Source organism: Dermacentor andersoni, chromosome 3, assembly GCF_023375885.2.
Source record: "Dermacentor andersoni chromosome 3, qqDerAnde1_hic_scaffold, whole genome shotgun sequence".
NCBI lineage: Eukaryota > Metazoa > Arthropoda > Arachnida > Ixodida > Ixodidae > Dermacentor > Dermacentor andersoni.
The window spans coordinates 101973731-102117909 of record NC_092816.1 but is presented as its reverse complement, the minus strand read 5'-3'; the positions used below and the strand labels follow the sequence as shown (position 1 = coordinate 102117909).

The 144179-nt window shown below is 46.0% G+C and overlaps 1 protein-coding gene across 1 annotated transcript; it reads right to left on the bottom strand.

Moving 5' to 3' along the window:
- Positions 1–50123: 50123 nt before the first annotated feature.
- Positions 50124–119034, bottom strand: LOC129387327 (nose resistant to fluoxetine protein 6-like). Its single transcript, XM_055076251.1, has 16 exons — positions 118951–119034; positions 118439–118872; positions 117949–118157; positions 116330–116441; positions 115201–115285; positions 110591–110682; positions 107911–108090; positions 107420–107513; positions 100972–101058; positions 90529–90694; positions 76292–76374; positions 74654–74776; positions 70860–70980; positions 66285–66474; positions 65966–66108; positions 50124–50465 (listed from the first exon to the last, which is right to left on the bottom strand). The coding sequence occupies exons 2-16, from the start codon at positions 118839–118841 to the stop codon at positions 50313–50315; spliced, it is 2241 nt and encodes a 746-aa protein (XP_054932226.1). The 5' UTR covers positions 118842–118872; positions 118951–119034; the 3' UTR covers positions 50124–50312.
- Between the last annotated feature and the right edge of the window lie 25145 nt (positions 119035–144179).

Below are 144179 nucleotides of genomic sequence, written 5' to 3'. Positions count from 1 at the left end.
TTTTACAAGGCAGTGATCAGTAGAAGAAATGGACAAAACACCATAAGTGCGACACTATGCGACCATATCCACTGACAGGTGCAGTCCGTCTCAGCGTGCATGGCTGTTGCCCTGAAAATGAGTGTACTTCACAGCTCGGGAGCCCTCCAGGAACTCTGCAATATCCTCTAGCTCATGCTCTGCTATAATTTGTGGCAACACATTACTGCTTTTGTCTTTAACCATTCTTCCACTTGACCTATCACTGAGTTCAAAACGCAATTAAAATCCCCAACCAATATAAGCTGCTTATCAATGCACAAATAATGTCTTAGGTAAGAAAAGAAATTTACGCGTTCCTGCGCCACACTTGTAGCATAAACACACAAAACCCGGCATGCAATATCACTATATGTGAAATCACACAGCACAAATCTACCGGAAGAACACGAAGAAACATTTTGCACTGACAGTCCTGGATTCCTTCGAACAAGGAGGACGCACCCTCCAGACCTGCCGATAGCGTGGCTCACAAGGGCGGGGTACCGTGCAGTGAACCTCCACAGCGTGTTCGCCGTCTCCTCTTGTCCTTCTACTTTCGTCTCCTGCACAGCCAAAACGTCATCTTCCATTAACAACCGGTATAGTTGACTTATAGTTGACCGGTATAGTTTTTTGCGAGAGGCCAGACCTCGAACGTTTGAAGCGGCGAGTGTAAGTGACGTTTGAGAAGCCATCGTTGATTTCTGGAAAAGATAGGCCCGGAGCATGGCGCTTACATTGCGCGTCTAGCTCAATCCTAGGCGCCTCCGGAACCACCCGGTGAGACGGTCTCACCACTTTGCGAAAGTGGCTTGTCATCGACTTTCCTACCCACCGTGCCCCCAGCCTTGCCCTGAGGTTCGTGCGCCTACCCGTTGGTGTCTTCGCAGGGGGTCCCTCAATGCTTCGCGCGCCGTCTCCTTGACTTATTTCCTTGGCTTGTGGCGTCTTCCAGGGGTCTTTTAATTGCCGAGCCGACACCAGTACTCCACGGTCCTGCTGACGCGACCGGATGAACCAACCAGAACGGGAAACAGTGTAGTCAAAGATACCACGCCGGACCTAACTTTCAGCAACAATGACAGAGGTGTTACCTGGACCAACCTAGGCGAAGACATTGACAGTAATCACTGCATTATTAGTGTCTCAGTTAACACGACGCGGGTTCACCATAGATTAGGAAAAGCCACGATAACCGATTGGACAGCTTATAGACAGGAGCAAAGGCAGGCCACACGGTGCGATAGTGCTACAGAATGGACGGAATTCATCAGGAGAATACACAGAAGCACTACACGGGAAATATCGACAACAGTCGAAACACCGGCAGTAGACAGGCATCAACTACACTTGTGGGAAGCGCGGAGAAGTCTGACCAAACGTTGGAAGAGACAGAGACACAACAGAAAACTCAGGATCAGGATAGCCAGACTTGCGCAGGAAGCCAGTGAGTACGCGCAGCAGCTGCAAGACACCAACTTCCTTCAGTTTTGTGATGCAATCAAAGGAACGCGTAGCACAAAGCGAACATGGGTTATTCTGCGCAGTATGATAGATCCGACAGGAACACGGACCACCACAAACAGAACACTGAAATTAATTGAAAATGAATACGATGGCACGGCCGTTGCCCTCATTGAAGACCTTAAGAGCGTCTACATAGGAGTACCGGACACAACATCAGTGCAATACAACTATGAGGGACCAGACAACGCGGAGCTGGACGCACCCATAACAACGGCAGAGCTCTATGCAGCCGCACAATCTTTCCGTAAGAACACCGCACCGGGTCCGGACCACATTACAAATGCGATGCTGCGCAACCTGAGTCAGGAATCACTGCGGCAGCTTGCGACCTATTTCAACGATAATGAATGGTCCGACGACGGGGAACTGCCAGAAGAATGGAAAGAGGCTACTATCATGCTCATACCGAAACCGGCTAAACCCAGAGATCTGCAAAACTTGAGACCAATATCGCTCACGTCGTGTGCAGGGAAGCTTTTTGAGAAGGTGATCCAAACACGACTGAGCAACTACATCGAGCGGAATTAACTTTTTCCCCACTCTATGCTTGGCTTTAGGCCACACGTCTCGGCACAGGACGCCTTTCTCATGCTTCGCAACGAAGTTTTGCTGCGCAACCTGAGTCAGGAATCACTGCGGCAGCTTGCGACCTATTTCAACGATAATGTATGGTCCGACGACGGGGAACTGCCAGAAGAATGGAAAGAGGTTACTATCATGCTCATACCGAAACCGGCTAAACCCAGAGATCTGCAAAACTTGAGACCAATATCGCTCACGTCGTGTGCAGGGAAGCTTTTTGAGAAGGTGATCCAAACACGACTGAGCAACTACATCGAGCGGAATTAACTTTTTCCCCACTCTATGCTTGGCTTTAGGCCACACGTCTCGGCACAGGACGCCTTTCTCATGCTTCGCAACGAAGTTTTGCTGCGCAACCTGAGTCAGGAATCACTGCGGCAGCTTGCGACCTATTTCAACGATAATGTATGGTCCGACGACGGGGAACTGCCAGAAGAATGGAAAGAGGCTACTATCAGACTCATACCGAAACCGGCTAAACCCAGAGATCTGCAAAACTTGAGACCAATATCGCTCACGTCGTGTGCAGGGAAGCTTTTTGAGAAGGTGATCCAAACACGACTGAGCAACTACATCGAGCGGAATTAACATTTTCCCCACTCTATGCTTGGCTTTAGGCCACACGTCTCGGCACAGGACGCCTTTCTCATGCTTCGCAACGAAGTTTTGCTGCGCAACCTGAGTCAGGAATCACTGCGACAGCTTGCGACCTATTTCAACGATAATGTATGGTCCGACGACGGGGAACTGCCAGAAGAATGGAAAGAGGCTACTATCAGACTCATACCGAAACCGGCTAAACCCAGAGATCTGCAAAACTTGAGACCAATATCGCTTACGTCGTGTGCAGGGAAGCTTTTTGAGAAGGTGATTCAAACACGACTGAGCAACTACATCGAGCGGAATTAACTTTTTCCCCACTCTATGCTAGCCATTAGGCCACACGTCTCGGCACAGGACGCCTTTCTCATGCTTCGCAACGAAGTTTTGCTGCGCAACCTGAGTCAGGAATCACTGCGGCAGCTTGCGACCTATTTCAACGATAATGTATGGTCCGACGACGGGGAACTGCCAGAAGAATGGAAAGAGGTTACTATCATGCTCATACCGAAACCGGCTAAACCCAGAGATCTGCAAAACTTGAGACCAATATCGCTCACGTCGTGTGCAGGGAAGCTTTTTGAGAAGGTGATCCAAACACGACTGAGCAACTACATCGAGCGGAATTAACATTTTCCCCACTCTATGCTTGGCTTTAGGCCACACGTCTCGGCACAGGACGCCTTTCTCATGCTTCGCAACGAAGTTTTGCTGCGCAACCTGAGTCAGGAATCACTGCGGCAGCTTGCGACCTATTTCAACGATAATGTATGGTCCGACGACGGGGAACTGCCAGAAGAATGGAAAGAGGCTACTATCAGACTCATACTGAAACCGGCTAAACCCAGAGATCTGCAAAACTTGAGACCAATATCGCTCACGTCGTGTGCAGGGAAGCTTTTTGAGAAGGTGATCCAAACACGACTGAGCAACTACATCGAGCGGAATTAACATTTTCCCCACTCTATGCTTGGCTTTAGGCCACACGTCTCGGCACAGGACGCCTTTCTCATGCTTCGCAACGAAGTTTTGCTGCGCAACCTGAGTCAGGAATCACTGCGACAGCTTGCGACCTATTTCAACGATAATGTATGGTCCGACGACGGGGAACTGCCAGAAGAATGGAAAGAGGCGACTATCAGACTCATACCGAAACCGGCTAAACCCAGAGATCTGCAAAACTTGAGACCAATATCGCTCACGTCGTGTGCAGGGAAGCTTTTTGAGAAGGTGATCCAAACACGACTGAGCAACTACATCGAGCGGAATTAACTTTTTCCCCACTCTATGCTTGGCTTTAGGCCACATGTCTCGGCACAGGACGCCTTTCTCATGCTTCGCAACGAAGTTTTGCTGCGCAACCTGAGTCAGGAATCACTGCGGCAGCTTGCGACCTATTTCAACGATAATGTATGGTCCGACGACGGGGAACTGCCAGAAGAATGGAAAGAGGTTACTATCATGCTCATACCGAAACCGGCTAAACCCAGAGATCTGCATACTTGAGACCAATATCGCTCACGTCGTGTGCAGGGAAGCTTTTTGAGAAGGTGATCCAAACACGACTGAGCAACTACATCGAGCGGAATTAACTTTTTCCCCACTCTATGCTTGGCTTTAGGCCACACGTCTCGGCACAGGACGCCTTTCTCATGCTTCGCAACGAAGTTTTGCTGCGCAACCTGAGTCAGGAATCACTGCGACAGCTTGCGACCTATTTCAACGATAATGTATGGTCCGACGACGGGGAACTGCCAGAAGAATGGAAAGAGGCTACTATCAGACTCATACCGAAACCGGCTAAACCCAGAGATCTGCAAAACTTGAGACCAATATCGCTCACGTCGTGTGCAGGGAAGCTTTTTGAGAAGGTGATTCAAACACGACTGAGCAACTACATCGAGCGGAATTAACTTTTTCCCCACTCTATGCTAGGCATTAGGCCACACGTCTCGGCACAGGACGCCTTTCTCATGCTTCGCAACGAAGTTTTGCTGCGCAACCTGAGTCAGGAATCACTGCGGCAGCTTGCGACCTATTTCAACGATAATGTATGGTCCGACGACGGGGAACTGCCAGAAGAATGGAAAGAGGTTACTATCATGCTCATACCGAAACCGGCTAAACCCAGAGATCTGCAAAACTTGAGACCAATATCGCTCACGTCGTGTGCAGGGAAGCTTTTTGAGAAGGTGATCCAAACACGACTGAGCAACTACATCGAGCGGAATTAACATTTTCCCCACTCTATGCTTGGCTTTAGGCCACACGTCTCGGCACAGGACGCCTTTCTCATGCTTCGCAACGATGTTTTGCTGCGCAACCTGAGTCAGGAATCACTGCGGCAGCTTGCGACCTATTTCAACGATAATGTATGGTCCGACGACGGGGAACTGCCAGAAGAATGGAAAGAGGCTACTATCAGACTCATACCGAAACCGGCTAAACCCAGAGATCTGCAAAACTTGAGACCAATATCGCTCACGTCGTGTGCAGGGAAGCTTTTTGAGAAGGTGATCCAAACACGACTGAGCAACTACATCGAGCGGAATTAACATTTTCCCCACTCTATGCTTGGCTTTAGGCCACACGTCTCGGCACAGGACGCCTTTCTCATGCTTCGCAACGAAGTTTTGCTGCGCAACCTGAGTCAGGAATCACTGCGACAGCTTGCGACCTATTTCAACGATAATGTATGGTCCGACGACGGGGAACTGCCAGAAGAATGGAAAGAGGCTACTATCAGACTCATACCGAAACCGGCTAAACCCAGAGATCTGCAAAACTTGAGACCAATATCGCTCACGTCGTGTGCAGGGAAGCTTTTTGAGAAGGTGATTCAAACACGACTGAGCAACTACATCGAGCGGAATTAACTTTTTCCCCACTCTATGCTAGGCATTAGGCCACACGTCTCGGCACAGGACGCCTTTCTCATGCTTCGCAACGAAGTTTTGCTGCGCAACCTGAGTCAGGAATCACTGCGGCAGCTTGCGACCTATTTCAACGATAATGTATGGTCCGACGACGGGGAACTGCCAGAAGAATGGAAAGAGGTTACTATCATGCTCATACCGAAACCGGCTAAACCCAGAGATCTGCAAAACTTGAGACCAATATCGCTCACGTCGTGTGCAGGGAAGCTTTTTGAGAAGGTGATCCAAACACGACTGAGCAACTACATCGAGCGGAATTAACATTTTCCCCACTCTATGCTTGGCTTTAGGCCACACGTCTCGGCACAGGACGCCTTTCTCATGCTTCGCAACGAAGTTTTGCTGCGCAACCTGAGTCAGGAATCACTGCGGCAGCTTGCGACCTATTTCAACGATAATGTATGGTCCGACGACGGGGAACTGCCAGAAGAATGGAAAGAGGTTACTATCATGCTCATACCGAAACCGGCTAAACCCAGAGATCTGCAAAACTTGAGACCAATATCGCTCACGTCGTGTGCAGGGAAGCTTTTTGAGAAGGTGATCCAAACACGACTGAGCAACTACATCGAGCGGAATTAACTTTTTCCCCACTCTATGCTTGGCTTTAGGCCACACGTCTCGGCACAGGACGCCTTTCTCATGCTTCGCAACGAAGTTTTGCTGCGCAACCTGAGTCAGGAATCACTGCGACAGCTTGCGACCTATTTCAACGATAATGTATGGTCCGACGACGGGGAACTGCCAGAAGAATGGAAAGAGGCTACTATCAGACTCATGCCGAAACCGGCTAAACCCAGAGATCTGCAAAACTTGAGACCAATATCGCTCACGTCGTGTGCAGGGAAGCTTTTTGAGAAGGTGATTCAAACACGACTGAGCAACTACATCGAGCGGAATTAACTTTTTCCCCACTCTATGCTAGGCATTAGGCCACACGTCTCGGCACAGGACGCCTTTCTCATGCTTCGCAACGAAGTTTTGCTGCGCAACCTGAGTCAGGAATCACTGCGGCAGCTTGCGACCTATTTCAACGATAATGTATGGTCCGACGACGGGGAACTGCCAGAAGAATGGAAAGAGGTTACTATCATGCTCATACCGAAACCGGCTAAACCCAGAGATCTGCAAAACTTGAGACCAATATCACTCACGTCGTGTGCAGGGAAGCTTTTTGAGAAGGTGATCCAAACACGACTGAGCAACTACATCGAGCGGAATTAACATTTTCCCCACTCTATGCTTGGCTTTAGGCCACACGTCTCGGCACAGGACGCCTTTCTCATGCTTCGCAACGAAGTTTTGCTGCGCAACCTGAGTCAGGAATCACTGCGGCAGCTTGCGACCTATTTCAACGATAATGTATGGTCCGACGACGGGGAACTGCCAGAAGAATGGAAAGAGGTTACTATCATGCTCATACCGAAACCGGCTAAACCCAGAGATCTGCAAAACTTGAGACCAATATCGCTCACGTCGTGTGCAGGGAAGCTTTTTGAGAAGGTGATCCAAACACGACTGAGCAACTACATCGAGCGGAATTAACTTTTTCCCCACTCTATGCTTGGCTTTAGGCCACACGTCTCGGCACAGGACGCCTTTCTCATGCTTCGCAACGAAGTTTTGCTGCGCAACCTGAGTCAGGAATCACTGCGACAGCTTGCGACCTATTTCAACGATAATGTATGGTCCGACGACGGGGAACTGCCAGAAGAATGGAAAGAGGCTACTATCAGACTCATACCGAAACCGGCTAAACCCAGAGATCTGCAAAACTTGAGACCAATATCGCTCACGTCGTGTGCAGGGAAGCTTTTTGAGAAGGTGATTCAAACACGACTGAGCAACTACATCGAGCGGAATTAACTTTTTCCCCACTCTATGCTAGGCATTAGGCCACACGTCTCGGCACAAGACGCCTTTCTCATGCTTCGCAACGAAGTTTGGACCCGCCACGAAGCAAAGAAGCCAGGATAGTTGTGGCGCTCGATGTCAAAAAAGCGTTTGACACGATCTCTCACGAAGCAATCCTCGAAGGTCTGGAAGACATAGGTTGCGGAAGAAGGGTGTTTCGGTACGTCCTTACCTTCCTTCGCGACAGGAAGGCAACGATTGGGTTGGGCAGAACGCGCTCTGACGTCTTCGCAATGCCCAACCGAGGAACTCCACAGGGCTCCATCTTGTCACCTCTTCTTTTCAATGTCGGGATGAGGCGACTGGCCCTAGAACTCGAGCAAGCACGGGACCTCGGATGTACGATCTATGCCGATGACATAACGTTGTGGGCACACCGGGGTTCCTACGGAGAAAAACAAGACCTATTGCAGGAGGCCATAGACAAGGTAGTGAACTTCACCAAGCACGCGGGTATGACGTGCGCACCCGAAAAATCGGAGTTCATGTGCGTACGCAGCAAGCGTCATAAGAAAACTACCACACCAAGGATAGACTTACATCTCGACGGCAAGGCCATTCGTGAAGTCGCCCAAATGAGAGTGCTTGGCCTGCTTATCCAAGAGAATGGCAACGTCGATGCCACAATTCGGAGCTTAACACCAACCGTGTGGCACGTATGATATGGCGAGTTAGACACAGCTGCAACGGACTCGCGGAAGAAGAAACTATTAGGCTGGTGCAAGCATTTGCGATTAGCCGCATTACTTACGGCCTGCCGTTCCAAAAACTTAACAAAACTGAAATGAAGAAGGTGGACACCCTTATCAGAACGGCATACAAATCTGATCTGGGACTCCCGAACACAGTCGGCACGGAGCGCCTGGAGCGGTTGGGCATTTACAACAAATATGAAGAACATGCCTCTGCAGTTCTGATATCGCAAAGAGAAAGGTTGAGCTCTACGCCCCAGGGCCACTCTATTCTCCAAAGACTGGCATACAGCGCTCGACCCTTGTTCTGCGGAGACGAAACAGACTTGTTGTCACGAGATTTGAGGGAGCACGTCCGTGTCTCACCTATACCAAGAAATATGAGTGCCAGGTACCACGCGGGCGGCAGACAGGCCAGGACGAGGACTCTGCAGAAGCGATTCGGCAAGGATCCGGCCGTCTACTACACGGGTGCGAGTGCAACCACTCGCAGGGACTTCTACGCGATCGCCGCAAATAATAGAGTCACCACGATAACCGCTACGGTTAAGACTACCTCGGTATGCACAGCAGAGGCAGCGGCAATAGCACTGGCGATACGAGACGCCGATTTTAAGGGTCAGTCGGCTCATGTGCTTACAGACTCGCAGGCAGCGTGTCGACTCTTCATGCGGGGAATGCTACCACGCAGCGCCCAAAGAATACTCGGCTCACGACTGGACCTGGACCACGGCATTACATGGTGCCCCGCGCACAACGGACTCGACGGGAACGAAAGGGCAGACCGCTTAGCTCGAGGAAGCAACGACCAAGCAGCGGCCAGAACCCTAGAGGAACCACTGTCCGCAGTGCGCGACATATTAGAGAATCAGAGGAGAGAGAGACGGACCTACGGCCCTCCGCACTGCAAGCTAAATAGAAGACAAGCCCAAGGCTGGCGTCGCATACAAACCAATTCATACCCACACCTAAACCTCTTACACAAGCAGCACCCGACATATAACACCGACACCTGCCCGTGGTGCGGCGCAAAACCCACGCTGGCCCACATAACGTGGGAATGTACGGCTCGGCCAAGCTACGTTAATTCACCTTTACTAAGCGTCACAGACTTTGTACGGCAGTGGAAGGCACTACTCGCAAGCGAGGATCAGGGGAGCCAGTTGGCCCTTCTGAACCAAGCTCAGCGAGCCGCAAGAGCCACTGGAGCCCTGGACTGAGGACCCCACCCAGACCTGCCATATCTCCGATTACCTGAGCAACAAAGTTTTTTTTCTCTCTCTCCACGCGACGCCGCTGGCGTTCGGTGACGCGCCGACAGCGTCCAGGCCTGCACTTGAACTACGAGGGACGCTTTTCGCGGCCCCCCGTTTACACAATTCGTGTGTAGGAGTTTCGGCTACTTGAGAACTTGCATTTTTGCAGAATAGTCCGCTGTCTCAGCCATTCTTTCCGCAGAGTCTGATGGGCTGTGTACTGCCTCTGATCGATGTTCACTTGCTGGAGTTGAGACATCGCAATGTGGCCCAGTTGTGATCACATCCCCGCTACCTTTCGCGGCATCCTCCACCTCGGTCACGTCCATAATGTCCACCGTTGAATCCTCATCACCGGCTGTTCCGGTCACTGGAGCGTAGGAATGAACGCAGTCGGCGTTGACGCGACCAAAACGCCGGCAGTGTGAGCCACGTGGCCCCTTCCACCCGCGGCGCATATGTCGCGAACCATGGCAGTGCAAGCACTGCATAGACAGATCTGGTGCAACCAACAGCGCTAGTTCACCGGCGACGCGACTCTGGTGTGGCAGGTCATCAACCTTGAGACCACTCTTGAACTTCAGGAACACAGTCCGGATAGTCGAACCTTTCTCGTTCACTCCATCCACACGCCAGCGTTCCCGAGTAAATTCGGTCACTTTGCGAAACGCCGCCAACGCCGTACGCACGTCGTCGTCCGCCACGCCGTGTAGCAACCAATGAAGCCGAAGCCTCCCCTGCTGCCCCTGCAGGTCGATGACGAGACAGCGTCGCCCTTTGACCTGAAGTTCTTTCAATCCAGCCAACCGCTTCATCGCCTCTGGGCTGTTTAATGTCACGGCCCACACATGGTTGATCTGGTAGGCACCCGAAGCCGCAATGTCAGGGAGCAGCCGTTCCTTGTGCAAAGCGACCCGAAAATCTTCGACCCCGAAGGGCCGCGCAAGAACATCTCCGTGCAAGAATAATGTGTTCATAATGACGTGTCCTGTTGGCAAATGTTGCAAAATAATCTCAAAATCCTTGTCGACTTCTGCTACCATCCTGTTACCGCGTCCCGGGTGGGCCGCTGAGACCTCTCGTGAACAGCCCGACATTCCTCATCCGCTCACGTCGGTGGCTGAAGAGGAAGTGCGCAGCCATGAGTTCGATGCTTCAAAGCTGGACAAAAGCGCCTCTAGTGAATGTGGTGTTGCCTTAGAAACGCGCCGTAGAAAGTTATACTTCGGTGTATATCGGTAATTATGAGCATGTAAATTACTGAAGTCACAGTTAAACGCGTAGCGAAGTACGTTTCCGCTACATTTCTTCTGCGCTTGGCGCGCACACAGAGCCACCTTGCGGCAAACACAGAAAACCCCCTCCTGGCAATGCACGGCGCTGCCCCGACAGCTGGCGCGCCACTCGCCCGCGTCTCCCCTTCGTCTCGTTTGAGCACATTGGGGCCGTGCGGGGACCGGTGCGAGGATAACCCCAATACCCTTGCCTTTAATAAGTTTTCTTGCGCTCTCCCCTTCCAACTTCCAGCGTGCGTCACTCGAACCCTCGTGTTTAGGCGACGGGGCTCTTCTTTCCGCTCACAGCGCGATTCCTAGCTGCAGCTTCCGATGCGGGACGCCTCTGACGTGATCGCTGCGCCGTAGCGCGTCTGGTGGGAAAGCGCCCCTGTGATGTGTTGCGTGCTGCTGGCGAGGAGTCATGCGCCTGCGTGGTGCTCCCAAGCGAGATAGAGGACGATACCATCGAGGCGTCAGCCCCATGATCGCGTCCACCTTCATGCCGCGTCGTGCCCCGGCTGTCCGTGTCGATCACGACGTTTGGCTCGCGTAGACTGTTTCTCCCGCCAAGACACCGAGTTCTTTGGTTCGTTCCGCTTGCTCAGGCCACGTTTCGTCGTTGTGTGACTCAAGAGCATGCCTAGCGAATGAGTGAGTGGTGCGAACGGGGTGCGATAACGCTATCACGTGCTAGTCTTGAAGGCGAAGCTTAAGCGTCCTCCAAATTTTTAGCCGTTTTAGTGTGTCGGCGTCAGTGCTGTCAGCGCTCAACAGAACGCTCGCCTGCACCTGTGGTTCATTTATCGTAGGCGACAATCCTTCAAAGGATTTTCCTCCACCGCATCGTCCTCGATTAGCTCGCCACGGCCGGGCAGCCAACAAACGTACGAAGAACGATTGAGCGACACCCTCCCCTGCTCCTTCCTTAGGTTCCTGCTCGCCACTGGCTTTCCCAAGAGCACGCGCTCTTTCCCTCGCCTTGACGCTACACATGAGCGGGCGAGCTTTGACGTGCTCCCGGAATAGCTCCGTAAAAAGAGCCCCTTCGTTTCTCCAATGACTCTCTCGCTCTCCAGAAGTGAGAGTGCGCCCCCCCCTTCCCGCCCCTCCCCAACCTTCCCTTACGCGAGAGCACGCGCACGACGATCACACCGTCTTAGCTACTGGGTTTTCCGAGAGCAGATGCCCATTTCTCGGTGCGATTGCTCGCCTTCGCTCCCCAAGTTCAGCAACCGTAACACCACCGACCTACCCCGAAAACGTCCTAAGAGACAAAGAAAGTTAGTGGCTTTAAAAAGTTCACAGTTACTTTAGCATAAACTAAAGTTGATGAAGGAGAAGGCCTCCACTCTCGCCAGACATTCATGACATTACTTCATATTTTCATTCGATTGCATTGTTACTTCCTGTTAGTTGTTTTCTCCCACCAAAGGTTGTGGATACGAGTGCCTTAACTAACTCTACCTTGATCACCGGTTCCTCAATTCCCACAAATTAACGCCAAATATCATGGGTGCGACTTCGACATAACGTCGTGGGTTCGACTCTCGACCTTCACGATGTCAATTGGAATCCAAATTGGAGATATGGCTGGTTCGCTCATATCTACAAACTCGGTTCGACTCCCACCAAAGGTCCAGAGTTCGACTCCAACGAATGGTCGTGGCTTCAAGTTCTTTAATTAACGCTGTCGTAATTACGTTTGCCTTAGTCAATTTTGCGTTAGTTAACACAACAGGTCATGCTGATGCTTGTTCGCTTCGGCTTTACGCTTTCTCACAAATTTCTGACCTACTTCGCCCTAATCAACACGAAAGGACGTGGGTTCGACTACCACCAAAGGTTGAGGTTCGACTCCATATGAATTTTGGTGCCACTAATTTTGGTGCCATAACGCGCACATCGGATGTTTCGACCAATGAGCCATCTGAGGCTTGCACTTAAATACATGGCTCACGCAATCGAAGGCTTTCGAAAGGCCAACCTGCCGCAATGCATGCATGACTTTGACAACTGTAGCAACGCCAAAAAACCGTGCGAGTGATATATATATCAGTTTGTATGATGTGGTCCCTAGTTCAACACGGCTGATAGTGTACATTTGTGGAACGCTGCTAGACATTGCGTAAATTCACTTATAAAGCAAAGACTTATACGTTGGGAGCTCAGAATGCCAAGTCCACCTGTTCTGAGCACCTCTGTCGCGGACGGCATCATAATTTCGAAGTTGACATTTAATCTCCTTATCACTGTAACGCAGCTGCAATGGAGAAAACTTAGCGCAAGTGATCGTTGAACAGAACGGTATAATCGCTACACGGGGACCTCTTGTTCCCGAACATGGCAGTAATGAGAGTGGCAGGCACGACCCATGTTTCAAAGCAGGGGTGGTCGGCAGAAACAGCCCATCCTAAAGCCCGCATTTTGAATTTTGTCCTATGCGTCACCTTTCGGCGCAGCCATTCGACACCCCCGCTCTTACGCATTGGCAATGTATCCTGGCATGCGCGATTAATTCAATTTATAGCCTCCATAAATACATATAGCTTTAATACTCTCCACGGCACCCCATAAACGCGTAATCCCAAGATGCTGCACGAGTTGGAATTTATGCATTCTTTAAATCAACGCGCAAAATGCCCGCAACACATTGACCTGCGTGCTTTCTTTTTCCGCTGCCGTCGTTTTACGCGCACATTCAAATAATACGTAAATAAGCCCCCATTGCCGACATGATGACTAATTGCAGAACACGGTAGGATAGTTTTCAGAAAGAACTAGCAGCCAGCGGACAAACCTACATGATGTGAAACCCAGACATTATAGACATACAAAAAGGGTTGCAATCCCTCTCAATCTCTTCATCTCTCTCGATCTTCGTCTCTTCAACGGCTACAAACTCGAGGCATTTGCTCCAAGAAGCCTACGGAGCTACACTTGTTTCTGCCATGACCAGGGCCACGTACATTGAAGGTTCCAAAGTGTAGTTGCAGGGAAAGCGCATGATGGCTTCTCGCTGTTTTGTTTATTTTGTCATGTGGTCGATGCTGAAGGACGGTAAGAATTCTCTTGAAGCGCCACCAGACCTCCTAGATCGTGATCACCGACGCATTCCTGTGTACTTAGATGTTCTGCATTGACGCGTGTTCCTAGCCATACTCGCTAGGTCGCTCTCCATGTTTTTGTCAGTAGTTTGCCAGGAACTTCACAGTTGAAGCATACAGAGTACCATGCATGTCTTCTGCTTACAGTGAACCTTTGTCAAGAAGTTGTTGTAGAGCTGAGGCGCAAGTAGCTGTAGCAGCCTTACTAGTATTCTTCGTAGGGCCTTTCTGTATCATTATAGGCTGCTCAAGGCAACTTTGCGTATGCTGTTCATATGGGCCACAAAGTTTTTATCTTTCCATCTTTTTCTCTAACTCACTAGTGGCGGACATCTTTGCTGAAACGCTTTTCTGAAACAAGAAAGGTCCTTGACGGACTGAATGTTTGCGGCTGAGTGCAGCATCTACGTGGCCTTCCTAATATTTTATTGTAAGCAGTCATTTAGTTGTCGCGGGATCCATCGTAACATGTCAGCATATGTACGACGCAATCCCAAGCTCAATAGTCCAACCGCCGACAGTCTTCACAGCGAGGAATCCTGCAGTTACTGCCAATGTGCCCAACCTTATCACATCGTAACATAACGCTTACTGGCTAGATATCAGTACGAGGCAAGAAACTGCGCAGACAGTCAAGCGATGTTAAATTTCACCCACGCGGACTCTATCAGCAAGAGAGAACACCACATCGCGATCTAGGAACCGCATTTGTTCCATGTCCAACACCTCCCAGCTCTTCTGATACTGACAACCTTTCGGAAAGCCTGGAGTGTATCCCGTACATTGACGTCTCCTGAATATTCAAGGATCCTGCTCAGCTCCAACTTTACTTCTGTGGGCTCCGGGTCGACGACAAGGCATCGTCAACTTTTCGTAATAAATTTGTTGCAGGTGCCCAGCTTTGTTTTCACCGGTGTCGACTTGTACGTTAGCCTCTACAACTGCGGCATTCTAGACTATCCCAATGGACATTATTTCTTTTAGTTCATTGACATACGAGTCATACCCAAAAGCGACCATCGTTGATTTTCTTTGTAAACAACCGACTGGATGGCTATTGTGCGAGTAAGATCTTCCCGAAGTATTCTCGTCGAAAAAAAAAAAAATTCAGCGCGTGTCAGCGCTTTTTACGTTCGTAATGAGATGACACTGATGCTGGAAGCCATGGTAATGATGTTTGGATTTCACATCCATTCTGAATGTGTTAGACCGAGTCACATGCCGTATTCTTTCCGATATCCTTTCGATGCTACATCGTTTGCACACATTTCATTGAAAGCCACACAACAGAAGTCTTGTCTGCAGTCCTTAATTGTTCATTTAACAATACTATGAGCATTCGCACAGGCCCAAACAGGAAACGGATTGTAAAAAAAGCGCATCAGCATGGTAATAATGCGAAAAATACAAAGAAAGGAAAAATATGAAAGAAAGAAAACTGCAATACAACACTGGTATTCAACACATAAGCTTTCTTTGTTTCCCGTGAATAAAGAAGGAATAACAAAAGGTGCTCACAACAACTACATTATTCATGAGCACCATTGTCTAAGCACACATTGAACGCATTTTACTGTGAACGACGCACTCAAATGCTCTCATGCGCAACCAGAATATGGCTCCAATTTTTCGATAAAGCCATTCACAGAATCTGCCTCCAGAATTTCCTTTAACAACGCATTCCAAGTTTCGGTTGCCCACGGAACATATTAATACTTGAACGTGTCGTTTTTTGTGAGATACTGCCTGGTGTGTTTATTCGGGCATGTTCTGAGGAAGAGTCGATGCGGTGGCTGCAGACGATTTCATTTATTTATATAATATTGTCACGATATAGTATCAAAAGAAATTTCATGACAGTCACACGATTCAGACAAGCAAGCGTAAGCATCGCGGCATGGTTTCTAATAGCTAGCACCAACCATCTCGTGTCGACAAAATTTTTAATATATATATATATATATTTATGAGTCCTTTCTGCTTGGGTTTTCACGTTATGCTACCATATTCAGGTCTCGGCCTTACTATTTCATATGCTGTCAGTTTCGCATAGCACGGTGCTGCAGTTAATTTGCTTCCGCTTCATAAGAAACCTAGCGCTTGCACACACGTCTTATCAATATGAGTATTTCATTTCAACGGACTCGCACAAGTTAAACTTATATACTTTACTATGTCGCTTTGTATTGGATCGCTACCCATTAATATATAATTGAACTTAAAAATCGTCTTTTTATACGTTATCATCGTATATTTTAATTTCTCAGGATTCATTTCTACTCCCCGCATGTTGCACCAACGGGCTATCATAAGAAGTCAACGAACACTGATACCAAGGACAACATGGGGGGAATTGCTTGTGCTTAAGATATAAAATAAAGAAACGATAAATTAATGGAAATGAAAGTGGCTGAAAAACAACTTGACGCAGGTGCCTAACTATCCCACAACTTTCGCATGTTGTTCTTGGTATCAGTGTTAGTTGGCTTCATATGATATGACAAATAAAACTCGGGCTCCTCGGTTAAACCCCTTTCTTCTCGTTTACCAACGGGCTATGTCGTTCAGTGTAGTATATAGTATAAGCTGGTCATCGATTCCTTGCGCGAAAGTGTAAATTATAAAGTCATCAGGGAAGAGCCGCAATTTTACTCTATTTCCTGCGCAACCAGCGACATTAATAACATATATAAAATATAATAGTGGTCCCAATAGGGACCTTTCTGGCACCACTGAATGAACTTCGAGTTAGAGTAATAATCATTTATGGCAACACACTGAGTTCGGTTTGAGAGCTAGGCTATCCATTGTACTATGTAGGGTTCAATTCCGATAGACCTTACTCTCTTCATTAGTTTACAGCGTATGACACGATCATAAGCCTTTCAAAAATCAATAAAGAAAGCATCAGCGTGGAATTTGGTGTTAATTATTGATGTGAGGTCATTTGTTAACTAATAATTGTGTTATAGTTGACAAAGCTTTCTGAAACCGTATTGCACAGGGTATAGGACGTTATTTTCTTTTAAGTACGTGATGACGGCTTCACTTAATAGGTGTTCCATTTATTTTCAGCAGCAACTTGTTAATCATATTGGTCTATGTGTCACCTCGTGTAATTTATTTCCTTCTTTATGAATGAGGATTAGTTTAGGGCATAACAGATCCTTGAGAAGACAAGCTGTACTCTGCGATGCGGAAAATATAGTCTGAAAAAAAAAATTCAGCAGTGTGTTACACTCCTCTAACACGTGAAGGTGACAGGCTGCGGCACACTGGCTAATGCACCGTCTCGCATCAGAGCGTTGCTGCTTTCGCAGTTCGGCTTCTTGCGCTCGTTTTGCACGATTATCTGCGGCTTCGCGCGCTCGTATACCGGGGTCGCACTCGCACGAACGACGTTTCTCTTCGACTTTACGTTGCGAATTCTCAGCAGATGACTGAAACGTGTGCTGTTCTGTGTATTCTATGGATGAATTCAATGAATGTGTGCACTGTTGGCTACACTTTGGTGAGCGTTTGTAGCTTCAGCCATACGGGATGTGGGATATTGCATTTTTTGCTTGTTTACGGGGGTATGGGCCATTGTTGTTGTTGTTGTTGTTGTTGTTGTAGCCTGCGATGCGTGTGGCTCCTACCCACGATGGGGGATTGGCCAAGAAATGGGTGGATTATTCGAAATTATTATGGAGCATAAATTTCCTAATAGCTATTGAAATAGCATTGAATAGCGCTTAATCACCTGTTAAATAAAATCAGGAAGGTCATGGGCCATTGCTTACGGAAGCATGAGTCACTGAAAAGGCAGCGATCTTTTTTTTTACAGCGAAGATGTGTATGCCTAGGTGAAACGCTCGCGGCCCCACCAGAGAAACCCCCTTAAGCTCATACCCGCCTAAGCAATGGCTCAAACCCCCGTAAACGCAGCTCCCCCATTACGACGGCAGCAGAGAAGTGAAATTCTACGCTGGAATGATGAGGAGCAATGGAGCCAGCAAGGAAGGCGACGACGCTCAAGCCATTGCTGATGATTATACTTTATTGCATAACAGAGCAAGCTATGTAAAAAGGCGAAGACGAACGCGCGAGTAGTGGCACGAGTGCGTTTTCGCGGCCCGCGCAAACGTGCTCGTGCGGCTTTGGGCCCGCGAAGCAGAGCAGCGACAACGTCCACAAGATAAACACCGGAGCTGCACATTTCAGCTTTGTTGGTTTGCCCACTGTAGGAGTGCATGGTTGGCGTTTTCTTTTCTTTTTGTGCCTCTCGACTAGCTAGACGTCGCCTTTCTGTACGTTGCAGGCGTGATCCTAATAAACGTATAGACTATACGCTTCACATTGCTGGGTGCGTCTGCATTACGAGAGGGATGAGCCGTTGCATTTTTGGGAGGAAATGAGCCATTCCTGATGACAATTTTTTTTACCACTAGACCAGAGTCTCCGCTAGGGGGCCGTGAAGTACTGACGTGCCTCACATGGGCTCCTGCGTCTTGCGCTCATATCTACAGAAAGGCCACTCACCCTTTCATTTTACACCGACAGAATCGGCCAGCTCCAAGGAACCAGCGGATACGACCTACTTTAATAGTGATTGCGTTTTCGTAAAGATCTCGAGCTTCATCTTCACCGACCATCCCGCGCTTTGCTAAGCCTAACGCCGTGCGAGACCCCACCGGCCCGCCGGGGAGAACCGCCATCGCACGTGCAACAGGCACACGGTGCGCGTAAAAGGAGGCCGACAGCGCTCGCTGCCGCACGTGCGTGGCACGTGCACTCTGAGCCGAAGGGGAGGCTCGGCGCTCGCAGGCGTTGCGGCTGACAAGCAGACTTTGAGATGAGCCAAGAAACACCCGCGAGGGACGCGACATCAAGCGAACGACAAGAAGAAACCAGCGCGATGCATACAGACTCAGCGGAAGAAGCCGACGTCGCTCAATCTTGGACCTACGATAAAAACAGCGGCAGAACTTTAGACCTCAACGACCAATAGCTGACATGGGAAAAGAAAGGCAAAAAGGAAATCACGTGCATCAAAGCCCCCGCAGTGACCCAATCCCCAAGACAGCCAGCCATGCCGCGGCAGCCGCGCAAATCCAGAATACCACCGCTACCTTTGGACGACATCAAGATTGTCTACCGCCCACAAGCTGGCCTTGAACTCGCCAAATGGTCACTCGTCGCAGTCACTCACGCAGTCGGAAGATCCAGCGGAATATTGCAAAAGGAATTCCACGACAACGTGCGAGTACAAATGCAAAAAGAATAAAACCTCATCATTTCAAGTACAGCAAACAAGAACTATGCTCAAAACTTAGCCAAGGTTAGAGGCAACATCTTGGAGGCAACATTTACAACGTAAAAGCCAACTTTCGTCTACTCGAAGATGTCAGCAAAGGTGTTATCAACGGTATCACGCGTGGGACTTGCAGTGCGGAGCTAATGGATGGAATTCCAGTGCCAGCACGCTATACAGTCCTCAGCGCCCGCATGCTCGGACAGTGCACGGCGGCGGTCATCTATTTTGAGGGCGCACACGTCCCCTACAGCATCATTTATCAGAGCGGCGACTACCGATGGAAGCCCTACCGCAAATCAGTTCAGTATTGCCGAACCTGTGGCAACCTCGGACATCGTCAAGACGTTTGCCCAAAACGAACCCCACATTTCTGCTACAAATGTGGCAAAACAAACCAACCCCCGAACCATGACTGCCATCCCACGTGCAAGATTTGCGGAGGACAGGAAACGGCTGGGAAAGAATGCAAGAAAAAGCTCAAGCCCAACCCACCACCTTACAAAGTAAGACAGCAATGGCAAAACAGGATCCAAGAGCCAGACAGTCGATGGAGCTCCAACCGCGACGAGTTCCCTGAACTAGGCGCTGCCAATGGATGCACCGCCAACTCAACTGACGCCTCCAGTAGCACCGCAAGAACTAGCAGACCCATGTCAAGAGCACGATCAAGATCTCGGTAGCGTTCCCGAAAACGCGTGAATTACGCTGAAGTGGCCAGTGTATGCGCCGCCAACTCAAGTAACGCCTCTAGTAGCACTGCAAGAAGTAACAGACCCATGTCAAGATCACGATCAAGATCGCGATCGCGTTCCCGAAAACACCTGAATTACGCTGAAGTGGCCGGCAGTTCAGGCAGTGCCAGTGTCGGATCGGCAGAAGCGGTAGCCGTAACAGCCCTCGAGAGCAAGCTACAAAATCAACAAAGTATCATAGACAGACTATTCCAAAGATGCAAAGAATACGAACATGGAAGCAAGCAACCATTCACAGCGCTAACCACAGAGGCAGTTGATTCCGCGATCGAAGCTAGAGTTCAAGAGCACCTCCAGGCTTTCGAGGACGCCTTCACAAAGAACATCCTTGCCCTGATTGAAAACATCACCAAGCCTATCGTCGAGAAGATTGCGACCCTTAACACCCAAGTCACCACCCTCGCAAATCAAGTCGCCACTCTCACAAGCCAGGTTACCGGCCTAACAGCCCAGGTCAACAATTTCATAGCACACGCGAAGAACAATTATGTCACCAAGTCCTACCTCGACAGCCTTCTCAACACGACCGAGCAGGGTAGAAAGAAGGCTCGCACGAACAGTCGCAATGCCTCCCGCTCGATCTCACCCAACCATGAAGCTGCCTGTGAAGCTGAAGTGCCTCATGATGGCGACACCTAAAACCACAACAAAGAGCCCGCAAAATACTCTCCGCATCTGGCAATGGAATTGTCGATCCTGCGTCCCCGGTATGCAAACCTACAAGAACTCGTCAAAATGGACCACCCTGATGTAATTGCCCTACAGGAAACCAATACCCGCAACGTCCGACTTCAAGAATACACCGCTAATGCACAAACTCAACGCACAGCCATCCTTACCAAGAAAACTCTCACAACGCAGGAACACGAAATAGAAGACATCCTCATCGAGCACACCCTAGTGGAGATTATACCAGACAGAAAAACGCAGCAAAGCCTCTTTATCGCCAGCATATACAGCCCTCCTCGTGATCAAATTCCGGAATTCGACCACTTTGTCCGTGAACTCAGTAAACGCACGAAAGGCCATCAAGTTGTCATAATGGGAAATTTCAACGCGCCACATACAGCATGGGCTTATTTAAACACCACCAAGAAGGGAGCGCGAGTGCACGACACTGCTCGACAACAGAGGCTGACACTCTGGAACGACCCACTGCAGGCCACGAGAGTCGGGAACAGTGTCTCCAGGGACACCAACCCGGACCTTACGTTCAGAGCTAACGTCCACTGGGCCGAGTGGAGTCGACTCTCGGAGACGCTCGGAAGCGACCACCACATTATCCAACTTGACATCGCGCATAACCGGAAACCAACCAAGACTGGAGTTGCTCGACTAACAGACTAGAAGTCCTTCAGAGACAACCTCAGCGGCTACACAACAATCGACGACATCGACCATTGGCTTAAGGGCCCTCTCATCACCGCAGAAAACCATACCAAGAGCATCCAGCTAAGCACCAACACACCCGCAGTCGACCCGCATCTCCTTCATCTCTGGGAGGCCAAAAGAAGCCTCCTGAAGCGATGGAAGAGACAAAAGCTCAATAGAAAACTTAAGCAACGAATCGCCCTTCTCACCATACAGGCCCAAGATTACGCGGAGCAGCTTAGCAGGCAAAATTGGCACACCTTTTGTGACAGCATACAAGGGACACTCAGCACCAAGAAAACCTGGCAACTCCTACGCGCTCTCTTAGCTACCGATCGCACCAAAGCGCAACAGAGGCGAGATCTGCGCAGACTGATTCAGAATCATGCTGGATCGGAGCATGATCTCCTTCGTGAGCTTCAGCAAAAACTTAGTAGCGACAAGCCCACTTCATCAGCGAGCGGAAAGACGTACGACGGTGCACGAAACCCAGATCTCGATCGACCATTGACCCAGGCAGAGCTCCACGCAGCATTAGCTAAACTCACTTGAAACACCAGTCCCGACAAGGACAGAATAACTAATAAGCTCCTACGCGACCTCCCGCAATCTGCCACTACAGCACTGCTACAGTACTACAACGACTGCTGGGAAAAGGGGGACCTACCAGCAGCCTGGAAGCATTGGGACGTCACCATGATCCCCAAACCTAACAAGCCCCTTCTCATCAAAAACCTACGTCCCATTTCCCTCACATCTTGCGTGGCAAACTCCTCGAGCATATGGTGCACGACCGGTTAACAACATACCTCGAGGACAACGGACACTTGCCGCACACCATGTTCGGATTCCGACAGTATCTGTCCACGCAGACGTACTCCTGCTCCTCAAAGAAGACTTGCTTGATTACCTCGATCACAGACACAAATCATCAATCCTGGCAATCGACGTAAAGTGCGCATTCGACAACGTGAGCCACGAAGCCATTCTCCGCAACCTCGAAGATACAGGCTGCGGAGCCCGGATCTACAACTACATCAGCAGCTTTTTGACACACCGAACAGCAACAGTACGCGTCTGCAACCTCCGCAGCGATAAATTTCGGCTACCCAACAAAGGAACCCCACAAGGATCAGTTATTTCACCCCTCCTTTTCAATATCGCAATGATCAAGCTACCGAAACAACTGAGCGCCATCCCAAACCTATGCCATGTCCTTTACGCCGACGACGTCACGCTCTGGACCAAAGCACCTACTACTGGACAACAAGAACGCAATCTACAAGAAGCCGTCGATACTATCGAAAGATACCTCCGACGCTGCGGTCTCCAATGCGCACCCGAAAAGTCGGAGCTTCGCGTCCTGAGAGCACGGACACGAGGAAGACCACCTAACTATATCGCACCCGATCCTAGCGTCTCGCTAAACAGAACCAAGATCCCTATAGTAGACTCTCTTCGCGTACTCGGACTTCACATCCACAAGGACGGATCAGGGGCGGCCACTCTCCCGCGTCTCCAACGCACACTGTCACAAGTTACGCACCTCGTCAAGAGGATCACAAACCAAAGAAGCGGACTTAAGGAGCACGACACACTAAGCATAATTCAAGCTCTCCTAACTAGCCGTATCACCTACGGAACTCCCTACTTGACGCTCAAGCCGGCAGAAATCAAGAAACTCAATGTTGTCATTCGAAAGGTAATCAAAGTAGCCTTGTACCTCCCACCAATGGCATCAACGGAGAAACTCCTCAAGCTCGGCGTCCACAATATGTGGGAAGAGCTTGTCGAGGCTCACAAGATCAGCCAACTAGAGCGGCTCAAGCTCACACCCACCGGACGTGCAGTTTTGCGCAACCTCAACTACAGTGAAAGCTTCATTGCAGACACAGACCAAAAAGCAAGAATCCCACCTGCAGTACGGGATTGTATCAGCGTTGCAAGTATACCGCGCAGTATGCATCTAACTTATCATAAGGAGCGTCGGCAAAGCAGAATCCGCGCACTCAGCAAGAAATACGGGAGAGACCCTGATACAAGGTACACCGATGCTGCCCGGTATATTAAACGAAACGCCTTTGCCGTAAGCGTCACGGATCACCAAGGCAAAGAAGTTGCAGCTGTCACCATCCGAGCAAGAGCCTCCGAGACTGCAGAGGAAGCGGCAATCGCTCTCGCAATGGCAACTTGCTCTGAAGTAGCAGTTATACTAATAGACTCCCAAGCAGCAGCGCGCAACTATCAAAAAGGACGCGTATCAGAAACCGCGCTCATAATACTAAGAAATCACATCGCACGTGCCCCGCTCCCCGACTCCCACATCAACTGGGTCCCAGGCCATCAGGGCATGGAAGGAAATGAGGCGGCACACGCCGCTGCCCGCGAGCATACCAGCCGGGCTTTCCTGCCATCCCACACCAGGCCGGCCACCAACGTTGATGACATCACCCTGAAGTACTCGGAGCTTCTGCAACACCACCCGCTCAGCAGAAGAACGTACACTTCACCATACAAGAATCTGAGCAAAGAGGAAGAAGTCATCCTGCGCCACCTACAGACCAGCACCTACGTGCACGGAATAATCATGCACAGACTGTATCCTACGCAGTACTCGTACACATGCCCCCATTGCGACGTTCCAGACACCCTGCAACATATGGTCCAGGATTGCCCACTGTGTGACATAGCCGCAGACCCTACCTCACAAGCTCCACAAGACGACTCCAAAGAAAGCCGCCCCATAGAAGCAATAAAAGAGCGCCCCAACTCACCTCAGATCCATACAACTGAAACGTGGGAGGCCAGGCTTTCCTCCGATGACCTGGACGACCAACGCAGTCTCGTCGCCCGGGCCAAGGAGGCAGCTCAAGCCAGAGGGTTCTTGGAATAAGGAATCCTCCCACCTAAGGTGAACCGGGTTCTGACACGGTTTACCGTTTCGGAAAATAAAAGTTTAGTTCTCTCTCTCTCACCACTAGACCAGACAGCGATTTTTTAACGTCATCGTGGGTATGAACCACCTAAAGCTTGCGTCTAAAAAGGGAGACAGTTGCTGCGCATATCATTTCAAAAATACTTTTGGATATATTATAGAGACCCTGCGCCTCATTGGTGTCTATTTCCGAAGGAAAATTTAAGATGCCTGACTCGCCCATCCGGTTACCAAAAACTAAAACAGGCGCACTCGAGGTCAGCCAGCGCGTGAAAACGCATTGGAAATAGTTGGTAAATGTGTTTGCGACAATGCGCATGTCTTCCATGACCAAACCTGCCATTTGTAATTTACTGCTCATACCTTCTGGCTTCGATAAGTAGCGCCAGAACATTTACCGTTTATTCCTTGTGAAATTCGTCAACGCACTAGAAAGGAAATCGTCTTTTGCTGCATTAATTTTTAATTTAATTGGCATGGGAGCTTTCGTAACTCTGCAGAATTTATCCTTTTTCTTCGCCGTCTTTTTTTTTCATTTGAGGCTAAATATGCTCCCCGTGAGCCACGGTATGGTATGACGAACTTTACTTAGGTCCTGAGGGATTAGTCTGACACTGATGCGGGCCGCTCCCACGTCGGTGCAGAGAGGCCTAGCCCCTCTGCCGTCACATGGGCCTTCTGGACAGCTCTGAGTTACGGTGTTTGCTGCTGCATTCTTTTGAATTTTGCCGCTGTGAAGGTATTTTCCCAATGCATTATATCTTCTATAAGGTTTACCCAAACACCGTCCAAAAGGCCTGTTCTGTCCCCTTCCGTGTCTGTCAAGTGATCACATTATTCTGGGGCCCTATAACGTAAACCTATTCCAATATGTTTTCATTCTAATTTCCTGACGTCAAATTAGCGCAACCACCGACGCAAGCATCGGGCGGTCACTCGCACGGTTGTCTCAACAGACCAATCAAACGCTCTTCTCGTTCTTAGGAGGTCACTTTTCTTTGATTGAAAAACGAATAACATTGCCTACACTGAGCGCCTTCTCTTATCTAATTGGCTCACAAGAGGCGTGGAGCACGCTCAAGTGGAGAGAGATTCGATAGGGCCGAGCCACTGCACTGAAAATCGATAACCGGATTAAGAGGGTGGCGCCAGCGTCTGTGATTGTTCCCTTACTTAGCTTACGATGGCTCGTCGACAATCCTGGCGGTATGCAACGGAAGCTTAAGAATGACGCTAAAATGGATCCTCAGCAAAGAACAGTCGGCAGAACGAGGTAGTAAACGTGCCGAAAGTCCCCGAAAACTTTACACGGCCACCTAAGAAGCTTTATTATACGAAAATAAACTCATGCTCTCCGGCAGGTGCGAGTAGCCAGTGCCTGAGCGATCGGCGGCAGCCATCTTTTATTCATTTCGAAATGGGGCAGCCTGCGGCTATTCAGAAGAAAATTCAGTTTTGTTCAGCATATTAATGCATCTTTAGCGCGTACACGTCACTTCGACGCGGTGAGCTTTTGCGGTTTTGCGATGTCACGCGACAGGCAGGTGAAGTCGGTGCATCCCGAAAACTTTTGACCACTAGCCGAGGCCTAATGGCGAAAATGCGCCGAATCAGATATAACAATTTTTCTTTTGTTCGGTCAAATGATGCATAATCAGTGTGTGCACGTCATATCAGATCGGGAGCTATCGCGGTTTTTGTGACGTCGCGTCACAGACAGGTGAAGTGGAGGTGGTCCAAAAAGATTTTCACCAATCGCGGAGGGCTGATTGCAGAATTGGAATAGAAAGGTTTGGAATAGTTTTACGTTATATCGCCCTTGGTCTGACAAACACATGAATATGGACGTAATGTTAAAAAAACCCGGAAAGGTTGAGGAAAGCCGCTTTGTTTCAACACAGAAAGAGCGAAATCCAAAGCAATGTTGAAAATTTCCATATGCACTTGTTATTTATATACTAGTTTCAATCCGCTGGACCGCAGACAACAAGAGCAAGAGCACACGATGACGCGCAGGCAAAAAGCCTATTGGTGATATTGACTGTTGACTTCAAACATCTTTTCCTATGTTCAAACAAAATTTTATTAAATAAATATTTTTTCATCACAAACTGAGAGGCCGGTGCGGATATTGAGCTATCTGGCATATCTTTATCTGGAGGGCCTTGATGCTTAAATTGGACATGAATCTCGCCAAAATATCACATTTTACCAAGTTCGGGGGTATTTTATAAAAGTGTGCCTTAGTAATTAAAATTATCTTAATATAGCGTAGTGTCAGCCGGAAACGCAGAAAAATTATTGAAGCTGAAAAATTAACGCAGTCGACATAAAATTTATAAAACGCAACTTATTTTGCCTTTTTACGAAGCCAAATAAATGCACAAAATTATAAAATGCATTCAATTATGAGATAATACGAAAGAATAATGTCAATAAAGTGCTCTAAAATAAAGTTTGTTATTGCATCTCGTTTCAGGCTTGATTTTTAAAAAATTACGTGCAGCTAACCTATGCTTCTTCGCGGAAACTTCAAATATAGCTCACGCGATTAAAAAAAATTGTTTCTTCCAAAATACTTTGGTCATACCTTATACACGCATAGGCATCTAGCCCAATTTTCTCAAGAAAAATAACGTTGGTCGCTTTTTAGGTCTAGGACGTTTCGCGTGGAATGACCCATAGCGAAGGGCGTCCTATGCGCGACCAGCTAAGTCCGCATACAGGAATACGGAGGCCACAACAGGCTTACCGGAAAGAAGACAAGGCAGGACCCTGATAGGGCAGTCACTACTGCTGGGCGACGTCTGAGCAGCGCCTAACCCAGAGGCCGGCGGATGGTATGCGATGAACTGTATGAAAAAATGATACCGTTCGGAATGTTTTTCGGCGCGTTCCTCCTCATTAGGCCACACTGACACGTATAATTACATCGTGCCAAGGCCAACTACCTTATCGACCTCATCGCCTCGTTTGTCATATTGCGTAGCATGAGTGCGTGAACCCACATGCGTGTCCACCCGAGCACATGCGAAGGGGCTGTGTTTGGACAGCCTCTAACGTGGATGATGTGGTTTAAACGTGGTTGACATTGTCTTGCACTGACATTGCGTTAACACAGAAACTAACGGAGGTTTTAGCTCTCTTTACGTATATCAACAAATCCTTGCTGCCTGTAGGTTCTAATAAGGTGCGTTGGATGTCCCACTTTTCTTTATTCGAGACAAATACTCATGCATAGTGCACAAACACTTCAAACACAAAGAATGAGACGATGAGTTAACATTTACAGATGCTTCAATCTGACCGCCACCTGTTCCTTATCATATAACCTAAAGGAAGTGTCGCTGATGCTATTAGAAGTTGGATTGCGCAATATATTGACGACACGCTAAGAAAAGAAACGTACACCACAGAGTGCAGGTGCGTGTTTCTCTTCTGTGTGTCTCGTCAAAATGTTGGCCAATCCAACCTCTAATATGCCATGCCAACCCGCCCGGTCTTTAACCTTGTCGCTGATGCACTCTGAAAATAACTTTCTTTAGTCGGCATTTTTTGTGTCACTTCGTGAGCAGAATTTGTCATCACCAGCAATGGCTCATACTTCCCTAAACAAGCAAAACTGCAATCGCACATCCTCCTCGTAATACAAAGGCTACAGGCACTCAGCAAAGGGAAACTAAGAGTGCATCTATTCACTGGAATAACGCATACAGCATTTAGAACAGCGTAAGCTGCAGTAAAGAACAAGCTGAATGCAAGCATCTATCGTCATAAGCAATGGCTAATAGCCCGGTGAGCAAGCAAAAATGCAATGGCTCATGCCGCCGTAAGCAATGGCTCATGCCCCCATAAGCAATGGCTGATACCCCTGTAAGGCAGATGCCACAAAATCTCAGCAATGTGAAACGAACAGTGCATACAATTATTGAGACCATCCACACAACAAACAAGGCAGCACACGTTTCAATACAGAACAAGCTCTAAACAAGTAACCGAAGCGTAAATTAAGCATTGCATACACATTCAACAGTTCTAGTGGCGGTTTTGCAACAGCTTCTTAAGGCTCAGAAGGCGAGTCGATTTTATGACGCGGTTCAATTAAATAACCTGCATTCTGTAGAGACAGACTGCTGCTTGAATGACCGACGTGGGAACACAATGACAAGGTAAGCAAAGATGACTTAGTGCATTTGGCTGCTTTCTCCAACGATTTTAATTTGAATTTACTTTAAGCAAACACCAACAAGGGCAATGCGGTGGGTTACCAGGGAAATAGCTATTTAGGACAGCTTGAGGGGACCTGGCTAGCACAGCACTGAGCAGCACACGGCCACTTGGTGAAGATTGCAATTACAATGCAACACACAATGCAATGCACCATGCTTTCGTCTTGCAGGTTCTAAAACCACAAAAAAAGAAAGACAACTTCGAATCCGACATGCGTTTGTAACAGATCCATAAACAATACAATACCCAGAATCAAAGATCACGTATGTCGCTTTGGTTTGTGTGAGGGTCAGTGCTATGGCCGCTTCCTCCGCCGCTTCGGCATGTGCCGTGTTCATGGTGACGCTCGTGAGGTGGTTACCTGGGTGGCTAGTTACTGCCACCACGAAGCTCTTCCTATCTCGATAACGGGCGGCATCGGTAAAGACCGCGCCTTCTTGTTGTTCGTATAACTGTGGTTCATGTGCTGTGCCCTGGCTTTACGTCTCCCGGTTTGGTGTTCGGGGTGCATGTTGCTAGACAATGGGGGTACGCATAGTTGCTCGGGTACGGTTCTTAGAATTTCTGCTTTGATGCCGAGCTGCATGTGGTATGCGATGCCGACCTTGTCGAGCACGTGTCTGCCGGGCGGGTCGTCGATAGGCTCTCGTGTTGGGACACTTGTTGCTCCTCCACGAGTTCCTCGAGCGTATTGTGTAAACCCAGTTCTAACAGCTTTGTGGTGCTGACTCCAGGCGTAAGTTCCAAGGCCCATTTGTACGCCTTGCCTATGAGGGCGTTGAGTATGTTTGTTTGCGCTACCGTCCAGTTGTGAAACGCTGCCGTGTAGTTTATTTGAGAAATGACGAAGGCTTGTATGAGTCGTATGACGCTGCCTTCGCGCATGCCCGCGTGTTTGTTGGTGATGCATTGAATGAGCTGCACCGCGCTGGTAGTCTTCGCCGTTATCTTCCGAAGTGCTTCGCCATTGCCACCCTCTGTGTTCTATCATCATTACTAGTACCCGGATCTTGTCTACCATCGGGATGGATAGGCCGTTTTATGCCGTTAATTGGATCTCTTTCTTTTCCGGGGGGGGGGGGGGGGTGTAGCCTTTAGGCGGGCGCCCCTACCTGGCCGGTCTATGTAGCAGCAGTTCTGATTTTTCGGCCGAGCAGGCGAGTCCGGTGCGCATGAGGTAGTTTTCTACGCATTTCATTACCTGCTGTATCGGCGTATAGCGTGTGATGCAGTCCTTCGATTTGAAGCAATCGGTCGGCTAGCCCCAGCAGGACGAGGTTGAAGAACATCGGCGATATCACCGATCCATGCCGGGTGTCCGAGCTCCCGATGTTGATTTCATCTGACTTCAGTTGTCCCCCTCGCATGCATGCGGTTCTTCCCGTGAGCAAGTCTCGGACGTAGTTGTACGGTCGCAGTCCGAGATTTAGCTTGTCTATTTGTCGCAATATGGCATCGTGGCGAACGTTATCGAAGGCCTTCTTCAGGTCCAGCGCGAGGATGGCTCTCATCGAGCGCCCCGGATTGTCTGATTTGATGATTTAGTTGTAGAAGGGCGTCTTGGGGGGAGAGATGTCCTCTGAACCCAATCATGGTGTTTGGAAATAATTCTTTGTCCTCGAGGTAATCCGTGAGTGTATTGAGAAACGCTTGGCTCCATCAACTTGCCCACGCAAGACGTGAGGGTGATGGGGTGCAGGTCCTCCAGCTGCAATTTCTTGCCGGGTTTCGGTATCAGTATAATTTTTGCTCCTTTCCATTGCTGGGGTAGATTGCCGTGCGGCCAACACTGGTTAATGTATTTTGTCAGTTTCTCGATCAATCCTTAATCTATATTGCGTAGAGCCTTATAGGATATTCGATCGGGGCCAGGGGTCGACTTTGTGTTGAGTTTGACCAGAGGAGAATTCTATAGTTAATTTGGGGGAGCAAGAGGGCATTGTAGGGAATCATGTTGACTGATATAGGCAAGTGAAAAGAGTGGCGACCGACTATGTCCAGGATTCTAGTCATTTTACAGACAATATAGTTAACATGCTCATCCCAAGTCATCTGTTCACGAAAGAATACTCCCAGTGTATTTAGAGGTGGCACTAGATCTATCTCTTTATTATTTAGCTTAATGGGAGGGAACGTAACATATTTGTTGCGTGGACGGAAGAGGATGGCTCTGCTTTTATTCCTGTTAATTTTTTACGTACATATGAATTACCCAGTCATTTTTTTGGGCTAGTGCATTATTAGCTCTCAATACCAAGTCAGCCCCTCATTTGCCGGCAATAAACAAACTCATGTCGTTCACGTGTATTTGAATTTCGCGGTGGTGTCTAGATGAGTTATTTCATTTATGTAAGGTGCAAAAAGGAAGAGTCGCACGGTGCTACCCTGAGGAAAGCCCGTGGTTACCACCTTTCTTTTCCTGAACTTTCACCTGCGATATTTACAAATTGTGACCTATTTTGCAAATAAGAATTAATTAAAGAATTTCCGACTCTCCTCGTATCATTACATTCGAGTTCTTTTAATAGAATGGCATGATTAATAACGTCAAATGTCTTCGTGAATTCCAAAAAGAACCCAAGTACCATGTTCTGGGATTTATTATTTTCAGATATCAACTCATTTTGTTCTAGAAGAGCAAGCTGAGTCGATCGTTTTTTTGTGAAAATTATATTGTGCCGGGTTCATGAGAATGTGGCAGTCAACAAAGTCTGCCAGACATTTTAAAATAGCCTTTTCTAAACCTTTAAAGAAAATAGGCAAAATTGATATTGGCCTGCAGTAGTTATGCTAATTTTATCTCCTTTTCATACATTGCGGTAACTTTTCTGATCTTCATGTTCCTTGGAAAAAATTCCTGTAAGCAAACATAAGTTAATTAGGCGTGTGAGAGCAGGTGCTGAAATATGAATGGCGTGTTCCACGGCTCCTATTGGGCATCCTGATTAATCAGTCGCCCTACTATTGTTTAACTCCAGAAAGTAAGCCACAACTTCGCTTTCTGAAATAGGTTTGAGAAAGACAGTGTGATCAGTACAAGAGTCGTTGTATCGTAAGTCCGCGTCAATGTTTGGACCCGTAGTTCGACCTGGATGGCGCGTGTTAGCAGCCTTTCCCGTACAATAACGACATATTCGGATGGTAGTTTGACAATGCTCTGGCGTCGCTGCAAAGTTCATGTAGAATAGTCATCTAAGTGTTACTGCTAGTCTGCAGCAACACTCGCGCTGGATTAATAATAAGGAATCAAGATCATACCTTCCGGACTTGGTTGTTGTCCTGATAGAGCTTTAGGCCTGTTATTCATCCAATTCGTACCACCGCTAGAACGCTCGCAAACAACCACCCGAATATGTCACAATTCTCCAAGTAAGAAGCAGGACCACACTACAAGCGAACTAATGAAAGCATACCCTAAAATGTAGAAGAGTTCAGGCTGTTTCACTGACACTTCCATTAGCCAGTATCAGACAGAGACAAGCTCCGTGAGCAAGTGGTTGGCCCGTTAGGGTATCAGGATAGACATGTGAAGTTATCGCGGCGTTCTGCGCTTGTGAAATCTTTGTGTATATGTACAGCTGCCTACTTGCCATGAATAAAACTGTTGCAGGTTAAAGCCTGCGTTGTTGTACCTGTTTCTTTCTCTGTATTCATCTTTATTGACGTCATTTAAGGTGACTGCGAGAGGCCATTAACGATTGGTCACATTCCGTACCATTATGAGTGGCTTTCTGACAAGCATAATCAGATGCAAATGCGACTACTTATTATTTGCATTCGTAGAATATATATTTGAAGTCATTATATTGGTTGCAAGAAGCGTCCAAACAACCCTTCCAGTAAAGTTCCGCCAAAACAAATCGTGTGTACTTAAGCCCGCGTACAGTTTGACTGATTGTTCTTGGCGATGAAATCCGAAATCATTCGTGTGCATTGGGTGCACGTGAAGGATCATCAGGTGGCCAAAACTTCCTGGCTCTCCCCCCCCCCCCCCCCTCTCTACGCCATTCCTCACAATAATATAGTTGTTTTGGCAAGTAAAATGTCAGAATTTAATTTTAAACTGCTTATTCTATAGTTGTACGCTTGCGCACAACTTTCAATGGCATTGAAGGGAAAGATATACGAAGGCAAAGCCCGCCCAAATACGTGTGCTCCTGAAAAATGTCGCATCATTGTAAGTAATTCTGGAAAAGAAAACCTAAAAGACGGCAATTAAGACAGCAAAATTAGATAAGGACCACCACTACAAGCCAATCTTTCTTTATTAATGCGAAAGCATTATATGCCCCATTAGTTTAGAATCTGTCGGCGTGGCCTCAAGATGGTACCAAAATGGTTGATGCCGCGAAGAATACCAAGTTCATGAGCCATTCCACTCAGTGAATGTGGATTGCCTGTGAATCTCTTCAGCACATGGCAAAGAGGTGGCACAGAATTTTCAGCAACGGTACGAACACATTTATTACCTTGATTGGTGGCCACCGTGACGAAAGGTATGCACACATATTTATCTATACATGGTGTTTCAAGTAACTTGAACCAATGATTTAAACGAAGTGGTTAGCCGCAGCTGAATGAAACCACGGGCATATTGTTTGCCGTGAGGTAGCGCTCCTTAGATTTTGAAATATATTCCACTTACTAAGTGAATAAGATGTATAACGTAAAATTTCGCATATTCACTTTAGGGCCGAGTGCGTATAGTTGCCTTGTAGAGGGGATTCATAAACGACTGTTCCACTTTTCTGTGGCAAGGCACACGCTGCGTGGTCATTTATTCCAGCGTTTAAAGAAAGCCCACGAACTGCAAAATAAAACCACGTGACTGCACTCATGCGCTATCGTCTTTCAGCGCTCTCAACCGCGCTTTGTGAGAAAGAACCGTGCGTGGGGACCGTGACGACGTGAGCGGCCACGTCTCTAGGCATTGGCTTCACTGTGCGTCAGCATCTGTGGGGGATGCACACGGAAAAGACAGGTACAAGCAATATTTAATACGATCTTTTGTATTTGCTTTCGAACTGTTAAGCTAGCGTCCGTGCCCATTTAACTTGTTCCTTGGTTCTTGCACCTTTCCGTAATATAACGGGTCTTTTAGAGAGTGTGGGAGCCCCTGGGAGCCAGCAGGATCTGCACCCAACACTTTGTGCGTGGCGAGAGATCAAATGATCCGAGAAGTTCTGCTTTCATACCAAGGGTATTTCCAAGTGTGTACAGACGCACCACGCCTACATTCTAAAAACAGAGTTCCGGGCACTCTCTTTAAGGGAGTATCTGCTTGTCCCACATTTCACTCTTTTCGAGAGTAGATCGACCCTCTTTGAGAGATATTAGAACAACTCCTCCTTACAGTTTTCTTACTCCACCGCAAGAGAGTGCTAGTGCTCTTTCGGAGTGCTAATACTCTCTCCACAGGGGTAATAGTACTTCCCGAGACCGAGTGCTTCTACTCCTCCAAACCGAGTACTACTACTCCTCCAAGCCGGGTGTTTCTACTCTCCCAAATAGAGCGCTTGCACTCGAAAGGACGATGTAGATCCATGGTCACGTTAGAAGGGATTCGCAATACTTACATATGGGGAATATTTGATTCCTTCATAAGCAGCTCTTGCACTTATGCTTGATGAATGGGACGTAATCTGTAGTCACCGAGTTACTCAAACGAAACACCTCTTAAAAAGTCAAAATCGTTATTGATCAGTCACAAGACAAACCGCATAATAATTTCGGAAACGTACTGACAAACACATAAGATCAGGTTATAATGATGCCCATGAACTTTAGAACACATCTTGTAAAAAATATAAGTATATTCTCTGAAGCTTCATCAGTATTACAGTGTACAAATATCCTTTAATTACAATTGGCTCCTTCTTTTTGAAAATAAAGTATACAATGGAAAATTAAACATAGAACAAGCATGTGCAAACTCACAAAGTATTGACACTATGATCGCAGAGAAATATGCGCCACATTACTGGCCAGAAAACGCATTTCTGGCACAAAACGCGTGCACTTATGCAGCATGGTTTACCAGATGAGCTGCTAAGCATGAGGCTGGTAATGTAATTAAATTGTGCAAGAAACTTTTTTGTGTACCATATTCAAAGACAGCAGGTCAATTCATAACGTCCTGTACAGCGTATGGATATTCTCATGTGAGGCCGCTGGTCTCACGTGAGCTTTGCTTATATTTCACATGAAGTTATTCATGTACGAGCTGCACCCCATTGGTTTTTGTCTTGTCCTAGCTCGGCAGCAATATCCTGCCCGGTCTCAAAGTGGTACAGAGGCGTATCATATTTCCTATTCGGTTGGCCTCATCACGAAAGTAGTTTCCTGGTGTTGTTGAGATTGATCCGTTACACTTTCTCCCAAATAAATAAAATTAAATTAACAATATTATCTAGTGTGTAGCACATGAGTAGAAAACTGCAAGGAGCATTGGCATTAAAATCTGCCACATCAAATTTGACGTCATATATAGTAGCTTTTCACTCCCATTATGGTAAGAATGCTATACTTCTGATGAGCCGCTTGCGTAATTACACAATCAATTATTATGACTTGTTGAATATGCAATCTAACAAAAGTATAGCATGGCTTCAGATGTGAGCCAAAAATCATATGTGATGAATATGATGCATCAAAGGCGACATAAGCATAAGTACAGGCAGGGAAGTTCACAAAAATGATAAACAAAGAAGAAAAACATAAATTGAGAATGGCACCATTCAGTTTCACATATCTCTTCCATGCACATGGATTTTGCATGCGACTATGCATATACTTGCATAATGAAGCAACTATATGAAACCAAAGCTTTGTTCCCACTGTTGTGGTTAAGATGCGCTAAAATAAGAAAAATTATTGCACTTCACAGAATCTCCGTCTCAAAACAAGTACACATGTGTCTAGGAAGATTAATACATCGCTTCACTGTGCACTCTATCTTAAGTCTAGAAGAATAATGTCTACAGAAGCCATGAAACTAAGGGGCTTTTGCTTAACACTATATGTTCACAGCCGCCGATTGATGAACAATTGTTCTATTCAGATGCTCTCAGTTCTTTGCATTGAACACATCTCTACCTCCACTAGCATACTTGGTCGGTAAGTGGATTGAGCTACCTTAATCAAAATATCAAATATCTGCCAGAAGCTTTCATGTGACTATTTCACAGGAGAAACCACAGTTTTACATTTTTAAAATAATTTTCAATTCCAAATGACTCTCCGGCTTCTAATACGTATGGTGTGCACCACGGTGTACACAGTTGAAGGCCTTAATTGCTCCTTGCTTTCGGTTTGGGAGGCACGAGTGGTTCTAATAAACTGGTTTCATGAGCATGCACATAAACGATTATGACTTTTTAAACACGGGATTCCCTTCACTCAATGCTTCCTCTTTCTGGAACCTAAAGGGAAGGCATACTTGTAAATTTAGGTGCAAAAAAATTGATAAAAAGGAAGACATGAAAATCTGTCTGCTTCATGTCAGCATTTAACATACAGAATCACAGTTCTTTGTATTTGCACCCTTGCATTCACTGTAAGCTATTAAAGCTGTTAAATGTATGTAAGCACCTATCCAAGCATGAGCTGTTGCTTTCTATAGTGAACGCAGGCCCCGTGCTCATTGCAAATATGTATCAGGTCGCTAAGCAAATATGCACTTTTATTGTACCACAGTTTTTTTTACCGCATAGATATATCTGTTGAGAGGCAAGACAAAAAGCAGTCACTTCTCACAAAACTAATTAGCTGTTTTTTAAACACATTTCTAACTTGTGAATGACACTTGCTCCTATGAGTTTGTCTCCAGAGAGCATACTAGATTTTGACTTCCCATCAGAGACATTATATAAGTATACCATGTTAAGATGACGGCCTAGAGCACGTGAAAATTTTCATCTTGGTGTGACATACTGTATTTTGATTTTGTTGACATTTAGTCGAATGGCACACCTAATATATCCACATTCAAGTTTTGCCGTCCAAATTGCATGGCAATGTATTGTGATTCTTTGGCGTGCGCTCCTCTGCACAACGTGGAGTAACGCTGGGCTGGCTCTTTGACATACATGGGCCCTTGCCTTCTTGCGTTATATAAAGCGGGTACCTGAAAAATATCATATGCAAAAGTAAACACGAGGACATGGTGTAAAACAACATCAAGACAGCCAAGGTCATGGCACTAAAAGAAAATCTTAGTTCTTAGTCTTCCTACTAAAATGCATGCGAAGCATCTAAATGACTGCAACAGTTAACTGCTGAACTTACATCAATATTTAAATTTAAACTAAAAAGAAATAACTGAAAGTTCATCCTCGTTCAACACCAATGTTAATATACTACTGCTAATAAATAGAATAATGGTCATTGTCAGATGTCATAAGTCTGTGATTAGTATGGTGCGTCTCGAACAGCACTTGGGACACATCCTAAGCCCGTGCCCAGTGTGCCTTCCGCACCATCTTTGGTTGTACCACTGCTGAAGCCATAATTTGAGGATCATATCTGCAAACATAATTCTCAGTAGGGATGAAAATATGGTCCTCCAATTCAGTGGATATGACTAGATGTGCCTATAGGAAAGGGCAACAAGGCTTGTCATGGCAAGCTTACCCACATTTCAATAATAATCAGAAAGTTTACTGCGGCCTGCATCTAAGCTTACTAAAAGGCATGAACTTATTTTCATTTGTGAGGTGCGCAATGGAGATCATTTTTGCCAGACTCCACTAGTGCTTCAGTTTGAAATCTAGCATTTTAAATTCTTGAAAGCATGTAAAGGATGCAGTTAGACCGCAGTTCTTAGTTTATTAGACCAACTCCTTGTTTTGTGTAAGCCAGACGACTGGTAACACGGAATTAAAGCAGCGCTTTATTTTGATACTTTATTTCTCCACTGAAAATATTAAAGCGATCAACACATTTTCATCTGCCATGCAGTAGCAAGATGCCCACATTACGCTTGTAACCCCCAGAGGAAGGGTGATTTAGCTGTTCATATGACATAGCTCTGAAACGCCAATTCATATTAGCAAATGCACAGTCGTGTCCAAAACAAAAGGCCTATGCAAAGCGCCCCTGCAATTGTAATTTCACACAGCAGCCATAATATTCGATGCCGATGCACAACTCGCTGCTTGACAATTCGCCGAGTTCTTTGACATAAGCACCCTTTCAGATTCGCACCGTGCTCGAAGACCACAACAAGAGACATAAAATCAGACATATAATCCCACCATTTCAATACATGAGCAAAAACAGTTCGGTCTTGGGATTAAGCCCTATGAGAGCGATTTAGTGCGCGACGGCGATGAGTGGCGGCATCGAGCGACAAAACGAGCCATCGCTTGAGCAGCTCGCTCGATTCTAAATATCTGGAATTCGTCGATTGTCGCCCGGGAGCGCTGTGAGCGACTAGCCAATAGCGCGAAGCCGGAGCTGGATGTTCATCACTCAAATACTACTGATTGTCGCGCGGAACGAGCAAACGACAGAATTTTTTTTTAAGTTGCAAGGCTAAGAACCTACTACAACACCTTGGGAAATTTTACGCTACATTTCACAGTAAAATACATCAAATTAAATTACTAAAGCACGCGTCACGCTAGTTTTGACGCGTATTTGCAGCCCTCATACCGGCAACACGGGGGAGACGTCGCTCAAAATCGTCGCTCGCATGGAGTACGACTTGTAGGCGACAAGCGAACGCGACAGACATCTCCATCGCATCGCTTGTAGCTGTCGCGCGCAAGATCGCTTATATGGGGTTTATACTTTTTTCAGCATAAAACATGAATTCCTTATGCGTTTCAAGTAAGTTAAAGATAATGCACCCAATTTACCTCTTGAAGCATTCAGCTGAATGCCTGCGGCAAATATTCTAACTAGCATTGCCGCTGCACGTAGCTTCAGTGGTCGCAGATTACCGATGAGCGAGACACCATAAGCGCGCGGCTTATTTATAACGAAAGCATGCCGCCAGCAAAATGACGCCTTCTGTTATGTGCCCCTTTATTTCAACAGCGTTCCGTACACGGTAGACTGTCGAACTGAATAAATTCAAACACACAAAACGCATGCTAAGCACGCTCCGCAAAGGCTCGGGATCATGGGCTGGAGAACTAACCTATTTAAGCGTCTTCTGGCCTCACGTCTTATTGAATATACCATGGTTCGGGCAGCGTTTGCGATTTTCAAAGCTCTTACGGATATCGGCGAGCGATAAAATCACACGCAGTTATACACGAAGTTATCGCGACGACTGGCTTTTTTGATTGATATCGAGAGAACTTGCCTAGTCCGTTGTCAACCGCGTCGACTAAGCCCGCGACGACCTCCTGGCGATAGCATGTATATACGCAGAATGTGCAGCTAAGTTAGAATTCACTTACCGTAGAGCATTTGTTGTTATAGCCAACAAATGTCGAACGACTGTCGTGTTTTCGCGGCGGCGCGAGATGGCTTACACACGACCTCCCTTGGATGGACTTCATTGCTGTTCGCTGGACGGATCACCTTTCTCCGATGCTGCGCTCTTCCGCGTTGTTGAGCGCGCGCGCGCTGGAGCAAGTCCGAATGAAAAAGCAGAGCACTCGCTCCGCGTTCCTTTGAACTGTGACTGCCTGCTCTCTTAGAAGGAAAACGGAGTGTTCTTTGTTAAGCATGCGTGCATGATACATTGCCATGTTCGGGGCCAGCCTCCTACAGTTGAAGCAGAAGATTGCGCTACGTTTTGTCTCTATTGCCGCAAGTGTAGAACGGGCTTTCTACTCTGTCGCAGAATGGCAGAGTGAAAAGCATATTTCACTCTCTTCTTGGTGACGGAGTGAACAATGCACTTCACTCCACTCGACATTTTGCGAGAGTAAAGCAACGTTTTGAAGAGTAAATCGGCTGCTTCACTCCTGCGGTACCCTACCTAGTTTTTAGAGTGTAACACTTCCAAGTGGTATCGAAGGTAAGATTAAACTTGACGGTAGCTGTTTTCTGCTGGCTGACGTGGGGCAACGCAGCCAGAGCACCAGCATCATGTTTGCTTTTAAAACTTTTTTTACTTTTAAATTTTTACTATTATTTGCACGAAACGCCAGTAGACAGGATTAAATCTGCGCAGATGGGTTGTAACCAGGCTTAAGGTTTCGTGTGAGGGTGCTCAAGCCAAATTTCTCATTCTTTAATAAAACAACACTCTTAGGCACATTGCACTAAATTTCAAGAAAGAACAGAATGGGTCAATTGAGATTATAGCTGCGCATGCAAGACACCGTACAACCTCTGTCATAGCGGAAATAACCGCCAACTTTTTAAAAATCTGTTATATTGATTTCACAATATTCGATTTGTTGCCATCAAGTCGTTTTTTTTACTACAGGGTGCGAAAATAGAAACTTAATGCCATAGTGTGCTCAACATCCGTCTGCGTGGCCTTGTTTGCACATTATGCATGCTGTGGCTGATTGTAAAATAGGCTGAATGTGTGTACTCAGACGACTTCCCATATATTATTCGTGGAGACGTGCGTCGCAACTCCTTTGGGGAACGGCGAGTACTTAGAGCACTCTTTTAAAACATATCTTGTTATGATTGCAGGTTGCGGGCACGCGAGCAAAAGGACAGCATTTCATCAGACGTCCAACCTCTGGAATTTGTCATAGTTGATTGCAGTTCAGAAGAGGAAAGGAGAAGGGCACGCACAGCTTGCTTGATACCTGCATGTAGATTTTTTCTCCAAATTTATTAAGCAGCAAGATTCTGTGATATTTCGCTTATTAGTAGGGCGAAAAACCCATCATTACTGCTACGCCGTGTCTTTTGCATATTCATATGCATCAAACTGACATACCAATTTTGTAGGTAGTTTTTCTGATGCACCTTTGTAGGTGTAATGCTCAAGCTGCATCACCATATACGTCTTGTGCATGAAACAAGTGCGAATTTTGAGACTGTACACTTAAATGCTAAATGAGAGAAGTGTACAGCTGCCATTGTAGAAGCAGTAGTTAATCACTCTCGGAGAACTAACAATAGTGAAGACAAATGCAGCAGGGCTGTCTACAGGTGAGTTTATTAGTTAAATTCTATATTTACAATGACATTCACATTGCGCCAATAAATATGAAATCTTCGGGGTTACGTTGTGGTTACGTTGTGCTTTGTTGTGCTGCATCATAAATTGGGATACTACACAATGACACAGATTACTGCATTGTTGCGATTTACTTGCAGTGTCATGGCTGATTACGCAGGTAGAAGCATATCAAGTGCTCATCTTGTTTGTATATTCTGTACGTGAGATCATGAACAGACCCTTGTGAGTGTAGAACGCAAATTGACACACACAGCCTATTCTTTCGCTGTATGCAAGGCTGCAATGCCGACACGCAAGTAAATGACTTGTTATTGATCATCAGCGTCCACTGGATAATTTTCATTTGTGCGCATGATACATGCAATGCGTTCATTTAATCTCAGGGAAGAATGTAATCCGACATGCCCATCTTAAAATTGATAGTGGGCATTTTCTGTAGTAATATTTTTCGTTACCGTATTCTTTAAAAGATGTATTTTTCGGGCATGCTTCTTACTATCCTCGACTTGCAGTTTCCTAGCTTTAGTATATATATCCACCATATGCATGTAAACTCCTTAATCTAGAAATAAGCGATTCCTTATGTTTTTGAAGGCTTCTGAATATTAAAAAGCGAATCCACTATTTATTGGGCTGTGCTTACAATGAAGAAGAGTACCAAGGATGCTGCATGAGGAACAAGAAAAGACCTCGAAGAAACTACATCTTACCCGATGAATGTGGTGGTGTCAACAAACACTCCAACTTGCGAAAGTTATCAGATATTCGCAGCTTGTAGCCAAGACAAGGCCGCAGGCATTGCAATCCATTGCTGGAGATTCAGTCACAGTGAAAGCTACGAGTAACCCTTATTGATTATATTAAAGCACAGAAAACTAACCAGGTTAACGTTTTAAACAAACTTTTCTTCTTTGATGAAGCTAAATCTAAATATGACGTGCTGTTCTTTGGAAGTACACAGGCGCACCTGTTCCAGGTACTTCTTAGTGCTGAATGTTCTGCATGAAAAATTGAGGCCTCTCAGATATTGGCGGTCGTGATCAACTAATCAAAGACAGATGCCAAAAAGCTTCCAAGCACATTATGCGGTTGTTCAGGTTATTACTGACCGCACAGAAGTTGCTTCTAATGCACCAACCAGTGTACATGAAATGGGCGTTACTATCAAGTTCATTGTAGTTATCACGTCTAGTGGAATTTCAAACTTCCATTCAAGACCTCATGGCAGTCGTTACACAGATTCATTTATTTTATGAGCTTGTGGAATTTTGCACCTATTGAAGCCTGGAGATCTTGTGCTGTCAGAAAAAGAGTTTCCTTAGATAAGAGGCAAGCTTGCAGAGAATGTGGTAAAGTTTCGAATGTCAGCTTTTGGCCACCCCAAGCTAGCCGCTTACCTAGAAGTCAACAATACATATGAATTGGAAAATACCAGAATACGTCTAGAAATGTAAATCTAGCGGATGAAAATATAGCGTAGTCTTAAAAACTGTCCTCAGACTTAGTTCCTCGTGCAGGAAACATAATAGACACGTGTTGCGTGCTTGAAAATCTATTGAAGGCAATTAACAAAGCAAAGGACCACCGCCGAGGCTACGTGCACTTCGGTTTCATCACCTCTGTAGCTATTTGGCAATGATGCAGCATTAGAGAATATCATTTATATCAGTGAACGTATCAGTATCAGTGAACGCATATATATATATATATATATATATATATATATATATATATATATATATCAGTGAACGTGTAGCAGACGCCCGTTCGTGTTGCCAAAACACTTTCCACATGCATACTAGGAGTGGGAGGTGCGGGAAGCCACCTGACTGCAGCGAGCTTCGCTTGCTCTCTTGGGGAGATCTTGTACATGCTGCCATGTAGTGAAAGCGGGGATACATATTTCCCCGTGACTGCGCGTGGTCGGTGATCTGGCAGCGCGTGCTCTTCTTGATATAGAACATGTCTGAGAGACTATCAAACGTGTGCGTGTGTGACTCTTCGTCTGGCCGTAGAAGCCTGTAGAAGCCAATTATCAAAGCAAAGGAATACCGCTGAGGCTTCCAGCACTTTGCTTTCATCACCTCTGTATCTATTTTAAAATCATGCTGCATTAAATAATAGCATTCATAGTTGTAATTTGTAACACTTGTCTTGCAAGTGAGACACAGTGCTTGCATGAACATGTTCTTCAAATGTCTTTATTCCGGCATTGCTCATTTGACCCTGAGAAATATAATTGAACGATTCTCACTTCTTATTGCTCAATTTAGTGCGAGGATTTTGTTATTTTTGGTAATAGAACATGTCCAGCTGTGGAACACATGTGGCAACAAAGTCGCCTTCCACAGAAACTTCAGCAAGAATTTGCTGTTTCTTTAGAGTAAACTGAAAAAGAAAACACTTCTTCATGCCAAGAACAAACAGGGAAATCTGGATTTGTGTATTGTAATTGTGAGTCCTTTTTACTTCCAGACTGATGTCGTTACCTGTTAAGTGAGAGATGTTACTGGTGTGTCCACTGAGGCCCACAATATTTTTGTCCTTACATCTGTAAGGGCATCCGATTTAAATCATACCGAACGCGAGTTCCTGGCATACAATGCCGTCAGAGGTGCAGCCCAAACAAACTGTTCGAGCATCACTGCAAGAAAACAAATAGCGACTTCAGTACACACTCTTTCTCGCATGACCTTGCTACTTCAGCCGTCCAGGCAGTTCCGTAGGCTGTGTCAGGGGACCAGAAAGTACTGTCCTTCAAGAACCCTTCGTAAACCTTGGCGGGATCTCGTCTGGATTTTAGTACAGTGTGTGGCCGGCTGCTGGCAGGCATGCGAATGGTCCGCATGCATCTCGAATAAGCCAAATCCCTTCCTGGCTCTTTTCTATTTGCTTCAATATGAAGTATCTCGTCATGAGTGACCACAATTTTTGACATTTATATCTCCACTTCAATGTCCGTGCTCGTCCGGGGGCCAAATGATCAGTGAAGTGCTGAAGTTCGCATGTTTTCCTCTACAAATGGTGCTGATTGCAAGGTCGCTTCGTCTTCTACTTCTAAAGCTAAAGGGGGGGGGGGGGGGGGGACTCGTTGCCAATGGCAGTGAGATGTGAGCAGTTTTGTGCCCGAAGTCCATCAAGCAGAGCGGCTGCTGCTGTCGCATCTTGAACAGGAGTTGTAGTTGGCTGTGCAACCACCTCTTCCCCATGCTTACAATCTAAGCTTTCCCGGCATGCTCCCATTGACAAATCCCCAGGCATGTTACAGACCGCTTGCCCTACTTCTCGGGGTCATTTGTTCGTCAACTGTGCACTTTGTGTAGGCACATTACACCGCAGCAGCAGTGTGTTTGCAGCGTCCATCCTGTCCTGCTTGCCAAGTACATTTTTCATATTGTAGCAAGACATCAGGGAAATGTGGAAAAATCCACGAAATGACACTTCTTAAGCTGCGCTTTAGTAGGCTCGCGTCACAATGAATAAGCATTTTCGCAAACGTTGCGTTTTGTAAACTTGTCATGCAATTATTTGAAGACTAGTGTCAGTCTTATTTTAATATGTCAAAGAATTGGAAACTTATGACAAGATAGCGCTGAATTTTCTATTCAGACTCGGAGCACTATAACAAGCGATACGACATGCGCTTTAATTATACATCGGGGTGCGCGGGTAGTTGTAGTAAATACAGGGCCGAAACAAAGAAAATATAAAGTATAAACGTTATTGGCTCTTGGCTAACCAAGGAGGCGAATCCTTGGTTGTAGGGTTTTCTGAAATCTCACTCGCGTGCTCCCGTGAAACCATCGAAACGCTAATCTTGTTTAACCAGAGAACACGTGAAATCCATGCTACGTAGAATGAGGTAAAACTCAATCATAAAAACTATCAACCCTTAATAATGGCTGGACCACTATTTTACTCAAACTTTACCATAGCTTTACCATAGCTGGCTTTTCATGTGGCCGCGCCTCTTCGAACCATACGGAGTTGCCACGGCGCTTCACCAAGATCCTGTAAAAACACGGAGCGTGTAAACGAAGCACGTGTGTGCATAAAAACACACTGGTTCACGGGTCAAGAAATAAACCTATTAGCGGTAGGGGCATACATACGATACATACTTAAAGAGGCATACATGCGATGAGCTCCGCATCGTAGGCAAGCTTATTGATGCTGGTTTGCAGAAAACACTTCTCGCGTATGGAGACAGTCGTGTCCCAAACAACCGCGATGTCGAATACATATCCACTATTATACAGTGCGATCGCGTTGTGCGCACTGTCACCCCTGAAGTAAGTAACTATAAAGAACACGCACAAACAGGAAATCGCGCGCAAGCACTTCAGCTATGTTTACAGTGAGAGCAGGCGTCTCCAGCGCGAGGTCCGCCTGTGGTTACAACGGCCGCCGCTAGGTAACATTCAATGGCGCCCCTGTACGCGCAGCATATGGCGCCTAGACTCCACACCGGCCAAGCAGGCTGCATTGGCAGACAGAGCGTAGGAGGCATTTGGTTCGGAGTTCACAAGGCGGACTACAAAGAAAGTAAACGCTGCATGCAGGACGTCAGAAGATGACTCCGCCGCTGAGATGGTTATGTTCACATGATGGGAGCTGTGCGTTCGACAAGAACACATGCCTATTGAGACAGTCGAAGATGCGGATGGTACATTGAGCTATGAATGCAGAAAATGTGAAAAGGCCAGGTTCCTGAGGTTCCGCACAGATCGTGCGGCTGTTGGCCACCAGGGCCGGCAGACGCATCCTAGAAGAAGCAGGGATAAATGTAGAGGCAGAGTGCAACGCACGCAAGGTCGCGCTCAGCGCGGTGGTCAGGGGCACTTTCAAGGTAGAACCGCTTCCGAGAAATGTCCACCCGCAATTCAACAAGGGGCGCCGAAAGGCGAAGGCCCGAGCAGGGTCCGAGAGAGGGCGGCATTTGTACACGCGGCCCAGTACGGGCGCAGCGACCGGTACGCGGTCGTCTCTATACGCTGGGATGGTACGATCATTAACGCAGCATCAGTCAAGGGGGTAACGTCCGAGGTGGCCGAACAAGTGTGAATAGCCATGGCAATGAGGGACCCCGAATGTCCTGACGTTTACACAGATTCGCGATCGACGGCCAGAGCATTCGCCTCGGGCTCCATTTCGCGGGAAGCGGCGGCCGTCCTCGGCAGCGAGGGAGCCGCGGGTCATTACATCCTCAAATGGTTTCCAGCCGACATGGGGGCCGACGTGCACCCCGACATTCCCAACGCCAACGAGCTGGCGCACGGACGCGCGCTAGGACTCACGCACCGGGGCGATCGTGGTGAGCGAAGTGGCGGGGAGTGGGGGGGCACAGAGACCCGCTGCTCACCTTCAACGAAATAACGCACTATCAGCTGTCGAGGAGGACCTTCCCGCTCCCCCACGCTTAACTCTCTACACCACAGTCATCTATATTCAGAATGTTTAAAAACAAGCTCGTTCCCCTCGAGAGGCAGACTGAGCCTTTATTCACCGGACGTAGAGCCGCAATGTCCCGATTGCGGCGAATCGTACTGCTCGCTATCGCACATGCTCTGGCAATGCTCCCCGTTAAGCTGCACCATGTTCAACAAAGAAGAAGACTGGGTGGACGCCGTGCGAAGCGACGACCACCAGACCCAGCTCCGGGCCGTCCAGAGGACTCACGAAAGAGCGGAGGCTCACGGGCTTCCCGTCCCAACGTGGGTGCGGCCCGCGACCCTTGCCGACCACTAAACCCAGAGTGGTTGGGTAGGTGTTCCTCAGGACTGAATAAAGTTATTTTCTCCTCCTCTTCCAGGCTCCTGAGAGAGGTGTTCACGGTGGCAAATATTCGAGGGGAAGAGAGGTGGCAGTTGGCTGTGGACAGCATAGCAATACGGCTACGAGAGAGCCGTATCGCTAGTGAGAGCGAAAAGCGTGTGCTGAGAGAAAACGTCTATGAAGAGAGAGGATGGACAGTTTTTCCGCAAGCACAGGTTGAGGAACATTATAGAGCTGTGCTGACTACAAGCATGTCACCAACTGCCCAGAGACAGCGCCACAGTGTCCAGGGATTCTCAATCGGAATCTAGGGACGCAATGATCAGCAACATGTACGAAGCTACTGATGAGGACTCGCGCAGTTCAGACAAGACAAAGATGAGCGAGGGGTAACAATAAGTGGATCGTTCTCGTGCTGTCGGCCGGGAATGGGAGACCGTTCTCAGCCTGAAGAAAAGGCAGATGCAAGAAATGATGGAACAGCAAGAACCCGTGGTTTCCGTTGCTGCCACACAAGCGAGTCAGAATAACACGACGCCCTAATAACGAAACGGTCGCCAAGCATTTGTTTATGGATATTGGAACGCTGGCAAGATGAAGCACACGGCCGCACTGCAAAGTGAAGCAGTGACTGGCAGGCAGTGACCTGCCTACCAGTTAAAAAATGATGCCACTCTCCAGGAGGTCATTGCGGAAGTAGACGTGGGAAATGCTATCTGGCGCTCACACGAAGCCCTCGTAGTCCTGCACGCAGAGATCAAGGCTATTTTGCACAAGGGCCCCTGAATTAGTGGCCGACAATTTCAGTCGTAAACTGCAGACCAGGCAGACAAAATCTAGACAACACCGCTTCCTAATTTAGGGCGTCACAGAAAAAAACCGCAAAGCGAAAAGTACCAGAGAGCACTGCAGGATCTACAACAAGAGGTTCAAGTAGTTGTCCTCGGAGTTGGGACCTCAAGCAGAGTCAGTACGGCCAGTTTAGAAGACGCCAGATGGTGACCCAAATGGCCACAGGCACAGAATAGAGGAGGCGGTGGAAATGGGATGCAACTCGCGGCGTAGATTTGGCATTTTTGGGGGGTTACGCCTACTAGGCAGGGTGCATCGAGAGAAATCGAGGAAAAAGAACCCCGCCGTCGCGATTTTGGCACCTCTTGGGCAAGCAGTCTGTTTCATGTCAAGGCAGCAGCAATAACCCAAGCGAAACTGGCGTTCCCCAAGGTGCGTCTCAAGTCGCAACGGAAAGGTGGCACACACTACCATGGGCAATTTACGTGCGGCGAATCCGGTTGTCATGGGCTACCTCAATATTAACGGGGACAGGAGGCAAGCCATCTGGGAAGCGCTTTATAGTATTTTCGCTGAAGATGCCATGTCTCTATATGGTGTAGCAGAGTCATACTTAGGTGACCTGGAGAGACTTCTGATACACTCAAAGTTGAGTTGAACAGGCTGCAACCAAGCAGGTTTGGCCCGAAGGGCGGCGGGGTCAGGTTCTCCTGCCGCACCGATGACCAGTGGAGCCAGCTCGCCTATGAGGACATGAACTACATATGGATGGCACATCCACAAGGTGCCAGTAATTGTGTGTGCGATGCCTGTGGGAGTGGCTGTTGACCAGCAAGATGTGAACATGCAGGCAGTACAGCGCATCAAAGAAGATAGTGTGCGTTGGGATCCTGAAAAGGAACATTTACTCTTTAGGGACTTCAAAAGCCCCATTCAATAAATATAAGCTTACACGGACTTCAACGGAGAACTGGTGCAAACAATCGCGGATGACCATTCACTGTGAATTTGCAACAATCGAGGAGAGTGCGCTGGGGGCGTTCACTTGGTGTGCGCGAGCTGGTCGTACGCGTACTGAAATGCGCTGCTATCCGAAGGTCTGATGGCTCTGCTGCGGAGCTTAAATTTCCATGAGGGGGGGATATACAGCATTGACAGCGACCAACACCGCCTAACACTAGGTTTCGCCTTGTCATCTTCGTTCAGGCCAGTGCGAGCAAAAGGAATACGTGCCTGGAAAGTCATCCGAGTATCGGCGTTCGAAGCAATGACGCTAGTATTGAAAGCAGTCATCCACGAGAAGGTACACACACAAGGTCGAAGCGAACAGTAAGATGTGAAAGGCAGCAAGGCAAGAAGAAGACAAGGCAGTTTTATCGTTACGCCTTATGACCGTGGCGCCCTGTCTGCACAATAAATGCCGTGTTCTTATATAGACAAAACATTGCTCGACATGCATCTGCGAATGCTCACTCATATTGATACCGCATGAAAGAGGCTCGACTTACTGCGTATACATGCCGGCCAGTACGCTACGCCAGAACAAACATGCATCTGAAGAACTATCATTGGCTGGTGGAATATGATTCGCAAACAAATGGTTTCTGATCAATATAACAGCACAGCGATAAAGAAACCTAAATGACACCAGTGCTAAAACAAAAGGAGACGTAGCAATTCAAAGAAAAAGATATATTTTTCCACTTCAACGCAGAGGACGCCATGTACATGAAGCAGCAGGTTGACATCCATTGCTTACTTTGTCAATACCACTCGCTTGAACAATCACTTGGCGAAAACCGATGGGAAATAGATACTTATGGCTTTTTGCTTGGTTGAATTGTTGAAGTACCTGAGCACCCTTATGTTCTGCAAGGTGTATGTTTCGCACAAAACACCCTTCTAGCAGCCTAAAATTAATGAAAGGGTGAACTAGAGAGTTCTGCTTACGACTGCACCTTTATCAAAAGTAAGGGTATAAGAAGGGCATTTCGATATACAATGCGCTCTCGAAAGTGCTATTTTTTTTAATGCGCGGCGATTTCTTCATCATGCTTGCGATCCGCATGTTGTAGTGCTACAAGTCTGTGTTGAGTGCGTTTTTTCCTGGTGAAAACGTGTCTAGCAAGGTCCCTCGCTTTCTACTTGTGAGTGGTCGCTAAAGAAACTAACAATTCCTCACAAAAGCAATGAAACCTCCACCTAAACCGATTACTGTAGCGCATGAGATCCACAATTTTTTTTTCTGGTGTGGGATGAGCTGCGTCCTTTTATTCTCACAGCGTGTGGGCTGCATTGTATAGTGCGTTTTCAGTTGTTTTTATTACGAGTGTATTTTTGTCGCAAGTTTCACAGGCACATATTTCGACACCGGTGCCATCTTGAAAATTTATTCTATGCGGATATATCTTGCAAGCTCAGCGGCAACATTTGGTTAATTCCAATATCCAATATTGAATAAATAGTGAAGCTTTAAGAAAAATTGCTAAGTATGCACTCGTGAAGTCAGATTTCTCGTGCAAGTGATGTTCGCATGTCCAAACAATCCAGTTCAGTGATGACACTTACGCTGTTTGCCACGGGCAATGTCTAGAAATAGCTTATATTACAAAAAAAAACACCCACTTGTCAATTATCAGGGAAATGGCTCGTCGCGATGCACCGATGCCGTAAGCACCTCGCTTACGAAGTACATGAGCAGAATAAGAGTTAGTAAAAGTAGTAGAAGTAGTTATTATACTTATATTGATATGGTTCTAAACGAACATGAGAACGCTCAGCCTGTCGCCAAAGAAATGTTTCCTCTTGGCTCACGTTCCCCTTGTTCGGCTTCTGCCTCCGACTTAATTTGATATGCTGTCACGTAATAGGCCTAGGACGTCATAGCATAGCGTTAATTTTGGCGAGTGGGAATAGTGAATTCACGAGAGGCGACAATATGTCTTGTTAGCATTTATTTCTGTTGATATTTCAATAATATGCTGACACGTACTGCCCGAGCCCAACGCTGTTTATCTTTGGTGGTCTTGCAAGTAGCAGTGCACTTAGTATGACAATTAAGGACGGTCGCCATTAGTTGGATAACATAGTGACATTTCATAGCCTTAATTCACCACTGTTCATTTTTTCACGTCACCACCTCCGAGCTATTCTTGATGTTCTTGTTTCCGGGCGCCGCCATCTTCAATCCACCTTCTGAAAAGCAGCTTCTCGAGCACTCCGGTCGGCGCCTCGCATATGATGAAGACCACGAATGACAGCAGGAAACACCAGACGAGTACGGCAAAGGAGAGCGTCAACTGCAAAGAATTTTGCTAGGTTTCGTACCACACGTTACGTACACCTCATGATGATGTATGGGGTTTTGTGGCGCAAGGGCCAGGTGTGGCCAAAGAGCGCCATGTCTGTGGTAGTGGGTGTGCAGTGTAACTATGATTACTATGAAATTGGTGTGGCGTGGCTGTAAAGGGGCCTTAAAATATACGCTCTAAAGTGCGTAAAATATGTGTAATAAAATTATGGCGATGACGTATGACTTGTACTATGAACATATAGATGCATATAAAAAGAATGATGCGATAGGTAAAATATATCAGTATATAAGAAATGCTAGAGCACTACTACCTCCTTAGAGCCCTTGAAGCACAAGGGCCTGGAGGCATGTGCTATTCAAAACAATTATCGCAGCGGCATCCTCTGGAGTGAGGATGCTCTACGAATTTAATGGGCTTATAACGTGTAGAACTACATCCTTTAAGAAGTCGAGGACTGCCTTGGTGTTAAAAAGCGGTTCCTTACCAATAAACATAGCCGGGTGTAGAGGGATGTAATTACGGTATGCAAGCGGAAAATGTTTCATTCTTTCAGGTTCGGCTTTCCGACACTCCAAGAGGACATGGAGGACGGTCAGCCTCTCACCGCATCTACCACAGGTTGGAGGTTCAATTCCAGTAAGTAGAAAATGATGGGTCCCAAATGTGTGTCCTATTCTGAGGCGACAGAATAGGACATCTGTTCGCCGACATTTCGTTGGGGAGGGCCAAAAACCTAACTGGGGCTTTATGACGTGCAGTTTGTTATTTGTTTGCGCGTCCCACGTGCACTGCCAGTGATTTCGCAGTTTATTTCGTAAGAAAGGCCTCAGGTCTGTGACAGGCACATCAGCGGTAGGGTTAACAGCTTGCGATGTGATAGACGTGGCCATCTCGTCCGCGAGAACGTTACCTTCGATTCCCCTATGGCCAGGGACCCAGCATATTATGATATTCTGGTTAGATGAGTAGGCTTTACATAATACCGAGTACAGTTCATTGAATACGGGATTTTTATGTTTGTAGAGTGACATTAAGGCCTTCACGACGCTTAGAGAGTCTGTATAGATCGCTGCTTTTGAGAGTTTTGATCTTCTTATGTGCTTCACGGCAGAGAGTACTGCGTAGGCCTCAGCCGTAAAGATGCTTGTTTCCGGATGTAGTACATCGGATTCCGAGAAGGATGGGCCGACGGCTGCATAAGATACCCCGGTATTTGACTTTGAAGCGTCTGTGTAGAAATCTGCGCAGGAGTGTTTGTACTGAAGTTCTAGGAAATGCATTCTGATTTCGTCCTCAGGAGCGTGCTTTGTAACTTTTATGAAGGATATGTCACATTGTATCACCTGCCACTCCCAAGGAGGTAAGAGCTTGATTTTGTGCATTAAGCGATGCTCGAGGAGTGGGACATGCATTTCATTGCTAAGCTCCTTCACACGCAGCGAGAAAGGCTGTCTTATAGAGGGGCGATTGCTGAATAGTGTAGCGCACGTCATATCGGTAACGGTATCAAAACATGGATGTTCAGGATCTGAGCGTACTTTAAGGAAATACGTAAAGCTGTTGTATGATCTCTGTAGGTGGAGAGACCATTCATTTGATTCGGCATATAGACTTTCAATCGGGCTTGTTCTGAAGGCGCCCGTGGCTAAACGGATGCCTAGATGGTGAACCGGGTCTAGCATCTTTAGCGCGCTTGGGGCGGCAGAGTTATATACCACGGCACCATAATCTAATCGTGACCGGATGAGGCTCTTATACAGATTCATTAGGCACTTCCTGTCACTACCCCACGTAGTCTGGGATAGAAGTTTCATTAGGTTCATTGTTTTCAGACACTTTTGTTTGAGGTGTTTAATGTGTGGGACGAACGTGAGTCTATTGTCAAGTATAACACCTAGAAATTTGTGCTCTTTGTTTACAGGTATCTGTTGTCCACACATTTGTAAGCAAAGATCCGGAACAAGTCCTCTCTTCCTTGTAAACAGCACACAAGAACTCTTTTGAGGATTGATTTTAAAACCATTTTTCTCTGCCCACCCTGACACCTTGTTCAAACCATGCTGTACCTGTCTCTCACATACTGTGAGGTTACAGGATTTGAAGCCTATTTGAATGTCATCCACATAGACGGAATACAAAATGGCTGGTGGTAAGGAAGCACGAAGCGTTGTCATTTTAACAATAAAAAGTGTGCAACTGAGCACGCCTCCCTGGGGTACACCTGTTTCTTGTGTAAAAGGACGTGACAGCACATTGCCGACTTTCACCCGGAAGGTACGATTGGACAAGTAGTTTTTTATTATGTTTAGCATATTACCATGAATGCCCATTTCCGATAAGTCTCGCAAGATCCCGTATCGCCACGTCGTGTCATAGGCCTTTTCCATATCGAGAAATATCGAGAGGAAGAACTGTTTATGTATAAATGCGTCCCGGATATTTCCTTCAATACGTACAAGATGGTCGGTTGTGGAGCGCCCTTCTCGGAAGCCACACTGATAAGGATCAAGCATTTTGTTCTGTTCAAGGAAATGGATCAATCGCCGATTTATCATTTTTTCAAATACCTTACACATGCAACTTGTGAGGGCTATCGGGCGGTAGCTTGCCACTGAGGAAGGATCTTTCCCTTGTTTTAAAACAGGGACCACTATGGCTTCTTTCCATGCGGTCGGAAGGTACCCTGCGTCCCAGAGAGTGTTGAAAAGTGTAAGTAGTGTCACTTGCGTGTCATTGTGTAAGTTTTTCAGCATTTCGTACATGATTCTGTCAGATCCTGCTGCAGAGCTCTTGCAGGAGCTCAAGGCAGCTCTCAACTCTGCAATAGTAAAGGGGCGGTTGTACGGTTCATCCTGCCGACACTTTCTTATGAGTGGCTTGCATTCTTCTATTTGTTTATATTTGAGAAAGGGGTTTGAATAATTGGTGGAACTTGACACGCTCTGAAAGTGCTCCCCAAGTGAGTCTGCTTGTTCAAGCAGGGTATCGCCTTGAGTGTTTACCAGGGGGAGTGAATAAGTTTGTCGTCCTTTTATCCTGTTAACCCTGTTCCAGATTTTCCCCTCCTCTGTATAAGAGTTGATACCCGATAAGAACTTCTGCCAACTCTCTCTTCTGGCCTGTCGGCGCGTTCTCCTTCCTTCGGATTTTGCTTTTTTAAAGTTAATAAGATTCTCCGCAGTGGGAGAGGTGCGTAGCAACCCCCACGCTTTGTTTTGTTTCTTACGGGCGGTCCTACATTTGTCGTTCCACCACGGGACGCGCCGTTTGCATGCGAAACCGTTTACTTCAGATATGCATTTAGATGCGGCATCTATAATGAAGGCTGTAAAGTACTGAACGGCAGCATCAATTTCTAAAGAGGACATGTCATTCCATGAGATCCTGGTGAGAGTTCGGAATTTCTCCCAGTCGGCTGTATCGATTTTCCACCAGGGAGCCTGTGGTAGAGATTCGTTTTCTTTATATGTTCTTAGTAGTATAGGGAAGTGGTCGCTCCCGTAAGGATTGTCGTTGACTTCCCATTCAAGTTCAGACAGTAGTGACGGGGAGACTAAGCTAAGATCTATTGAAGAAAATGTTCTGTTTGCAAGAGAATAGTATGTCGCTTCCTTCTTATTCAGAAGACAAGCACCAGAAGAGAAAAGGAACTGTTCGATAAGACGTCCTCGCGCGTCTATACGAGGGTCGCCCCACAGGTAGTTGTGTGCATTGAAGTCGCCAAGAACAACATAGGGTTCTGGCAATTCATCTATAATGGACTGAAATTCATGTTTAGTTAACTTGTAATGTGGGGGTATATAAAGCGAGCAAATAGTGATGAGTTTGTTTAGCAGAACAACTCGCACCGCCACTGCTTCAAGGGGCGTTCGAAGCTGTAAAGGCTGACATGCTATATTTTTATGAGTGAGAATCGCAACACCACCCGATGATGCGACGGCATCATCGCGATCTTTGCGAAACGTAACATACGTACGGAGAAAGTTTGTGTGTCTGGATTTTAAATGTGTTTCCTGTAAACACAGCACTTTTGGATTATGTTTGTGGATGAGTTCTTGCAAATCATCAAGGTTTGTAAGGAGACCTCTAATGTTCCATTGAATAATTTGTGTATCCATTTTTAATGTAAATAAGTGCTGTGTGTACGGAAAGGGAGGTGATGCCTTAGGTTACAGGGCTCTTTCGAGGCCCTGTAACGGGGGTTCTGCTCTTTCTGGAGCGTTCGAGGGAGCCTCGCCGCTCCTTAGGCGCTTGGTGCGCCTTGGGAATAGGTGTAGTGTCCATTGCCTCTTGCGAGGCGCCGGACACGTGCTCTTGCGAGCGAGATGTTTCCCGAGAGAGTCCCGCCTTGGAGGGCAAGACCCCTGCGCCCACCAGCCCGGAGGTCGATGGGGCTCCCTGTGGGATTTGGCTGCGCCGGCTGTTGCCAGCGCTTGAAGGGGCCGGGGAGCTTGAGGCAGCCTCGGCTGCGCCCACCTTCGGGGTCGATGGCCCCGTCTGCTGTGTCGGCGTAGCAGCGTCAGCTGCAGCCGCCGGGGGGGCGGATGGCGTCGCTGCCGCCTCACTGGGTGTGGGTCGGACAGCCGCCGGAGACCGTTGTGGCGCTGCCCCCTGACGCGCCACATCGGCAAAGGTGTGCTTTGGCAGGAAGGATACCCGCCTGCGTGCTTCTTTGAAACTTATGTTTTCTTTTACTTTGATCGTTACAATCTCTTTCTCTCTTTTCCAAGATGGGCACGACCGCGAGTACGCGGCGTGCTCCCCATCACAGTTCACACAGTGGAGAGTGTTTTCACACGATTCAGCGGAATGCTCATGAGCAATGCATTTTGCACAGGTTTGGCGGCCGCGGCAGTTCGATGAGCTGTGGCCAAATCGCTGGCATTTAAAACATCTCAGAGGGTTTGGAACATATGGTCTGACCCGGAGCTTCACATATCCTGTCTCAATACTCTCAGGGAGCACACTTGTACCAAAGGTGAGAATTAGATGTTTTGTTTTAATCTCTTTTCCATCGCGCCTTAGCAGAATTCTCTTAACATTGATTACATTTTGGTCGCTCCAGCCTTCTAATAGTTCAGCGTCCGTAAGTTCCATCAGGTCATCATCCGAAACTACACCACGGGTGGTGTTCATCGTGCGGTGCGGGGTAACTGTGACTGGGACATCTCCAAATGATAGAAGGTTAGGCAGTTTCTCGTGTTGTTTTTTGTCGCGGAGCTCCAAAAGGAGATCACCGCTAGCCATCTTTGATGCTTTATATCCTGGTCCAAATGCCTGAGTTAGAGTTTTTGAAACAACAAAAGGTGAGATTGTTCGAGCTTGTTTTCCTTGTTTTTCAGAATGGATTACATGGAATCGCGGGAAAGTTTCTTTTTGGCGTCCAAAAAATTCAAAGATTTCTTCGGTGCGCCCCCTTTTCAGGGAGCGATCAGATAGTGGAGGGAAAGAACTAGCCATAAGTGGGAGTGTATTTTTCAGCATTAGCGCCAGCCACCCACCATGGAGCCCAACAAGGGGACGCTGCAGGGCCTGTAAAACAGGGCCTACAAGCGCCAGCTGTACGCTACCGCTATAACCAAATATGATATAACCAAGGTTGGCTACTCACACAAGGTTAACCCTTGCTGCCTGGAAAATTGGAAGTAAACGGAAGCTAGGAGGAGACAGGAAAGATGAAATAGTAAGAGAAAGACGAAGATTAGAGGAAGAGAGAGACAGGAAGAGGCAACTACCGATTTCCCCCGGGTGGGTCAGTCCGGGGGTGCCGTCTACGTGAAGCCGAGGCCAAAGGGGTGTGTTGCCGCCGCCGAGGGGCCGTAAAGGTCCAAACACCCGGCATTGGCTCAACCCCCAGGATCCCCTTTTCCCCGGACACGGCTAAGCCGCGCACGGCTACACGCGGGAGGGTCCAACCCTCGTGTGCTCGGGTACGCGGTGTCGCAACGCACCAAACGCCTGCTTGCGCAGACGCCCCTGCGGGGGACGTACACCTCACAGAGAATTGTTGTTTACCTTACTCTGAAAACCTGCTCAAATATTTGGTACAGCCAATGTGCACCGCCATCTATGTGAGCATTATAAGAGCACTGCATTGGCCTGACTTCGGTGCTCCGGCCCAAAGCCCTGCCATCCAGGTGCCACCGCCGCATTAGCTAAGTAGCACCGACATTTCATGTGCGCTGTTCCCTGATCCGTCGCTCCAACCAGTTACGCTTCCACAATTTCCGCTTTCGGGGTTTCCGTGTCCGGTTGTTCCAATTCCGATATTTCCAGTTCCTGAATTTTTGCTTGTCGAAACGCTCGCACCTCACTCTTAACACGGTTGCACCATTTAGAGTGTATATTTGTCCCACAGAAATAATCATCAATCCGCCTTGCTTGAGTTTCCCTTCTTAAAATGGGGTAAGTGAACCGAAGTAACGGCGCCGGATTGGTACCGCCTCCCGCTCCCTCTGCTCGGGATCTTCTTTTCTCGGGCTGCTCTAACGGCTGGATCAGCGTGCCGACGGCGAGCCCTTTCATAGGCGAGTTTTCGCCGCCACTCGTCGAAAGCTGGCTGTTCTTCGGGGGAACGCACAACGCGTGTCCGTCCCATACGCTTTCCGTGACTGAACCAAAATGAAGCTGGCGTATCGTGCCCGAAACAATTTCCTGCTCTTTCCTTCCCCGGCGGAAGCGAATCGGCTCTGATTCGTTGAGCGCGTGGCGTGGGCTCGCACTTATGAAGCTGAAATCCTTGCTAATGACTCACGCTCCGGCACCGGCGCAACTGTCAACTCATGGAACCGCCCTTTCCCAAAGCTGCTCTGCTCTTGGAGCAACTGAATTTTTGTGGTTGTGTGACTGCGACAACGAAACAGAAACTTGTGCTCGGTGCTCGCTACCTTCTTGTCGAGAATGCTGTGTCACGTGGATGACGCTCACGCCCTTCGTGAATTTGGAAGTACCGGGCTCGCAGCATTAATGAAAAGAAATGCAGGCAAGACAGGCGATGATTATTGTTGTGGAATAAACCCCAAAAGGCGTATACTTTTTAAGAGTGCTCTATGGATCAGTGACGCCGCTCCCAGCTAAAACCAGAAACTGTGACTACGTAAGTTCCGCTTGACTCTGGAATCTGAGCGGATGAGCGTAGGTTGGCGGCACTTAACCTGGTGGGTGAAAGCGTGTATGGAGGCGCTTTCCCCGGGCCAAGCCCGGGCCAGTGGCTTTATGCCCTGGCCCGGCCCCGGCCTGCACTTCAACGATCTGGCGCGGTCGGAGCCCGCCGAAAAAAACGTTGGCATACATGCCTTAAGATGTGATAGCTTAGGTGGTATATTGAATAACATTGTAATACCATTGAACTGACAATAAAACATTGCAATAACATTGCAATGTTACGATTGTGCGATTGTGATCTTTTCCTAAGCGTGTATTTCAGTGTGGAAGATGCCTACATGCAGTGCTTCCGGCATGGCACCCTCTGCGGCACTAATAGAATGCCTCTTCCCAATTCTTATATACCATATGCCCTTATTTTCCAATGTGATAATCAAGACATCCCAAGAGCATACGCCAAATGAGCATTCCTGCTGAGAGTAAAAACATTTTACTTTAAATTGCATTCCGCAACCCTTGCCGTTAATCGCGAATGGAGCAAAGAAGTTGTTTTCTGCCACTGTAAACTGAATATCGTTTGTGTTCTAAAGGCTGAAACTCTTGACCATTCTTGTGTAGACTTCATAGACGCGGTGTTCTTTGGGAACATCTTGCAAAGCACACTTAGATTATATACAGGCATTAAGTCATATTTTATACGTTTTCTACTATTTAAAGACTCTGGCAACTCTCAGCAGCAGCTCCCAATGTTCACGGTCAGAAAACTCGCGTAAGGTCCGCAAAGAAAGCTCTGCCTGAAAAAGTGGTAAAATAGTGCAATGAAATGAGCGTAGGGTAGTCAAGGATTCAGTGGAGATATAAGCAGTCATAGCGGCGTTACGTAATCAACGAGTACAGACGGCTTAGGTAAATATCCTGGGTAATCTCTACAGAGACTACAAGGCTACCTTCATTCTCCAAAAGAAAAGTAGGAAGATACCTATAAAGAAAGGGGTCAGACACGGAGAAACAATCTCTCCAATGCTATTCATTGCGTGCTTGGAAGAAATATTGAAGCTATTCAACTGGGAACGCTTAGGAGTAAGGATCAACGGCGAATATCTCAGTACCCTGGTTTCCCGATGACATTGTTCTCTTCAGCAACATGGCGGATGAGTTACAACCAATGATTGAGGACCTTAACAGGGAGAGTGTAAGATTGGGGTTGAATATTTATACGCAGAAGATAAAGATAGTGATAAATAACCAGGCAAGGGAACAAGAGTTCAGGATCGTTAGTCAGCCGCTAGAGCCTGGGAAGGAATACGTTCACCTAGGTCAGTCATTTACAGGGAACCCTGATCGTGAGAACGAAGTTCACAGAAGAATAAAAATGGGTTTGATCGCACATGGCAAACATTTTCAGCTGCTGCCTAGAAACTTACCATTATCATTGAAAAGGAAGGTGTATAATTAGTGCATTTTACCGGTGCTGATATATGGGGCAGAGACTTCGAGACTGACAAAGAAGCTTGCGAACAAGTGAAGAACTGCACAATGAGCAATGAAATGGAGAATGCTTGGCATAACCTTGAGAGACAGAAAGAGAGCGGTATGGATCAGAGAGCAAACAGTTGCAGTGGATATTCCAAGAGAAAAAAATGGCGCTGGGCAGATCGTGTAATGCGGAGGTTAGATAACCGTTGGACCATTATGGTTACAGAATGGGTACCAAAAGAAGGAAAGCGCAGTAGAGGATGGCAGAAGTCTAGGTGGTGCGATGAAATTAGGAAATTCGCAGGTGCTCGTCGGAATTGGTTGGCGCAGGACAGGGGTAATTGGAGATCGCAGGGAGAGGCCTTCGTCCTGCAATGGACATAATATAGGCTGATGGTAATGATGAATTACAAAAGTACTTTTGACAACAGCCTCCCGAATCTCTCCCTCTCTTCTCGGCTTATCGCATCATGCAGTTATCTAAATTTTGTGATTTCCGTCTTTTACAACGAAATGTCGCAACAACGATAAGTCGCAACAGTCATGTCGCAAAGATAGCTAGACATAAGCACTTGCCCACGGGCTCTTCCACAGTCAAAGCTACCTATCCCTGGGTCTTTGTTGACACTATCTTACGCAAGCATACGAAGCATCATGCCCACGCGCAAATTAGTTAGCTCTGTTTTTGACGATAACGAATCTAATATTCTTGTTCTTGCCGAAACTTGGGTAAATCCTGACATTAGAGACGATGAAATTCTTCCTGATAACCATTCTTATAATATTTACCGCAAAGACCGAACTAGCAAGAGAGGCGGTGGCGTTCTTCTCGGTGTTAAAAAATCATTATATTCACTTATTATCGACTCGAACTCATCTCTTGAAATTGTGTGGGTTGAAGTAATAATAAATACCACCAAGCTACTGGTAGGTGCCTGTTACTGTCCACCTGACTACAGCACTTCTTTCGTTACAGAACTACGCAATAGCATAACCACGGCCCTCCAGCTCTGTCCAGCGCATTCTGTTTACTTATTCGGCGATTTTAACTTTCCGCTCATAAATTGGCGTAACCTATCATCATCTTGTCGAACCTCAGCGGATTTTCTTAACTTTAGATCTTAACCTGTTCCAGGTCGTTAACAAATCAACCCGTGGAACTAACATTCTAGACCTTATACTCACCAACACTCCCGAAACGATTGAATTCGTAATTCATCTAAACGGCTTTAGCGATCACGATCTACTTCAGGTAAAAATCAGTGTTCCACTACCCTTTTCGGGGATCTCAAAGAAAATAATAAGTGATTATAACAAAGCAAACTACTCTAAAATAAACGATGAACTTGAAGTATTTCTCAACCGCACGCTACTTCCTTCTTTTTATAATCGCTCGGTGGAAGATAACTGGGTGTGTTTCAAGAATAAAATGTCTGCTCTAATTAACAAATATATCCCGTTGATCTCGATAACAAATGACAAAACAAATCCTTGGTTTAATAATGCCCTACGTAAGCTTAGGAATAAAAAGAAACGTCTGTACAATACCGCTAAACGCGTCAATAATGCTTCTTCGTGAGAAAGGTTCAGGATTTGCTTAAAAACATACTGTTCTGCCTTAGCTGCAGCTAAAAATAAATATTTCTCCACAGATTTACCTTCTCTCTTACATTCGAATCCGAAAAAGTTTTGGCGAATTATATCACCTGACCTTGACTCTAACCGGATAGCCTTACACAGCAATTCAAATACTCCCCTCTCTGACAATGAATGCCCCTCTGCGTTTAATTTGCCCCTCTGCGTTTGAGCCGCGAGGATCATACCAATGTACCTGATGTTGCTGATTGTGACTGGCAATTCATGGAAAATATTGAAATCTCGGTGGAGGAAATTGCATGTCTTATTAATAACTTGAAGTTATCTACTTCATCTGGTATTGATAATATGAGTTCCAAGATATTAAAAAATACCATTTCTATATCCAGTAACAATCTGTACCATATATTCAAGCAGTCTTTATCATCGGGACAGCTGCCCAATGACTGGAAAAAGGCAAAAATCATACCAATATTTAAAACTGGGAATAAAAACTCCCCGGAAAATTACCGTCCAATTTCATTGACCTGCACTTGCTGCAAGATGCTCGAACATATAATTGCTTCGCATATTTATGATCACCTAGAGTCCAATAATTTCTTTTTTCGCCATCAACATGGTTTAAGGAGAGGATTATCATGTGAGACACAGTTACTCGAATTCATGACTGACCTGCACCTTAACATGAACAATAAACAGCAGACCGATTGCATTTTTCATGACTTTTCCAAAGCATTTGATCGTGTAACTCATTGTCGCCTTATTGCGAAATTAACTGCACTTCGACTTGACTCCTTCACTCTCACATAGCTACGTAATTTTCTTTCGAATCGTCAACAGTCCACAGTAGTTAATAATATTGCTTCGTCTCCTACTTACCTTACTTCTGGTGTGCCTCTGGGCAGCGTTTTGGGCCCGTTACACTTCCTAATTCACATAAATGATTTGCCACTTAATGTTTCTTTTCGCTTACGTATTTCCGCTGACGACTGCATTAATTACAGATCAATTATGAGTACTGACGACCACCTGGCCCTTCAAAATGACCTTAGCCTAATTCATAATTGGTGCAACACCTGGTTAATGGCTTTAAATGTATCAAAATGTCAGGTAATTTCTTTTAGTCGTAAGCGTGACAACTCACATTTTTATACAACGTCAATAATAAAGAATTGTTACAAACAGTATCGTATAGATATTTGGGTGTTCATCTAACTTGAAACCTCTCCTGGACAGACCACAATGCAGCCGTTTGCGCAAAATCTTCAAGGACATTAGGTTACCTACGTCGTAATCTGGGTAATTCACGTTCGAACATCCGCAAATTCGCCTATCAGACATTTGTTCGACCACAGCTCGAGTATGCATCCTCCACTTGGTCCCCACATCCTACATACTTAATCGACATGCTTGAATCACTCCAGAACCGAGCAGCCCGTTTCATTTCACGTGATTATAGCCATCACTCCAGCTTAACGCAAATGAAACTCGATCATTCCATAAAGCCTTTAGTTCTTCGCCGTAATATCGCTCTGTTATCCTTGTTTCACAAGTATGTTTATAATGCCGCACAATCCACACTACATATCCAGATCGCCTGGAACACGTCTCGCCGATTAAATAACCACTGAAGTTTTGCGCGCATGTACGGTACGACTCATGGTTTTAACTTTTCCGCACTCCCTACGGCCATTCGCTTGTGGAACAATCTGCCTGATCACATTGCTTCCGAGTCAGATCAAGAAAAATTTCGTCATCTCATACACGAGCATTTTTCAAAATAGCACTTACAAATCACTTTATCTTGTTTCTTGCATTTGGCAACGTGCTTCGAACTTCATGCGATGTTTTTATTTTATTTTTTTATTCTTTATTGCTGCATTGCTATCTCGCTCTTATGAATTGCTATTTTATGCTGCGTCACGTGCTCACTTGTATGCCCTGTATATATTATTGCTTTCCAGCATCTTTTTCTCTAAATATCCCTTCAAGAATTGTACTCCCTGATATGTTCATCTTTCGTGTATTTTACTTTCTAGTATTAGTGCCTTACGTTAATTTTTACACGTGTTATTTCCTTAAGTGTACCTTTGTGGCCTTTCATTACTTCATTTGTTCCTTTTTCATGTTTTTATCTTGGTAGTAATGTTGATGAGCCCTGCATTGAGGCGTATTTTTGTATTACACTTTAGAAGGCTGCTCACTCTTTTTTTCTTTTTCTTGATTTTGTAACCCCCCTTACACAATGCCCCCATAGGGCCTGTAAGGTATCCTAAATAAATAAATAAAAATATAAATCACGTTTTAAACATGGGATATAAGTATTCTCCGACAGTGTGCACCTTTGTACCATCACTCACGGCTGCCCTTTAAGGCATGGTGAATACTTGTACGTGCCATGGTCACGAACGCATTATGGCTTAAAAACTCTAAAATATACCCGGCCCTACGCACTAAAGGGGTTTGGATTATGCCACAGCTTAATCCGCGAAATGTCTCACAATTCGCTTAAAAGCGTTTTTCATTATATTTTTGTGGGGCATTATTTTGCTTAAGCCCATCTTTTCCTTACTTTGTATTAAAACATGACGTTCACCATTATCGTATCCCCTTTATTTTGTGCCAGTATTGGATTGTGCGACATTTTTATGATTGCGTTGTTTTGTAAAAAAATATTTCGCTTCTGTCCGTAGTAATTCTTTAGTCCGTACCGCAGTAAAGATGTACAGTGGGAATAATGAGAAATGTAAAGTCGTTTCATGTACACTGGCTTTTCTTCCTCCTCACTTGAGGCATCTATGTTCAAATATATGTCTGCGACTGAGACTCAGACTTACTCGCATTTAAATATTTGTATGGATAGCGGTAAAATAGTGCAATCGCAAAAGTGGTAAAAGTCAAACTGTATAAAGATCGGCTTCTAGCATCCATTTGTTTTACTTTGGAGGAAAGAAATTTGTTTTTGTAGAAACAAAAGGGTATGACTTCCTAATTTTGCTTGCTCAAATAATTTAGAGGCTTTTTTTTTTTTTCACCCTTTAAGTTCAGCTTCTCACAGAATGCCTTGGATCTGTACAGAACGTTCGCGCGTGCTGAAAGGCACCACCAAACCCCATCAAGGAATGGGTCCGGGACCGGTTAAAAACGCTTTAACCGGCCCCGCCCGCAATTTGGGCAGGGCCTGGGCATTCAGGTAAGCCCGGGCCTGTGTAGTGGTTTAGGCAGTACATAACGGGCTGCATAGCTAGGCCGCCAGAAACTTCTCAGCGACCGATCACGATTAAAACAGATTTGCTTCACGTGCTTTACTAAAACTGCCGGCCTACGTCACGCCCAGGCAGGGAGGGCTACACGCAATAAAATAACACAGTACATGCGTAAAAATAAACGGTTTTCTGCTTTCAATTTCTACGAAACACAGAGAGAATCGCGTCCATTGCGTTCAAGATCAAAATTTAGCTGACCCCCGCTGTGAAAGTCAGTGCCACATATATTCATACAGGACTGAACACGGGGAAGAAGAAGTAGAAAGAGAGAAAGAAAACGAAAATTAAGTCATTTGCCAAGACGAGCCGAGTGCTGAAGCTCTCAAGTTGCAAAAATAAAAAAAAAACAACACCGCGAATGCCCAGTTTATGACTAGTGTCCAGTGGTTTCAGTATTTACTTGCTCCGCAATTTGGCGGAAATTTTCATGGTTTTGGCCACCGTCAAATGGGATGAGTAGATATATATTTCCAAATGAAGTCTCAAAGAATTTTTTTTTTATAACGTTTCGCGTTCAGATTACCTACGCGGACCGTCTCGAACACTGTCGGGAAACTCGCCGCCTGAGCTAGCGCTATCGTGGGGACGTTCGCCGTGTAGATCCCCGACTTTACTGAAACAATGTAGTTTCACTGCAACTCTTCTTTCTCCACCACCTGCTTACCGCAATTCCCAAACATGATCTTTCTTTTTCTTTCGCCTTAGCACGGTGACCACTTACTTCAATTTGTCGCCTCTCTATGCAGCATTTTTTACCTGAACGGTCATCCTTTAGGCAAGACCGCCATTGCGAAACAAATATTTGGTAATGGCGACAACCATCCTATCGACCAACCAACCATCCTTTCTCCCGTACCACGTTAATTACATAACGAGGGCCTGGGATCAGGAACTGATGCCTTCAGGCAGCACGTGTGGGTTTATTGACCAGTAGGCTTTACCCAAGAAGATCACGTACTGGTGATGCCTGCGGCAGAAAGGATGTTCCATATCTGCCACCAAGGTTTGCGAGTGGTGGTGCTGGCTAACGCTCCTAGGGTTAATCCTAGTAGTAGCACATAAATAACCCAGAAAGTGGATGAGAAGACAGCGCCGTGGCGGCTCAATTGGTAGAGCATCGCCCGCGTAATGCAATGACGTGGGATCATTCCCCACGTGCGGCAAGCTGCTTTTTCATCCAGTTTCAATTCCATTAATTTATCATTTCTTTATTTCAATCAGTCAGTATAAGTAATTTCCCCGATGTTGTCCTTGGTGTCTTTGTTTGTTGGCTTCTTATCACAAAAGCAACGTGTGACACCCGAAGAGTAACGTAACTCTTACACTTCATCGAAGCTTTGTTGACAGACTAGGCTGATAAGCGCAATCTGCATTATAGCTTGAAATTTCACACTTTTCGCTTGATCAGCAGGGTTAAAAACAACGGCATCTGCATCAGTACGTTTTTCTAATTGCTTTGCAGCAGAAGCAGCCTCGGGCAGCCCTGACAAAATTTCATAGAAAAAGCACAAATCTTTTACGATAGTCTGTTTACAGAGAGCCTGTGTGCTCATGGCGATATATGTCTTGTCGACTGTATTTCCCGTCGATCATCCACTAGTTGCCTGGTATTTCTGGCACGTGCAATAAAGGAAACCAATGATGAAAACCTTTATAGCAAAAACGTGGTTCTGCAATTACAGAGCATCAGTTATATCCATTTCGGTAATGTTTCTGACAGACAGAAAATTTTTAAAGGAGCCACAGCTGAACAGGAAGTCGTATTTCTTGGAGAACGCTTGCAATAATCACTTACATTATCAGGAACTATATATATGAAGAGTTTGATAATTTTTGAAGCAAAACTGAGCTGAAAGCTTCACTACGATTGATGTAGCGCAGCATTGTTCTATAATGAAGCAGATTAATAAAAGTAAAATAAGACATCCACCTAATCGTGGATGTCACACTTTCCCTTTATAAAGTACTTCCCTCTACCTTGCGGGTTTCCGCCGAACTATTACACAATGAAGCACAATATGAAATTTACAAAGCGCAACCTACCTGATTGAATGCCGACCAGTAGACTCGTTCTCTGGATGAATGCAGCATGAGTTCGAGAAATAGCCAGTGGATGAGGTACACGCCGTACGAAAGCCTGCTCAATGGAACAAATGCTTTCCAGGACAAGAACTTGTTCACAATTCCTAAATAGAAGCAGGGTTTGTTTCAGTTTTGGTCATGTGTACAAAATGAGAACCATGAAATGTCTCTGGCCTCAAAACGAGATAGCATCTACGCAGCACTTGTCATCCGTTCCTGCTGGCGCTAGTTTCCTCTAACAAATAACACAAATAACAAAAAAGCATCAGGGGAACCTTACCTCCTCGGCCCGTAGCACACATTAGTATGATCCAGGCGATAAAGAAAGACCACAGTAACCTGTCGAAGAATGCCACAAGCAGCTCCGCGCCTCCCGATGGGGGGTTGGGGCTCGAGAACCAAATAAACTTCACATAAACGCAGAAGAGCCCACAACAAACAGATGCACACCAGCCAGCCAGCTGAAGAGTCTGAAATGCATTAAAATGGTTGGCCAACTCAGGCGCAGTTAATAGCCGCGCAATAAGCAGCACGCAAATCGTTGCAGGACGAAAAACCGACACGCCATCGACGCGCTTCGAGCTGGTCGTCCTTATCCACGGCAACTTGGGGACGCACTAACCTCCTGCGCGATATTAACGCGACAGCGTGAAGGCCCCGTGTCACAGAAAATCAGGTGTCGCCCTGCCGCGTCTAGAGTGGAGATGTTTTAGTGCACAAAATTGTTCCCAACCACGCATACCCAACCACGTAAGCCCCCTGAGTAGCGCAACGATGTTACTGAACTAATTGAATTTCTGCAAGTAAAATGCCTATAAGAATCGTAAAGTACGACTTACGTACAACCAACGTAAATGATGGCGTCGGATTGTAATTTAGAAGCACGAGAAAACACAATTTTGTTACACGGAAACTCAAACACGGACCCCTCTTCCGGCGTTTTTCCCATTCATAGAGCGGGGCGCCCACCTCTGTTCCTTGCAACAACACCATACAGATGGCGCCTGTCTCCTCGCATTCGCGGCCGGAGGAAGAGGCCGCGTTTGTACCAAAAAGCTCACCTTCGTGCATAGCATTCGCCGACAGTGTTTCCCGGTAAACATTACGGTTACATAAGCTGCAGTTGCCGGGAAGCGGTAGAATCAGTCACGGATCCTTGAATGCTATCGCGTTCGACTCTTATAGGCGAAGCTTATGCGTCCTCCAATTTTTTTTTTTTTGACAGTCAGCATGAAAGGGGTGGTTGTAGTTGCTGTTTGCTATAAGAGATGGTCAATACTTATATTTGCATAACTCCGTCCTTGTGGCTTCAAACGGCTTCGCGAACTCATCATTTTTGTCAAAGTAATGTTTTATAAACATTTGAAAAAATAACACTAAAGCAGTAACGCGGCAAGATTCGAACACATAATGTCTACCACAGAAGCAGCCTGGTATAGAGACTATTACGCCACAGATCCCTTATTTTTCTTCTTTATTGTCGGTTTTGTCGTCGACAGGAAACACATGGCGCATGCACACAGAGAGAAAGCAAAACATTGCTATTTTTTATAAAGCACGCCAACAATATTTAGCTGGCATTTTGAAGTTAAAAGCGCCTCAGTGACACCAAATCATCCAACATATCAATCCATACTAGAAGTTCGTTTTCGTTCCTGGAGATATCTCTTACGTACGTGGCATTTTCTATGAAATACTCTCTGGCAGGTCGCCCATGCATATCTGCATTTCCAACAGCCCTTTTTTGTTTTACATAGGCTGCGCCTGCACATCAACATGACAATCTTATAGGACAAGTCTCCTGTTTCATCTGTCGCCAAGAAGTGAATTTCATATACAGTGACCGGCGATTCTTTCTTTAGTGTTCGCTTGAGGAAGTCATAAAAGAACACTATATCCCACCAATTCTGGAGCATGGTGGATAGTTTGTCGTTTGTTACAAATTATGCAGTGACCCACCGTGGTGCCTCAGCGGCATTTCGATGAGGACGAAATGCAAAAGCGTCCGTGTACCGCGCATTGGCTGCACGTAAATAATAGCCAGATGGTTAAAATTAACGCTGAGTCTCCACCAAGTGGTACCTCATAATCTTTTTTTTTAATCATGCAACTTGTAAGGGAACAAATAACCCGTTTTTCTTTAGCCATGGCTAGGCAGGAAGCCTGGCTTTGTGAAGATGAAGGAAGCAACACTTTTCTGATGTTCTCACTGGTATTTTATTTGCTATTTTAGGACGTCTCTTTCGGGCCTTACATCATACAACGTACGATACAGTGGTTCCGGCTACGTAACACCTCAAAGGCATTTCTAGCACTTCTTGCGAATGACTCCACTCAAATATTCTAAATAAAATTGTACGTACAAAATATTGAAAGAAGCAACAACGTCATGAAGAAAACTATGCACTCTTGGTCGAGTAATGGCATTTGCAGAAACGGGATAATGCGGTAACATATCGCAGAGTCTTGTTTGAATTAGCGTTCTCCAGAAATATTTGCCCTGATCTCTCACAAAAAGAAAAGAAATCTAATTACTACCTGCGTTAGGAATACGTGGCATAAACTTAATACACCCCTTTTGACTCAACGAAACAAATTGATTGTTCGCCTTCTCCGTTACCAAGTCGAACCCTACACATACTCTGCAAAAATTCTGCCTGTCATTTGCGCATTGACTTGCGACATGGGCAGTACTTGCAGAAGGTAAAACAACGTTGCTACAAGGCATTATAATTATTACGCGAGCAAACGTGGACGGGTTGTGTCCTCCAAACTTTCGTGTTTGCTTGGGCACGCGCTGAGTTTCTGAGTGCTCGTGTGTGTGTGTGTGTGCGTGTGTGTGTTTGTGTGTGTGTGTGTGTGTGTGTGTGTGTGTGTGTGTGTGTGTGTGCGTGTGTGTGCGTGCGTGCGTGTGCGTGTGCGTGTGCGTGTGCGTGTGCGTGTGCGTGTGTGTGTGTGTGTGTGTATGTGTGTGTGTGTGTGTGGACACAGCGCGCTAGCGGGATATCCAAGTGCGGGTGTAACAGTGCACTGAATATTTTGAAAGGTGTCTGGCGATATTTCCCAGCTTCCTTGCCAGGAACCTAGGCGATTCTCCCACCTTATTGCGCTACCGGTCTCTGTACAAACTTATTTCGCGAATTGAACAATCCGTGAGACGCATTCCTAGTAGGTGCAGAATATCAGCAACGTCGTCAGCGCGAGAACGAATCTTTACTTCGATTGAAAAATACCTATACCCGCGTATATTTTCATTTCTCAAGCCATGTAAACAAAATGGTCTTAGATACAACGCAAAAAATAAAGAAATCGCACATCCCTGAAGCGTAGATGGATGATAGGACTTTGATGTTATCACTAACACGCTTGTGAATAATGATGTTTGCTGAGCATTCGGAATGCACCACTTTACCCCTTCAAGTAAAACCTCCACAACAGTCACGTGGTAAACAATGGAAAATAAGATTTCGTGTCTTATCCTGTAAAATGCCTCCTCTAAATCCAGCTGAAGCATAGCGACGCACCTGTCATCAGCATCAGAAGAATCGAGGATTCTTCGCGCCACACTTATGCACATTAATATAGCGCGCCATTTCATACCGCAAGCTTGGTGGTGGCTCACTACAAAACCAGTAACTGTTTGCGCTTTTCAGTTATGACTTTTATGTAAGTCTTGTAGTCAACATTTGTAAGAAGACTTTACTGACAGAAGTTTAAGAGGGTCATCAAATTTCGGAATTAAAATACGGCGACTTCTGCGGAAAGATGGAGGAATCGTTTTTGTTCGTAATATACGATTGGGACAAAATGTAATAGCCCTGCCACTTCTCTCTTAAATGGTTTGTAAAAGGCGGCACCAATTCCATCAGATCCCGCGGACTTCCCGATTCTGAGTTCCTGCATAGCCACCTCTATTTCTGAAATAGTGATGAGAGCTTCAAGTCTTTCCTTCTATGTGTCGTCCGAAGAGGCATCGATGGAAAAATTTGTCTCAAAACAATTTTCTACTTGCATATTTGTCCTGTCAAGGTTCGATAGGATTCGACAAATGCTTTCTCAATTTTCTTCTGGTCCTGTGTAATTTCGTCTAAGCGTCTATTTCATTTTATTCCGCTTCGTGCAGCGTACCTTTTTTCGGCACTAAGAGCACATTCCGGTGGGCGGTTCTCCCAACAATATTCGCTCAGCAGGCCCGTAAATCACGGTGGCGTGATGCTCCTCTATTGTCTCTCTAGGTTCGCTTCCACGCTCCTTATTTCGTCGGTGAAGTTCTCGGGCTGGTAACGCTCAATTTGAAGGAGGAAGTCTGGTTCCGATTGTAGGTTGTTTTATTTCGCTTTTCGCTCTTACGTAACACGTACACTTTTTCTATAGGGTTTATTTAATGTGATTCTTAAAATATACCCACATTGCATGCGCTTGCGTGGTCTCCGGCATGCAGTTGTTCGCTGCGTTTCCACTAAACAGTTCATCCGTAAGCAGTCTGTCATTCAACGCAAGGGAGACCGATGAGCCACAGCTGTCGCAGTGAATAAGCCATCCATAAGCCAGGACTCGTTGCTATGGTGATACTTTTACTTTGCCTGTTGACCTTCAAGATTTAAGATAATAAGTTATCACATTCGTTACCGAACAAAACTTTGCATCGTCGAAAAATTTCGACCACCACCTACCTAAGGCCACTACAAAAGCGGGAGAAAGAGCGAAAGAAAGCTATTCGCTTTATGCTTGCATGATGTATATGCGCCGCTCTCGTCAGGAAAAAAATACTGGCACAGCACGCCATCGGTAACATGTCCGTAATCGTTACAGCTTGGATGCTCAACAATGGCGAACCCTAAATTCATAAATGTACCTTGGAAATCTTGCGTTTCGTGAAGTCGGCTACGATGAGAGACGTCATACAGCCGCTAAAGTAGCATACAGCGTGATAAAAAGGTAGCACGTAGTATGCGTTGATCGTGCTCATCATTCGCCTGTAAGAAACATAAAAAAATAAATGACACGTATATATGGCGGGAGGAAAGTTGCAAGTGCTAAATTAAAAATCTCGGCCAACAAGTTCTGTTGAAATGCACACTGTGGCAGAAGTTAAGCGAAAGAAAGGGCAGTCCTAATCTGCAATGCAGGAACGGCCCAGTTTGGCAAAGTTCGGGATGTCCGTGATCTCTGGCGACGTCCTCGAATGAATAAACTAATGATATCAAGGTCTGAAATTCAACCATCGGCATGTCGCCAGCTTCATTGGCTTATCTAGATTTGCTCTTAGGTTACCATCACTACAGTGTTACCTCATGGGTTATTGAAAAAGGAGTCACTTGGTCAAACCGTCGACGTCTTGCTTCTGTTATTTATTGTTCCATCCATTATATTACCTGACCAAGTAAATTGTGTCTAAGTAAATTGTAGAAAAAAATGTTATCTTTTACCTCTTCGAAAAAAAAAGTAAATGGTTCGCGTGAGAATACACCAAGATTACGCTGTTCGCACTCGTCGGTGGATAGACAGATAACGTCCGAAGAGCAAATCACGCGAGTGTTGCGCCTCAGGAAAACGTGGCGAGCAGCTTGGGGCGAGTTTGTATATGCAGGGTGTTTCCGCGAATACTTTCAAATTTTTGTCAAGGTTGCCTCTGGCAGATAGCATACTTCTTGTTCATGAGCTGGTCTACTCGAAGAGGCGGACATTACTTGCACAAAAAATTTAAATGCTGAATCAACCAATTAACAAAACTTCAGTAAATAAGTCTTTAACTAGTTACCTTGTGGCCCATATTGCAATTTTTAAATTCTAGCAGTGGCGTTCGCGAGGCGCATCCACTCGCGACAAATTCTCAGGATGACACCTGTTTCGAGATACTGATTTCCGAACTTTGCGGTGAAATGCACTGGCGTTCCACATACTTTGGGCTTCAATGCATGAAACGACGCTGTGTTCAGATCGTGACTCAATCTCGGCCACGCAACGGCGGAAAGCGGGGAGGAAGCGCGCAACCTTCTGTCGCGCGCAAGGCTAAGGGGGGAGCGGTAGGGGGGGGGGGGCGTTCTACTCAGGGTGGCCCAGGCAGCCGGACCGCTGTAGCTTCCAAGCCATCTCCAACGGGCACAGAATCCACGCTGCGGTGTGTTTTCCGCGGCGTTGACGTAGTTCGCGTTGATGCTAATGGCGACGTGAAGGCCAATTCGCTCGTTGCTGCTGCCGCGTTTCCTCGTTGCAGCGTTTTGACAGCGAGCATCCGCGGTCATCGATTGAGATGTGTTCGTGTATGTTTGTGAGACCATGCTTGTTAATTTAGTTGGTGTCCTTACTTCGTTTAGTTGTCCACTAATTTGCTATCAAAATCGGTGCTTCACCTTTCCTGTGAAACTGCGACGTTTTGGTAAAGTATGCTTTAAAGTTTTGATTCGCATTGCATCTGTACGAAGAACGACATTGGAGAGAAAATAGTGCTTGACTTCCAATTTTTTTTTCAAGAAGCATCGCTATATATATAGTCACACAGCAGCACAACAGCCATGCGCGGGATGCAATCATATAAGACCCCGCAGAATTATTCAACTTTGTGATGAGTCGAAGTATCTGAGTATTTTATCTCCTCGTCAGTGAAAGCGACCGAGGGGGTACTGACGCAAACATTTCTTGCACAGTAAACGTCTTGCGCTTACACTATCTCGCGCGTGACACGATATCTGTGTTTTGCAATGATTCTACACTAATAATATCACTAATACGACCTAAACTTGAATACGCATCATCTATATGGAAACCTTGGCATGAAAATCTTGTATCTTCTCTCGAATTTATACAAGATAACTCCGTTTGCTTGATTTTTACAAATTACAACCGTACTGCAAGTATCACAGTCATGAAAACTAAACTTTCTCTCCCACCTTTAAAAGCTCGCCGGAAAATCAGACGCCCCACACTATTCAACAAGATATATCATTACGTCAGTCTACACAACGATTTTATTTCACCACCGGAATACATCTCCTATCGTATTGGTCATCGGCACAAGGTTGGCATCAAAAAATGCAATACTAATCTATTTTTCAGTCCCACCTTCCCCAGACATCTCTCGAATAGAACCGCCTCCCTCCCGATATTGCAGCCAATCAACATGATTAACGATTTCGCGATGCACTAACGACCTTTGTTTATTTTGGAGAATGTTGAAATTAGGTTGTAACAAAATTCACTCTATTGTAATAATTGTCTTCGTAACCTATATTACCCACTCCCCTCTGTAATGCCTTTGGCCCTGAGGCTATAATAAATAAATAAATAAATAAATAAATAAATAAATAAATAAATAAGGCACCATGCATGTTTTGTGCCTTTCTTCACTGTTACCACACAGTTTCACTGAAAAAAAAAAGCCAAGCCAAGGACGTTTGTCGTAGGCTAAACCTGGAAGCTTTTGAAAAGGGCATGTCCAAATCAAATGATTATTTTCTTGAATTTCCTTTCAATGCAATTTCAATTCAATTTTCTTCAAAGCCCACGTATGGGGAGTGCATAACGCGTGCTTCACCTCTGCCGCAGGTCGGCCCGGCATTGCACTATCTCCGGGATCGGCCCACGTATGGGGAGCTTTTTTGCTTACAACAACACGAAAATTTCCATAGACGTTACAGGTATAAAGCTTCGCTGTAATTACTTATCGAAATTACACAATCTGCCTAACTTTGGTTAACTCAGTAGCTTGGAGCATATCTTCAAGCAGCTCACAATGACACCGCTTGAAAAGCAACCCTTAGGCCACAGAGACGGGTCATCCAGCCGTTTACAAACAGCGTCGTCAATCACCGCGAGGAAAAAAAGGGGAAGAAGACAAACACCGATAGATTTGTGGTAATGCGTTAGGTGTGCAGGGGTAGTTAGAGAGGCGAGCTTGGACACACACAGACCCACACAAAAACACACGTTGGGATGCTGTGGACTTTCATAATACTTCATTGCGATTCACTAGAAGCAGCGATTAGGGAGGGCTTCTCTTTTTTTTTTTCGTCTCAATGGACTTCCGGCCGGCGCACCCCACTGGGAGGGCATTCCGGGTAGGCGAGTTCATTCAAAGAAGTCTAGATCCTTATAAAGAATGGGGATTTGCAGGTAGGGTCACCCTGACATCCGCAGGGCGAAATCATTTATGTTTACGAGGCGACGTGCTAGCTCGGCGCGTAGCGATTGAACTTCCGCTCGATGTGAAGCCACAACGTCCATTTGGCGAGGAAGCCTTCGAGCCTTGTCACGACTGAAAAACATGTTTCCCTCGCGTTCTTAGGCCACTTCATCGCTCAGGAGTTATATGCCTTCGAGCGCTTCTAGAAGGGTTGTAAACGGACCTGTGAATTGGGAGCTAAGGTCGCTGGAGCGTGGATGATAGGTGCAAGACGGGGAGCCAAGTACGAAGCGAGAAAGCGGTGAGGCAACTTTTCTAAAACTTTCTGTTCAAGCATTTTGTTACAAAGAGAGCTGCGGGTATGCCCAAGCCCCTCGTCCTTGCATCGCAATACCCGTCAGCAGCGATGATTGCAAGATTAGTGCAAGAATAGCCAATGCCTCAAGTACTATTGGAATTATCTCAAACTGGTCTTCAGCAATGAATCATGTACGTCTCTTTTTTAATATTTGCGGCAAAGTACTCACGAGAAATGCGGGAAGGGAACAATAGCGAATGGGGACAGATGCAGCCTGGCCACGGTCCATGTTGCGATGGCACAGCCAAGGAGAGAAAGCATGGCTAAAGCTGCCAGAGCCGCACGCTTCCGTCTGGAAAAGAAGACGACGTATAGCCAGTTTCTTGACGCACAAGGTGCGTGGAATGCCTATCGCCAATGCTCAAGCAGCATGCGTACGGATGACGTCAACATTCGGCCAAGTGTTTTTGCACGTGGCTGCTCTTAATCCGTCGATAATTTGTACTGAGCAATGCGCGTGGACACATTTTTGTTTGAATTTCACGTTATGCTTCTGAATATATTTAGACAGTGAAGCTCGCCGTACGTAAAAGGCGTAGTCATTGAGTGCTGTGCTCGTACTCTTCTTGCATGAATGTTCTAAGTCTAATGAGTGTTATCTTTTCTTCATCTTCTTCTTCTTTAAAGATAAGAAATAGTGATGCTTATTCGTTGCATTAAACACCTCAATTCACGCACTAGACTGTGAGCGACGCTGTAGTAAAAGCCGCACCGCATTTTTCGGCATCCTGTAATTTCGTAACCTGAAATAAATCTAAGCAAACGAGTGTTTCTCGCATTTCGCCTCCGTCGAGTGTGGCCCCGCTGAGGCCGCGAATCGCTCCCGCGACCACGTGCTCACACGCAGAACAGCATTACAATACCGCTGTCCGCCATGGTTCCTCAGGGGCACTGACGTAGCTATTTTGAGGGTGAGGTCGCCGGTTCGATGGGGGCCGCAACGGCCGCTATAGACATAATAGTCAAATATCAGAACGCTCGCGTACCATATAATACACCACGTTAAAGAACCTGAGATGCTAAAATTTATTTCAGGGACGACCCCCCCGCCCTCTACGCTCTGTCTCGTAAGCATATCTCGGTTCCGGCAGGCAAAACACCAGAATTCAAATTAACTTAGCCCCCAAGTCGAGTAAGCTGTGAAAACTGCGAGTAAGCTGTCAGAACGTTTCGCTTTAGACACTCTTATAAAAAGCCTACAAAACCACACGCCACGGGTGTTGCAATGGTACTTGCTGGTTAAGACTCTAGCATTCTGCTTATCTCCAGTCAAGAGCACAAAGTTTTCCAGAAAAGGTGGTAAGGACAAACGAGTGCTCTTGCCCATGAACTTGCATTCTTTCAACTTAGCACGAATCCTTTGAGCAGTGCTTGAATGGCGCCTAAAAAGCAGAAAAGTAAACATAGATGTAGGAGTAAAAACCTGGCAGCTTGCGGGGAATTCACTGCGTTGTGATGCCATGTTCACGACTGCATTTTTGCTGCAAGTTATGTACCATAATACGGATCTTTTGGTGACACCAAAATCACGAAAGATAATCTGTAAGCCAGGCACCACTGTTCCGACAAATTTAATCGTTCGCTTAAAGAAGGCGGTGCCCATTCCTGTGGCTATCGTATGTACTACCACTAAAATTTAACTATGTATTTTATCTTCGTAAAGAAAGAATGGTATCAAAATCAAAGAACCCATCTGGATCTTGCGAACAAACGGCCAAAAGATACATTTAGAGAGAACTATAAGCACATGCTGCAACTTTCAAACAAAATAGGAGAACAAAAAACGATTTCGCATGTGCTGGCTCACCCTTTGAAGGTCAGCAATGTCACAAGCGAGACCAGGAATAGTTGGAAATCCACCGATAAGAACCACGTATGGGTTAATTTGTCCTAAAACATACAAAGATATGCAATATCCCTCTTTACAAAAAAAAAAGGTATATTTAGGTTGATGAATGAAGAAAATGATTCAACCTAAATCAAACACTTTCAGCAATGCCATCTACACCTTATGCACATGTAATTATTTTTTTTGAAACTCGCGATACGAAAAAAGTTCCTGCACAAACTATTTCAATATGAATGTTAACGTTAAGGCGATCATCATGGAAGCAATAGCAACAAACGGCACATCCACCACCATAATGTGCCATGTGCGAGGCTGCTAGGCCCCCCCCTCACGCTTCCCTCACGACACACTGCGCTATGTGCGAAGGTCGTGCGTGACACTTTTCTGAATACGCATTCGGACAAAATTGAGTATGTGACGCAAGTTGAATACCACCCTCCAACGGAGAATTTTTACAGGATTTATTTTTACGGAAAATCGGCACCTAGCCAGTTTACATCGCCGGTGACTCGTGTTGGCGTCAAATACGTTCAGTGAAGAGCGGCACATAAACAGAGTAAAATAGCCAGTGACTTAAGCAGACCAGACGGTTGGTCGCTAGCCCGATTACCCATTAAGCCATGGACTCTTCAGCCCGAAGCTGGCGCGAAAGAGGCTCGTAAAAGCGTCTTTCTTGATACTTGAGAAACGGCTTTCCACGCGAGTTTCATCATGCTCTTTTAGTCGGTCGAATTCATTGCCTCTTTGTTCACTTTCGTTTTTAATGTGCAGTGATATCGCACCACATCACGCCGCTTCTGCACCTGCAGGAAGCTGCTGCTGCTTCCGGAGCTCTGCGATGGCCCCGTATGATGGTCCTTGTGAGCACCAGTGTGCCCTTTGATATTCCAGGCAAGTTATATTCAAGAGCGCCTTCAACTGACTGCGCGACGCGCATAAATATGTTGCATGAGAAAGTGGGCTCTGCAAACTATAGCGGTGGGGCACGCTTGCCGTCTCTCGGTTGAGCACTGCCTGACCAGAAATGTGCAGACTTCCATGGGCAGCTGCTGGCCATTCCTGTTTACGAGGCTGTTGTGGCACTGAACAGTGGGCTTGTGCATACAAATGCCTGGGAGGCATGATTTTGCAATCCGTAGTTCCCTACATAATACGGCGACGCTACCGCGACGCCTGGCGACACTGCTAAGCCACTGCTTAGCAGTGTCCGTGGGGCCTCCTGGCCCAGGTTGGTGGGCATATGTTGATCTCCGCGTAACGCGTAGGAAAGCCAGTTACAATCGGGTCATCCTCTAATACTGAAATTAGACTGGGATGACAGACAGACAGACAGACAGACAGACAGAGACAGACAGACAGACAGACAGACACAGACAGACAGACAGACAGACAGACAGACAGACAGACAGACAGACAGACAGACAGACAGACAGACAGATAGATAGATAGATAGATAGATAGATAGATAGATAGATAGATAGATAGATAGATAGATAGATAGATAGATAGATAGATAGATGCTGTCTTTCTGTATTGAATGGCGACCTCTGTCAACTTATCATGAAAGAAAATGCATCGATGTAGTTGCAAGTGACGCGTGACCACTGTTTCTTGAAAACAATGGACCTGTAATATATTCAAACTTTTATACGTATCTGCGGAAAGACCTCTAAAACAGTTTTTGTCAAACCTAAGATTACCACCGAGGCATGAAGAGGATCTCTCTAAGCATGCTTCTTAACAAAAATTTTGTGTCAGCGCAGCGCCAAGCTCAACTCTACTGAAACTCATCATCATCATCATCATCATAATCAGCCTGGTTATGCCCACTGCAGGGGAAAGGCCTCTCCCATACTTCTCCAACTACCCCGGTCATGTACTAATTGTGGCCATGTTGTCCCTGCAAACTTCTTCATCTCGTCCGCCCACCTAACTTTCTGCCGCCCTCTGCTACGCTTCCCTTCCATTGGAATCCATTTCTTAACTCTTAATGACCATCGGTTGTCTTCCCTCCTCATTTCGTGTCCTGCCCATGCCCATTTCTTTTTCGTGATTTCAACTAAGATATCATTAATTTGCGTTTGTTCCCTCACCCAATCTGCTCTTTTCTTATCCCTTAAAATTACACCTATCATTCTTCTTTCCATAACTCGTTGCGTCGTCCTCAATTTAAGTCGAACCCTTTTCGTAAGCCGCCAGGTTTCTGCCCCGTACGTGAGTACTGGTAAGACACAGCCGTTATAAATTTTTCTCTTGAGGGATAATGGCAACCTACTGTTCATCATCTGAGAATGCCTGCCAAACGCACCCCAGCCCATTCTTATTCTTCTGATTATTTCAGTCTGATGATCCGGATCCGCAGTCACTACCTATCCTAAGTAGATGTATTCCCTTACAACTTCCAGTGCCTCACTACCCATTGTAAACTGCTGTTCTCTTCCGAGAGTGTTAAACATTACTTTAGTTTTCTGCAGATAAATTTTTAGACCGACCCTTCGGCTTTGCCTCTCCAGGTCAGTGAGCATGCATTGCAGTTGGTCCCCTGAGTTACTAAGCAAGGCAATATCATCAGCGAATCGCAAGTTACTAAGGTATTTTCCATTAACTCTTATCCCCAATTCTTCCCACTCCAGGTCTCTGAATACCTCCTGTAAACACGCTGTGAATAGCATGGGAGAGATCGTATCTCCCTGCCTGACGCCTTTCTTTATTCGGATTCTGTTGCTTTCTTTATGGAGGACTACGGTGGCTGTGGAGCCGCTATAGATATCTTTCAGTATTTTTACATACGGCTCGCCTATACCCTGATCCCGCAATGCCTCCATCACTGCTGAGGTTTCGACTGAATCAAGCGCTTTCTAGTAATCAATGAAAGCTATATATAAAGGTTGGTTATACTCCGCACATTTTTCTATCACCTGATTGATAGTGTGAATATGGTCTATTGTTGAGTAGCCTTTACGGAACCCTGCATGGTCCTTTGGTTGACGGAAGTCTAAGGTGTTCGTGATTCTATTTGCAATTACCTTAGTAAATACTTTGTAGGCAACCGACAGTAAACTGATCGGTCTATAATTTTTCAAGTCTTTGGCGTCCCTTTCTTATGGATTAGGATTATCTTAGCGTTTTTCCAAGATTCGGGTACGCTCGAAGTCATGAGGCATTGCGTATACAGGGTGGCCAGTTTCTCTAGAACAATCGGCCCACCATCCTTCAACAAATCTGCTGTTACCTGATCCTCCCCAGATGCCTTCCCCCTTTGCATAGCTCCCAAGGCTTTCTTTACTTCTTCCGGCGTTACCTGTGGGATTTCGATTTCGTCTAGATTATTCTCTCTTCTATTATCGTCGTGGGTGCCACTGGTACTGTATAAATCTCTATAGAACTCCTCAGCCACTTGAACTATCTCATCCATATTAGTAATGATATTGCCGGCTTTGTCTCTTAACGCATACATCTGATTCTTGCCAATTCCTAGTTTCTTCTTCACTGCGTTTAGGCTTCCTCCATTCCTGAGAGCATGTTCAATTCTATCTATATTGTACTTCCTTATGTCAGCTGTCTTACGCTTGTTGATTAACTTTGAAAGTTCTGCCAGTTCTATTCTCAACTCAGGCCAAGCCCAAGCTCAACTCAAGCCGCGACATGCCCTCGCAACTTTTCGCCGTACGACCGAGTGCTATGTCGCGTCTCCTTTGTCATAACGGCATGCGGTTACTCATGTGCTGCTTACTTCCGGTTGATTTCAACCAAGAGTGTTCGCGCGATTCGTCTTTGCACACATTTATTTATTTTTGTAAAACCTGGGCGGCAGTGGCCTGCACCGCATAGAGCGAATTCTCGCTGCGAATTTGGCGCGGCGGAAGAACATGCTGTGCCACGATGCACAGTGTGCTTTGCGCCACATGCAAGGTCCGTCTAAATAGGTTAAGAAGCTTGGAATCATAAGCGCGCGAAAACCTATCGCCAGACATATCAGTTAGTGGTGCGTGATTGAAGTGCGATTAGGTAAGGAGGAACAAACACTGAAACAGGAAAACCTATGCAAAGAAATATTTTCCACAAAATAAATCATAATACTCTCATACGAGTAAATTATCCGTTTCAAATAAGTTCGCGGTACTAAAACAACAAATGTTAATTTTATTCTATTTACAGATGTACTAGTTCGGTGTTGGTTACTACGAAACCGTGATTCTGGAGCAAGACTTGGCAAGACCGTGCAAACCAGTTATTATGTCGTGCGGATTAGCATTGCTCACTTAAACGCGGCGGTTTCATCCGAGCTTTCCTTTATTTATTTCCTTGGGTGTACGGTCAAAGCGTGTCATGCACTTCAAATTTTTCGTGACCTATAGCGCACGGCAACTGGCTAAAGGTGTGAGCGGACGCTTTTCGTTAGTGTACAACTTCACGCTCGGCAAAGAAACTTCGCGCTATGTTTGTTCACTATCCGTAACACAGCCTGTGAGTGTCCGACGAGCAACAAAAGTAGCAAGTCGAATGTTTGTGGGGTAATGTTTCCTTGTTTTATAACTGTTCGATATGAATTGCGAGTGATACGGTAAAAAATGTTTCGCATGTGTTGCTATACATTACGACTCCGTCCATGTCATGGCATTTTTGATCCATTGAAACATGTTTTTTAACTTATATTGGCTGCATTATTCTAGACGAATAAAAGTGAGGTTGCATTTTAAACTTCTCTACCACTCTCATTTTTTTTTCATCTTATTCGGTTACTTTCCTAAGGAACCTCCTGGAGAAATTGCCGTGAATAACAGCCTAATTATGGTTACATTAAGAAACACGCCGGTCGTATAAATTAATGACATGATCGCGCCTCAGCTCCAAAGAAAAATAACTGCTGACGTAGCGGTGGAAATGTCGCAGGATAAAGAAATTCAAAAATGTGTGGGAAGCAACATAAGACCTTCACGATGAGCAAAACGTGAACAATGTGAAAGCAGGAGCCAACGTTTCGACAAGTGGACTTCTTCCTTCAAGGCGACATGTGCTTTCCTCGCCACAGTGTATACAGCTGGGGTTCTAAGGCGAAAAGGTCGCAAAGCGGGTGGCTGCGGCAACGAGCGAAGGAGTGTTAGCGTGTCGAATTGAGAATAAAGGAGTGCTGTGCAGAAGGCCATGGACAAGGCCGTCTGTCAATCACGTGTCAACGCCTGTGTGTCAGCCGGCGTGTCAACACCGTGCACAGCAGCCCTCTATTACCTGTTTCACTGGTGGTCGTAGGCTATCGTGTCTCTCAAAGAGATAATAGAAGCAACGGCAGAAACCGGTGCTGATTGATATAAATGGTATAAATAAATAAATAAAGGAAAAAAACGGAAAGAAGAAGCAAGAACAAGAAAGAAAAAAAGAAAAAAAAGCTTAGAAATCAAGGTAAGTGTTGTTGCCCATAGCATCAAATTTAGCATAGCAACTAGATTTTAAAGCTCCCTTTGAAACGTTTATGCCTGTTGGTTGCAATGTGTTAAACTTATGAATAAGGGACGATTATCTGTGTTTTCTTTCCCGTTCATAACGGAAATTGGAATGTAAGTTGTACGAGTTCAAGTTCATCAAAATTACGGCCTGGTTGGTTGAAATGCTCGGCGACGGCTTTGGGAAGATCTTTCGCTGTGTACGCGCGATGTCCGTTTAATGTGACGTTCATTGATTGTCCCGTTTCACCGATATACTGAGACTTGAACAATTTGTCCAAACTAGAGAGGGAAAATCACTAGATAAATACCAGCACAAAGGGATATTAAAGCTGCAGATCCACCCAACAAAACTAATGCAACCCTTTGTTACGTTTCGCCTACGACGCGCGGTATAGCCGGCGCGGATGCAACGGACGCCGGGGCTTCATTCAAAGCGGCGGACATTTTGGCCCGTTCAGCGCTGCCGCAACGCCTCCCCGCCAAGCGCGTCCAGGCACGTTTCAATGCCACGTGTCTTCGTGTGCGCGTGTGTGTGTGTGCATGTTGGTGCCCACGCTTGTCAAATCGCGGCAGCCGGGGAGAGGAGCTCCCCCAACTGTGAAGCGAGGAGGTCTGACCGGCGCCGGCCCGGCGGATGCGTCACCTACTCGTCTCAACGTGCCCGAGCGGCGCCGTCACGTGCGCCTCTATCGAGGCGTTCCTTCTTGCCCTCAACTCCGAGAGTATAAAAGCAGCTGCCCCCGGACGCCAAGAGAAGCTCCGATTTCTTCCATCGGGTAACGTGCTCTCCCGTCTCTCCACTTCGGTCGACATGACCGGCCGCTCTTTTGCGATGCTAGAATAAACAAGTTGTTCTGTTAGCAGTCGACTCATGCTTTGCCGGGACCTTCGGATGCTTCCAGTTGTGCCCCAGGCCGCCAGGCCAACGCTACCCTTGGGGCTTGCTACACATTTGCAACAACTGGTGGCAGCGGTGGGATCGCGACAACGGAGGCCAGCAGCGAAGATATGCGGTTGACTGTATGCTGAGCAGCACAAAGACCATCCGGGAGCAGTGCAACGAGCCCTGTGTGATGACTGGTTGCCTGCAGCGGAACGACTGCGCTGAATTCTTGGCTGCGAGGTTTGGTGAGTGCGGGACTTTCTTCTTCTGAGTTTTGCCAGGCTTTTGTTAGTGTCAGAAACAGAGCTGGTAATTGTGATTGTCGTTGCTGCCGGGTTAGTTTGCGGCAAGACAATAGTAGGCAGTAGAGAAAGCAGCATTCAGAGCAGCCATGGATTGGAAGTCGTTGCGCAAACCGAAATTGCTGGAGCTTGCAAGAGAGTTGGGTCTGGATGTCTCAGACAAACTCAGAAAACCAGAACTGCTAAGGGCTATTCTTGAGTTAGAAGCTGAGGATGACGAGCTGTCGGAATGCCTTGAGACCATTGAGGAGAGGGAGACGGCAAAAAGACAGGAGCGCGAACGAAAAGAGCAAAAAGAGAAACACGAGCGCGAACTTAAAGAACAGAAAGAGAAAGATGAGCGCGAACGAAAAGAACAAAAAGAGAAAGAAAAAGAAGAGCGCGACCGTCAACACGCTTTGGAAATGAAGCGTCTCGAGGTAGAGATGGAACGCGCTCGTAATGGAAGTGAGGCACACGGTGCAGGAGAACGAGTATCGTTCAAAATGACTGACCTGATGCGGCCGTTTATGCTTGGAGAGGACATTGGTTTGTTCCTGGTTAACTTTGAGCGAACGTGCGAGAAGCAGGGGTTCTCTCGGGAAACGTGGCCACAGCGCTTGCTCACTTTGTTACCCGGCGAGGCGGCCGACGTAGTCGCTCGCTTGAAGAGAGAGGAGGCAGAGGATTTCGACAAAGTGAAATCGAGTCTGCTAAAGAAGTACAGGCTGTCAGCGGAGGCGTTGTACTGTGCCAACGGGAAAATGGAGAAGTGGAACACCCCGTCCTGTATGCTAATCGTAAGCTGACCAGTCGTGAGCAGGCGTACAGCGCCACCGAGAAAGAGTGTGCGTGTCTCTTGTGGGCCGTTCAGAAATTGTAATGCTAGATAGCCGGCTCGAGGTTTATCATTGAGACGGATCACTGCCCTCTCCAATGGCTGCAGACCATCTCTCCCAGAAATGGCCGCCTTCAGCGCTGCCGCAACGCCTCCCCGCCAAGCGCGTCCAGGCATGTTTCAATGCCACGTGTCTTCGTGTGCGTGTGTGCGTGTGTGTGCATGTTGGTGCCCACGCTTGTCAAAGCGCGGCAGCCGGGGAGAGGAGCTCCCCCAACAGTGAAGCGAGGAGGTCTGACCGGCGCCGGCCCGGCGGATGCGCCACCTACTCGTCTCAACGTGCCCGAGCGGCGCCGTCACGTGCGCCTCTATCGAGGCGTTCCTTCTTGCCCTCAACTCCGAGAGTATAAAAGCAGCTGCCCCCGGACGCCAAGAGAGAGGCTCCGATTTCTTCCGTCGAGTAACGTGCTCTCCCGTCTCTCCACTTCGGTCGACATGACCGGCCGCTCTTTTGCGATGCTAGAATAGACAAGTTGTTCTGTTAGCAGTCGACTCATGCTTTGCCAGGACCTTCGGATGCTTCCAGTTGTGCCCCAGGCCGCCAGGCCAACGCTACCCTTGGGGCTTGCTACCCATTTGCAACACCCTGCAGCACGTAGCTCCCCCGATAGGCCTACAGGCGAGCATCCAGAGCACTGCAGCCATGTAGTAGAGATATTCCAGAGTCTAAGTCCCGAGGAAGTTGATCTCCTGAAACGTGGTCTAACGTTTTATCCGAAGAACAACGCAGTGAACGAATACGCACTTCACAAAGATATAACAGAGTTTTCAAGGCTCATGCGCATCAAGGAGTTCTTTTTCGGTAGGCCAGACGTAGGAGAACAAGATAGACTCTCTTAGACCACCTAACACGTGGACACCGGAAACCGAACAGTTTCCAGACCTAGATTTATACGTAATGCTGATATCAAAGGAAATTCTTGAGTCAGCGCGGCATTGCTGTAAACGCAAGAACTCGTCCCGCTGCTCACCACCAGATGCTTAAAGAACTTGCGAAAAGGAATAATGTTGAAATAAAAACAGCAGACACAGGCGGCACTATCGTACTGTGGCCTATAGAAAAGTACAAGAATGAGGCCTCCAAACAACTGAGCAATCTCATACATTACAGAAAACTCGACTCTAACCCAACTTCATATTACTGCAATACTGTGAAAAACACAATAGTGGAGCTCCTGTCCAAGGAACTAATCACGCAATCGAATATCGCTTCACGATGCCAAAAACAAAAAACCAAGCCGCTTTTATCTTCTTCCTAAAATACATAAATCTCGGGTAGAAGAAATATTTACAGCAAGAACCCCAAATCGGCCTGTTGTGTCTAATAACAATACACCTACTGAGTCACTATCTAAATTCTTAAATCACTCCCTGTCAAACATCCCCACCACCCTCCTATCTTTTGTTCGAGACACGCCGCACTTCTTTCGAATTATTGACGGCATCAACGTCAACAAAATCCTTTCCCACCGCGCTATTCAATTCCATTTGGATATTTCTGCCCTTTACACCAACATACCCATGAGTGAAGGAATTGAAGCAGTCTCTAAATCCCTCGCAATCAATCCCCAAGCGCACGCTTCTGAATTTTACCTGTTGCTCCTTGAGTTAGTTCTCACGCTCAACTATTTCGAATCCGATTCTATTCACTACCTGCAAATTTTCGGCACTGGCATGGGAACGCCATTCTCTCGCACGTATGGGAACATTTTCATGGGACAGGTTGAAGTACACCTGTTGAAATCGTACCCTTTAAAACCCCACACCTGTATTCGTTACATTGACGACATATTTATAATATGGGAACACGGCACAAGCACGTTCGCCGACTTAATTAGCCATTTCAATCGTTTTCACCCGAGTATTAAATTTACTGCTCACCACTCTCCCAGTCAGATCAACTTCCTCTACACGACGGTCCACATACAAAACGGTAAACAGAGAACGACAGTTTATCGGAAGCCTACGGACAGCCAGTAATATTTCGACTAGAACAGTGAACTCCCGCGACACTGCAAGCAAGGAATTTTTGTCGGTCAAGCGAAACGACTAAGAAGAATCTGCAGTTATGACCACGATTACAGTCACCACCTAAATTACCTTAAAACAATGCTGTCAGAAACGAACTATGCCCAAGTTGCTCTAGATAGAGCTTATGATGTCGCGTCAAGATAAGAGAGACAGTCGGAATTGGCGAAGAAAAAGCCTACGCAAGAATCTGACAAACCGCTGGCCTTTATAATAAAATATTCTAATGCACTCCCAAACATAATCAAGATCTTACGAAAATACCACCCAATATTATCAAGTCACGACTGCTCCCGCATGTACCTAGGGTTACCTATCGTCGCAACAGGAACTCTAAAGAGATGTTAGTGCATGCAACAGTCAGCCAACAGCAATCCCCCGCAATAAAACCATGTTGTTGCCCCAGGTGCAAAACCTGCAGGCACCTTCAAGGCACCGCGAATATTTACACACACGAAGTCCAATCTAGCTTCACTTATACAAGTTCGGATGCAATTTATATGCTTGAATGTTCCTTCTGTGAGAAACAATATATCAGTGAAACAGGACAATCAATGAACGTCATATGAAACGGACATCGTGCGGACAGAGGTAAAGATATTTCCAAAGCCGTCGCGGAGCATTTCAATCGATCAGGTCGTAACATTGATGAACTTAAACTCTACATCTTACAGAAAAATTTTCGTTCTTAACGAGAAATAAAATACAGAGAACTGTACCTTATCCACAAGTTCAAGAGAATGCAACCAATAGGCATAAACGTTTGAAAGGGCGCTTTAGAATCTATTCGCTATGCTAAATTTCGTGCTATTGCCAACAACACTTCATTTGATTTATTAGCGTTTTTTTTTTCCTGTTTTATTCCTTATTCTTCTTTCTGTTGTTTTTTTATTTTTTTATTTATACCACTGCAGTATTTTTTTTTTACGAGCACCGGGTTCTGCCGCTCCTTCTATTAGACAGTTTTAGTATAGCGCACGCTATACATTTGCGTACACTAAAAAATAGCGGGTCGTCACTGCGCTTGCGCTGAACGCTAAACGAAATAGCGGCTATAGCGGGCGTGCGCAACGCAAACGAGTTAGCGTTAGCGTTTTTGCATGGTTTGCAGAGTTTGCGTGAAACATGGCGGTGGTCCCGCCTGCCCGCTTCGAATTGAATCTGGCGTTGCTTTTGTAAAATGCACTTCGTTCGTAGCAAATGATCGTGTAAACGGCTTTCGCTTAGTCTCAGGGTGCTTCGACGACAGAGTATTATGGATAACCTCGTTGTGTTTTCGAGATCGCTTCTCGTTTCCAACGAGTCGAAGCCTAACGAAAGAAACATTCGAGACGTCAATTCCACCTATCACTACAGGCGGGAAATAGCCGCAACGATGACATATGGCCTCTGAGATCCGAAGATATCGCCGGCCAACGAAAATTGTAGAAAACGTGCGCTGCTTGGCGTACGCTACACTTAGCGTATAGCGTACGCTATGAGTTGCGTACGCTAAACTAATATTGTCTATATCTCTCTGAGAGACGCGATAGGCTACGACCACCAGTGAAACAGGTAATAGAGGACTGCTGCCCACGCCGTTAGAGCGCCGGCTGACACACGGGTGTTGACACGTGATTGACAGACGGCCTTGTCCCTGGCCTTCTGCACAGCGCTCCTTTATTTTCAATGCGACACGCTAACGCACCTTCGCTCGTTGCCGCAGCCACCCGCCTTACGCCCTCTCCCTTTTAGAAGAACCGCTCCTATATATACCAAGGGGAGGAAAGCATATGTCCCCTTGAAGAAGACAAGTCCACTTGTCGAAACGTTGGCTCCAGCTTTCACCTTGTTCACGTTTTGCTCATCGTCTTAAATTTCCATCTCCCGCTTTCCCCGTGCTTGCAATAAGATTTTGACGTCACTGCTATTTGCGGTTGGGAAGAAACTTTTTTCATTTTTGCTTGGTATTCTTTGTCCCCCCCCCCCCCCCCCCCCCATACGTAGATGGCGACCGCAGCAACGAGCCTCCCCTTTCTTAACATTTGGGCTTCCATGGAAGCTTCGCTTTCAGTGTACATTATACCTTGCCAAATGAAGCAAAAAGAGCGTATATCCATCGTTATAACTATAAGTTAGTTGTTAGCCGTCTCATTTCGGTTTGGCAATAGTGAAATAACAAGTAAATATCTAATACGCACGTTTTCAATGTTCTCTAAAGTACGCTCAGAGAGTTTCTTTGAAGCCGTGAGTTGCAATTGCAAGCGCAGCCACAGCTTTGCCAAAACTGTCGCTCACTCCTGCATGTTAGGAAAATAGCTAATTTTAACGTTTCCCTAAACATAAGCAAAAGAAGGAGATATTTAAGGTGAAAAAAGCATAACAACACCGCGAATCGAACCCACATTCTTTGTGTGTAGAAGGCAGAGGCTTCACTCCTACAGTTAAGTTCCAGTCGTGAGAGCGGCTCTCTGATGTATTTTCTTTTCTGACACGTTATTAGACAGGTCGAATTACCTACGCAAAGCTTTCTTTCTCGGCTTACGATGTCATTTCAATATAATTCTTGGGAAATTATACACAGAGCTTATCTCTCTGAACAATGCGACAGCCTGCAGTTGCCGCTAAAAGAGTATTTTATTTTTAACATAGAGGTGACTGCTGAGTTGACATGTACGTGCATCCACGTCTTCTACAATGTGCCGGCCGTGCCGCTTAATTCCGGTACAAACCGGCAGCGTAAGACGAGGGCAATACAGCAGTGGTGTAATTCATGTTTGTGTTGCCTAACGGCGCCCCTCGCCAGAACTGTAGCAAACGACCCGTGTGCTCGGGTGAAAGTGCGATACTAGTTTGGAGAAACGTTTCAATTATTGTGTTTGTGTATGTATTATGAAAGGTACGCAAAAACGCCGCACACCTACGCTATTAAATTACGCTTCATGGAGCGGCAAGTTTCCGATGCTCCCGATGACGTCAGGTGGAAGCCAATCGGATCGTTCACTTGCCTACTCTACGCAGAATGGGCTAAAAACTGCGGAATAGGCAGACGCAGCTTGAAACTCGGGAAGCGGCGCCACTGCCATCATTAGCAATACAATGTTTTTCAAACTCTATAATAAATTACACACTTCACACAGTGTGCTTGAACATGTCTCTTCGTGATCTGAAGAACACACCTTACCGATTCAACGCATTTCTGCACAACCGGCGAAATCGTTTCCGGGTAACATTACAGATAACGCGATTATTGGTGCCTCCTGAATAACAATTTACAGCCATTGCAATATTCTCTAAGACAATGTAGAAGGTGGTTGGCATGTGTAATGAGTGAGTGGAAGAGAGAGAGAAAATGTGAGAATGAAAGGCAGGGAGGTTAACAATACTGAGTATTGTTTGCTACCCTACACGTAGGGAGGGGAGTGGGGAGTGAAAAAGAGAGATAGAAAAAATATGAGTCTATACCGCACTTTCACATGCACTAAGTCAAGTGCAAGATATCTATAATGAGTGGAAGCGTTATGGTTGAAAATGCGGTGTCTGCTGAAGACAGTTGGAAATGTGGCGACATAACACTGCGGAACCGCGGCTGTTCAAGACAGCCTCGAGTGGCCGACAAAGAAAACGATGTTGGCGAGTGGTGGTACGAGCTGTCGGACGAGGGGAAAGAGCATCACCCAATCAGGGGGCGGCACGAAACCAGCCGGATGAAGAACCAGGAGACATAATTACGACATACTGGAATGCGGGGAGAAGAGATCGTTCGGGAACAGGGCTCGAAGATCGCTGGCGTTGGCGCCGGTGTCGTCGGGATCTAAAAACTAACCCGGGAGCCTCTACAGGACCGGGACGGCCCCGGCTGTCCATGGAGAGATCGCCGGTCGTAGGATTTGGCTGTTCGGGCAGTACCTGCTAATGTGGGTGCTGATCTTGATCTTGGCCCTGATCCTGAGCCACCATGCGGAGAGCGGAGGTTGCCTGGAGGCGACTAGAGGTGACCAGAGGCTTGGAGCGACTCTGGTGAAAGGCGCCCGCGTGGACCCCGCGAGGCAAAGAACCGATACTGGCGCCGCTCAGCTGTAGCGGTCGCACTTGGATGGCCTTGGACTCCGACAGCATTAGCCTTAGACTTAGGCCTTAGACTCAGACGTCCAAGGTTGGCTCTACCCCGCGTCCGCGTCCCTCGTTTGCCACTGCCCGCCACGCTGCTACCCCTATCAACGCCAGGATAATTGCTGTCGACTCATCGCCACCCGAGTAAATAAGACTTCCGATGCCCGAGTTCTTTTTCCTTGTTTCGGACCATGAGTGATTTGAATTCATTACATGGAAAATCGCATCCAGCTGTGGTTTTTATTGTGTACTTTTTGTGCGCTACTTGCTGTTCTTTTTTATTTTTTTTCTCGTAATAAATATTAAGTTTGGGTTTTAGGAAAAGATAGTTTCGTGTTTACTGGTCTGATGATCTGCCTCAGTTGAATAACTCGTGCTCGAGGAACCTGACATCCCAGATAGAAGGATAGATTCCCGCTGCAACAGACTTCGTCTGTACGTACTAAGACCACCACAGCACACGTTTTCCACCACACCCTCACAAGTGAACGCATGCTGTGCATTAACACTGTTTCCGTTATTGTGTTAGGTTCAAACTTCCCCTAGCAAACACCACGTCCAAAACTCACGTGAACGGTCAGTTCAAATAAGTTTTTTATGTGAAAAATCAGATGCCACCAGTGTTGTGCCATTTCATCATAAAAGTGCTGAAAGAACGCCTCCGTGTTCGGTCCGGTGACGAAATGAGGCAGCAGGTAGAACCACATGATGGTGAAAAAAAGTGGGACGCAAATCCTGCAATGGCAGAAAAGCAACTGAAAGACATGAATGTGTTCCTTAGTTACAGCTTCAAATCTTTGAGAACATTTGGTAAAGCAGTGTTAAACTGTGTTTCTAGCTATGTGATAATCCAGATAAATTGTGGGCCTTACAAAAGACGAGCAAGAGAGGTATTGCGGAGAAGCAACATGGCTGCCTGTGTTTTGCTTCTGCTCAGTTTGTGGGTTTTGTTCGCCGCATAAAATAGAAAAAGCTACAGGCCTGCACAGCACACGAAGGACAGTAACCGCCTAAGTTGAAGGAAAAGCTCCATCGGAGTTTCAATTTTGGCACCATGCACTACAGGGTCTTCGTGGCGAAGTCTCTTCGAGCCGTTTTCACAAGAACGATCGGTACTGTCCGCCCGGCGTCGACGGCGACCTGTGGCTTGCGCGGCTCTCTGTACAGCAGTCTGATGCGTCCGATACAGCAGCGCGTGTAGCTCTACGAGTCACTTCCTCAGCACTGGTTCGTGCCTTGCGAGGAGTAAACACAGTTATCCAGACTAGGTGGCCTACAAGTCCCATCCGTTGATGCGTGGCCCGGGGAGTTGATGATGATACATATCGTTTATTAGCATCCCCTTTAAAACGGGGTAGTGACAAATAGTCACCTAGTCTGTCGGACTTAACCATGTTCAGCTACATGCATCATGCAACTACTGTATGCAACTGCTACATGTCGGGACATTTGGTGGAATATACATGAATTGCAATGGAAGGTTTGCAGGCATCAACGCTACGCGGCACGCATGTAAAATGGCGTTTTAAATGGTTGATACGATACTAATAGTGATGATTTAACGGCATTCTCTTTGAGGCGGGACGGTGAGAAAGTCATCTAGGCCTGCTTGAATTATTCAGGTATGCCATACATGTTTTCATACCATGAAGATTTATACACCCCCATAACCTTCTTTTTCACCCTCCAGAATACAGGTGGATCTATCCGCTAGCCCTAGCAGCAAGTAGGATTACGAACACGGGTACCGTCATCATCGCTTTTTCGACGGCATTAAAGAACCAAACTTCTTAAGGTATGGCCCGACCTTGGTGAGAATATTTTCTCTACCGCAAGCAAGTGGACGTTTGATCCGCATGTGGCAAGCTGGGACATCGCGTGCGTGTGTGTCCGATCGCAAGGAGTGAACGTGCAGAGGATGTAGTACATCAAACCCAGAGGAGTCCCACGAATGCTCACCGAAATGTGGCCTATGCGGAGTACCACACATGACGGCCGAGAAAGCCTGCAAGGACTGTTTCCAGATGCCACACGTTGTCAGAAGACGAAGAAGAGAAAGAGCCAACGAGGAAGCAGGACTACAACAAATTAGCAGCACGCGCACCAACCCGGAAACGGCAGTGGAAAGGCGCCCTCGATCCAGGGGACGCTCGCATTCCATGAGTCGTAGCATAACCAGAGGACGCTCGACATCCAGGAGCCGATCCAAAGCTAGAGGAAGTCTCTTTTCCAACGGGGCGCAGATGTGCTTCGATTCGTATGGAGAACCTTACGAGCCCAGGAAATAAAATCGTCAACGGCAGTCCATCTGGACCGATCGAGTGTCCGAGGTAACAAGTAGCGCGCGAGCGAACTCCAGAGCATGTTCACAACAGAGTAGAAAATGATAGGATAGCGCAACTAGAAAGAGGAAATGATATGCTAAGAACCTTGACAGACAAGCCGATTACGCAGATGAAAGAAATTAGAAGAAGCCATCAGACAGCCGCGAGAAATCAGCCACCCTTTACTTGCAGTAGATAGCGAGCAATCGGAAGTCCCTTGACCGATGGACGTTACCAATGTGGAGGGAGATAAGGTGACACCCGCGGCCAAGAAGAGGGCCATAACATTCTGTCAAGCATCTGCGAGGGCGAGATCTGAAGTCAGGGAAATGCTCACAACACGCAGCCAGAGCGTCAAGAAGATACACGAAAGGCTGATACATTTCTAGTAAGGTATTGGAGCCATGGAAGAGCGCACCAACTATACTTTCCTCAAGATCGAAGCTTATCTTAACGATACGGCGGTCCCACCTTTGGATCCCAATGCTGCTAAACCTCTCGTACAACGCATGATGTCTAACAGCCTCGCTACACTAAATAATACACTCAAGCCCAAGCAAGATGCCTGCGCAAACTAGTCAATTCCAAATGTGGCAACGAAGCTGCAAGGACTACCAACAAATTGCTGCAGGTGCGTCTGCAGGAATTTATTTGATCCCACCCTGAGAAACCGCATGTTATCCTACGCCAAGAAACGCTCGCCTCCAAAGTCACATTGCACGGGTATCGCTCGGGGATGAAGAGTAAAGGGGGGGGGGGGGGAGAGGTACCTCAACCCAATTTAGTAACATGGCTACGCACAACAGCCACGATCTAGAGATCACTGGTAACAAGACTGAATGCATCATGACGGAACACATTTCAGTTGGTAGTCTGGAAAGCATCCTTATTTTCAATGTTTACAGCAGCCCTAAAGATCTGAAACAAAGAATCGAGTCCCTACTTACTAAAGCAGTCAAACTAGCTCGAGACTCGCCACTAATTATTCCCGGATACTATAACGCCCCCTACCACGCACGGGTTACCCCTACAATACAAACAAACAGGAGAGTCCACGGCGCAAAGCGGCCGACCTAGAGTTGACGCTCATCATGGACCCAGCATTGCCAACTTTACGCGGTACGTCTACATGTCGAGACACAATATCTGACCTCACTTATATTCGGAACGCTATGGAACCCACCTGGACTAACTTTCACCAAGACTTGAGTAGTGATCATAACATATTATCGACGACCTTACATATTAGGCAGAAGAAACTATGCAAATTTCAGGTCATAGACTGGGACGAATTCCGCAAAATCAGAAAGAAAATGGCGATTGGAGAAGTCAGCCTCAGCTTGGAACAATGAACCACACAACTAATGGAGGACGTTTGCACCGCAACTAAAGAGGTGCTAAAGGATCTCCCGATCGACTAGACCGACAGCCTATTCGCACACCTCACAGAAGCTAAACAATCCCTACTCAACCGATGGAAGGCTCAGAGACTCAACCGTAGGCTGGGAAAGAAAAGTCCTGAAATCAATCGAGCTATACAGGAGCATTGCAAAACCACCTCTAAGCAACAGTGAGATGAGGTTTCCCACTTTATAGGAAAGGAGGGACCGCGAATCTACTGAAGCACCTACTTGACGAAACGAACACAATATCGCATCCATGAAACACATTAAGCAAAGTCCTGCACGTGGCACAGAATGACTAATCCAAGTCAGAAGTTACTGCAGAGCTAGTGAATAGGCACCGATCCGTCGAGGACACGGAGCAGCCACCCCCTCCTCGATTGAAATATACGAGAACAAGCAACCCAACTTTAGTTGCTGAGTTCATAGTAGGAGAGGTCAGGACGGCTTTACACGATCTTAACGGAATATCTGCTCCTGGCCCGACAGGATAACAAAGATGCCCCGCCATTTGGAGGGCAACTCCATAGAGTACTTCACACAACTAATTAATGACATGCGGAGGAGCGGTGATGTTTCTGGCGATTGCAAGACTGCCCACATCAATTTAATCCCAAAATCGAGAAAAGCGCTGGCCTCGACAATCTACGACCGATCTCACTCATACCGTGCGTGGGAAATGTCGCGTGACATTCAATACTGAATCGATTATCTCAGTACCTCGAAGAGCACGAGCCTTACCCTCACACGATGATCGCCTTCTGACCATGTCTATCTATACAATAATCCGTGCTCCAAATAACGAGCCACAAAAGCAGGGAAAGGAGAACAATACTGGGACTAGACATGGAGAAAGCCTTCAGTCATCCATAGGTTTATACTAAAAACCATTTCGAACCTCGGTCTGGGTAGTTACTTTCATCAATATGTCCGAGCCTTTTTCAGTGGAAGGATGAATATGCTCAAGGCTGGGGACCAAACATCAATTACAGTGAATATAGGCACCCGATGCACACCCCAAGGAGCGGTCATCTCGTCCACTCTTTTTTTATGTCTGCATGATGGGACTCGCCAGAAAACTTGAAGACATCGAAGACATAGAATGCTTCATTTACGCGGATGGTGTCGCGATATCGTCCATCAGAGGCAGTGACGCGAAAATAGAACAAAGATTACGAGACGCCGTAAACGTCATTGACGAGTACCTCACGTCAATGGGACTCCGATGTTCACCCAAGAAATCAGAGTTCCTACTATACCGACCTAACAGGCGAGGCCGCAAACCCGGGGAACGCTTTCTCCTGGGAAGACCGACATAATGCTCTATATCAGGAGAAGTGTCATCGTAAGGGTGGACTCCGTCCGGGTCCTAGGCTCGGTGATAGGAGTCAACGGGTCCAATGATCAAACTATTGTACGTATCGCTAAGAAAGTTGACAACGCAATCAGGCTCATCAAAAGAATAACTAACCGCCTACATGGGCTTGGAATAGACAACGTAATCAGACAAGTTCACGCCTTTTTGGTATGTCACTTTGCCTACGTAGCAGCCATGCACGAGTGGCAGAAGTCTGAAAGGGGCAAACTGAATGCGTTCATAAGGAAGGTAATCAAGGTAGCTCTTGAACTACCTGTGCACACGGAAACTGCAAGACTCATGCAGCTAGGGCTGCACAATACACTGGGGGAAATAGCCGAGGCACAAGAAAGAGCCATGTTCATTAGACTCTCCATCAGGCGATCAGGAAGACATATCCTCAAACGGATTGGTATATCAATTACCGCAATACATATTGAGCGCGAAGAAATTGCCAAAGTTCTGCGGAAGAATATCGCAGTCGTGCCGGTTCTAAGGAATGTTCACCCCATTCATAATGCGGGCAGAAGGCAAGCCAGAGCCAAAGCCTTAATAGAGAAAACTAACAATGCTCCTTTGTCGCCGCGGATTTATGTCCATTAGACGAGCCTTCGCAGCGGTCCTTCTGAACAGTAAAGGTGAAGTCTTCAACTCGGCCTCCACGCACACCACACAACCGGAAACTGCATAACAGGTAGCCATAACATTGGCACATTTAGACCCGAAGAGCTCCAGGATCCACAGCGATTCTAGGCAGCCATCCGAGCATTTGCCAAAGGAATTATCTCCAGACAGACCTTGGCAATTTTCGACCGGAAAGGTCGTCAAGCCCCACACGATCATCTGCTTTCCTGCTCATATGGGAGAAATCACCGGTTGTCCCTCTAACCTCAACGAATCTACCCACGATGCTGCACGAGGACTTGCCAACCGTGCAGCCACATGTCAAGAAGATGCTTAGCTTCCAAAATGCTGGGACCACCTCCTCACATACAGCAAGCTAACCAAGCACCTTCTACCTATAGGCGCATGGTCTTTCTCTCTCCGCACAGTAAACTAAATAGAGCTCAGGCCATTACGCTAAGGATCTTGCAAACAAGAACCTATCTGAACCCGCTATTAATTGACTAGTTCAACCCGAAGTTCTCTACTCCTACAACATGCGATAAATGCAACGACACCATAGATCTTAGTCATATTCTCTGGCGTTGTTCCGTGTTGCGCAGCGACAAAGACAATACTGAAGATTGGCGGGACGCAGCTCTATGCAGTCTCACATTAGATTACCAGCTGTGGGCAGTCCAACGGGTCCACGAGGCGGCCGAAAGGATAGGCCTTTCGGTCCCAAGGTAGGAGCGGCTCGCTTCGGGCTAGGCAACTAGCGCAACCAAATAGACCTGAGGGAGTTTTTTTCATCCATCCATCCAACCCTCAAGACTTCGCTTTCTACCTTGTACAGCTACAAATAGTGTTTCATAGAATAAATACCAGAGGGAACTCTGCCGCTGCAATGAGCCACAGGAGCTGAAATGGCAGCGGTAGAGCAAGCATTTCAATTATGGGAAGCGCACGGATTAGCCTAAACTTCATCCTTCTAGCTCCAAAGGGCTTGGGGACTTCGCCAACGCGTCATTTCCAATAATGTACTACGTATTAAATTATTAAATAAACTATATTAAAATTCTTTGACTGCAGGAATCGAGCACAGGACCTCTAGCACAGGAGCCCTATATTGAAACCAATACGCCACGACCGCATGCATCAGCAAGCGATATGAAACGCCCTAATGAATTCTTCACGGGTTCACGGGCAAGCCAGTGCCTTGAGACGCTTGGCGCGTTTCGATATGGCAGGTGCAAATCGTTGCAATTAGTAACCATTCGGCGTGTGCGCAGCATCTTTGGCACTTCAAAGTGCACAGATTGGTCTGAAATTTAAGATAATGAAGGCATATAAAGCGTAATAAACAAAGGTACAAGGACGTCTGAATCCACAAGTATGAAGATCAGGTAAACTATGTATTTCCCATCATTCCAATGGTGGCTCAACGATTGCAGAGCCAGAGTGCCCTCTAGTATATTGTAGGAAACCCTATGCCACTACCTATTCAAGTGTTACATGGCGTGCCTTGTGGCATAATATTATGCAGCTACAGTGCAAACGGCGCACGTATAGACGCTAAGCGGCGCACATCGAACATGGCACAACAGTATGCTAACAAAGGTGATAGTGTGTTCGCATTCGCTTTGAAACACGGTGGTAACATAGTAACCTAGCCGGGTTCATCCCCTCAGGTACGAATTTGTACCGATTGTGGATACATGCGCGAAGTTCACACAATTATATGCCAGGGTGCTTGAGTTTCTGGGCCGCAAGCATTTTATGAATGAAAGAAATACTTCGAGGTTGTTACCGGCATGCCCCACATCAAGCGTCACGTAAGACGTAAGATATGATATTGATATCATTGCCTTCACTAAAGCGGTACTCTGTAACAAAACATATAACTCAGGAGTAAAATGGAAGTAATTTAGGTTAGCAGTAGGTTCAATTTACCCCAAGCTTGTTGATTGTGCTCTATTCCTCGATATTTAATTAGGTACACAATATATATTGCACGCACATCACATCGCTAGAGAAGTGGCACGATACGACGCCTAATAAAGGTTATTATATTGATAGTTTATTGATATCATCCATTCAAACGCGACGGTGACATAGCCACCTAGCTAGCTTGATTAAGTCAGGTACAGCTATAGGTTTTTTCGAGGATTCTTGTATACATCTCCCTTAAACAACTTGTTCTTCTTCAAACCTCTAACTATCTCGTACCGCTACCTATACATCTCTTCCATTGCGTTCTACGTGGTGTAATAATATGCAACTGCTAGGTAAAGTGTGCACGTATCGCTGCATGTGGCGTGCACCTCACATCGCAAAACAATTCGTTCGACACGAAGGTAATGATGGTGATGATGATATTTTATTGGCATCTGCTTTGAAACGCGGCGGTGCCATAGCCGCCGCGCCAACTGATTCAATCAGGTACGTAATATATGTTTTACGGTGGAGCGCTTAGAACCTCACTGGGTTTCTCTTGACGCTCGCAGCTTCGCCGAGCGGGGGGAGAGAAAGCTGAGAAAGACTAAAAGCAGAGTATAAATATAGCATCGCGCAGCATAGCGACGTGGCAAGGGTTGTTGGAGCTTAGCATGGGAGAACGAGCGGCGCGATGGGGACACAGGTGGTGTGACGTCATTGCTGTACGATAAAAACCCGCGCGCTCACTTCGGCAGTCCTCTTTCTCGCAGTGGAAAAAATTATGCGTGGCTCTGTTATCGCAAACACCAGATACCAGCAGAGCTGGGAGAAGCCCAGAAAAAGTTAGACTACACTCTAAAAAAGGTTTACCCCCTTTGGGGTGTACATCTGCCACACAACAATAATCGTCATCTGCCTTGCTTGCGTTTCCTTTCTTGAAAACTCCGCGCCCGCTACTTTTCTGTCGGCAATGCAATGTCATGCTGATAACGCGCATGCCATTCATTACTGGGAAGTACCGGGCTGGCAGCGTTAAATAAAGGAAATGCGGACAGATGACATTTATTTTTGTGGGGCAAGATACGACTCAAAGGGCGTAGACTTTTCTTAGAGTGTAAGTGTGCGGTTTGTCACTACTTTACTGGCCTTCCCCCAGCTGCACTGATCTCTGGTGTTTGCCATAGGACAGCCACGCTTAATTTTTGTTCTAGGATTCTTGTATACTTCTCCTGAAACCTATTTTTTCTTCCTCAAAGCTTCTCTGCCTCGTGCCGCTAGCTGTGCATCTCCAAGATGGCGTTCTATCTGATGCAATAATATGCAACTGCAATACAAAATCTGCATGTAACGCCACTACGTGGCGCGCATGTCACATCGCAAGAGAAGTGATACGGCACGATGCAACAGGTGATGATGATGATCATTTATGGGCACCCGCTTTGAAACCCGGCAGTGACATCGTCAATCAGCCAGCCTGACTCAATCAGGCAATCAATATATATTTTTTCTGTCATACTCGGATACATTTTCTTAAACTTCCTCCTCAGACCTTCTCTACCAACTTTGCAATGCTACCTGTGCAGCTGCTACATGGAGTTCTACCTGGTGTAATAATATGCAAAATGCAACGCAAGACGTGCACGCGTAGATGCTACTCGGCGCTAATATCACATCGCCTGTCTCCTCGCCCACTGCGACGCGATTATAGGGCAATTTTCTGCTCCAGGCTAGCAAGCGCTGGCCTGGTTCAGTTGTAGAGCAGCTGACTCCCGTGCAGCGGTCCCGGGTTTGATCCTGGTGGGAACTAAGTTTATTTTTTTATTCCCGGCAATAGATCCAGCAAATGTTACGGGTACAGAACTATTTACACCATATCTGCAAAGAGCGCAGGTTCCCGGAGACGGAATGGAGCTAAGCCAGGCAGTGTCCTCTTTTTGTCTTCAGGAACATCGTCGTTCTCTTCTTCACCTCATCGTGAAAATATCATCGTCATCATTAGTAGCATCATATCGTGCCATTTGACACCAGATGCGACATGCGCGTTGCGTAGCGTTGATAGGTACAATATTAATATGGCAGTTCCATTGTATTACACCAGGTGTCCCAACATGTAGCAGTTGCACATACCACTTGCATGTTACATGTAGCGAGACCTGGTTAATTCAAGCAGGCTAGGTGACTATTTTTAGTAGGCCGTTTCCAAGGTGATGCCAAGAACCATAAGCATCATCATCAACAACGTACCCTGCCGCGCGTGAAGGGATGTGACATGTGCGCCACTTATTCCAGATACGTGTGTTAACTCTTCGGAACATGTTATGGTATCTCCTCAAAAGGCTCTGGCTGCTGAAGAAGCGAATCATAGAGCTACGCGCGCGGCTGCCGCCAGGCAACGTCGGGCTCAGCAGACCTGTGCAGAGAGCAGCACAAGCTGCAGCTCACCGTCGACGCCAAGCGTACAGTTCAGGTCTTTCTCGTTAAAAAAAATTCACCGCGAAGACACTGTAGTGCGTGGTGTGGAAAATGGATTTCGTATGGAGGCGCTACAACAGTTTACGCTGCGACAATTACAACGACACTGCTGCGTCTGCCGCGCAGGCCTGCATCCTTTAATATGCGTGTAGCAGTGCTCACTATACAGAAATTACGACATCACATTTACAACCTTTCATTTTTGTGTTAAATGAAGTTGGTAGGCATGGAAACCCCGGAAGATATACAGGCAAGCATAAGTGCGCACAAAGATATTTTGCAGTACTTGCTTTTATACGAACTGCTCTCGGTTTCGTTTCTACGGAGCTACCTATGTCTTGACACTGAAGGTTGTCCTGTGGGAGCAGATGATCCTAACGTTCTAATGCTTGCTCCAACTCAATCACTCTGACACTGTCACATGTGTTGCACGTTGCCGCTCTTTGACAGGTCAAATATAACAGCGGAGTAGAGGACCGAGTGTGCCGGAGCGGCGGCCAAAACATCATGTTTTGCTATGGCCTCATCAACTACCACCTCATGATATTATGCCCCTAGACCTCCTGTGAAACTACACCGAAACAGTTTCCCATAAAAGCAACTGTAGAGAATTTCCTAAGGCGCTCTGAGAATTACGAGTACTTTTTCTGAAGTTTTGAGGTCTATAAACGTCACGGAACGCAAAAGAATGAAATGTAGTAATAGTCATGTCACTATTCTTCCAAGACATGTGCGCGTCTACATTTGTGGCGATCCCAAGGTTCAAGAAACAAGCATCCAATAAAGGCAGCTCTTAGGTATGTGTGCAGGCTGTTTCTATCGTCTTTGACGGTTCATAAAATATCGTAAGTGCTTTTGGCATCCTTATTTCATTTGTCCACCTACAGACGATCATATATAGCACAAGTTTCTCACCTGATGAGCCTTCTAAGAATCACAATGATGAACACGGCAGGTCTGCTTATGTTGCACTTCTTTAGAGTATGGCATAGCAAAAATCCGCTGGAAAAGTGGTTCAAACATCTCAGTTTTGACGAAAATTGTGTCCCTCTACGTCCGTTACTTCGTGTACTCGCTCATCGATTACAAACTTGGTAAATTAGTCACATTTCCAAAAAAATATAATCTCGTCGAAAAAGTCTGCTGGCTCTCATACCGTCTTACTCTCGATCAGGCAGCCCCTTCGCCTAAGGCGAAAAGTCAACTTCTATGGAACATATCAAGGAGGTAATCAAACACACTGCTTTGTACGAAGTTTACAAGTAATCACATACAAACCGCTACGTTTGTTTTGTGGAAACGCCTTATTATATACACCCATAAGTGTACGAAAACGACAATTAATATACCAGAAGCGAACTGAACCGCTAACCTGAAAGGAAAAGTGCTGGATCTCTTCGGGGCGTTTAAGCTTTATGGTGATGGTTTTAATAATGGCCTGTCGATATGCTGATTGTTTTAAATAATTGAAATACACGAAGGCCTAGTATATTGTGTTGCTTGTTAGAGCGACCGATTCTTTTGGTACCCTCCCGGACTTTCCTGAGTGTGGATGCTTGCTCGATGGGTGCTGCAACTGCTGGTGCTGCAGTCTAGCGGAATAGGTCGTACTTTAAAAACTTCGGCAGTGACACTCAAGACTTCTCACGTGTGGGAACGCTAAAACATTATGGTCAACAATACCTTGATTTGGGCGACTTCGTTCTCCTTGCCAGTGTTCGTGAAACGCGCAAGTTTTTTGAGCAAAGAAAAATCAGTAAGAGAACGGGAAGTAGTCGAACCGTATTCTTTAAGGAAAGCAGGTGATAAGCGTGTCAGCTGTCCGTATTTGGCTTTGAACGATAGAGAATCGACTTTTCTTTCGAGGTATCGACACAAGTGAACGGATTGACTACACAATCATTTTGTGCGAACTGATTGACTTTTACAATCTTTTGTATGCTGCTGCGTACATGATGTACCTCATGTGCAGAGCATAAGTTTTACGACCGTTTGAAATAAACGCTGGTTTGCAGTTCAGCGCCCGTCCTGTTGTCTTCGTCTTTAGCTCGCTTCATGAACACTGCCACTATGGTCCGATTGGCGAAAGAAGCCCCACCTTTTACCAGCCAGGTGGCTGCGATGTGACGTGCGCAATGAGGAACGCACTGGACGCACCTTTACTCCGCCAGAACCGCGGACACGTCGTGGCCTGGGAAAGCGTGTTAGTCTCGCGCCCCGGAGGCACCGGTTGGATTCCCACCCACACCGATATGTACGATATGTTCTTCTCGAAGCCATTAACTTACTTTGTTTACAGGAACACCCCTGATAAATTTGACGCCAATCCGGGCATTATTGACGTCTTTTATAGCGAAACTGGTAGCCTCTCAATGGTAGGAATTTCTCGTGGCATCTTCCGTAAGCAAAAATGTGGGCAGGTGGAGGTGAAACAAGCTTCACGCACTCAGCAAAATGAAACGAAAAGTGCCTATATTCTTTGGAATCACGCACACAACACACGAAACAGCACTCGTTTGAATAAATAACAAGCCCAAAACGACCATCCGAACAACATAATTGATGATAAGGCGCTTGTGATAACAATGTGCAGCAGGCAGCGTTCCCCGCATACGTTTCTCGATAAAGATTACTGTTGCGCAAGTCCTCGCGCTGACATCGCCTTGCTATACGGGGTGTGCCATGCATAGCCATTCGTATATAAGATAACCAGGCTAGCAACTGATTTCAATGTTGTTGCAGATGCACTATGGACGGTGGCATGCTATCAAACTCCCATTCCTATCATTATTCTAAAGCCATGTATCATTGCATACCCCCCTCGGCAGTTGTGGTGGTGGTTTTCAACGGCTTCGCTCGACATCCCGTTTCACAGGTCCGGGATGGTGAACTTTTTTTTCTATTATTTCGAAGCATTCTTCGTGGTAGATAGGTAGGTATATAGAATCTCGGGTCACGTCGCTTTAGTAAAAACAAAATGAGTAATCAGTGACCAATGCCTGAATTGAACCTCTGGCATCGGCCGCAGAAGCCCTGTGGGGATACAAACTTTAGGCCGCGTTCTTTACTATTATTCTTTCTTTATTGCCTGCAGAACTTCAGCAATACCGCTGTTCAAGTAGTTTTCTTTATATACAGACACGCATCAATAAAGAAAATAAATAGCGGAAGGTAAATCTTCTTCGTGAAACTTCATCAGTAAGGCGAGTTAATGTGATGGCTCAATTTAAGCTATATAGGCCTCTCAGATGTAAGCAACGCTTTCAACAAAGTTTTCTCTTCCAGAACATGCCTCGATATCGGCATGACATCCTTCCATATGGAAGGTCGAAAGGCTGAGGGCCATGAGCATGCGTGTTGGAGACGCCGTCCTCACTGCCTCCAGCTAAGAATTAAATACCGCGTGGCGTTATGGGAACCTCTTCTTTAAGTTAGCGCTGAACAACGTTCCAATGAAATGTTGCATCTTAGCAGTCTACGAGCGTGTGTTCTTTGTGTCCGGTATAACGCAGAGGCTGCAGTTCACTGTCTATGTCACAAAGAAGCCGTTATCTAGCAGCGAAGTTCTGACTGAAATTGTGTCGTATTTCAAATAAAAAGTGCTTTGTCGTTCGTTCGATTGATAGTTGCTTGACTCACTTGTAATCATTCTGTCCTTGACCTGCAGAGTGTTTTGCTCTATGAACTTGCTTTGGTAATAGCACGTCAATGAAACATTTATACAGGGCATTCCGATTCGCAGGTGGAAAGCTTTTCAATGAAAATTGCATTTTTACAATGCGAAGTGACTGATAATTCTGCCCATCGCACCGCATAGCGACAAAACTCTGGCAGCATGTTTTGCAGTCGCATTTGCATAACTGTTCGCAAAAGTCGTTGTATTGACACACTTGAACATGTTACTTCTACTAATGTGTTCCGAACCCGAAGCCCATATATAAACCGCGAATATGCGCTAGCACATCTGCAGGATAAGCTGCGACATACACAGAAACTGCAAAACATAACACAGCCTAGTTGCCAGGAACAGGTTGCACATGGTCGCTCTCGCGAACATGGACAGATCGCACCACCGCCAAAACTTCGATTTCATCTTTATCCCTTCAGTTTCCTCCTTGCCGTTTTGCTTGCTTAGGTGGTAGTGCTACAACACCCCCAGTTTGCGTTCGGCAGTTCATAGTATGTTCTAGAAAACAGCGGGCTTTTGCTTCATACCACGATGCCTCATGCCTTGGCACGTTGATTGCGTTGTCACATTGCGTGCAAAGCCACGACGCAACTTTGACAACTTGGCTAACGTTTTTCCTGGTCTCTGCAGAATGTCGTGCGACTATCTGGGTAGGCAGTGTCTTCACCTCACACGCCAGCATATTAAAAACCCCTATTGCCGCGTCACCCAACACTTTCAAGCAGACAGTTTCAAAATACGGTAATTACAATGAGTCGCATACTTATCCCTAGCGTTCCAAAGCCAGCGAGCACTTTGAAACAGTGGCTGCGTGCGGCCCGTGCAAATTATTCGCCATCTTTCCTTGGGGTATCTCGCACTTTTAGACACTATGTAAAACTACACTATTACCAGGACCAGCCCATTTTCGACAGTGCTTTCCTCTTAGCAGCTTACGCTACGTCGAAATTGCACGACGTTCTTGAGACTCCATGATTCTCCAAGTCCATCATAACTTAACATTTCTTCGCCGGAGCAAAATCCATCGTCATTTTATTATACACCACGTGGCATACTCATAGCCTCACACTATTGCATAAAGTAGTCGCTAATGACGACACAACCAGTCTTTTTCCCCCTTGCGCTTGTCCACTACGTTTGCAGAACCCAGAATCACTGTGTCGTAAGCTCACATCGAATGGCCGCAGTAGAAATCACGCCATTTCCACCACACGGTCATCTTGAACGCGGTCATCTTAGAGCGTCTGGCTTCCCACACATGTGCTGACGACCCATGCACATAGCTGCTCAATTTAGAAGGAAACGTTCGTCCACCTGGTACAGTTGCCGTACCCCAAACCACAGTTGATAGCCAGTTACCTGCAAAATGCCTCCTATAACACCAATTCCTTGAGGGTATAGGATCTGCACAATTCCTTAAATTTTATTTTTGTTGTTCTTCCGAGAAGATCTCGAAGGTATGCGCTGAAATACCATTCTGCTCGCTCTCATATGGTTCCCCGCGCACGTCACCACGGAAGGTGACGCGCTCCCGAACCTAAACGAGCCGGCGCACCGGGCGGCGCGAGACATGACCCGCCGCTCCGTACAGGGCAACGCCTCTCGCACGATAGCAGACGCTTCTCGAGTACAACGGGACAGGCTCACCAGAGACAACGGCATAACCAGTGCATATTTGAACGCCAGAAGGATATACCCACCGCCGAGTCCCAAATTGAACAGAAGGCAGGCCGTCGCCTGGCGACAACTCCAGACGAACACCTTGCCTAATCCATTCCGTCTGAAACGTATCTTCCCAGATAAGCATCAGGACGACACGTGCAAATTGTGCTAGGAAGGACCAGCAACACTCAAACACATGCTGTGTGAGTGCAATGTAGCTATAGGAGGGATGGTAGTTACTCCGGAGACCCTGTCGTCGAGGTGCGCCGCCGCTCTGCGCAGCTCAGACCTCGGAATCCAGATGTGGGCAGTCCAGCAAGCCCGTGAGGCGGCGTTGAGGCAGGGCCTTGACGTTACGCCGTGGGAGACCTGAGCCCGGGTCGCGTTAAACCTTGCCGGACGTACAAGAAAGTTGTATCCATCCATCCATCCTAACTGACTACCCATGAAATCGTCCCAAGACAAAATGGGTATACGATTATACTAAATATGAAAACTAGGAATCTGACACACCAATGCCATCGTCAACTACTTGCGAAACTTCTATGCTTTCTTTAGTCTTATTTGAATTAAATGTAAGATTAGAACGCAAAAAGCGCTTTTTGGAAACTGCAAAGGTTGTAATGACCTGGATGCAATAACCCTTAAATAGAACCCGCGCAACCGTAAAGCAACACACGTGCAAAACAAACTTCAGTCCCACAAAGAAAAATTCGGAAGAAGAGGTCCTTGATGTCTGTCCCTGTAAGCGAAGGTTAGTTTTGGAGAAGGACGCTTCGAAACGAAACACGTGGTAGGTACAATGTGCCGGACCCTTCATTTACATATTGCGACGTTTCCATTGTTATTCATCCTTGCATTGTCGCTCACAATATTTGTCTGTGGCTGTATGCAAATACCATATCACAAGCGATAAGGCCTGCTCACAGCCTACAGTCCAAAGCCGTGCTTTTTAAATATTCAACGGTCACCCATTACGCTCTCCTCATTCCCTCTTCCCCTTCCCCAGCGCCAAGTAGGTGGCTAGAGGAATGTACCTCCGGTTGACCTCTCCGCATTTCGTATCATTAAACTTTCTCTTCTCTGTGGATGGTAAAGTAAGACGAATATTTAACGAGTTCCATAGTAACAATTATCCTGGTGAACACATGATCGAAGTGTTCACTAAAACTTGACGAAGTTATAGCGTCGTCTCATACGGGCAAGCAGTTGTAAATCTAAATTGATCTTACCATTACCGTAACACACCATGTAAGTTTCCGCGGAATTCACTAGATGGCTAACATTCACATGTGTGATAAATCATGTGAGTGAAGTAACAACACATGTTGCGCGCAAATTTAGTCAAACGCCACATCCGACCGGGGCTCATTACTCGTGAGAAACACGGATGGTGAATAAGTGCCGGATCAGTGGTACGAATATAAGGCGAAAGGAGTAAGTTAATAGCGATTAGAAAGTATGAAAAACTTATGCCAAGGCTGGGTGAAGAGGCCAAGGAAGCAGTGGTTTAAACACGGAGAAAGCGCATCGGGGAGGGCGTGTATGTCTTATCTAGACATTTTTTCTCTGAAAGTGCAAGTGATAAATATTTGTCCACTAGAGTGCTTTCAGTTATATCAGATGTGGAATGCTTCTAGCGTTCCTTCTAGCATGCGGGTCTTTACGATTCGGCGTGTGAGCTGCGATTAGCGCGTTTCCTTATATAACATTTAATTTTCAGAAAAGCTTAGCCGCTTGTGAGACAGCGTTTGCCCAATTACCGTTCGTTCTGGATTCGAGCTGCATTTCAATAACTATAAATTTACATTTGCAGCTGCTTCGCCTTTTTTCCTCCTAACGTGTAATCAAATTTTAAGGGGCTGTGCGCATGAAAGGTTGGTCTGTCAATATAATTGTATAGCCGCAGACCAAATTCACCACCAAGAAACAGTAACGAAAGGGAGATGTACGGGTAAGCACTGCATCTTAGTATTAATGCGGAAAATCGGCGAGTACAACAAGATTGCTTACCTCATAAATAGGAATGTGTCAATTGTGTTGAAACCTGCGGCCAAGATCATTGATCGCCACTCTGATGTGGCAATGAACATGTTCAGAATTCCTGCTGCAAGAGCATGATTAAACAAGATTCAGAAAGCAAACGTTTGCACTTGTATGCACTGAACGTACTAATGAAAACCAATATCTTCCTGCGTGCACTCGTGATCTCCACAGAAGGCCCAGGCGAAGATGCTTTCAACAAGGTATTGTCTCCTAGCAAGGAAGGCTAGGAGTTCATTCAGTCTCCCGCCACGTAAGTAATGCATGCTGCTTTACGGTATAAAAAAATGGAAGTGGAAGAGAAAATGTCAAACATATACATATATCTTTAAATATTGCTATATCCCCATTGTGAAGAAACATTTTCGTGACAGGGTTACTACTGTTGCTGTCAGGAAGGATCCGTGAAAAGCAACGCAATGCACCGGGCAAAAAGTCACAAACATGCGTGACGCACTTACAAAAGCTGTCAGAAGTAATCACGAAGGTATGCCCGAGCACTATGTGCACATTGCAGAAAAGTCGCATGCCGTGCAAGAACTGCAGAGACTGCTGGTCAAATTGATTTTTGTCGGCTGCATTGAGCAACATGCGTGTGTTGGATTCCGCTGAGAAGGCCCCGACGACTTGCAACAGGACACCTGGAAAGCAGTACCACATATTTGTCAGTATATGTTTCAAGAGCCCAATTGACGAAGTATTTCTTTGGTAAAAGGGGTATTTTCCATTGGCTAGATGCCTTCGCAGGTAGTATATCTAGCATGAGGATTGTCTGGAATTTGCTCGTAGAAATGATTCTGCTCTAAATGTCTTCCCTGAATAGGGACCCAGGAACGTGACTTCCTCATTCTGTTTGTGAGTGCATTCGCCAGAACGATGATGGGAACAAATTGACATTATCGTTAGATAGGCACACTGGAAGACATACATGTAGGCAAATAGGCAGGTAGATTAGATAGACATGTGTGCATGACACATACATACATACATGCATGCATACATACATACATACATACATACATACATGCATGCATAATTACATACATACATACATACATACATACATACATACATACATACATACATACATATATACATACATACATACATACATACATACATACATACGTCGATTATGGGTACGGCTATGGGCGCCCGGTCTTACAGCACTAGGCGTGTTCAGAGAGCCACACAATGTATATACACTGGCCGCCTCATTCTGTTCAAGAATATCGCTTTACCTGATATCACCAAGTCGGCCAAAACCAAGCATAATAAATAAATATTTATTCTTAAATATGAATCTTGCAAACCGACATCAACTGAAATCTATTCCATGATAAGAGGTATTAGATATACAAGCTTTTCAATTAAAAAAAATAGAATGTGTGAATGAAATCTTTTTAAGGCTGCTGCAGTTTGTCATGAACAAAAATAAAATATATGTTTTCCTTCTTATTAATTATTTTGTTCTGCTCATAAAGGGGCTGATTTGCTCGTTAGTCGACACTTGGCTTTTGCCTATCTCATAAGTCATAAACAACAGATTTTTTTACATTGTTGCGTTTATCCTGTAGAACCATTATTTGTATTCACTTTGATTGGAGATTAGGACATATAAGTGGCCGCAGAAGCCCATCGACACAGCGTAAGTGAAATTTTCGGCGAGAACCACTATGAAAAACGTTGAATACAGTGTAAAGAGCCCGATAACATGCCTATAAAGCATGAGTAAGGCGAAACACGAAAAAGAGTAGAAGGACACGGACAAACATGTAGAGTTCAGCAAGCAAATGAAACTACCGATCAGATTCATATAACATGCGTAAAAAAGCGCATTTCTTTCTATATAAATGCTTGCCCATTGACACGTAAAATATATGGCGTCGTTGCTTTGCACGGAAACTTGCACTTGCGCTGCTTTTCTAAAGCTAGTTTTAAGTGTTGCTTGTCCAGGTAAATTGTTTGTGTGATCACCTCCAGCAATCTCTCCTGTATCTGGGAAAGTGTCGTGCCAGAGCACCCACACCCACAGAGGTGCGCAGCCTTGAATGCTGTCAACCAACGAACATTAACTTGAAGATACATAGGCACATATAACAAACTTAAAACAAATACCAGGTGAAGGAGTTGGTATTTATTATAAATCCCATCATCAGCTTATCTTATCAGCTCGACTAATTGAGGGTGCGCGTATTACTTGCTCGAAAACTCGCAGCATTTTTAATGTTAGCTACCTAACGGTGCCTCACAAATTAATATTTTTTAACTATCGACCTTCATCATGCATCGGAGCTGCGAAATTTACGCTGACTGGTAGCTAAGTAATATCAACTTAGGGAAAATCGTATGCTTACAAACGTCAGTTTCGAGAAAAGTGTCCTCAAACTTTGAGGCAAACTGCACTTGCGTTCAAGTTACTCCTTTATTATGCTACTCGACAGTGATGCCAAAATTTAACAGGTGTTATGCAAGAGGCTTATCCAGAGGCAGTGTCCCAAAGTCAAAACAACAACCGAATTTTTTACGTAAACCACCTTCTCCCTCCCACCCGCCCCTTCCTCCTAATGTTTATGAAGGAGGAGCAAAACGAAGCAGCAAGGCAGGACATCTCCCGAAAAAAAGAAAGCTTCGTGTTATGCCCCACGTCATGCCATTATTAATTCAAAGTTCATGGGGGTAACAATAACATTTAGCTCACATTGCATTACGATGTGTCGTATTGAGAAGCTCCATTTCTTCAAAGAACACTGGCTGACCTGCCTGTGGTTTACTTTTGTTCGTATTTCTCCCTTTTCTGAGTTGCTTAGACAGAACGGCAGTATCGGTCACTGGAGATTCCTAATCAATGTCATTTCAATAAAAATAATTATCTGGTGTTACTGCGGGCCATGCATCTTGTGCCGTTACTTTTCCAATTTAACAAAAAAAATTTACTAACATTTTGTAGTAGCATTAATAAATAGTGTTCTTAAACTAAAAATGAAACTTCGAATGTATTTAGAATGTCGCCATCAGCTATTGCGTGGCAAAATATCAGGAAAGTCAATGGATCTAATTGAAGTTTGCCACTGCATAAGCGGTGATCTGCGCTTTTCACGAAAAAATAATGTAACACAGGCAATTATCCAGTGCACTTACCATGCTGTTTTCTCCACTCAGACTGTTGTCTCGCGAAGTGGTCTACAAATGTTGCGGTAATTACAACAAACAGTATGATCGCTGCAAATATTCTGCAAAGAAACATAGCGGAACTTATTAGGAGAAAACAGAAAATACCGTCAATAACTAACGCTAACAACCATGTCACAGGGCAGCGCGACGGAAATAATATTTTAAGCTGATTTGATCTTTGGCTAATGGTTGAAATCCAACTAAATGTAAACCATTGTCTTGCACTCGTTATCGTTACCCTCTCCTTTTTCCATACACCTTTGCTAACACTCACATTGAGGCAGTTATTTCGCCTAAATATCTAGGTGTCACTATCTCTCAATATCTTAATGGGCTTCTGCATGCGTCCAACATCATCTCAGCTACTAAAAAACCCTTGGTTCCCTCAGACGTTATTTGCGAAACTCCCCTGCTGATGTTAAAATCATTGCATACAAGTCTCTAATTCGCCCTAAACTCGAATATGCGTCAGCAGTTTGGAACGCTAATCAAATTTAGCTTATAAATGCAGTAGAGATGGTGCAGAATCGTGCTGCTAGGTTCATTCACTCATCATATTCATATAACATAAGTATATCTTCATGAAAGGCAGAAACAGGTCTACCCCTCCTTTTCTGTCGCCGTCGCATTGCTATCTATCCCTAATTCACAAAATATATCATAGTTATCTCAATAAGATACCTTATATCTTATCACCAGCTCGAATACCACTCCACACACAACATTCCTTAAGAATTGCTCGACCCCGAACCCATACTCTCACCTTTTTGTCCTCATTTTTCCACGCACCACTGTGGACTCGAACAGGCTTCTCCACGTCATGGTGGCTATCACCAACCAACACGCCTTCATTAAGGTTGTAAGAGCTCACTACTTATCCTGAACGGTCAACGCGATTTCCGTTTTCTACACCCACCCCTTATGCAATACCCCCACAGTTCGGCCTTTAAGGCAATAGAGTGAAAAGTGAAGAAAAAAGTGAAACGTATGTTTGGCAACTTTTGTCATTGTTAGAAGATTCGGGAAAATACCACCTGATCTTTTTCGACAGATATAGCTTTTCTTTATCATTATGAAGCGACCATGTATACCAAGGCAAGTTACACCCTCCTGGATGGATAAAATGTAGAAACAACCTATTTTGCGTCCTTCCTATTTCAGAATATTTGGAAAAAATGTGTACACAATAGCAGAACACTCAAAGCGTACCCTAGCGGCTATGATTTTACGCTACTAGGCGCGAAGTCGCGGGGTCCAGTTCCAGCTACGGTGGAGCAATTCGATGGTGGGGAAATGCGAAAACACCCGTCTACTTTGATTGAGCTGCGCGTTAAAGAACTCCACATAGTCCTAATTTCAGGAGTCCCTCACTGCGTTATGCTTTATTATCAGTTCGTGGTTTTGGCAGGTAAAACCTCATTATTTTAGAGATCCCTAGGTGGTCAAAATAAATCCACAGTTCCCCGCTACGGCGTGCCTCATCGTAACATCGCGATTTTGGCCCGTAAGATCCCAGAATTGAATTCTAAGCACACCCCTTCATGTTTCAGGGTGATTACAGCATACTTCTGTGAAACATACACCATACAGTATAAAAAAGTGCTCGAGGACTTAAACATTTCAAGCAAGTAAATGCCTATAGGGATCGGCGGTGGAACGCCCGCGTCTCTCTGACAGGTCGCACCGCGTGACCATGATACAGCCAGGACAATAGTAGATACGACGTTCAAGAATGATACCGAATCGAGGATACCTCATCGTACATTCGAAGCGATGGATTCATACTGCAGTAACCCCAGCTGTAACGGTAGAGATCGTATCGATCGTGCGCAGCAAGCGCGTATCAGCGGGGCATGTGCTGCGCCGAAGGGTGGTGCAGCTGCCTCTGTACTTGAACGACGGCTCTGAATCTTTAGCCTAACATACTATGGTAGCGACCTTGAAAGACATTGGTCAACAAAACAAACCTATTTATTAAGCACTAACCCATGTCTACAGCCCAAAGTCACTATTCTAGCGTAGAAGAAGTCGATCGTGTTCATCACCTGGCGTCCAACTGCCCTTAAGCCGCTGTTTTACCCTCTACCGTTTAGTCCGTCAACCCAGCGTGGTGGCCTCGTGCGCACGCATCGCTACCAAGTGCACCCGGCTGCTCGTGCCGCGGTGAACCCTGCATCTTGTTGCTGAACTGCGCAATGGTAAGGCACTAGCTGTGCGTAATGCGGAAGGGCGCACTACTTGAATGTGGCGACATCACTGCAGCCCCCTCCTAAGAGGACTGTTCCGATGCATAGACCTAGAGATGCAGTTCTTTATGTCCCGAGAAACGCTCGCTTGATTTCTCATTGTCTCTCGTAGTAACGTTCCACGCGCACAACGTGTACGGGTTCCGAGCAGCTGCCACATATAGAGCTATATTGCGGCGGATTTCACTTCGTAAGTGAGGTCGCATGTATGATGGAGTACTTTGTGAGTGCCGAAGCGTCAGCAAAGAAGCTATGCGCGCACTCCGGGGCATAGCACTGGTGACCATATCGCCAACTTGTTGCCGGGCTGATAATTGGTTTATCTACGTCACGGGTTGTTCCGATCTTCATTAATGGGCTCTTTGGGTCGTATTCAGAACCTTAATAAATTATATTGTGGGGCTTTATGTGCCAAAACCACCTTCTGCTTACGAGGGACGCCATAGTAGAGGACTCAGAAAATGTAGGTCACCTGGGGTTGTTTAACGTGCACCTAAATCTAAGCACACAGGTGTTTTCGCATTTCGCCCCCATCGAAATGCGGTCGCCGTTGCCGGAATTCTATCCCACGACTCTGTGCTCAGCAGCCCAACACCATAGCCACGGAACAACCACGGCGGGTGCATTCTGTACCTTGCGAACAGCCGTGCTTCCTCGGCTCTTTGGCGGAAATTATCTAGGTCACATAGATTGTTACTATCTTCGTCCAACGGCAACATATCATCTAATGTGATAATCACTACTCGACCGAACACAAGTTGAAACAGCGTAACTCGGGTTATTCTTTGAACAGCCGTGTTATACGCGAAGATGGTGGAAGTCGAAATTGCGTCCCTCGTGTGCCCAACATCGGCATGCATAGAAAACACGTTACCCAGATTGCTGCTGCGGCGTTCAGGTAAGCCGTGTGTTTGAGGATAGTGTGCCCTAGTTCTCCTATAAGCAGTACTAGTCTCATCTAGAATTGAGTGAAGGCTGTTCCGCAATGAGTAATAATGGTGGCTAGAGCGTCACGCCGGGAAAACTATATTGTCGACGAAGTATATTGCAACTTCTACAGGCGTTGTATTACACAGTGCACCAGTTTCTGCGTATGAGGTCAAATAGGCAGTCGTTATGACAATCCATTTTTCCGCCAAATACACTGTAAGGGATGTGCCAAGGAGGTCCATCCAAACTTGTTGACATGGAGCTTTTCGTGCGTTTACTGGCTAGAGAAGACCTGCCGGTTTCGCGGATGAAGTTTTCCTCCTCTTGAATTAACCAGTCATAACATAGAACTGCAATGAAGCAAGTAACTTAGGCTCAGTAATCCTTTACACAAATTCCGCTGAATGTACGCCTCAAAACCAGGTGTTCAGATATGGGCTCATGATAATATGCGTGCAAAATTTTTCGCCGTAAATCTGAATGCACCACAAGTAAAAACTTTGTCTCGGTTTGATTGAAGTTTCTGTTGTGGAGGACACATCCACGAAGGTAGAACGATGAGAGCCTTCTGAAAAAAACACTGGATTTGAACGGCTAATTATTCAAGGCGCTTTGTGAGCGAGAGCAATTCTGGGCCGTTTCATTATTGTTCTGGGTTTTAAACGCATTAGGAGTCCCACGAAACAAGAAGTCTTTTTCTGACGCCATTGTGTCTACTAGTTTGCGTGACAAGCAGTCGACATCACTGTTCTTCCTTGCGACTCTGTATGCAACTGAAATTGTCCTACTGTTTGCAGCATGAGACTCCATCTTGCCAATCATCCATAGGAGTTCTTGACGTGTGCAAGGCAGCAAAGCGAATGGTGGTCGCTGACTGCTTTGAATGGTCTGCCGTAGAGTTAGTCTCTAAATTTCCTTGCTACCCAAAATACTACGAGACACTCCTTTTCTGTTGCTAAATAGCTTGCGTATGCTTTTGAGAGCTTAGAGCTAGTGTAAGCTATTAATTCATGTTCCCCGTCTTTCCGCTGGACTAAAATGGCACCAAGGCCGGTGCTACCGGCATCGTTGTACACATCCATCTCGGCTGTCGTGTCTGCATGGGTAAGAATTGCGAAAAGTTGCAGGCGTTTCCCATACTCGTCAAATGCATTCTGTTTGCTTTTCCCCATCAAAGGCATATCTCCTGTGAGTTTCGTCAGAGGCCAGGCAATGTTTGAAAAAGCGTCAATGAATCATCTTAAATAGGCACCTATGCCCAAAAAATGTCGCACTGTCGTTTTGTCCATGGGAACCAAAACAGCTGCTGTTTGTTTATAGAGTCGCTCACAAGGACAACAACTCGTCGTAAGAGAGGTGTGAGACGTTTAGGATAAGCGATAAGTCTTTCAACCAACTTACACAATTCCTATTTGTATATTGCTCCATGATTTCGGTTCTGCTGTGACGCAGTTCGATATTTCAAGATGGATCAAAGGAAGGCTCACTGGAAGAAGACAAACACCGCAAGCACATTACTCATAACACATATCAATATGTACTCATGCCAACTACCAGCAGACGCGAACATAACTTGCGCCACATGGGCAGTTGCATTCTGTAATGATTCATTGTTTTACAGCAAATGCTTCTCGAGGTCGCCTGCCATGTTGCATTGCACGCAAATGCCTCATCGCCCCTATGAATCAAAGGGGAAGAGCACGTGCATATATGTCTAGCCGCAGTATACGCATCTCTGCAACCCCTTCAGAAGTGCCGGTTGCTATTCTCTGCAGAATTGGGTAACAAAATAAATGCTAATAAACATTTTATCCAGATATATACGTCTGTCAAACGCATCACTTTTTTTGAGATACCCGAATTCATACGAAGGTTAATTCGCTCGCTGCTGCTGCCGCGCTCCCTCACTCCAGCGTTTTCACAGCGAGTTTTCGTGGTCATCAAGGGAGATGTGTTCATGTTTGCTTGTGCGCGTTACATCGTGCTTGTTAATTTAGTTAGAAATAAGCAAATCTGTGCAAGGTTACACGGCCGATTAAACTACTATCGTCACTCCGTATAGCTGTGTACTAATTTGCTATCCCAATCGTTTATTCGCCTTGCGGGCAAAACTGCGACTTTCTATGCCAGCATTTGAATCTGCGCTCATGTTAAACAGACCTGCTACCCATTAGCGCAAGCATGAAAACCCCATGGCGCCTCGGTTTTGTCGCTGAAAATCCTTACACACGCCCTAATAGCGTAATCGCAACTTGGTAGATTGCGATCCCTGGAAAATTACGTAATGCTCTCATTGAGCTACCAGATCATTCGGGTGCTCAAGAACATGCGAAAGAATTCTTTCTGCTCCCTTAGCATACCCCAGCTAGCCGTAACTCATAATTTCTGTCCGTTACACTAATCTATATATCATACTTCGTGACCAGCAATAAATCAATAAGTGAATAAAGCAATAAAAGTCAGTATATCATCGGCAGTTTCATTCATGTAGTCAAGAAAAAATATACATTTCTTTTTTGTTTTGGCTTACCTGAGTTGGCTAAAACATGTAAGTCATTTTGGTTACAGTCATCGATATAGCATACTCCGAGGCGAGCAATGGAATCTCCTGGAGTAATAATGCATTCACTGAAATATCGAAGCTACAAAAAAGCAATGACGAAAGTAAGATCAAGAATGCCATGAATGCTTTGAGCACGGAACACATAACAAGAGACAATGACAAAGTCATGTAGACAAGCGGGCAATAAGGGAACCCCGCCACCTGAATTCTTACGGACACCTGTGAATTCGATGGTGGTAACAATATGATTTGAATTTATATACATAGTGTCCCACATAACTTAAATCATGACTTAAAAAGTGAAAGGCACGACGGAAGCCAATTGAACCGAACGCATACTATCACGCATCAGCACTTGCACAGTGATTTCGTGCTGTTTTCAAACGTGCGCGCGGTGAACAAGGTCAGCTCCCGTCGGATCACGGCGAAAATGCGTGCTGCTAGCCGAGCGCTGCCGATGAGATAAAGAACGCCCTGCCGCTTTCTCTTCGCCAGCCACGATGCAGCCGATCTTGTTCACCGAACGCACGCTTCAGAGCAGCACTATACCAATACGCAAAAGCCCCCCATCACGTGGCTTTTTTCATATTTTGCAAGCGTTGCTTAGAATCCGGAAAAAAGGACTACGCAAGACCTATTGTAAAGGAAACACCTCAATCGGTGGTTTCTGAAGGTGCCCTACAAATCTGCGTATCATACATGGGGTCCTCAGCCTATGACTAAAAGATGGGTAATTAAACTTAATTCATTAGGGAGTTATGGAGAAAAAATGTCTGAGCTACTGTAGGATGTTGTGAATAGTATGCATTCGGTTCAAATCACTTCCGACGCGCCTTTCATTTTTAAATTATTGGCTCAAGTTATAGCTCTTCCTGAGCAGCACCCTACAAAAGAAAAAAACAACTTTCACTTTCGACATTGATATGTACTTTTAGACAAAAGATATTTGTCCTCGCGTATGCTCGAAGGTGGCCGACATCGGTAGCTTCCAATGAAAGAAAGTGGTGCTCTGACGGAATAATTCATATGCTAGGACTTTCGCACGAATTGAGAACTCTGTCTGAATACCAGTGTCCCCGCCGAGTATTGTTTATATGTGCGTTAGAATAAAATGTGCGCTATTCGCGAAGATTGCAAATACCGCGAAGCAACTTGAGTTAGAACGCCGTTATAACATGAAAGCAGCGAACGCTTTAAGTAACCACTGCTCAGACGTACATTTATAAAGTCCAATTTGGCTCTTCAATCATAACTGACACTCCTGTTTCTGGAACCACGCTTTTCAAACGTCGTGTGGTAAATTACTACTTGATAGGAAAGCAGTGGCAGCAACCTACTTGAATAAATCATCACAGCAAAAAAACGTACCTACAATGGTGACAACACTGTTGTGCTGGGGAAGAATATTACACCACAGTGAAGTCACCCTGTGAAGAAGTGTGTTACTACTTCACTATGTGGTTGACTGTGTATGCACAAATACCGAGAACGAATTAATATCGAAACGTTTGATTAGAGTCAGTAGATTTATTCCGTTATACTATGTATCGTAGGCATAATGCGATTATATATTTGAATAATCTTACCCTCGGGTGAAAGGCGTCGGCGATGGAGTTCGGCACTTCCATTGCTGTCGCATTTTTGATGTAAACAAGCAAGTTGCAATACTGGCCCCGGGATAACACGTTTCCGTACTGGTCCCGCAGAACGGTCTGGAGGCACTCATCGAATCCTCCCATGTCGACGCGCGCCGCCTCGAAGATTCCCGTGGGGAACCTTCCGCTTGCGTCGAATACTGCGACACACAGCGGTTGGGACAAAATATCCTTTCAAATGGAATTGCCAATAAAGCATAACACTGTTCCAAGATCCTACAAAAAGCACATATAGACAGCTCTTACACAGTGTCTCGAGTGTTAGCGCGCCACTAATTCCAAACATTTGTAAACTTGACTTTAGGACAGTGGGATGGGGGGCGCTCATGGGTGCGGTGGTGCACGTGATTTTTTTTAATAATCTTTGGAATTGGATCGGTGGTATTTATATACACTTAGAAATAACCAAAGCTATACCCACGTCTCAGGGCCCACGGCTCGAGGTTCTGGAAGGCTCGCATGGTCCGCAGCAGCGCCGTGCTGCACTCGGGCCGCACGTCGGCTTCCAGCAGTTTTCGTATCAAAGAGGGCGGCACTTTGGAAAGGCCCGCGGCCACCACGTCTCGAGCAACTTGCACGTAGTCGATCTCCTCTATTTCGCCCACGCTCTTATCTGGGCTTCTCAAAGTCACTCCTGCCGATTCACTCTGGCCAGTAGCGATCTTCGCGTTTTGAGCCCGCGAAGTATGGGTTAAGAATGGCATCAGCACAAACGACGACATCAAGACCCATAGCGCTACATGAGTCCTGCGACCGTGTCTCCTAGATGACTCTTGGAACACCATGGAGCTAAATGGCTTGGAGAGGATGGCAATGAGGAGCATCAACGTCGCTTAGCTTAGCCGTAATGGGATCCTGCATGAAAACAGATGTGTGCGCTAAAGCATGACAACGCTCCCTCCCTAAAACAAACGCAATGCAGAGTTCGCAAACCTTATTCATTCTTTTAAACCGAAAGCATTAACCACCGCGTTGAGCCGTGTTTCGCCGTCGCCAACAATTTTAACTTGCATTCACCGCAGCTGCACTGCATCCTTGCCAGCGCATCACGTGACTGGCTGCGCCGAGCTCCGACAACGCCGGCGGCTCGGCGCATGCGCTCTCCGCAGCTGAGTCGCCGCCTGGCCACATGTCTCGCCGCGCGCCTGGCCATTACCCCCTGAACAGCTTTCAGACCGGCTGGGAGGGCCGTGAGCGCTTGCTGCGCGCTCGCCTCGCGAGAACTGGTGTCACATACAGGTTCCTCGACGGCCAGGTTCGCACGATTTATCAGGGCAATTGTATTAACTAATACTACGAAGGGAATTATACATATTTATTGATTATAGTAGACGTCGTCTGGAAACATATTTACCATTGCACAATGTTCGCGGTTGAAATGGATGGCAGCAAGCGATATCGCGCTATAATATCGACATAGGTTGCCTTTTATACTGTTTGCTATAAACTCATCAGTGACATCCAAAAGAAGTCATTGCACGGATAAGAGTTACGCACAGTAACAATACCCAAAAATACCTATTTCTTTATTAATGTACGCACTAGGAGCCTCAGTATAATGACGGAAAGCAGGACATAGCACACTGCAATGCCAAAGCCATGCCAAATGTTAGAACAAGAAAACTATACTGCCATTTTATTTGTAGGTTAGACAAGAATATTCTTTCACTCATTTATCAGATTGAGAAATGCTGCACTTCGAAGGCGTCAAACAGAACACATTGCATTTCAGAGTCAAAAACATGCGAAAAAAACACTGTCCATTAAACACACTGGTGGCCAAATTGTGGACTATAGTATGATAAATAAGTGACGCAAAGAACCACTTATTGCACTGCTACGAGTAGAGGCGTCCACAAGAAATACCAGCGCACAAACCAAATTGCACGATCTCTCTGCATGCACTTTGCTCAAGAAAACCGCACTCAGCCACAAGTTATCACAAATGGGTCATTTACCAGCGACAGCATGAACTGTCTCAGGTTTAGTTCAATGAGAAAAAGAAGAAACACACTGCATTGAAATGCCGAAAACACTACAATTTCAAATTACAAAACAGCGAAATGCCGTTTAAATCCAGACTAGAAAATATGCACCCCACAAACAAAAGAAGGCTCATTATACTGCAACACGCAGAAGTTGGCTGAAGAAATCACCTCAGAAAACTGCAATACAATACCCGCAGTGCAATTTAACATAAATAAATGGGCCAAGTACAAGGTATAGAAAATAACTTTTCAAGAAAGATTTGAGCTTTTCGGTGTCTTGCCCTCTGTTCTTTTCTAATATTTAGATGATCATTGCTTTGTTTACAGAAGTTGTTCAGCATTATGCTTGCTGCACAGCTTACAACCAGTGCGACAAGGAGCTCGTAGGCGTGCCCATTTTCACATGAATCTCTGTCCGCAAGCCTCAGCAGCGAGTCTAGAGTCAGTTGCCGAACGACATTCCTTTGGTTGGGCCCATGGAGGACAGCCGGAAAGAACTGTAGGCACAGATCCACGGCGCAACCGCAGTGCTGGCAGTGCAACTGTAAGAACGTTTCCTGTTCTTGGATCTTTGTCTGAAGTCGTGCTCTCGATGCATGAAGTGTGGAATTGATCCGCGCAAACCTGCAGCAACGTACAAATGACTCGTAAACGCCTGAAAAGCCATTTATTAAAATAACATAATGCTCTCCCCTTCGCGTAAGCGTATTTACAGTTCGTGTGGGCACAATAAGCCTATCTTGGCTTCGGAAGTATCACAGTAAAGTGCTTAACATGTACGAGTAACCAGGAGCACACAACAGTACCATCCATTATTCTTACCTTAGTGTACGAAGTGGGCGCGAAGTCCTTCCTAGAAATGGCGCGCAGCCAGTTCTTGAAAGTGTCGTCGTCTTTAGGGAAAGAAAACACTTGTATCCTCTTCTCCGTATCGTAATTGCCGGTGCACCCCGGCACACAACACTTCTTTGGCAGTTTAACACCCACTGCACACATCGCACACGAAAACAAAATTGCTGCAAGACAACAAAGGGAAACGATAACCGCGACAACACCGCTCCAAACCAACCGGTCCGCGCGCTGCCAGGAGCGTGAGAAAAGGAGGCTAAATTCATGTAGCTGACGCTGCGTCTTCTGGAAGTGTCAGCCTGCCTGATATGACGTCAAAATTTTGGCCGCAGGCCTGAAAGCTGTTCAGGGGGTAATGGCCTGGCTAAGGGGAGCGCCGCGCTCGCCTAGTCAGTGCGAGCGTGGCTATGGATGAGAGCGAGGCCGGACCGTCTTCTCTAAGCGTTGCGCCGGAACGGGAATCTTTGAGCCGTCGTCGCCAAATGACGTCTCACCACCCCGTGGCTACTGCCCGATGAGCTGCTTCACTTTAGAGAGCTCGGAATGAAACAACCGTCACACCGTCGAGATCAATGCAGCGACTGGGTTCGCGCCCTGTCCGTTCGTGCTTCGATGCTGCGCATGTTGGAGGCGTCTCTTTGCACGTCTGGCACTTGAGCTTTCCTTGTGGCTTAACAGGCGCCGCACCGTCGAACGATGCGTGTCTACCCAATCCTAATCACAGTCATGTCTAGCCACCGAACTCGGCACAGCCGTCATACCTGGCTTAACGATGGTTGTATACGCATGTATAATAATTACAGCTAAATCAAAAGTTAACCAAGTGAAACTAAGAGTTAGCCAGGCTAAACAAAGCTTTCGCCTTGCTTTCGCCTGGCGACGGGTGGGCGTGCTGGCGGTGGCGGCGGCGGACGACGGAATTGCGGCGTTACAGGGCCCTGGCCGGTCGCGGAGGGGGGCCTTGACGGCGTGCGACGGCGGCGTAGGTCATCGCTCCTGGCTGGGGCTGCGGTAACTGAGGTTGCACCTCAGGAACTCTAAGCGATCGCTGAACCTCATCTTTCATGATGTCCGTGATCGAGGCCACTTGAGGCTCCGACGAAGGCAGGACCTTGCGCAGTTCTTCGCGCACAATGGCCCTGATGGTCTCTTGTACGTCGTCGGAACCCAATCCTTGGATGGCGTACTGCGGCGTGAGCCCCTCGCGGTTATATTGCCGGGTGCGCATCTCCAGAGTTTTCTCGATCGTCAATGCCTCTGCAGAAAACTCAGCTACGGTCTTTGGCGGGTTACGAATAAGTCCGGCGAAAGGTCTTGCTTGACGCCTCGCATCAGGAAGCGGATTTTTTTCTCCTCCGACATTTCCGGGTCGGCGTGCCGGAAAAGACGGGCCATCTCCTCCGTGAAGATCGCGATCGTCTCGTTTGGCAGCTGCACTCTGGTTTCTAGTAGTGCTTGGGCTCGCTCTTTTCGCACGACGCTTGTAAACGTTTGCAAGAAGCCGCTTCGGAAGAGGTACCACGTCGTTAATATGGCTTCTCGATTCTCGAACCAGGTCCTGGCGGCGTCTTCCAATGCGAAATAGACATGCCGCAGCTTGTCGTCGCTGTCCCAAATGTTAAACTTAGCGACCCTCTCATACGTCTCCAGCCAGCTTTCCGGGTCCTCAAATGTGGAACCGCGGAACGTCGGTGGCTCCCTGGGCTGCTGCAGAACTATTGGGACTGCTCCGGCTGCCATTCGGGCTGTCTTCTTGGTCGTCTTTCGACGAACTTCTCTGACGATCTTCTTGGTCGTCTCTGGTAGAATTCCGTGTTCCGGTGGCAGCTGCTGTAGCCTGCGGCTTGCTCGATGTTCCGGGACGGCGCTGGTGTCGCCTTTGCGGTCCGGGCTTGGATTACGGCTTGTCGGGGGGGGTCCGGTACATGAACGTAAAGCACCTCCACCAGATGTCACGTGGTGGTGACGTTAAGAACACAGTAGCAATACTGTGAAAGGCAAAACTAGATTTTGTTGGGTGAACCTGTGCCCACAAAACAGGCTACACTTATAGCACAACGAGAGCGGCGAACACAGTCGGCGATTGTCGAAAAATCTGATCAGCGGGTCAAGCGCGTCGGCTTTTATAGATCAGTCGTCGAATGTTCCAGATTAACCGATGGGACCCGCGTGTCTTCCACAATGTTCTGCACTATTCGCGTCGCGCATACATGCAATCAGATTACACAAGTTGCGGGGAAAGACAGTGGACGGAACCATCGATAACATTCAAGAAACTTCTTTACATGCAGGCGCGTCCTGCGCTGCGCGATAACATTTGTTAGGCGGCCAAACGTGGTCGCCCGATAAAGATAAGTACATGCGTAATTATCCAGGGTTAGCTGAGCTAAGCCGCAATGACATTTTCTCTGGTGAGAGGGAACCTAAAGCACTAGCAGTTTCACTGAATGAAAGCGTTGTACGACCATTTCCGCCTTCATTGCCAAGGTGATTTGTAAGTTTATTTTTGCTGGCAACGGATTTCGTTGTTGGACTGCGCCGTATACTGGTAGAAATGAACATTACTCCTGTATGCATTCCCTGCTCCTTTTGCATAGCATAGAATGGGATAGCAAATCTGAGAGACCCTAGCGCTGTGTATAGTTCCCGAAGAATTACGGGGGGCTGAAAGCGCGAAGGCATTCTTCAAGACGAAGTAAACGAAAAATATGAAATTGAACGGTGTGAGAAGGGAAGTACTTAAACTACGCCATGCTGCGTACTTGAACAAATAACACGGGGGCTGCAAAATGGCTAGGAATATTTCATGCAATCTGCGTGCACTGAGCAGCTGAGGTACAGACGGGAATGGTGGCAAAGCCCAGAAAAATGCGTGATGGCCGGTTAAGCCCCTGAGCACGAGTTTCCTAAGTCTGCATAACCAGTAAAACTGCCGCAATACCAGTAGAACCGGTCTGAGGGATGTTGCAAGTGCACTCTCTCTGCTCCTTTTGCACGCCGAAATAGTAGGAAGTCCTGACGTTGGCCAACGAGCCGTGACGTCATCCCTACAGATATTTCGGTAGAAGGACGAAGGTGGCGAGCGGAGCGACAGCTGCGGCGTCCAACGTATCAGGCTTCCAAGGCAACACTGCGTGCCGAGCCTAGCAGCCGGCACAAATGCGCCGGCTAGGAGAACCGATCAGGGCGTCTCTGCGCAGCGGCGTCGGCGGGCGCTACATAAAGGATTGGCCGATACTGATAGAAAAAACAAGAATGACTCCATAAGCTAAATTGCACTAGCAAATATGCCCCAGCAATAGGTTTATGACTCGCAAGTGGATAAGAACACTAAGGAAAAATTAAAACAGAAATGAAAGCCCTAGCGACTTGTGAAAGTTACTAAAACGAGCCAGTAAACGTGTGTGACCTTGCAGAGTCACAGCCCAATTTCCAGGGAAGCTGTACCTTTATAACAATTTTATTAGAAATTTCAATTTCCTGAGACTATACCACGTACTTTAAAACATTGCCCGGATATGAATCGCCATTTTAAAACTTTGCTCACTGATAACGCTTTTGGGCATTCTTGCAAAGAACATCTTACAAAGTCTGTATTTCGGGTGCATGTTTCTGGGAACCGGCGAGACGTGCACAGAGAAAGAGAGAGAGAGAGAGACGGTGTGGGACAGGTAGGCATGAAGCCCCTCAATTGAAGGGCTTTAGGTAGGCAGGTTAAGCGGAGAAGATTCTGGTTTGCTGCCCTGCACCGAGAGCAGAGTACGGGAAATGAATGACTGAAATAAGAGCGGAGAAAAAGCAAAGACAAGGAAAATAAATAGAGAAGGCTGCGAATATCCGCGAGAGCTAGGGTCTCTCTCATATGCCATCCAAACGCAAAAATTTCAAGAGTGCCTTGACTGCCTCGTGGTGTGACGACGGTATAATTAGGCGTTCCAGGACTCCGAAAGCGGCTGGTCGTGAAGACGCACCAGCGTGGTCGCGAGTTACTGCCTGTGTGCGCTGTATCGGGGGCAATGGCAAAGAACGCGTTCGATAGTTCCTTCGTTGCAGCAGTGGTCACATGCAGCACTAGTACTGTTAGAGTGTAAGACGCAGCACTCACACAGCACTGCTGGAGTGTAAGAAAAGTTTACACCCTTTGAGTCCTGTCTTGCCACGCATCAATAAACGTCATCTGTCTTGTCCGCATTTCCTTTCTTTCCCAGTAACGAACGGCATGCGGGTTATCAGCGTGACATAGCTCTGCCGACAGGAAAGTAGCGGGCCCGGCGTTTTCAAGAAAGGAAACGCAAGCAAGGCAGATCACGATTGTCGTTGTGTGGCAAGATATGACTCAAAGGCTGTACGTCTTTTAAGAGTTATTTTCCTCCGCCACACCGTCCTCGATTGCCTGGACACGACCAGAAGGCCAGCAAGACATACGATTGAAGGACACCCTCCCCTGCTCCTTCCTTCGCTTCCTCCTCGCTGCCGGCTTTGCCAAGAGCACGCGCTCTTTCTCTGGCCTTGTCGCGACGAATGAGCGAGCAAGCTTTGACGTGCTCCCGGAATAGCTGCAGGAAAAAGTGCCTCTTCGTTTCTCCAATCACTCTCTCTCTGTCTCTCAAAGATCGGCAGTGCATCTCCCCCTTCCCACCCCTCCCCACCACTAGGTTATGCGAGAGCAAAAGCACGACGACCCCACCCGTCTTCGCTACTGGGTTTGCCGAGACCAGATGCCCTTTTCCTTGGCGCGTTTGCTCGCCTTCCCTCCCCAATTCCAGTCACCGTCGCACATCCGACCTACACCAAAAAGGGCAAAACAAACAAAGAAAGCGATTCTGTTCTAAATGTTGACAGTCTCTTTAGCATACGCTTAAGTGGATGAAGGCGAAAGCCCGCGCGCTCACGGGGCATTGATTATATTACTTGATAATTTCATTCAGATTCGTTCCTACTTTCTATTACTTGTTTTCTCCCATCAAAGGTCATGGGTAAGAGTGCCTTAATTAACTGCACCTTAATTAGCGGTGTCTTAATTCGCACAAATTACCACAAAATCTCATGAGTGTGACTCCAACCAAAGGTCGTGGGTTGGAGTGCCTTAACTTAGCCCTAATGAACACCAGAAGCTGTGGGTTCGACTTCCACCGAAGGTCGTGGGTTCGACTCTCAACCTTCACTATGCCAATTGCAATCCAACTGTGAGGTATGGCTGGTTTGTTCATACATCCAAGTGGGTTCGGCTCCCCTCATAGGTTATAGGTTCGAATGCCTCAACAGTAAATTAATTACCTGTGCCTTAATTCACTTCGTCTGAAGATCAAAGGTTATGGTTCTGACTCGACCTTCACAATGTCAGTTCAGATAGAACTTGGAAAGGCCGGTTCGCCCATATCTCCAAGTTGGGTCGTGGGTCCGAGTGCCTTAAATAATTTCACCTTAATTAAAACCAAAGGTCGCGGATGCAACTCTTACAAAAGGTCGTAAGTTATACTCTCGACCTTCACCATGTCAATTAGATTTCAACTTGGACATTTGGCCGACTCGTCCATATTTGCAAGCGGGTTCTACTCCCACCCAATATCGAGAGTTGGACAACCACCACAGGTCAGGCATTTAAATGCTTTAATTAACGCTATCATAATTACGTGTGCCTTAGTCAACTTTGCTTTAATTAACACCACAGGTCATGCTGGCGCTTTTTTGCCTCGGCTTCACGCTCTGTTATAAATTGATGACCTATTTCGGCCGAATTAAGACCAAAGGTGGAGGGTTCCACTACCAGCAAAGGCCGAGGTTCGACTCCATATGAATTTTGGTGCCACGAATTTTGGTGCCATAGCGCGTACATCGGATTTTTTGACCGATGAGCTGTCTAAGGCTAGCGCTTAATTAATGGCTGACACATTCATAGGCTTTCGCAAGGTCAACCTGTCGCATTGCAAGCGGACCTTGGCAACTGTAGCAAGACTGAAAAGCCATGCGAGTGATATGTATATTGTTTTCTATGATGCGACCCTAATTCAACGCGTCTGATATCGTACATTTCTGGTATGATGCTAGATATTGCGTTACGTCGTTTACAAAGCAAAGCCTAATACGCCGGTAGCTCAGAATGCTATGTCCACTTGTTCTGAAATCGAATACGTGCACCTCTGCAGAGGACGGCATCATAATTTCGAAGCTGACATTTCATCTCTGTATCATTAAAACACAGTTGCAATAGAGAAAAAATAGCGCAAGCTATTGATGAACAGAACGGTGTAATTACTAAACGTGGAGCTCTTTTTCCCCAACATGCCAGTAAGGAGAGTGGCAGGCGTGACCCATATTTCAAAGCCGGGGTGGTCGCAGTAAATAGCACATCCCAAGGTCCACATTTCGAATGCTGTCCTATGAGTCAGCTTTCGGCGCAGCAATTCGTACAATAATGGCTCCTGGCAATCTCGTTACTGTCATGCGTGATTAATTCAATTCGTAGCATGCTTAAGTGCATGTAGGTTTAGTACTCTCCACTGCACCTCATGAACCCGTAATGCCAAGATGCTCCACAAGTTCAAATTGATGCATTCTTTAAATCAGCCTGGAAAATACCCGCAACACACTGACTTGTGTGCTTTCGTTTTGCGCTGCCGTCGTTTTCCGCACAGGCTCAAAGAATAGTATATAGGCCCACATTGTCGACATGATGACTAATTGCCGAACACGGTAGGCTTTTTTCAGAAAAAGCTAGCAGCCAGCGAATAAACCTACATGATTTAAAACCCACACAAAAGTCTAGAGTGTGTCACGAACATGGACGTCTTCTGAATGTTCAAGGATCCTGATCAACTTCATCTTTACTTTTGTGTCCTCCGGGTCGATAACAAGGCATCGTCAACCTTTCGCAAGAAGTTTATCACAGGTGCCCAGCTTTGCTTTCACCAGCGTCGACTTGCACGTTAGCGTCTACACATGCGACATTCGCGACTGCCGCAATTGAGCCAATTTCTTTTAGGTCATTGACATACGAGTTATACCAAAGTAAACGTCCCAAACCCAACAGTCGATCACTCTTGTTTTTCTTTGTAAACAACGGGCTGGATGTTTATTGGGCGAATAAAGTTTCCCCAAAATAGTTTCGTCGAAAAGAAATTCATCACGTGGTAGCGCTGTTTAACTTTATAATGGGAAGACACTGATGCTGGAAGGCGTGGTACTCAAGTTTGGATTTCACATCCATTCTCAAGGTGTTGGACTGAGTCACATGCCTTATTCTTTCCGATGTCCTTTAGTTGCGACTTCATTCGTACACATTCCATTGAAAGCCGATACAACGAAGCCTTGTCTGCAGTCCTTATTTATTGATTTAACAATACTGTGAGCCTCTGCAGAGGTCCAAGCAGGAAGTGGATTGCAAAAGGACGCATCGGAATAGTAATAACACGAAAAAGCAAAGAAAGAAAAATATGGCAGTTTTCATAAAAAGCGCTAAAGACAAAGCCAAAGGAACACAAGCGCCAGTCCTGTCGTATGTGTTCCTTCGTCTTCGTGTTTACCGCTTTTTTATGAAAACTGTCAAGGTGAACAAACTCGCCCAAATTAAGGTATTCTTGAAAAAAATATGAAGAAAACAAAACTGCGATACAACAACACTGGCATTCAACACGGACGCTTTTTTTGTTTCCCGTGAGTAAAGAAGGAATACCAAAACGTGCTCACAATAATTACAACATTCACGCGCACCATTGTCTAAGCATTCATTCAACGCATTATACTGTGAACTATGCTCTCAAATACTCTACAGCGCAGCCAAGTTATGTCTCCAGTTTTTCGACAAACCCATCCACAGAATCTGACAGAACAACCAGCTTTGGCAACGCATTCCACATTTCGATTGCCCATGCACCATATGAATACTTGAACGTGTTGGCGTATGTGCGATACTGCCTGACGTGTTTATTATGACATGTTCTTATGGAGCGTCGATGTGGCCGCTGCACGCTATTTCGTTTATTTTTATAATACTCTCGCAACATAGCATAAAAAGAAACTTCATGACAATCACATGATGCCGACAAGCAAGGGTGAGCACTGCGGCATTGTTGCGAAGAGCACTTACTCTCGCGTGTCGATAATATTTGGAATATATATATCGCAACGCTATAATCTTGTAGACTTTCCCATTTCCATGTTAGTCCTTTCTGGTGCGTGTTCCACACTATGCTACCACACTCGAGAATCGGCCTTACTAAATTTTCACATGATGCTAGTTTCGCACAGGATGGTGCTGCAGTCAGTTCTCTTGTTCTTCACAAAAAATCGAGCGTTTGTGTACATGTCTTATCAATATGAGTATTTCATTTGAACGCACTCGCCAAAGCTACACCTAAATATTTTACTATGCCACTTTGTACTAGATCTATACCATTAATATATAATTGAACTCAAAGATCTTCTTTCTATAAGATGTCATCGTATATTTTATTTTCTTAAGAATAATTTCTATTCCCCGCACGTTACACCAACGGGCGATATGTCCAGCGTAGTATTTATTCTAACTTGGTCATCCACTCCTTGGACGAAAGTGTCAATTATAAGGTCATCATGAAAGAGCCGCAATATTACTCTGTTTTCTGCGCAACCAGTGATATCAATAAAGTATATAATAAATAATAATGGTCCCAATACGGACACTTCTGGAACCACTGAATAAACTTCAAGTTAGAGTAATAATCATGTCTGGGAACATACTGAGTCCGGTTAACCGATAGTCTGCTGTCCATTCTACTATATTGTGTTCAATTCCGATAGACCTTATTTTCTCCATTAGTTTGCAGCGCATGACAAGTTCATAGCACCAGTTAGAATCTGTAGTTAATTATTGATGCGAAGTCAGCTGTTAACTGTAATAATTGTGTTATATGGTATGGTATGAAGAACTTTATTTAAGTCCTGAGGTATCAGTCTGGGACTGATGCGGACTGCTCCCACGTCGGTACAGAGAGGCCGAGCCCCTCTGCCGTCACACGAGCCCTCTGGACAGCCCTGAGTTGGTCCGCGAGCACTTCACTGTGCAGCATCCGCTGCCACCACTGTTCACCTCGAGAACCATCACCGGCCAACGCTAAGCAGCGCGAAGGCTTGTGTTCTAAATCGAGCAAACCCCCACACTTACTACAATAGACGGAAACACCGCAGTCTGGATTAATTTTATTCATGCTGACCGGGTTAGGGTACGTTCGTGTCTGCAGACGCCTAATGTAACCACCTGTGGCCTATTTAAATTAAAATGGGGCAGGGGGAATGCCCTGCGCCCGAAGGAATAGTGCTTGGTGATTTCGTTGTAGGTTAACAGTTGGTCCCTGTACACAGGAGCGGGAGATCCGGCCCCTTCAGGGTGTACACGGCACACTAATCCTCGTGCCTCCCTGTGCGCCACCTCGTTGAGGTTACGCGGGGCTCCCTCCACTGTCCCCATGTGCGCCGGGAACCAAGTAACTGTATGCGAAGTGATACCCCTACCCTGCAGCAGTCTGTTCGCCAGTTCCGCAACAAGTCCTCTCAAGAAGGCTTTATTCGCAGATCGCGAGCCACTAAACACCAAAACTCTTCTTCAATCAATTAGCGCTAGAGCAATAGCCACCTGTTCGGTAACCCCCATATCGTTGGTATAACTGGAAGCGGCATTTCTAACGTTCTCTTTGCCATCTACCACCACCTCCGAATCAGCATTTTTACCATTAATTCATGCGGCGTCAACAAACGCAGACTCCTCCTCCTGATCCTCCTGATCTCGCGACCCGCCCCCCTACATTGTGCACGGGGTGCACATTCCGCGGAAACGGACGAACCATGATATTTACCCTAAGGTTCACGTTCAACTCGTGTAGGGGTACCCTATCGTGCGACACAACCACCGACTCTTCAATTGACTCTAAAATATACCTACCCGCTGGTGCACCTAGCAACAGCTCCCTCTGTGCGGTACGCTGAGCCTCGGCAATTTCATCTAAAGTATTATGCAAACCCAGTCGTAACAACATATCGTATGACGTAGTCATAGGCAAACCAAACGCAGCCTGGACGGCTTTTCTGATTAATGCTTCCAATTTATTTTTCTACTCCCATTCCAACTTAGCATAGCTGCCACATACGAGAAATGACTCGCACATCGACGAAGCGCATCGCACCTATTCCTATTAGAGATCCTACTTATAGGTCTTAGGGCCCGCTCCGTCTTCTTGGTAATACGCTGAAGGGTTTTAATGTTCCATTCATTCACTTCAAGTACAAAACCCAGGCCCCTCATTGCTTCAACTTTGGGTATCAACAATCCTTCCGTAGTATGGATGTTAATGCAAGGCTCAACTTCCGGTACCCAACCCTTAGGACTACGACCTAGCTTCTTTGATTTGAAAATCAACAACTCCGACTTTTTAGCGGAGCACTTCAGCCCCATGAGACCCAAATACTCCTCCGTAAGGGTTACCACATTTTGCAGCCTAGCCTCAAGCTCTCCATCACGAAGAGCAGTGCGGTGACATGCACGTACTGCCCACTGGTATTCGTTGTTGACTTGAAACATATTTTTCTATCTTGAAACAGGATTTAATCAAATAAATATTTCTTAATCGCAAAATAAGAGGCTGGTGCGGATATCGAGCTACCTGACATATCTTTGCCTGGAGGGCCTTTGGCATGAATCTCGCAAAAAAAGTAATATTTTACCAAGTTCGGAGGTATTTTTTAAAAATATGCCTTAGTAATTTAAATTATTTTTATATAATGTAGTGTCAGGTAGAAACGGCGAAAATTATTGTAGCTGAAAAATTAACGCAGTCTACGAAATAATTTTATAAAACGCAAATTATGTTGCTTTATTACGCAGCCAAATAAATGCTCAAAATTATAATATGCAGTCAATTATGAGGTAATACGAAAGAATAATGTCAATACAGTGCTCTAAAAGAACGTTTGTTATTGCATATCGTTTCAGGCTTAATTAAAAAATATACATACAGCCAACTTTTGCTTTTTCGCAGAAACATCAAAGATAGCTCACGCGATAACAAATTTTTTTTCTTCCAAAATACTTTGGTGATACCTTATACACGCAATAAGCCTCTAGCCCATCTTTTTCAAGAAAATCAACGATGGTTGCTTTTGAGGTCTAGGACATCTCGCGTGGAATGATCCATACCGAAGGGCGTCGGCGTCCTATGCGCGACCAGCTAAGTCCGCATACACAAATACGGGAGTCCACAACTAGCTTACCGGCAAGAAGACAAGGCAGCACGATAGGGTAGTCACTACTGCTAGCCGAAGTCTGAGCAGCACCGAACCCAGAGGCCGATAGATCCTATGCGATGAGTTGTATGAAAGAACAATAGCGTTCAGAATGTTTTTCTGCGCGTTCCTCAACATTAGGCCACGCTGACATATACAATTACATCGTTCCAAGGCCAACTACCTCATTCACTTGATCGCCACGTTTGTCATGTTCCGTAGCATGAGTGCGCGAGTCCACATGCGTATCCATCCGAGAAGATGCAAAGGTTCTGCGTCTGTACAGCTTCTAACGTAGACGATGACTTTAAACGTAGTTGATATTGTCTTGCACTGACATTGCGTCAACACAGAAAATAACTCCAGTTTCAGCTCTCTTTATGTATATCAACAAATCCTCCCTGCATTTCAGCGCTAACAAGGTGTGTTGGATGTCCACTTTTTTTATTTGAGGCAAATGCTCATGTATAATGCACAAAGACTTCAATAATAATAATAATATATAATATATGGGGTTTTACGTGCCAAAACCACTTTCTGATTATGAGGCACGCCGTAGTGGGGGACTCCGGAAATTTTGACCACCTGGGGTTCTTTAACGTGCACCTAAATCTAAGTACACGGGTGTTTTCGCATTTCGCCCCCATCGAAATGCGGCCGCCGTGGCCAGGATTCGATCCCGCAACCTCGTGCTCAGCAGCCTAACACCATAGCCACTGAGCAACCACGGCGGGTACAAAGACTTCAAGGACGCAGAATGAAACAATGAGCTGACATTTACAGATGCCCCAATCTGACCACCACTTCTCCAAAAAAAGCTGATTGCCGTATCATATAACCTAAAGAAGTGTCGCTGATGCTATTACAGGTTGGATTGCGCTACATTTTGACTTGGCACACAGAATAGAAACATACACCACAAAGCGCAGGTGTTTGTTTCTCTTCTGTGTGTCTCGTCAAAAATATTGCGCAATCTAACCTATAATATGCTCTACCAGCTATCAGACTTGTCGCTGATGCACTCTGAAACTAACTTTTTTTTAGTCGGCATTTTTCATAAATTATCATCACCAGCAATGGCTCATACCTCCAAAAAACAAGCAACAATGCAATCGCACATCCCCCTCGTAACACGATGGTTACAAGCACTCAGAAAAAGGAAGCTAACAATGCATCCATTCATTGTAATGACGCATACAACGTCTAGAACAGCGTAAGCTGCAATAAGGAACAAGCTGAAAGCAAAACATCTATCGTCATCAACAATGGGTCATAGGCCGGTGAGCAAGCAAAAATGCAGTGGTTCATGCCGCCGTAAGCAATGGTTCATACCCCCATAAGCAATGACTGATACCCCTGTAAGGCAGATGCCACAAAATCTCAGCAAAGTGAAACGAAGAGTGCATACATTCATTGAGACCAACAGAACAGCACACGCTTAATAAAGAACAAATTCCGAACAAACATCCGAAGCATAAATTAAGCATTGCATACTGCGTTCAGCAGTTCTAGTGGTGGTTTTGCAACAGCTTCTCTGGACATCCGCTTTCGCAAGGCCGAGAAGGCGAATCAATTTTATGATGGCGTTCAGTTAAATTACGAGCAGTCTGTAGAGACAGGATGCTGCTTGAATGACCGAGGTGGGAACACAACGACAAGAGTAAGCAAAGACGACTTGGTGCATTCGCCAGCTTTCTCCAACGATTTCAATTTGAATTTACTTCAAGCAAATACCAACAAGGGCAATGCGGTGCGTTACCAGGAAAAAAAAACTGTTTAGGACCGCTTGAGGAGACCTGGCTACCACAGGCCTGAGAAGCACACAGGGCATTGGTGCAGAGTGCAATTACTATGCACAATCCCCTGTAACAACCTTCCATCTTTAAGGCTCTAGAAATTAGACATCTGTTTAAAAATAGGGAAACAGAAAAAGAAAAACAACTTCGAATCACACATGAGGTTGTAACAGATCAATGAACAATACCATACCTAGAATACCGAAAAAAAAAAACAGTCAACTCACACAAAACAGAATTATATCATAGGTTAACAGGAATTCACTGCCAGTGGGCTGCTAGTGATAAGTATGCCTCTCCGTTGGCTTAATGAAGTATTAGTCAAGGTAATGTTTTACTCATTGCACATGGTGTTCAGTATTGTGGGTAATAAGAACGGCAACCTTCGTTTACCATTTTTTGTGTGACATCTTAAGATGTTCTTCTGGTTCTGTCTTCATGTACTATATGTGGTTACGTTTTCGACTAGCTTGACTACCTTAATTATTACTCCATCATTATTTGCCATTAAGAGTTTGTACTTTCCGCATAATTTATAACTGTGAAATAAATGAACCAGCATGAGATTGTGCTTCTGAAAAAGGCTCGCTATGTGAGCAAGGAAAGGAGCTTGGTTATCAGGCGAACTATTCTTTTTTGTAAGCGTGTAATTCTATTCAGATTTTCGATTGAGCAGTTCCCCAGACAAGAAGTCCATAGTTAATTTGGGGGAGAAAAAGGACATGTTGACTTATATAGGCAAGTGAAAAGAGTGGCGACCCATTATGACCACGATTCTAAACCATTTACCGACAATATACGTAACCTTGTCATCCCAAGTCATCTGTTCGCCAAAGATTATTACTACCAGCGTATTTACAGGTGACGCTAGCTCAATCTCAATATGATTTAACTTAATTGGATGGAGCTTAACATATTTGTTGCGTGCACAGAAGAGAATGCCGGTGCTTTCATTCACGTAAATGTTTAGCTAATTTTGAGTCGCCGAGTCATTTATTTTGCTTAGTGCATTATTAGCTCGTAATACTAAGTCAGCACCTGATTTGCCCGCAATAAACATACTCGTGTCGTTGACGTGTATTGCATGTCATATGTCTACATTAGTTATTTCATTTATGTAAAGTGAAAAAAAAAGAGTCCCAACGTACTATAATGAGGAATGCCAGGCGTTATCATCTTTTGCTTCCTGAACTTTCACCTGCAATATTTACAAATTGTGACATATTCTGCAAATAAGAATTTTAAAAAATTGCGACTCCCCTTATACCATATTGTTCTAGTTTTTCTTTAATTGTACGCCATGATTAATAACGTTAAATGCCTTCGTGAAATCCGAAAACAACCGAAGCACCACGCTCTGGGATTGAAAATTTTCCAATATGCACTAATTTTGTTCTAGAAGACCAAGATCAGTCGATCATTTTTTTTTTACGAAAACCATATTGTGCCGGTTTGAAGAGAGTGTGGCCGTCAACAAAATCGATCCGACCTTTTAAAACAGCCTTGTCTAAACCATTAGAGAAAATTGGCAAATCAATATTGACCTGTAGTTAGCTATGCTATATTTATCTTCTTTTCTATATATTGTCACTTTTGCAATCTGCATTTTTCTCGTAAAAATTTCTGTGCGCAAGCGTGTTAAATATGTGCGTGAGAGGAGGTGATGGAAAATCAATGGCGTGTTTGACAGGTTTTATTTCGAATCCTCATGCATCAGTCGTCTTACTATTGCTTAACTCCAGAAAGTAAGCGACAACTTCGCTTTCTTAAATAGGTTTGAGAAAAACAGTGTGATCAATACAAGAGTACATGTACATTGTCTGCGTCAATGTTTGGACCAGTACTTCGACCTGGATGGCGCGTGTTACCCGCCTTTCCCGTACATTAACGGCATATTGGGATGGTAGTTTCACTATTCTCTTGCATCGCTGCAAAGTCCATGTGCAATAGCCATCTAAGTGTTACTGGTAGTCTACAGCAAAACGCACGCTCGAATAATAATAAGGAATCAAGATCATCCCTTCCGGACTTGGTTGTTGTCGTAATAAAGCTTTAAGGCTGTTCTTTAACCCATTCCTAGCACCCCTAGGACGCTCCCAAACGACCACCCGAATATGTCACAACTCTCCATGTAAGAACGAAGACCACACTACAACCGTACTAATGAAAGCATACCATAAACAGTAGAGGAGGTCAGACTCTTTCACTGACACTTCCATTAACCAGTATCAAATAGAGACAGGCTTCGTGAGCAAGTGGTTGGACCATTAAGGTATCTGGATGGGCATGTCGAGTTGCCGCTGAGTTCTGCGCTTGTGAAATCTTTGTGTATGTACAGCTGCTTACTAGTCCTGAAAAAAATTATTGCAGGTTAATGCCTCGGTCGTTGTACCTGTTTCTTTTGCTGGCTTCATCTTCATTGACGTCATTAAAAATGAGTCCGAGAGGCCGCTAACAATCGGTCATGGTCAGTCCCTTAATGATCGCTTTATCAGGCGCATAATCAGCGCAAATGCGACTCATTATTCGCAGTCGTAGAATATATATTTGAAGTCATTATATAGGATTCAAGAAAGCGTCCAAACAACCCTGCCAGTGTAGTTTCGCCAAAACAAATCATGTGTACTGAAGGCTGTGTACAATTTCGCTGCTTATTCTAGGCTGCGAAATCCGAAATCACTCGTGTGCATTTTGTGCACGTTAAGGATCGTCAGGTGGTAGCAATTTACCGACTCTCCCCCCTCCTTACGCCGTTCCTCATAATAATGCTGTTGTTTGGACATGTAAAATGCCCCAATTTAATTTTAAACTGCTTATTCTATAGGTGTGCGTTTGCGGACGACTGTCACTGGCATCGAAGGGAAAGCTGTGCGAAGGCATAGCGCGCACACATACGCGCGCTCTTGAAGTATGTCGCATATTCTCATCCTTGTAAGTTCCTTCTGGAAAGCAAACCGTAAAGCACGGTAATATTAGGACAGCAAAATTAGATAAAGACCACTACTGAAAGCAGTTTTGTATTAACGCGAAAGCATTATATGCCCCATTACTTGAACATCTGACGGCGCGACCTCAAGATGGTACTAAAGATGGCCGACACCGTAAAGAATAAGGAATTCATGAGCCATTCCACTCAGTGAAGGTGGATGGCCAGTGAAGCTCTTTAACACACGACAAAGAAGTGGCACGGAATTTCGAACAAAGGTACGAGCACATTTATTGTCTTGATTGGTGGTGACCGTGATGAAAGGTATGCACACACATAAATTTATACATGGTGTTCCACGTAAACTGAACCAAGGATGTTAAAAAAGTGGTTAGCCGCAGTTGAATGAAACCAAAGATGACGTTAGGTTAGGGTCCATAGAGTTCTTTTTTCATATATTCCACTGAATACCTGAATTAACTAAGATGAATTATGTAAAATTTTTAATATTCACTTGAGGGCCCAGCGCTTTTCGTTGCATAGTAGAGAGCATTCAGAAACGACCGATCCAACTTTCTGGGGCAGTGTACATGCTGCGTTGTCATTTTTCGCGGCGTTTCAAAAAAGCCTGCGAAATAAGAAATAAAACCACGTGACTGCACTATCGTATTGCACTATCGGTATGCATTCAGCATGCACTATCGTACTGCAGCGCGCTCGACCGCGCTTTGTGTGAAAGAACCGTTGCGCGTGCACCGTGACGAAGTGAGCGGCCACGGCTGTAGGAATCGGGCTTCGCATTGTGTCAACATCTTTGGCGGTTGCACGCGGAAAGACAGGTACAAGCAGTATTTTATGCCGTACTTTGTATTTGCTTTCCAACTGTTAAGATAGGTTCAATGCAATTTTAACTGGTTGCTTGGTTCTTGCACTTTTCTGTAGTATAACGGGTCTCTTAGAGTGGATGGGAGCCCCTGAGAGCCAGCAGGATCTGCAGCCACCACTTTCTGAATGGCGAGAGATCAAATTATCCGAGAAGTCCTGCTTACCTTCCAAATATATTTCCAAGTGCGTACAGAGGCACCACGCCTAGCACTTCTAAGTGGTATCGACGGTAAGACTAAACTTGGCGGTAGGTCTTTTCTGCTGGCTGACGTGGGATAACGCAGCCAGAGCAGCAGCATCATGTTTGCTTTTAAAACGTTCATTTTTTTCTGGTATTTGCAGGAAGCGCTGGTAGACAGTAGTAGATGTTTGAAAATGGGTTATAACCAGGCCTGAAGCGCCAGGTGATGGCGCTTTAGCGAACTTTGTGGTTTTTTAATGCAACAAGACTTTAAGGCACATTGCACTAAATTTCAAGAAAGAACAGAGTAGATCATTTGAGAAAATTGCTGCGCGTACATGACGCCGCACAACCTCGGTCATGGAGGTGATAATCACCAAATTCGTAAAAGTTTTATACTCATTTCATCCTATTCTCTTTGTTGCCATCAAGTACATTTCTTGGCTACAGGCTGCGAAAATAGAAACTTAATGTCAATGTGTGCTCAACATCCATCTGAGCGGCCTTGTTTGCATCTTACGGATGCAGTGACTGGTTGTAAAATAGGCTCAAGGTGTGTATTCTGACGACTCCCCATGTACTGGTCATAAATATGTGCGTCGCAACTCCTTTGGGAGTTGAGTACTTAGAGCACTCTTTAAGATATATCTTATGATTGCAGGTTGCGGGTATGCGGTGCACAGCATTTCATCAGACTTCCAGCCTCCGGAAGATGTCGTGGTTGACTGCATTTCAGAAAAGGAAAATAGAACGACTAGTACAGCTTGCTTGATAGCTGCATATAGATAGTTCTTTCCAAATTTAATAAGCAGCAGGATTCTGTACTATTTCGCTTATCAGTAGTGAGAAAAACATATCCTTAATGCTACACCGTGTCTTTTGCATATTCATATGCATCAAACTGACGGGCCAATTCTGTTGGCAGTATTCCTGATGCATCTTTCTAACTGCAAAGCTCAAGCTGCATCAGCATATATGTAATGTGAATGAAATAAGTGGCAATTTTAGGACTGCATTACTTAAATACTCAATGAGGGTAATGTATAGCTGCCATTGTTGAAGCAGTAATTATTCAGCCTCTCCGATAGCTAACAATATTAAAGACAAATGTAGTAGGGCTGTGTACAGCAGAGTTTATTAGTTACATCTCATATTTAAAACAACATTCAGATTACCAATATATGTGAAATCTTCAGGGTTACGCCTCATTGTGCATTTTGTAGTACTGCGCTATGGCTTGGGATGCCACGCGATGACAAAGGTTACTGCATTGTTGCAATTTACTTGCAGTGTCATGGCTGATCACACAGGTGGAAGCATATGAAGGGTTTATCTCGTTTGTACATCTTGTACGTCGGATCATAAACAGATCCTTGTGAGTGGAGAAGATAAATTGACACAAAAAGCCTATTCCTTTGCTGTATGCAAAGCTGGAAAGCTGACAAACAAGTTAATGACTGGTTATTTATCATTGGTGCCTACTGGATAATCTTATGTTGTGTCCAAGAAACATGGATTGCATGCATGTAATCTAAGGGAAGAATATTATCCCACATACATAATTTAAAGTTGATGTGGCCATTTTCTGTACTAATATTTTTTGTTACCGTGTTCTTAAAAAATTATATTCTTCGTGCATGCTTTTTACATTCCTCGCCTTGCAGTTTCCTAGTTTTAGAAAATATATCTACCATATGCCTGTAAACTCTGAATGCTAGAAATAAGCAATTAATTTGTTCTGTTTCTAAAGGCTTCTGAACAATAAAAAGTGTATTCACTTTTTATTGAGCTGTGCATCCTATGAAGAAGAGTACCAAGGCTGTTTCATGAGGCACAACAGAAGACCTCGAAGACACTACATGTCACCCGAAGAATGTGTTGGTGTCAACACAGACTTCAACTTGCCAAAGCTAGCAGATATTCGCAGCTTGTAGCCAAGACAAGATGGCAGACATACTGAAATCCATTCTTGGAGTTTCAGTCGCAGTTTTTTAAAAGCTGCGAGCAATCATTATTGATTCTTTTAAAGCACAGAAAACTGAAGATGTTAGCGTTTCAAACAAGCTTGTTTTTTTTTTTTTATGAAGCTAAAGCTAAATATATCCTGCTGTTCTTTGGAAGTACTCTTCGGAGTATACAGGTCCGCCAGATATAGGTACTTTCAGTGCTCAATGTTCTGCATGAAAAATCGAGGCCTCTCAGATATTGGCCGTCGTGATCAAATAATCAAAAAGAGATACCAAAAAGCTTTCAACCACATTATACGGATTGTCAAGCTATTAGTGACTGCACAGAAGTTGCTTGTGCTGTACCAACCTGTGTACATGAACGTGTTCTCCTTCTTTCGGATTATAGGAGGTGTTTTGCTATCAAGTTTACAGTAATTATTACGTCTAGTAGCATTTTCAGCTTCCTTTCAAGACGTCATGGTGGTCGTTCCATAGATTCATTTATTACAGCAGATTGTTAAATTTTGCATCTCTTAAAACCCGGGCATCTTGTGCTATCAGAAAAGGGATTTCCTTAGATGAGAGTCAAGCTTGCACAGAATGGGGTAAAGTTTCAAATGCCAGCGTTTGGCTACCCCAACTATCCGTTTAATTAGAACTCAACAATACATACCAAGTGGAAAATACCAAGGATACATGCGGAAATATACATGTACCGGATCAAAATATAGGATAGTCTAAAAGACTGTCCTCAGACCTAGTTCCTCACGTAGAAAAAATATATATATTGTACGTGCTGCCATCTAGTGAAAGCGGGGAGACATAGTTCCCTGTTACTGCGCGTCTGTCACAGGGTTGTCTGTCACGTGTACGGCATCCTTACATGGGGTTCGAATGAGCATGAGCAGAATGAGACACTCAGAAATGTGCTGCAGCTACTCGTCAAGGCTGGAGTGACATTGAATGAAACCAAATGCTTGTTTAATGTTTTGCGCCTCACATTCCTTGAACACTGGCTAGACCAAGACGCAATACGATCCAAGAAAAAAGAAAGCTGAAGCCATTATGAAAATGGAGAGCCCAAGAAACAGGATCGAGCTGCAGAGAATTGTCGGAATGGCAACATGCCTCGCCAGATTCGTTCCCAACCTCTATCTGGAGTCCTGCGACTACTTAATATTTTGCTGCCAAGGAAGCAAGAATTTGCTTGGGATGCTCTACAACAGCAGGCATTCAACAGATTGAAGTCCATGCACTCGTCTCGCCCTGTCCTTGGAGTTTACGATCCATCGAGAGAAGCGATCGTCAACGCAGATGCATCGTCCTTTGGACTTGGTGCATTAATCCAGCAGAAGCAAACGAATGGCATGTTTTCTGTCATCGCTTACGCTTCACGATTATTCTCAGAGGCCGAGAAGCGTTACGCGCAAATCGAAAAAAAAGGATCTTCTTTAGTCTGGGCATGTGACAAGTTCGGTGATTATCTTGGCGGCAGGCTGTTCAAGCTGGAGACGGACACTAAGCTGTTGGTTCCCATCTCCACTTCGAAGAGCCTTGATGACCTGACACCCAGATTAAAGAAGTTAAAGATGAGAATGATGTCATACCAGCACGAGATTGCATACGTTCCAGGCAACGACCTTCTAGTCGCAGACACTCTTTCCAGAGCACCTCTCTAACAAAATAGAAGACACAGAGCTCGAAGAAAACGTGGAAGCTTTCTTATGCTCTTTGAAAACCTCTTTTCCCCAAAAGGAGCACTGCCTTCAATGGTTAAGGGCATCTCAACAAACAGCCCCTGTTTGTGCGCAAATTCGCCGGAGGAGTAAGAAAAAAGAGTGGCCCTTCAGGCGAGATTTACCGGTATACTTAAAATCCTTCTACGAGCATCGACACCAGCTCAGTCTGGAAAACAATTCACTCCTCTACGCTGCTGGAGTTGTCATCCCTTCCTCTTGCCAAAACGAAGTCCTACGGCTCTTACATGAAGGACCCTTCGGCATAACAAAGACACTTGCTCGAGCCAGAGAGTGTGTCTGGTGGCCCACTATAGGAGCTGATGTCACGTCCCCGGTGAAGCAGTGTCAGCAATGCGTCTAATGAACTAGTAACAGAAAAATGCTACTAAAAAGTTCATACTTTCCAAAAACACCCTGGCAATGCATCGCAATGGACTACACTGTTAGAACCAGTGGTGGTTGATAACAACAGATTTCTATTCAAGATACCCTGAACTGGCTCGACTCGAGAAGCTAACGTCCAATGTTGTAGTCAACCACTGGAAGTCATTTTTTGAATGCCATGGGATTCCTGAGGAAGTGATTTCCGACAACGGCCCGCAGTTCTCGCTGACTGAGCATTCGCTCTTCGCTCAGGACTACGCCTTCAAGCACATTACCTCTAGCCCCTACTATCCTCAGAGCAATGGAGTTGCTGAGGCTGCGGCAAAATCATGAAGACTTCCATGACACAGACGAAAGAACCTTACTTGACGCTTCTAGCTTACAGGTCGGCTCCTTTAAAAAATGGGTACATCCCTGTGATGGGTCGTCGGCTAAGAACCAAGCTTCCTCTTAGTTCCACCTACCTGACACCCGAACTGCCGGATCAAGAGAACCTTCAGAAGCTCGAGGAACATTACCGGAAACGTCAAAGACTTCGAGAGATGTCACGGAATCCGCGACCTGCCGGAGCTATTCTACGGAGATGACGTCTGGTTGACAGACCTCAATTGCAAAGTGACAGTACAAGACCCAACCGATGAGCCTCGGTCGCAGAAGGTTAACACCGAATCTGGTGGCTGTACGCAAAAACAGGGCCCAGCTACTGCGCTACTGCCTTGCAAAAACCAACGCAGAAAGTGTTTGTATCAGTGAACGTGTAGCAGACGCCCGTTCGTGTTGCCAAGACACTTCCCACATGAATACTAGGAGTGGGAGGAGCGTGAAGCCGCCTGACTGCAGCGAACTTCGCTTGCTCTCTTGGGGAGATCTAGTGTTCCTGTATATGCTCCCGCAGGGAGCAGAGTTGCGCATAGTTCCGCCGCCGTGATCCAGCTCTGCAGCGAAGCCACTCCTCGCGCGCGCAGGAGCCAAATGCCGCGCGGTGTTCCGCCTTTTTCTCTGGTGGTCGCGAGCTACAAGCGCCAATTGTTCGCAGGCGCTTAGCAAAGGGCACTTGTTAATACAGGCTACGCTCGAACGAGTCATTCGTGCAGCCGGAGGGGGTGGGCTTCCAACCAACCGAAACTTTGTATGTACCTATGTAAACACGCATATACAAACACACACACGAACGTACAAATATGGGGTGGGACCGCCTTCGATTCCCCAAAATAATATACTCCCGTGGTTCGAACAGCTCCAAAGTTCGCTCGCAAACGCGCAGTACGTTGCCACAAACAGCGGTGCAATGATTTTCAGCATGCATATGAAGTTGTCTTATCATGGCCAGAAAGCAAGAAATGTTTTAAAGAGTGTTTAAAACTTCACACACGTAAGGTGGACACTTAGCGCATTTTGGCTGCCGAAACCAGCCGATTAATGACCGTCGCCAAGAGAGCTATCGTGCCTGCAGTTATGTCAGTGACCGTTAACAGAGCGCCATTTATCACTAACCATCGTTCACAACAGCTGCACGTTTTCGATACATGCGGTGCAGACACAGATTTAAGCGCATTTCAAATGTTGACATGTGCACATTTTAAGCAAAGCTTACTTTTATTTACTATTACTATTTAGTAGTACTTACTATTTAGTAGTGCTTACTATTTAGTAGCAGCAAATCTGCAAATAGAAAAAGATTCAAGATGCAAGAGCTTCTAGCTGCTCCTCTGAACGCACGATCGACGGTCCACTGATTGCAATGGCGATGGTACTGACGGAAACGACGAGTTCGCATGAGTCGGCGATGCGCCCGTAAAGTTGGCTTCGCAGCGGCGCGGATCATTTGACGTCATTTTTCGCGCTCGGCCAATAGCGGTGCGAGCGGTGCCGGAAAAGGTATGCGCAACTCTGCTCCCTGTGGGAGCATATACAGGAACACTAGGGAGATCTTGTACATGCTGCCATCTAGTGAAAGCGGGGATACATAGTTCCCCGTGACTGCGCGTTGTCGGTGATCTGGCAGCGCGTGCTCTTCTTGGTATAGAACATGTCTGAGAGACTATTAAAGGTGTGCGTGTGTGACTCTTCGTTTGGCCGTCTCGCTCTTCCTTCCTGGCTACAACATAATAGACGTGTGGGGTGCTTCAAAATCTATAAAAGCCAATTATCAAAGCCAAGGAATACCGCTGAGGCTTCCAGCACTTTGCTTTCATCACCTCTGTATCTATTT

Excerpts from the sequence above, each read along its gene's own strand:
- LOC129387327 (XM_055076251.1), bottom strand. The coding sequence starts at position 118,841 with ATGCTCCTCATTGCCATCCTCTCCAAGCCATTTAGCTCCATGGTGTTC. Across the intron at positions 118,158-118,438 it reads CGAGCCGTGGGCCCTGAGAC|TATTCGACGCAAGCGGAAGG; the intron begins GTGGGTATAGCT and ends TGTGTGTCGCAG. Across the intron at positions 70,981-74,653 it reads GTTCCCTTCCCGCATTTCTC|GCGAATGATGAGCACGATCA; the intron begins GTGAGTACTTTG and ends TGTTTCTTACAG.